The sequence below is a fragment of the Cupressus sempervirens genome, chromosome 6 (genome assembly GCF_028749045.1).
Source record: "Cupressus sempervirens isolate cs-2001-9-10 chromosome 6, ASM2874904v1, whole genome shotgun sequence".
NCBI lineage: Eukaryota > Viridiplantae > Streptophyta > Pinopsida > Cupressales > Cupressaceae > Cupressus > Cupressus sempervirens.
Window position 1 is genome coordinate 193997606 of NC_143123.1, and position 144179 is coordinate 194141784.

At 34.4% G+C, this 144179-nt stretch overlaps 1 protein-coding gene across 2 annotated transcripts; it reads right to left on the bottom strand.

Annotated features, from left to right (window-relative positions):
- Positions 1–29098: 29098 nt before the first annotated feature.
- On the bottom strand, positions 29099–98803 carry LOC149551902 (nuclear poly(A) polymerase 4-like). 2 transcript variants are annotated; one of them, XR_016352826.1, is made up of 12 exons: positions 98410–98803; positions 88868–88945; positions 48588–48695; positions 39846–39908; positions 39579–39740; positions 32637–32750; positions 32443–32505; positions 32032–32361; positions 31770–31934; positions 30888–31673; positions 29860–29929; positions 29099–29770 (listed from the first exon to the last, which is right to left on the bottom strand). XR_016352826.1 is itself a non-coding variant. In XM_089787402.1 (12 exons), exons 1-12 carry the CDS (start codon positions 98545–98547, stop codon positions 29746–29748), a joined length of 2109 nt encoding a protein of 702 aa, XP_089643528.1. In that variant the 5' UTR covers positions 98548–98803; the 3' UTR covers positions 29099–29745. The 2 variants fall into 2 exon arrangements, 1 of the variants encoding a protein (XP_089643528.1); XM_089787402.1 differs by having other exon boundaries at positions 29860–29936.
- Positions 98804–144179: the final 45376 nt, after the last annotated feature.

Genomic DNA, 144179 nt, shown 5'->3' on the forward strand with positions numbered 1-144179 from the left:
TAGTACCAACGAAGAATAGGAGGTTACCCTAGAGTTAATGATTACAAAAGAGAAGATGGACATTTTTTCAAAGATACTTGTTTTAAATGTGGAGGGGAAGGACATATAGTATTTGAGTGTACACATAGAAATTCAAGAAAGAATATTGGTAGTAGTAGCATAAATGTGTTTGTCGAAAAGGAATCACCTAAATCTTTGAATAAAATGGAAGATGGAAAAAACCTAATGATTAGAAGATCATTATGTAATGAGCAACCTCGTCAAGAACCATTACTGAGGAAACTTTTATTCAAAACCATATGTAAAATTGTAGGATAATGTTGCAAGGTCATCATTGACACTAGAAGTTCAGATAATTTGGCATCAAAAACTTTGGTAACCAAGTCCAAAGCCATGCTAGATTGCATGGATAAGGGATGATCATAAGGTATTGGTGAGTGAGAAATATATTGTAAAATTTAAGATTGAATCTTATCATGCTAAAGTTATCTATGATATTATATCAATAAAAATTGTCACATAGTGTTGGGTAGACCTTAGCAGCATGATAGACAAGATATGCATGATGGTAGATTGAATAGGTATACTATAGCAAGTAATGGGATGAAGAAAGTAGTATTGCCTTTCAAGAATCAGAGAATGAAGATTGTGTCATGGTAAGGATTTTCTTGGTTGAAGGTAGGAAATTCTTGGAGAGTATAAAGAAGGAAAGTATGTGTTATTCATTAATTCAAAATAAACTCTATTTGGGTAAAATAGAGGGTCATCCTAAGGAAATAATAGAGTTACTGACAAATTTTGATGATATCATTTTAGACAATGTGTTGGATGGATTATCTCCTGTTAGGAGTGTCATTTGTTGTATGGATCTAGTTTTGGGAGAAACTTTACCGAATGAAGCACCACATCGAATGACACTAGTAGAGAATGGGGAATGAATAGTTAAGGGAAAGAACTATTAATTAAAGGTTTGATCAAAGAAAGTTTGATTCCTTGTGTTGTACCTAAAATATTGGAACTTGAGAAGAAGATAGAACGGTGAATGTGTATTAATTCTAGAGCTATCAAAAAGATCACAGTAGGTATATATTTCCTTTTCCTATAATGGGTGACATAATGGATTGTTTGAGTAGAGAAAAGTATTTTACCAAGATTAATTTGAAAAGTGGTTATCATCATCACAGAATTAGAGAATGTGATGAATGAAAGAATGCATTAAAGACTATTGAAGGTATGTATGAGTTTTTGGTTATGCCTTTTGTTCTAACTAATGCCCCTAGTACTTTCATGAGGTTAATGGATAAGTATTTGAGACATTCTTGGGTAAATTTATGATTGTATACTTGGATAACATTCTAATTTTTAGTAAGATTAAAGAGGAATATTTGTTGCATCTCAAACAAGTACTGCAGAGAGTAAAAGAAGAGAAGTTTTTTATCAATATCAAGAAATATTATCTTATGAGAGAAGGGATAGTGTATTTGGCATTTGTGATTTCAGCGAAAGGTTTGAAGGCGGATCCTAAAAAGGTTAGAGTAATTTTGGAATGGCCCATGCCAGAGAATGTTAGATAAGTTAGATCATTTTGTGCATTAGATAATTTTTTCAGAAAGATTATCATAAATTTCATAGTTTGTAATCATATGATAGAGACTATGAGAGGTGATCGAAAGAATTTCAAATGGACACATGGAGCTACCAAAATGTTTGAGTTATTAATACAGAAAGTAGTTGAGCAACCAGTTTTGGCCTTACCAAATTTTAATAAGGTATTTCAAGTGGATTATGATGCAAGTAGGAATGAAATTAGATTTTTGTTAAGTCAATAAGGAATACCTATTTCTTTTTACAGTAATGAATATTACACTTTGAGGAAATATTATGTTTATGATCAAGATTTATATGCCATAGTCTAAGATTTGAATAAATGGAGACATTACTTGTTTCTAAAGGAATTTTTAGTGTAAATTGACAGAAAAGCATTGTAATATATGTATAATCAAGAGAAGTTAGATCAGTGACACATGAGATGGGTTGACTTCTTGTAGACTTGTACTTTTGTGTTGAAGCACTGAAGTGGATAGACAAATAGAGTAGTTGATGCATTGAGTAAAAGGAGGAATTTCCTAATATAAATGAGTTTATAAGTGCTTGGGTTTCACAAATTGAAGACTTTGTGTAAGATTAATCTTGATTTTGTAGATGCCTAGAAATCTCGTAAGGAACTAATAATATCGTACTAAAGAAAATGGATGGATTGTTTCATTTAGGATGATATGTTGTTCAAAGGATTTCAGCTATGAATTCTTAGAGGATCAATGAGGATAATTTGATTAAGCAGAAGCATAGTGGAGGAATTTATGAACACTATGGAATTGACAAGACAGTAAGTTTGATAGGTGAAAGATATTTTTAGCCACATATTCATAGGGATTTTAGGAAATATGTTAAAAGTTGCAAAATTTATCAGTTTTCTAAAGGTAGAGCCATAATGTGGGTTGTATACAACATTCCTTATACCTAGTAGACTCTAGTTAGATATTAGCATAGATTTTGTATTGGGACTACCAAAGACACAAAGAGGTAATGATTCTATATTTGTGATGGTATGTAGATACTCTAAAATGTCACATCTTATTCCTTGTAACAAACATGTAGAAAATTTATTCTTTGAGGAGATAATAAGATTGCATGGATTACCATGAAGTATAGTTTCAAACAGGGTATCAAGTTGGTTATTTTTGGAGGACACTTTGGAGGAAACTAGATACATATTTGAAGTTTAGTTCTTCTTTCCATCCACAAATTAATGGACAAATTGAGGTGGCAGATAGGATTTTGGGTTATTTTTTGAGAAATCTAATTAGAGAGAAGCTTGATAATTGGCATTTGGTTTTGGCACAAGAAGAGTTTGCATGCAATACTTAGATGAATAGAAGCAATAGGGAAAACACCATTTTAAGTAGTTATTAGTATGAGTCCTAAGGGATTTCCAAAGTTAAGTAACTTAAGCTAGAGGATAAAAGGAGTGTTGAAAAAGAGTATTTTGTAAGTTTAATGAAGACATTACATGAGAAGGTTAAGCATCATTTGGAAAGTATGAATTAGAAGTATAAGGAGAAGGTTGACTGAACTAGGGGACATTAGGATTTCTCAATAGGAGATGAAGTTATGGGTCATTTAAAGAAAGGAGATTCCCAATAGAGACTTATAAAAAATTGTAGATGGGGAAGTTTGGACCTTGTATGATTATGAAGTGATTTAATTTTGGGAATGCTTATGAAGTTGAGTTACTTGAGGATGTGGATATTTTACCTATATTCAGTATTTCATATTTGTATGAGTATCATGAAGATAAAGGAAGCTTGGATGATGATTCAGATGTGAAGCAACAACATCCAAAGAAGAAATTGGACAATATAGAAAAGATATTAAGGAGAAAAGTTGGAAGGGGTACAAGAGGTTAGGAATACAAAGTGTATATGGTCAAGTCGAAGGATAGAACAATGGAGGATTCTGCATGGATTTCTCAAGCTAAGTTGGATCTTAGGGATTCTTCATATACATCAAAGTGAGAGGTTCACTTTCTTATCAACCCCAAGTGTGTGATGCAAAAGCATCTTGGTTTCAAATAAATCTTCCATCAACCAAAAATATTTTGTGTTCAATTTTCATGTTTTGCCAATTTTCTAGTCTTTTTATTATTTCAATGATCCTTTGTTCAAGTCAGCACATGTGATGCTCAAAGTATGATCTAGTCCTAGTTTGGTTTTTATTCCTAAGTTCATGTCTCATTTTCTTTATTTCTCTAGTTATGATTCATCTTCTCTCGGGTAGCATGTTCTTGATGGTTTTCATGACCATCAGTGGATTTCAATCTTGCGATGGAAATCTATGATTGTGGATCTATAGTGGTACATTTGGTGATGTTCTTGTATATTGTGAACATTAGGATTTCTCTTGAGGGTGTCTACTCGTGTCTTACTTTCATTGAAATCATAAATATAGTTTACTCCAATAACCATCACTGAGTCTACCCAATCATTGAAAACCCTGGCAATAGATCTATCTCTTTTCATCTAATCCAAGAATTTCTTATTGGCAAGGGATGTAACATCCACTAGAGAAGTGGTGCTTGGAAAATTCAATGCATCAAGATTTTGAAGGGCGTCAATATATTTGGTCATCAATCATACATATTACTTCAAATACCTTTTATATTTCTAATATTTCCTCATCATGTACACAATCTTCTTCTTCTTGGCATCAAAATCTTCATATATGTTGGCTTGGTAGCAAGCTTGAGTATAGTTATTTCTACTATGTAATCATATGGCATAATTTCATCTTGGCTCTTATCATTGGTTGGCTTATATATATATATATATATACATACGTATGTATGTATATATACATATACATATGTATATATACATGTATATATACATATACATATGTATATATACATGTATATATACATATGTACATATACATGTATATATACATATACATATGTATATATACATGTATATATACATATGTATATATACATGTATATTATACATATACATATGTATATATACATGTATATGTACATATGTATATATACATGTATATGTACATATGTACATATACATGTATATGTACATATGTATATATACATGTATATGTACATCTGTATGTACATATGTATATATACATGTATATGTACATATGTATATATACATGTATATGTACATATGTATATATACATGTATATATACATATGTACATATACATATACATATGTATATATACATGTATATATACATATGTATATGTATATATGTACATATGTATATATACATGTATATATACATATGTATATATGTACATATATACATATACATATGTATATATGTACATATTGTACATATATACATATGTATATGTATATATGTACATATGTATATATACATGTATATATACATATGTATATATGTACATATATACATATACATATGTATATATGTACATATTGTACATATATACATATACATATGTATATATGTACATATATACATATGTACATATATACATATACATATGTATATATATATACGTATACATATGTACATATGTGTATATATATATATACATATATATATATACATACATATGTATATGTATATATATACATACATATGTATATGTATATATATACATATGTATGTATATATATACATATGTATACATACATATATATACATATATGTATATATATACATATATGTATATATATATATATATATATATATATATATATGTATGTATGTATATATATATATGTATGTATATATATGTATATATATATATGTATGTATATATATGTATATATATATATATATGTATATATACATATATATATATATATATATGTATGTATATATATATATGTATGTATATATATGTATGTATATATATATATGTATGTATATATATGTATGTATATATATGTATGTATATATATGTATATATATATATATATGTATATATACATATATATATATATATATATGTATGTATATATATATATGTATGTATGTATATATATGTATGTGTATATATATATATATGTATATATGTGTATATATATATGTATATATGTGTGTGTATATATGTATGTATGTATGTATGTATGTATGTATCACCCAATGTCCTCTTTTCTCATCTAAATCAACCATGGTCTCTACTTCTAGCTTCTTTCTCTTTGGTGTCTTACATAGGCAATTGTTGACCATATCTTGTACAAGGATAGACACGAGAACTATGCTCCTCTTTTTACTAACAAAAAGATCAAACCAATTTGGTATAAAGGACTTTCTTTCAATTTGAGGTATTTGACATCCTGAAAGGTTTCCAATACCCAGTGTGCTCAAACTCAAAACATTAGCATCATTAATTTCCTATTTGTTCCCCTGATCCATGGTTTATGCAAGGCTTTTTGTAGTGGATTCTTCTATTAGTTCTTTTCTCTTATCTTTTTCCAAGTCTACTATAACCTCCTCTTGAAATTTCTTCTTATGACTCTACATACGAGTAACCTATTGTGAAGGTTGAATCTAAACCTAAACTAGCTCTTTTACAAGGGGTTCAACTTTTAGTTCAAGTTTTTGATTATCTGCAAGGGGACATGGTGCAATTTCATCGGTATGTGGGGAAGACAATGTTGAACTAGAACTAGTTGAAGTTGCTTGTGAGGGTTTTTATGTTCCCTTTGATTTTAACCATCTTTTCCCTTTAAGTCATTTTTGGTTCTATTAATAATAGGGAGAGTTCTTCTATGGAGGTCATCTTCCATTGGCTTATCCCAATCCAATTAAGGTATGGGAAAAGCTTCAACCTATTTTTCAAACTTGGGATCTAACACTTCCTTAGTCTCAGCCTCTTCAATTAAAGAAAGCTTGATTGAAAGTTTGAACTCTATAAATTGTTTCACAGTGAACCAAGACCACAATCTCTTTCTTACCTCAAAATCTTCTTCGCAATTTACTGAATAATCTTCTAGATGGGGCTTGTGGACAAATGAAGGGCCAAGTCAAATTGATATTGGGTGAAACCCTACTATAAAAATTGGGTTAAGTAGAGTGAGGTTTTATATTCATAGTTTTTAGTTCATCATCTAGTTTGAAAGCATCTTGGATATTATGGATGTGATAATGACCTAACTCAATAGGAAAGATAAACCACAAACCTCTCTTGGCTTCGCAATTTTTTTCCACCTCTGTAACTTAGTGACATATCTCAATTAGTACATACATGTCTAGACAATACTTGGGTAACTTCTATGCTTTCCCCTAAAATCTACCAACTTGTAGGCAAATGAATTTAGGAAATCACATAAAGAAACTGCCATAAATTATAATTGACTAAATATCTTCTTCAGACAAATGTCTCTTCTATTGCCCTTGCAACTCAAACACCAACTTAGCAAGAAATGTATCATATACCCTCTGGAAATATTTAGGGCTTCTTCTCTTTTGCAGCAATAGATAATAATCATATATGGTCATGTTATCAAACCCAAAATTGGTGGGATAAACCTTCTCATAGTTTGCAACAAGCTAGGATATAATACAAATAAGATGAAATATAAAACCTCATAGTTCTAGATACCTATGAGAGTTCCTCATGAAGCTTTCCTGCAATGATATCAGCTCATTCAATTTACTAACCCTTATCAAGAATAGTCTAGATGAAGCAATATGTCTAGTTCTCCCATAGAAAAGCATGTTGATTTCCCTTTGTATTGTTCAAGAAGATGATGATATCTCTGATTTCTAGAATCATGTGCTCTTTGGTTCAAGTTCATAGTAAAATCAAACAAGGCATAAAGGCCCAACATGAAGTAAGAGGTGTGCTTTAAACTTTGAACTAAAAACCTAAACGATTCAAATTCAAAGGTCAAGACTTTCTTGTAGGTCTCTTGTGTTGAGCAAAATTGTTATAAAAGGCCAAAGTGAAAACATGGGAAATATTTATAATGCAAATCATTAACAAATATTATCGATTTTCCCTTAAGAATGAAGAGAAATTGAAAAAAAAAAAAAAACACAACACAACACAAAAAAAAAAAAAGTGGGAGATTTCAAAGAAGTAGAATATTTACCAAAGGAGAGAGGTATTATTTAGATCCAAGCAAAGGAAAATCAAAATGGAAAGAAGAGAATTAGTACCAATGAAGAATAGGAGGTTACCCTCGAGTTAATGATTATAAAAGAGAAGATGGGGATTTTTTCAAAGGCACTTGTTTTAAATGTAGAGGGGAAGGACATATAGTATTTGAGTGTACACATAGAAATTCAAGAAAGAATATTGGTAGGAGTAGCATAAATTTGTCTGTGGAAAAGGAATCACCTAAATCTTTGAATAAACTGGAAGATGGAAAAAATATAATGATTAGAAGATCATTATGTAATGAATAACCTCATCAATAACCATTATTGAGGAAACTTTTGTTTAAAACCATATGTAAAATTGTAGGATAATGTTGCAAGGTCATCATTGACACTAGAAGTTTAGATAATTTAGCATCAAAAGTGTTGGTAACCAAGTTGCAATTACCAAGAATGAAGAATCCAAAGCCATACTAGATTGCATGGATAAGGGATGATCATAAGGTATTGGTGAGTGAGAAATATATTGTAAAATTTAAGATTGAATCTTATCATGCTGAAGTTATCTACGGTATTATATCAATGGATTATTGTCACATAGTGTTGGGTAGACCTTGGCAGCATGATAGACAAGATATACATGATTGTAGATTGATTAGGTATACTATAGTAAGTAATGGGATGAAGAAAGTAGTACTACCTTTGATTCAAGAATCACAGAATGAAAATTGTGTCATGGTAAGGATTTGCTTGGTTGAAGGTAGGAAATTCTTGGAGAGTATAAAGAAGGAAAGTATGTGTTATTCATTAGTTCAAAAGAAACTCTATTTGGGTATAATAGAGGTTCATCCTGAGGAAATAACAGAGTTACTAACAAAATTTGAAGATAGCATTTTAGATAATGCGTTGGATGGATTATCTCCTGTTAAGAGTGTTAGTCATTGTATGGATCTAGTTTTGGGAGAAACTTTACCGAATGAAGCACCACACCAAATGACACTAGTAGATAACGGGAAATTGAATAGGTAAGGGAAAGAACTATTAAGGAAAGGTTTCACCAAAGAAAGTTTGATTCCTTGTGTTGTACCTGCAATATTGGAACCTAAGAAGAATAGAGAATGGTGAATGTATTGATTCTAGAGCTATCAAAAAGATCACAGTAGGTATATATTTCCTTTTCCTATAATGGGTGACATAATGGATTGTTTGAGAAGAGAAAAGTATTTTACCAAGATTAATTTGAAAAGTGGTTATCATCATCACAGAATTAGAGAATGTGATGAATGAAAGAATGCATTAAAGACTATTGAAGGTCTATAGGAGTTGTTGGTTATGCCTTTTGTTCTAACTAATGCCCCTAGTACTTTCATGAGGTTAATGGATAAGTATTTGAGACATTCTTGGTTAAATCTATGATTGTATACCTAGATAATATTCTGATTTTTAGTAAGATTAAAGAGGAATATTTGTTGCATCTCAGACAACTATTGCAGAGATTAAAAGAAGAGAATTTTTTTATCAATATCAAGAAATATTATATTATCAGAGAAAAGATAGTTTATTTGGCATTTGTGATTTCAGTGGAAGGTTTGAAGGTGGATCCTAAAAAGGTTAGAGTATTTTTGGAATGGCCTACACCGGAGAATGTTAGATAAGTTAGATCATTTTGTGCATTGGATAGGTTTTATAGAAAGATTATCATAAATTTTAGTTTAGTTTGTAATCCTATGATAGAGACAATGAGAAGTGATCGAAAGAATTTCAAATGGACACATGGAGATGCCAGAATGTTTGAGTTATTAATACAAAAAGTAGTTGAGCAACCAGTTTTGGACTTACAAGATTTCAATAAGGTATTTCAAGTGGATTATGATGCAAGTATGAATGAAATTAGATTTTTGTTAAGTCAATAAGACATACCTATTTCTTTTTATAGTAATGAATTGAATTACACTTAGAGGAAATATTATGTTATGATCAAGATTTATATGCCATAGTCTAAGCTTTGAATAAATGGAGATATTACTTGTTTCTAAAGAAATTTTTGTTGTATATTGACAGAAAAGCATTGTAATAAATGTATAATCAAGAGAAGTTAGATCACGGCGCATGAGATGGGTTGACTTCTTGCAATGGAAATCTATGATTGTGGATCTATAGTGGCACATTTGGTGATGTTCTTGTCTATTGTGAGCACCTAAATCTAGAACTTTGAGATTTCAAACATGTTATATCATTTGTTCCTTATGATTTTGGACCAAAATTATTCATTATAATATGTTTTTTTCTATTTGGAAATGTTTTGGATCTTGATTTTGACCTTTGTGTTACAAGGTATATAGATTGAAATATAATGTATCTCTTGAGGTAGTAGTTGATAGTCAATTCCTAAATAATGATTTTATACTTTAAAATTGGATCTAAGGTCTTTAACCAAAGATTGTAAGCATAGAGGCATGTATGAGCTTGGCATGTAAGAAGGCCAATCATTGAACCTATATATATATATATATATATATATATATATATATATATAGATGAATGAAGATCTTGTTGGTTCTTTCTGAATACTTGTTGTTTCCATTGTGTTTACTCTTGTTGTACAATTGGACTAATCTCTTTGGGGTCTCTCCAATTAGGGACTGCATCAAAAAGATTATCAAATTAAGAGTATAGCCAAATTATTATAGACCATACATGTACTTGATTATATGCATTGTGAATAAATCCATAACAATTTTGATTAGGAAAGGGGAAAAGGATTAAAATGACATCGGTTAGGGTTCACCTACCTAAGTTTTGCAAAGCCCAAAAAGGAGAAGGATTTAATTAGTCTCTTATACCAAATTACACCATGTTAAGTTGGACACTAAACCAAATCTTTGAAGATTAAAAATTGGCAACTTTTTATAGAATTTATTTGGGCAATCAGTTGGAGACCCTAATGGGATCTATGCATGTGGTGTCAAGTATATTGTTGTACTATTTCTCCATAGATAAAAGCTCGACCAATTGCTTGTGCCAAGACCTCCCCTTGGGTGGTGTGTGACCCAAATGTAGTTGATTTAATGTAGATTTCTACTAATGTTTAGTGTTGGTCTATAGATTCACTAGTCTCTTGCCTTCTCTTATAGATTTGTATCACTAGGTAACAATTTATTGGAAATCCTTAATCTCTAGTAAACATTAAGTTTTTCCCTTAAGGATGTTAGAGTAAATAATTAATTATTAATTATTTATTCTATTACTTAAGCTTACTTAGGTAAATGCATTTATTTAATATTTTGTATTTAATGCATGTAGTAGTTAGTTATTGACAACACGAGAGTTTGTTCCCTTTTAGCATGTTCCACCTTTTGTGTATATGTGTTGAGTTGTCATCCTTATCTTCTACCACCTTCTAGCTTGTTCTACAAGCTTCCTTGAGGTCTTTATAAGCGACCTCTCTCTCATTGTATATCATCACACATCACTTCTCATTGTAAATGCATTTTCTCTCGTGTTTGCATACTTGTGGTCTCTCATGTCCATTTAGGGTTTTACCCTTGCTCCATGCTCTTCCTCTCCTTGGCTTCTCTTTGACAGGTTTTCGCATGCAGGTGATCTTGGGCGTCTTCAGAGTTGGCTTTCATCAACTCCAACATGGTATCAGAGCCTTCCTGCTGCTGCTTTGTTGAAGGATTTTTGAAGCCATGATTTGAAGTCACAAACCCTAGTTTGTTTGTGCATTTTTTCTTCAAATCAAGGGATCAGCAAATTTTTGGAGCACATTGGGGCCAAATGGACATCACCATTGGATCCAAAAGGTCATTTTCAATTTGGATTCATATAAAACTTGTTGAATTTGGAGACAGAGCTTCGGGAGGCAAAAAAAATTTTGTTGCAGACCCCTGTCGTATAGTCGTACAGTCGCAGCGCATTTTTTAAAAAAATTAAAAATCGTTTAGGGTCGCTCCACCGTGGCTCTGCCTAGCAGCCACCGCAGGGCCACCCACGCTCCACCTACACCGATGAATTTTCCTTTGTAACGCCTAAGCATCTCTCCCAGCGGCGGCGTCGACCTCCTGCTCCTCCTCCGGCAGCGCTTCCTCTGTTACCGGTGGAGCTGCCCAGATTTTGTCGCCCACACTCAGATAGCACCACTCTGCCTCTGCTTGTCCCCGTCAGCACTGTTACGTAGCTTTTTCTGCCACTTGGCACGCTGTGCAAGTGACACGTGGCTTCTTTTTTGTGGTGACAAACTCCAAGCCATCAATTTTAAACCAATGACTTGTTGACGTTAGCATGACATCAACGCTACATCATCAGCACCTTCTTGCACCTCTCCTAGGGTCATTTTGGACCTACCTTTTTTTTTTGCCATAACTTGAGCATACGGAAGTACTTTTCGGATCTGAAAGAAGCGTCAGAAAGCTGGTTCTGAGACAAACACTTTGGTGCAGATATTTTTAAGTTTTAATACTTTTTTATTGCCCATTTTTCAGTCAGAGTCTAAAATTTTATTTTTGACTCCGGCATGCATATCTTTTGCGTCCTATGCCCGTTTTTTGAAAACTTTATATTTTTGGAAAGCTAGTTCTATCACCTTTTCAAAAATGTGATCCTTTTTCTTAATTTTTGGCCCATGCTCTTTCTATCATAGTTTTGGCATTTTTGCTATATGGTGGATATTTTGAGTGTTTTAGGCCCGAGGATTGTTTTCCTGGCATGGTTTCCTTGTTTTAGGTTGTACTTTGTTTTTTTGTAGCTTGTTTTCAATTTTGATCATTGTAGCTATCATTTTGAAGCACTTTTATGTATCGCACTAAGATAAAGTGCCACTCTTGCATTCCGAAGATCGTGAACATTGTTTTGAGTCAGTTGTACATGCATTATTTTCATAAAGCACCATGGGGGGGATAGTTGTTTGTTGTCTTAGGTATTCTCCCTTTTTCAAGTGAGTGTCCCTTCCATGACATTAGCCTCATGTAGAGTCAGTTTGACCATGTCTTTATGGGTGTTTTGTACCTCTTTCCCTCTCTCGTCATTCTTGGTTCATTTGCAGGAGACTTTGGCCCACCTTCTCAGTTGCCTATCATCACACCCTGTCTGCATTAAGGGGGGTTATGTTGTTGTTCTAATGCATCCGTGGTTCGATGGTTTGATAGTGTGAACTATGTATTCAGTGGTTGATCGTATGTACAAGGCGATTGCAATGGCTAGCTACCTATGCATTTCGGTGAGATGGATCATCTACCATATAGACATGCTCGGTTCGTGCCTTCTTCTTCCATAGAGGTTCTTCAGATCAGTAGTTTGGCAGATTTGCGACTTCTTCATGCTTCAGTGATGCTCTTCACGATCACTCCTTGTTCCTATTTTAAGGGGTATTCCCCTAGTTGGAGGCTTCTTCAGTTCTTCACTAGGTTACCTCTTTTTGGGGGAGGGTTTTTCCCATGTGGTTTTCTCTCTTTCCCTGTTTTACAGATGTTGCATTTTCTTGCATTGTTCATGGGTACCTAACATGGCCTCGTTGTCGGGACCCATTTTGCATTTCATCTTAGTTTTGTGAGCTTAAGGCATTTCCCTAAGTTGCACTTAAGGGGGGGTGTTAGAGTAAATAATTATTTATTTATTATTTATTCTATTACTTAAGCTTACTTAGGTAAATGCATTTATTTAATATTTTGTATTTAATGCATGTAGTAGTTAGTTGTTGACAACACGGGAGTTTGTTCCCTTCTAGCATGTTCCACCTTTTGTGGATATGTGTTGAGTTGTCATCCTTATCTTCTACCACCTTCTAGCTTGTTCTACAAGCTTCCTTGAGGTCTTTATAAGCGACCTCTCTCTCATTGTACATCATCACACATCACTTCTCATTGTAAATACATTTTCTCTTGTGTTTGCATACTTGTGGTCTCTCATGTGCATTTAGGATTTTACCCTTGCTCCATGCTCTTCCTCTCCTTGGCTTCTCTTTGACAGGTTTTCGCATGCAGGTGATCTTGGGCGTCTTCGGAGTTGGCTTTCATCAACTCCAACAAAGGAAAGGGGTTTTTTATTGTTTTTTTTTCTTCTTTTAAAAACTACATGATTTGGTGTTGAGCAAGTTGTTGACTTTGGGGAATCCACTTTCTTTTGGTGAAATGTTGGATAGTATTCTTTAATCCTCATACTGAACCATTTTGTGTGTGCCCAATGTTGGTTTATCTCCCCATGAATATTCCACTCTATTTTTATGAGAATTATTGTTTGAAGGCCATCAAAAACTTGATTATCCATTTTGAAGGTGGATAAAGATAAGGCTTCATCAGGTCTCTCTACTTTCACTTGCATTGTGGTTGACATGGATATCTCCACACCACTTCCAAGGGATGTGGTTCTCATGGTTGGTGACAAGCCTTGGACCCAATTATTGGATTATAAGGGAATCCCCTTTTGATGTTGGTAGTGCTTGTCTATTGACATTTTTCTACTAGTTGTTCTCTCTCACTTTGTAAAGGTGCTACCACTTGGTAGAAGAATGCAAATGATGATTATTTGATTGTGTTGAGCCTCTAATTCTCGCACTAATTCTCCCTCTGATGGTTCCTCATTAAATGATGATGCCCCCCAAAGGTGATACCCTTGCTAATTTTTCCTCCCTTTATCTAGTGGAGCTAACACCACCTCTCACAATTGGTGTGGTCCCCTCTGGCCGCATGGACCCTCCTCTGAGTATTACTCTTGATTTGCTTCGGTCTTTGAATTTTAATATACTACATTTCCAACACTTTGTTCCCAATGTTGATTGTCCCATAGAAAGCGTTCCACTGTCTTTCCCCTGTGATAAAAACCCTAGAGAAAGTATTTCTTAGATGGTTGTGCATGGGGTCAAGGAAAAATCATTCTCATTCTATCATTCTCCTTCCCTCTCTTTGGGTGAATTTTTTTCCCACTCTTAATGTAGATTACTAGTCATAATGTTAGTGTGACATTAATGACATATTCTTGACCTTGTTGTAAATAGTTATTTTGATATGTTACCTTACACTCTCAGACTATTATAAAAAATAGCACCCTTATTTTACTACTTCTAATTAAAAACAAGAAATTTAACACCATTCAAAATTAATTTATCCACCCCATCTCTCCATCTCAGAACTTATTTATAAAATTAACATAAAGAAAAACAATTGATTAATGATTTATCTTCATCTTTAATCCATTCACTAATTTCTATAAAATGAGTTTCTTTTCTGTACAATAATCTCTTATATCTACGCCTGAACCTTGAATTCTGCAAGTGTCTCCATTGTACAACAATAAACTTCATAATAATGTTTCAAAGTCATCGATCATTTTCGGTAAGCAGACAGTTACATTATAGAAACTAGTAATTAGACGATAGGCGCTCAAACTATTGTCAAGTTGTTGATAATATGGGGATTCTTTGTTTGTAGCTTTTCAACTTTCGGTCAGTAGAAAATGTGGATCAAATCAGATCAGATTCATTTATTTAATTTGAAATCAGATAAAATCAAACTGGATTCATTTAATTTGAAATCAGATAAAATCAAATTGGATGTATTTAATATGAAATCAAATCCGATTTATCTGATATGAAATCAAATCAGATTCCAGTTTGATTTGAGATCAAATAGTGAAACAAAATCGCTATTGAAAGTTACATCATTCGGGGTTGTACCTCTTTTATCTTCAATAATAAGTGAAGTTTCATCACATATTTGTGTTCGTGTTTTATAAAGTCTGTTGAAGAGAAGTCGTCCCTCGCCCATATAATTTTCTTATCAACACATCTCTTCGTGTAAAAGGTATGATCATTGAGTTGTCAAGATATGCATGTTGTTACAAATTCAGACAACAAGAGCCACATTGTATTTTAAAATATTTATATCATTTCAAATATGTAACCGTACACTTATTCAAGTACATATATGATGTAACGCTGTTCAATAATTCAAGAGAAATAACTTAACATGATTCAATGTTTATTGAACTATTTTATTTTTTAAAATTTAAACAAAACAAAATAAAAATGGGAAAGCAATATACACATACACATCAAGTACACATAAGCAATTACAAATACAATTTTATATTCTTGAAGGGTTCTTTCACATTGAGTTATATTTAATAAGTATATATTAAGTAGTTTAAGTCTCAAGAACAATGTTTCATGATCATTAAAAAAAAAAGGTACATCATCTCATAAGAAAATGCATAAAAAAAATTAATACAATAAAATACATTTAATGAATAACATACACTGCACATCTCATAGGTATGCGAGAATAAATACAAGCACATCAAAATACAAGATACATGAGAACGTACATACATCAATTGAATAGAGGTCTCCAAGATAAAAATTATAAAGGTACAATTGCACTATCGAACATCCAACTGGCAATGTGAGGGGGACTCAGATGGTAAGAAGAAACTACCTCCCGACTGCGTGGTCACCTAGTCAAACTTCCACTCCCACCATGCAAGGAAGATAGTGTATGATCCACAGACGGATATCAAATCATAAAATCAATCCTAGGCAAGGAATGACGGTCAATTTTACCTCAAGGGTAACACAAACTACTCAAGAAGAAAAGATAACCAAGTTGAAAGAACACTCATCCAATATCAACAGCAAATACCAAGTCAACATCCAGATACCAAATACAATATAGCATGAAATCAAGATAAAGTCAATGAAAGGTATCCACCTTAAGTCAAAGGCCACATGTCCAAGAAAAATAATCAACAAATAACCATCATCATCAATAAAAGTAAATCACCAACAATAAGTATACCACCAATAAATAGCTAATACTAATCAATAAAAGTCATTTATCAACAATAAATGACATCCAATCAATAAGTATTAACTCACAATAAATACACCATCAAAAGTAATATCCAACAAGTACACCACGAGAGACAAATATTAAAAAAAACATGAAGGAGACTCGGGCTACATACTAAGAGGTGTCACCACATGGTCAAACTACTTGAGTTACCCTAGAGTGGTATCTCATTAGACCCTAGACCCTCAAGCATTAAATTACCCTAGACTGGTCACTTTAGACCCCAGACCCTCAACGTGACACATGCTAAACCAGAATACCCTCTCATGAAAATGAGGAAAATCAATCATACATCTCACTAGGTATCATCTCATTCTCATCCTTAGCCTATACAAGCGCTCAAGGCATGGGTGAGAAAATATCTCTAGCTTTTTAGTGTATGTCTAACTATTTTAAATTATTGTGTTATCCAATAAGAAGAAATTAGGTAAAGGCTAGCGAATAGTTTAAAATAAATATGTCCTAAATGTATATTACATTGGCAATTGAACCAAGATTTAGGACCTATTATGAGTAAACTAATCAGTGATTAGCTTCGAATTTGGACACAAATAATTTAATATCTCAGCGACCTATTTGACCCCGTATGTAGGTTTTATTCGCCAAATTGCGATTTTCCAAAGAGATCAAATAGCCATTTGGCGAAGATTCGCCACTAAAAAAATCATTGTTTGGGTCATTAGGATGTGCTTAAATATAAAGTAAGAATATACATGTTAATATAAATTATTATTACGCTAATATACTTATTTAAATAAATAAGTATTTAAATATTCAATCTCTTTGTACATATAAAATATCATGCAACATTATCATGTTATTAATTGAAATAATCTTAAATCATAAATGATTTAATAATTAATAACATAAAAGTATATAACAATATTAAATATTAATAATTACTTTTATTTTAATTCATAATGCAATTAAAGATAACTGAAACTTGAAATTATAATTATAATTAAAGTATTTATAATTTCTCTCATAATATTAAATATTCGTAACTAGATGGTTATATAGTGAACTCTACTATAGCTTCTATTAAAATATAACTATATCACAATTATATATTTATTAATGTGTAACTCCACTTACATTAATAAATAAATAATAAGTTATATCCCGCTAAAAAGTTTTAAAAGTAATTTATATTTAAAAATTCACTCATAAGAAAATAAATAGTATTTATTTATTTTATTTTTCGTTTATTTTATTTTAATTAATATTTTAAATTTTTGAAATTAATAATTAATCATAATTTTGGTTTTTTAATAATAAACAATCTGAAAAAAATATTATTATTTTTTATAAAATTAAAATAAACATGCAATTAGTATTTGTGCATGCCTTTGATCTCTCAAATCATGCATTCATAATATACTTAGTTTTCTATCTTTAGTATATTTGTTTTCACATGTATGTATAAGTTTAGTTTTCATTATGTAAAAATAGGTTTCGAAAGGACCCGAAACTTTTTAACAAAAGGCCAGAAAGATATAACAATGAGGATCAAAATACAACTGCAAAAAACCACCCGGCAAAACAAAGGGACACACCAAAGTTCCCAACAAGAGGCCAAATGGCCCAAGAAGTAATAGACCATCAAAATTTACATTTTGGTCTAGTCTTTTGAGAGCGTAAAGACATATCAAAAGAAGGAACAAAGGATTTGCCTTTTTTTCCTTCAACTGATGTCCAACCATCCTCTACCTTCCCAGTGGCCTTCGGCCTGTCCCAACTGACCCCCAACAACCCTTCATCGACAGAATCAGCAACAGAAAAAAGGACAGCAGCAACGTTATGATCCAGAGCCATCAAAGGGATAGCAGTCGAATCAATAGAGACAATAGCAGGCAACGAGTCAGAAACAACATTCTAATTCGAAACCATCGTAGAGACAATAGCAGGCGACGAATCAGCAACAACATTCTGATTATGTATAAGTTTAGTTACAACATGCTTTCCTCTCAATTAATTTTTTGCTTTTACAATAATTTTGCAACCAGATTATTTTGGATATAAGAAGAATATGTATCTATATTTTGAAATTTCATGACAATCACATGGTTCTAATGATAATTTTAAAGTTCAAACCTTATCTGTTTAATTTAATATTTTCTTCCAATTTTCTATAACTAAATTTTCCCAATTAGAAAGGGCTTAAAAATAATATCATCATAATAATTTTCTATATTTTTGCACAATTTTTCCTATTCAAGCTTTCTTGATCAATAAATTTTTCTTTTCAAAATCTACAGCATAATTCTTTATCCAAAAATGAATACAATAAATTAATAAGCATTATGCAAGCACCCAAGAAGACACAAAGTAGACAAAACTTTCAATAAAATTCTACAATGGATTTTCAAACCCTACCTCAAAACTGTAGCTAAAATCTGAGACAATTTGTGAATGCATGCAAATCCAAACCCTTCAACAATTATTTTGTTCCAATTCCAAATTTTGCTCCCTGAAATTTGTGTGTGTAGAAATGAGTTTGAATCTCTTAATAAGAGTTTAACTCTACCTAGGGTTTCTGATTTTTTAGCATGCAAAGGTCTCTCCTAAAAAATAAACCTTTCTTTATTTAATCATTTCGTGCACACTTAAAAAACTTTTTGATTAAAATATTCTTTTAATATATTTTCCTTCACTTTATTAATTAGTGCAAGCCCTTTTCAAAGTGTAGTTTATTATTTAAATTAATAATAATAATTAAAGCTCATTATTTAAATGCAACTCTAATTTTATTATTATTAAATAAATGAATAAAGTAATATTAAATCTTTAATGTTTTAATTCTCTTTTTATCCAACTTCTATTGGGCTTTTAAATTAAATCTTTTAAATTGAAGCATATATTTAATTAATTAAATATTCTCATATTTTATAATTTTAATATTTTCTTTTAAATCAAATAATATTTATTAATTCTCAATATTTTATGATTAAATTAAATATTATAATTAAATCATTTACCAAATAAATCACATAGCCAACTCCACATAAAAACAGCATTACCAAAATTGACCAAAGCTCAAAATTAAACTACAATGGCAAAGACAAACTCATGGGTTTAAAAATAGTGGAAAGTTAGATACATGTCTTCCTTTTGAGGACAAGTAATTAGGATATGGACCTAAACATTATCTCCTCATTCTTACCATTGAGTTATTACGATAGGGCATGCTCATCTTGGCAATTTAGGGAAATCAATGCCTAGTACCTATGGATCTATATAAAAGATGAACATGTACGTGTGCATATATATCTAAGCTAAATAGGCAAAAACGAGGAGTGGTACATCATGTAGATCCTAGCTAGCAGGCGATTATGACTCCCTTCTTCAACCATATCAGGCACATCAAATTTAAATGTAAAACACACACACACACACATGTAAGTATGGGGTAAGTATAATAGTAAACCTAAATATAAATAACATCATATTCTAACATGAACATATCATCATCATGAGGACATAATAAACATCTTTCTAACACACACCATATGACATCATCATAAAAGTAATTTCAGTAACTAAGAGCAATTAAAAATCATCATTGCAAGTAGGAAATTGTTACAACAAGACATAATCAATTACTCAACATATCAAAGTATTACATTTCAAATATCAAATAGGGCTAACATGTCTATGGAAGAGTCATATAGAACTTTAACAACTAGGTATACATCTACAATGATAGTAAAGGAGGGGTGTTACATATGATATATTTTTGAATTTTTTAAAATTAAGAAAAGTTTATGTTATACATCAGTTGAAAGTAAGATGATTAATGTAGCTTTTTTCCATTTCTAGATAGCCAATAGTCATTGTTTGATCCAAATTGTGATTGATCAGTGAAGTTTATTTGTTTCAATTATTATAATCATGTTTACAATGTCTTGTTTTCTCTTGGCAAAGGCTACACATATAGTTTGGTCCTCGTGCTACAATTATGGCTCATGTTTTCTTAGCTTGTTGGTGATATGAGTTAATTTTAGTTTTCAATCATGTTTGAAAGTTAATTTAGTGTTAAGAAAAACCTTTGAACTATTATTATGGATATAGGGAAACACTTTTAAATATTGATACCCTTTGATGCCTAATGTTGATGGACAAGAAGGAAAGACAAAACAAAATATATTAGATCAATGTTTGTTTATTATAATAAACAACCTAACAAGGGGATTGATCCTTACATGCAACCATAACTTGAAGGCGTCAAAGAGAACAATAGCACTAAGAAGAGGGTATTTCTTTAACATGTTTAAACAATTTTAAAAATTAATTAAAAATAGTACACTATCGCAAAGGCTAGTCGTCTTAAAGCATGGGAGGTTGTGCACTCACTACTTCTCAAGAAGACAAGACTGTGATTTCAAACAACTATCTAAGTCATGTTGTCCTTATGATCCCCACCTAATGAAACTCTATTTGGTCAATTGTCCGCACAATTATCAAAGTGTTGAAAAAGTTGTACATTGGTAACTAAAGCTTAGAGTCAAACAAGAGCAGAAGCAGAGGGCGAGGAATGATCCACATAGCCAAAGGGGTGTGCACCAATAGGAGTAGGAGTAGGAGTAGGAGTGGTATTCTCTTGGTTTATAGTAGAGGCATCACAAAAATTTGTACTAGTAGAATTAACCAAATTTGTAACAAGAGCATGACCTAAATCTATAGTAGGAGCATCACCCAAATTTTCCAAGAAGAGCTTCATCCTCATGATCGACTTCTGAAGAGTCCTCACAATGTTGGTTTTCTAAGGATTGTTTCAAATGTAATAAAACTGCCTCAATGGTATGTACTTTCCAAATGGCAACCATCTCTCTTATATTAGATTAAATATGGATAGACATATCACTTCACGGGACGTGTCTATTCATTAGTATCTAGTATAGTAGTTTATTTAACACATATATATTTGTATATATAAATATCACATATATAATATAATATATCTCATATATCTAATTAAATATATATCTCTTGTGTGTGTGTGTGTGTGTGTGTGTGTGTGTGTGTGTGCATCTCTCTTTCCCTCTCTCTCTCTCTCTCTCTCTCTCTCTTTGTATAGTAAGTTTTATTCAACTAAAACTACACCAGCATTAACACTCCCTCTTTGTTAGGGAGGATAAACACACGACCACATATTACCTTAGTGTAATATAAGAATATCTATGGTCAAAAGTTATTCAACATTTTGATATCATGGGTATTGGTCTCCAAAATATTAGCAAATAATATTCGGTAAATACTTTGAGTAATGACAATGGGAGTAATGGCCTTCTAAATGTCATCTCATATGACATTCACCATGTACTCTTTGAGCAATAGCCTCCTAAATGTTGAGTGGCAAAATATTCATCAAGTACTGTGAGTAATGCGTCCTAAATGTCATCTCATCTAATATTCACCAAGTACTCTATGTAATGGCCCCCTAAACATTAATTTGCATAACACTCATCATGTACTCAAAATGTTCACAAGATATGTGCACACACATTCTCATAATGCTTACCATATGAAATTCACCGTGCAAGTATAATCTATCATGATCTGCATAGACATCATAAGATATCCATCATAATAGAAAATTAAGTTATTGTAAGATTGTCACCTTTCAATAACTTCTACAAATACAAGTAATAATCATTTGGAAATCGTCACTTCCTCATGTTGTACACACGGGGCAGGCCCATTAAAAACATGTAGTCACACATGGACTTCCAAACTCCTCTGAACATCTATCTTCATAATTGTTCATCCAATTTTACCTTTGAAGAAGTGTCAAACTCCCTCAAAGTCTGAAATCAATTTCCCTTTCCTACAATAATATTCACGAAGGAAAAGATCAAGGTATATAGCTCTTATAGAAATATGAATAAAAATTAACTACATAAATAAATAAGATTAGTATTTCATATTTTACTACATATTATAAATTTATCACTTAACAATTTGTTATTAATAAAATTCTCATCTCTTTTAACATATTCTAACTACATAGGATTTTAGCATATAGGACATATTCTACCATTTTATATAGTAGAAATAAGGGATATGTACCTCACTTGCATGGACCTTACCTTATGTGCTTGCAGGACCAAGCACCTAAGTCCCCAAAAAAATTGACATGTTCTTTTCATTATGGTTGACGACAAGGTGCACAAATTGGATGCTTCGTACAATACTTGATATTGCCCTAATATATATATATATATATATATATATATATATATATATATATATATATATATATATCATTCAAATATTAGTACAAATTTCATCTCTACTATATATTATAAATTTATCACTTAACAATTTGTTATTAATGAAATTCTCATCTCTTTTAGCATTTTCTAACTACATAGGATTTTAGCATATAGGACATATTCTATCATTTTATATAGTAGAAATAAGGGATATGTACCTCACTTGTGTAGACCTTACCTTATGTGCTTGCATGGACCAAGCACCTAAGTCCCAAAAAAAATTGACATGTTCTTTTTGTTACAGTTGACGACAAGGTGTGCAAATTGGATGCTTCGTACTCACACTTGATATTGCCCTAATGTGTGTTCTTTATACACGACAAATTTACTTGGACTTCCCCAAGACTAACTATGTTTTTGTTTCCCATTTATTCTTTTGTATGTCATAATCATGGGTAAATCAATTTTCATAATTTGATAATCACCAAACGCCTATCCTTTGGATTTGGACAATCTGCCACCCAACAACATTCACTATGCACCTCTCCAACACTAGTGACATTCATAATGTCTTACATACACATCGACAATGTAATTTATTGGGCTCCAGGGAGTGGTCGAACCCCTGTGCTCTCTTCTTGTCCACAAGATCCACAATGATAACAATAGTTACAGATCTGTCACTATATATATATATATATATATATATATATATTTATATATATATATATATATATAGAGAGAGAGAGAGAGAGAGAGATCAAAGCTCAGATGATCAAATGGTTATCATTTTCATCTTTTTATGAAGAAGCAACACCTTTACAACACATAAAAGAACAAGTTGGAACCAATTGCCCAATAGAGAAGCATCCATAACATCAAAAGTGAAGGCCCTCATAATCTAGTGTTTGAGTCCAAGGCCTCTCCCTAACCATGAGCACTACATAATCTGAAAGTGGTGTGGAAATATCCATGTATACAAAAATGCAAGCAAAAATAAATTTTTAGCTTCATCCACCTTCAAGAAATGGCCTAAAAGCAAGAGAACTCTTGAAAATAGAGTGGAATGTTAGGAAGACTAACCCACATAGAGTGGGATGTTAGGAAGATGAACCCACATAGAGTAGAATGTTAGGAAGACGAACCCATGGGCAACACCCGATTGAGAGAGCTCTAGTTCAAAAGTGGGAGATTGACCTATTGCATGGTTTAAAAGACAGAAGGGAACCATTTCAGAACTAAATTTGATTTTTGTTCTAAAAGTATTATTTTGATCATTTAAATATTAGATCATTTTTTTTCATAGATTAAATATGCTAAATATTCAATAAAAGAAATGGATATTCTTGACTATGTTATCTATTAATGAATAAGGGCTTGTTCTCAAACACAAGGTCATGTCTGTTTTTCTTTTCTTACCTTTCATGACCTTGAAATTTTTATTTTGCAAGAAAGGTACCACAATCCTCCATTGTGCATTTGACAAGAAAAATTTAGTTTCTCAATCCTCACTAGATGATGAAACATATTTGTAACACAATCCCATGCCACTTTGACACCTTTCTTTGTTATAAAGGTTATTTTTAGCCGAAGGTATAGCAAATGCATCATCGCAACCAATAGACAAAGATAAACTTTTCGATAGATTAATTATATATTAACTCCATACATCAACAAGAATCTTTTAATGGGTGTTGAACTCTACTCCCATATCTTTCTAGATAAGAATCATGTTTATATTTTAATTCAACCACTTTGAAAACCTGCAAAGCATGTGAATTTTTATTTTACTTGAAATAAAGTTTGTTTTCCATAAAACACAAAATTGGCATTTTATAGAAAATACTTTCATTGCATTGCTATAAAAATACTAATTTCAATTTAAATACAAATTAACATTTCTAATACCAACAAATATTTTTAAAAAATCAACCATAACAATGAAATGATATGATATGATATGATAGATTTTAATGACGTCCACAAGACTAAAGTAGTCTATGGGACCCATGCAATCACCCTCCCAAGTCAGGAGCCAAACTAGTCAGTTGCAAAGTTTTGGTTAACTTGTCTCTTCTTCTCTGAATTTTAATAATCAAATTTGCTGTTCTCTTCACTTGATCTTCCTCGAATAAATAGTTGAAGTCCTTGTTCTGCAGAATTTTTGTATAATCAGATCTGATGTTGTTGTAAGCCAGGCATTCCTTGACAAAGTGTTGCTCTGTCTCAACTGTTCCCATATTGCCGAATAAACATGTTTTGTCTGCCCACTCTTCCTTTGGAACTTGCCATCTACCAGTTTCACATCGTAGTTGATGTGAACTAGTTCTAATTTGTGCCATCAACATTTTTGCTTTCCAATTAATAGGTGCCCTTATATGAGCCTTTTCATCATGACTAGAAGTGGGATTAAATTCTTTAATGTAATAAGATTTTTTCTACCCTATGTGTATTGTCCACAGAATATTGTGAAATTTTTCATTGACAAACTTCTTTATTTCTTTAATGTTATCCGAGCAAGTTTGGATGTTGATATCCCATTTTTGCATCCATTTGTCATTTTGTTTCATCCATGTGCTTTTCCGCCTCACAAGTTTTTCCTCTATTACCAACTTGGGCCAACGATGTGTTTCCAGACCTTGGATTTTCTTTAAATAGCTTAGCATTCGGGTCAATGCGACGGCTTCTAATGGAAAGGAACCCACCTCTGCCAAAAAGATTTCATACGGAACTGTGGCCTTGACTTTAAGATTGCATGTGATGAAGTGTTTTTGAATTCTTTCTACTTGCCGCCATTTCTGTTTGGACATACTACCGCCCCACACTTCACATCCATATAAAATAACCGGAGTGACTAGCAAACCAAACAGAGTTTTCATGGTCGTCCAATCCCATAATTCTGCGTTCCTGCACTTGTTTTATAAAGAGTATAACGCCTTCCAGCCCCCTTGGATCCTTTTCGATGTGCAAGTATCCCAGTTGAGTTTGTTATGAAAATCGATGCCCAAGTATTTGTACTCTTCCACAATCTCAAAGGGGCTATTTTCAAACAGAAACTTGTCTTGTATGCCCCTATTATTCTTTAGTGAGAAGATCATAATTTTGGTTTTGCTAGTGTTAACTTGCATTCCTACATCATGACAAAAAATTTCTAGTGCTTTCAAGTGCTCTTTCAAACCTTTAGCTGTTCGAGCAAGAATTATGAGATCATCTGCATATAAGAGCAATCTCAAAAACTAATTATCTATTACTACTTCTCTTGTGGGCCAATATAGAACTCATTCACATACAAGTGCATCAAAAAATGTGTAGTAACAAACTTGTATAGGTTTCTACAAATAAAATATTTTTACTTCAAGTTTTAAATATACTTGTGTCAATTCGCTTTGAAGTGAACTTTGAAATTAATTTAATTGCATGCTCTTCATTGTTGCCTTAATATAATTGTAATTGCTGAAAAAAAAATTGATATCTCAACTTTGAACTCCAACATTGTTGATACTTTGATTGAAAGATTTCAAAATTATACATATCACTGCCTCCATGATGATTTGTCGATTATATTGTTTATTTTTTAATTTATATTTTTTGGTATCTCAACTTTGATACTTCAAAATTGTTGATACTTTGATTGAAAGATTTCACATTTATTTTTTAATTTATATTTTTTGGTATCTCAACTTTGATACTTCAACAATGTTGATACTTTGATTGAAAGATTTCACAATTACACATAATCACTCCCTTCATGATGATTTGTCAATTATTATTATTTTTAATTCATATTGGTTATAAAACTTTAAAATTTAATTACATTTAAATGGTAATATGTAAAGAATTAACAAGCCAACAATGAATATTCTCTTTTAAGAGTCAATTTCTTGTTCTAGGCTTTGGTTATTACATTGATTGAGAAGTTAAAATTTGAATGACAATATTCTCCTTTCAACGATGGATGATTTCTTTGGTTTCAAGACAAATGTATAAAGAAAGACACTAAGATATGTGAAAAAATGATAGCGAGATTTAAGAATTATTATTAAACTACATAACACTAAAGAATGTGCCTTCTAAACACGTCAACTGAATTTTTCCAATCGATGTCACCCTTGCACACCCCCTGCACACCCCCTTTTGGTGCAAGTGCTAATTTAATAGAGATTCACATTATCAAGACTAATGTTAAGTGTGAGTTTAATAGAGATTCCCATTATCAAGACTAATGTTGTATTTCCTTGATTTGATAGGTAAAACAATGCGCTCACAAGCATCTCTCATAGCTATCCCTTAATTTCTCAACCTGTTTTACACTTTCTATTTGTTGCTGCCCATTATAATTTTGTTGCAAATTTCCATTGGCACGAGTTTATCAGAAGAAATGGTGGGCTTACATTATCACTTATACGTCTCTTATATTCTCCTTCATTACAATTGTGTTACTCCTTTTTGTGGAGTTTAGAGTGCATTAGTTGTACAGCTTCTTTGCCGGCTAATTGACTGCTCTAATTATCCTCAACTCTTGTTGCCCTTTGATATGGTTCATCTTCCAAGGTATTGTACCCAAGCATTACTTGTACTACTACAAATTTGATGCATCTGCTACAAATTTGATGCATCTCGTTGTCTCTTTTTATCCAACTGTTTTCCCTTGGAACACCACTTGGCAGGCAGCCACTGAGAAAGCGAGTCGCACACCAAATTTATCATGGATTCTGTGTGCGAAAAAAATAAAGCTTTCAAATATGGAAAATGTATGCAAACAGAAATTAGCTTTAAAATATGGAAACTGTGTGCATACAGACTCCTCTTTTAGCTTTAATCTACATCTTGGATTGAGTAAAATAGTTATATAATCACAGAAGAAACAAAGAAATATCTCACGCATACCAGCTCTTTGAGGCTTTGGATGTGTTCAAGATAGAAAAAAAGAAAAATTTAATATCCTGTTAGCTACTCTCCTACAGGATTTTGCATGCACGTTTTAGTTCATATTAAGATAAATGTGTTTTTTGTTATTTTTTGTTGACAACAAAGCTGATTACATAGAAAAGAAAAGCAGCTCATACAAATCCAACCAGAAAAGTAACAATATCCAACCAGGAAAGTAACAATACTTCACAATATACAATATTAATAGCTATGGCAACCTGTACAGCATCAAAAGACTGGTGGGTATATAGTTTCTACCAAACCAAGACCGTAACAGCATAGGAATATATAAAGAATGTGACCAGCTGAAATTTCCAAAATCAGAGAAAAAGAATTTTGAGTTAAAAAACAATGACCTTGAATATCCAGTAGTGCTCCCTTGAAGACAGCCTGAACTGTCATCACATTCATCAATTCACTTGAAAAATGTTAAATACCCAACTAATTACCTGTCAATAAATTAATTGCATCGATGCAGTATATATATGACAAGGAGGTTTCAAGGATACCTAAAATTATCCAGAATATGTCAAGGGATTTGCAACATATTTGGTGTGAATAATTTCATTTCTTCAACTTGTTTTGAAGTGATTTCCACATCTATGCCAGTAATACGACTTTCTCAAATTTTTCATAGCTGCAGCTCTAAGACAATTTGCACTTTCAGCTTTCTCGAGGCATGAACGCTCTACATTCTTAACGAAAATAAGTTCTCTTCTAATAATAATTCAATTCCTTAAACCTAAATTATTTAGATGGGATGATTTATGTACACAGTGCAATGCATCGAGCCCTTACTGGGTAGCATTACCACTCATTTTCATTGAGATGCACTTTCTATATCCCACATCAACATAGACGATTTGTGTCTGGGAGCAATTATTAACAGACATCACTTGTTTTCATTGAGAGACATCTTACATCCCACATCAAAGTGGACAGTTTGTGAGTGGGTGAGATTATTGACAGATCATTTTTGTAGAGATACCATCTAAATAATTTTTCTGACACCAGATTACAATCAGATAAAATGCTCTAAAAAAGTTATGCTAGATCACAATCAGATAAAATGCTCTAGAACAGCCAAGAAATGCATATTACTAACCCATTCAAGTTTCTTAAACAGTTTTAAATTTGGTGTTATGTCAAAACTCAATATCAGAACGCTGGTGAACTGAACCTGTCCAATGCATATCAATATTGTAACAGGTCACTCCCTCTAACTATTACTATATTTTGCGAATGATAGATAACAATGAGATAAAGTACAATCAAATTATTCAATTACTACCTAAAGTAAGCATATCTTGAATGTGTTTTCTTGCTAACCCATTTTCAGGCGTCTTTTCACAGTTTCAAATTGGGTGTTATGTCCAAAATGAATTCTTAATAAGCTAATTGTCCTTTGTTAAATGCACATCAGTAGATATAGAAATAATGCTTAATGTAGAAAACATTTAGAACTATGAGAATCCATTCCATCAGAAGTGCATGTTCAAATCATTTTACAACAAGGTTTGTACAGTGTTCAGATATTCTCAGATACAACCCAACACTTACCCAATACACTAAACCTACTTAACATTAAAGTACAACACATTTATATTCTCCAAAGAGAAAATCTCAGAAAGTGACAACACTTTTTAAGTATCCTTGAAACCCCTGCCCAGTATAGATAATTTTAAACATTCAAGCACAGATGCATCGCAGCTGAGCAGGTTACAAATCAACTGACCATCACACTGTGTGCTACTGCAGTGAAGAGTATTGCTATACATATAACAAAATGAGAAGAAACTGTTATACATATGCATTCTCGACCATAAATGGGAATGGATGATATCATCTTTACTGGCAGGATTTGGTTTGGATTTCTAAAGAGTGTAACCATTTTTTCTTTAGAGCCAGTGAATACTTTATGCTTGTCATATAATTAAAATACCAAATAGTCAATTGCATGTGTCCACAATATATTCAAATTCATAGATCGCAATTTGAACATTAACAAAGTCGTAGTCCAGAGTCACTTCATCGGGATGAAAAATCTCAGAGGCACATCAATGGTGGTTAACGGCGAAGGGAATTCCAATAGATAGCAATTTTTCATGCTGTCGAAGCGAGACTTACTCTGCAGTCATTGTCAAACAATACTTTGTCAATTCTGTCCTCAAGGAAAATTAACATACCACTTGACTGAAGAATAGACTTGTAACTTGCCTCAAAACTGGCTTCTGCACAGTTTCTGGATTTAGTCCATTTTGAGTTGAAGAGACAACGCCAAGATTTACTGAAGGCTTAATCATCAGCACACCAAATGCACATTCAAATTAAGAACCAGCACAACAAGCATGCCAGCAAATCAAGTCAGTGTAATGTTAAAACTTAAAAACAATAAAATGGCAGAAGTTACAGGTACCCAAACTTATAATAAATGTGTTCCTAGCAAAATACATGAAAATATAGACAACATGTTGCATATATCGCATAAGCAGATATACTACATACTAGAAAGCCATATGTGTACAGAAAATCCAGAACCGGGAAACCAAACATGCTAGTAATTTAGGTAATACATCACTGGAAACTTACACTACCAGAAGTCAAAAGTTACCAAACCGACCCCTGTGCCTACTAGAGAATGTATGCAAATACCACAGGTCAGATATGTGAAAATGCATGCAGTGAACAATAAAATAAATTGTGATATGAATATCAAGATTTAACTGTGTGATTTTGAGTCAAACTCGATGACCCATGTTTCATGAGTAGTGATTCAACATGAATCCATCTCTCATGAGAATAAATAGAACACTTAAAACTCATTGGTTCTAGGTGATGCTCACAGGGGTGAAGCACCGGGACTTCCCGGGAGGTCACCCATCCCAGTACTACTCCAGCCTGAGGGCACTTAACTACAGAGTTTCCTCCATAGTTAAACCCATAGCTTGCAACCCCATTTGCAAAACCTTCACCAAGTGTTGTGCCTTATGAACCATTCATTAGAAATTATCTCCTACTTATCAAATAAAATAAATGTTCAAACATACATGAAAATAATACAACAAACTGACAGTTGCAACCAAAATATTTAAAAACAGCAGATCACACATGCAATAATACATGAATTAACAAGGTATGAATTTCCCATAAAATTGTCATGCCTCAACTTCAAATTATCAAAATTTATTAACAGATAAGGAAAAGACAGAAAATAGCAATTCATAAAACAAGTTTTGAATTTAGACCTCTAACTCTTCCAGAGCATTTTGATATTTTCCAGGTCTTGACACACAACTGTTTGGTAGTTCTCTGCCAGAACCTATCTCTTCTGCCTTATCTTTCTGATCATTACTTTTGTGCTGCAATTGATCACCACTCACAACACAACCTTCACTTTGCTTCTCTATAATTCCTGCTTGTTTCAAAACAGTTCCAGCACCAACATCTGAGTTCAGAATATCAGCCTCTTGACCAGAACAAGCCTGAGTTAACAGCTCAGACTTGTTTACAATATCAGAGACCAAAGAATCTATACAATTAGCATGAGTCGGGCTCACAGCAGCTCGTTTTTCTGCCTTTTCGACATCTACCGTGTGCTCACATTTCCTCTTGTTTGCCTTCTCAGCAGAATCAACATTGCCTTCTTCAACAGTCTCATCCTCACAGTTCCCATTAGGGGTCTTTGGTGAACATTCTCTAACCCCTGGAGATGTCCTACCAGTTTGATTTGGTACTCTTCCACAGCGTGACCGACGAACTCCCCCAGGGAAAACATATAATGGAATTTGTTTACGACGCACATGCGAGACATATATATCCATTCCTGGCTTCCAGAATATATACATACCAACGGACTGCTTAAATTCATCCACAGTAAGACGTATATCAAACTGTTGACCGTCCTGTATGGGCACTCCCTGTTTCCGTTGTAAACCCATAAAAAATGCACAGTGGTAGCATGACTTGGATGTGTCAACATATTCACAAGGATAGGGATGGCATTGCAGCATCCCAAGAGTGTCACGCTCAATCTGCAAACAGATGCTCGCAAGTAAATGTGAAACTAATAAGCTTTAAAGGGGATATTATTATTGATTACAATGTTTAAAGCACAAGAACTTCCATACCATCAAAGTTAGTAGCCTTAATCGAGATTCGACCCAACCCTTCCAATTACGTAAATCATCTTCATCTACAGCAAGAATGTCTACTTGCAAATAGTTTTTGTAAGCGTCAAAGAACTGGTAAGGCTCAAAAAGAGTGTTCCACTGTGATCTATTCATTTCAATATCCTGTTTCAAAAAGACTTGAAGCATAAAATAAAATTGCAAAACGAAAGCACTATACAGTTCAATTCAATGAAAATTTGTGTAGACATTTAACATCTACCTCACATATTTTATTGCCCTTCTGAAACTGTTCTGTCATCACACGAAGTGTACTTGTTGATACATTGTAACTAGAGTTCATGCATGGATAAGCTGGCGTTATGATAGGCATATGATGAGTTCGGTCCCGAGGATTTTTCCGAGGATCCCAGACTGGAAAACCCAATTCCTCTTCTTCTATTGAACACAGCATTACTGGATTTGGCCAGCGCCACTGGGTATAAACACGAAAAAAACGCGACACCAACATGCTTGGAATAGCATTGGGATAAAGCTGACAGACACGAGCAACTAGCAAAGCCCAATTTACACCACCTAAAAATCCTGTGACCTACACAAAACTGACAAAATTTATGGACTGACATCAGAAGAAGAAATAAAATAAGTAATTCATAACTTCCAATTAACTCACATTTGAGTATACACCTCGTTGCTTTGCCCAGAATTTGATGCACCTAAGTGTAGTACGGAAATTCTGCATACACACACACACACAAACCAAACCAAAAATAATAGAAAGACATCAAGCATTATCAGATCAACTGGGCAACCTTAGAGAAAGATTGTCAGCCAGATGCTACAAGTGAATCCTGGTAAGTGTTGCACCTTAACATTTGGAACAAGACGAAGTATTTGATCAGTAACCCTACAACCATTCAAACTCCGAACACTCTGTTCATCCAAATTGTATAGTATTGACTCTTGTGATATATCCAAGTCCTGCAAGAAAAAGTTTGCCAACTCTTACTAGCCAGGAAACTGACAAATTAGTATCATGGTTACCTGCTAAAAATAGAATGAAAACAATGCACAAGCAGCAAGAACCAAATATGAACCCCAAATTTAAATAGACAAATTAGTATCATGGTTACCTGCTACAAATAGAATGAAAACAATGCACAAGCAGCAAGAACCAAATATGAACCCCAAATTTAAATAGTTGTACAGAAATTGCTCTCGAACTATGGGAAACACAAGAAAAATGGAAAAATCAACAACTACAAGACATGTAACACATTTCAGTTTCATATTCCCCATAGATAAATGAAGAAAATTACTTTAGGGAGAAGGGGTGAAGCATTCAATGTATATAAAAGCAAAATAACAGTGAATACAGGGGGAAGATACAGTTGCATTGAAAATAATGAGATTATCTGTTATCTTTAATCCACTTCCTGATGCTCTCACTTATTAATGTAGACAACTTTGAGGGATATGCTCCCAAAGAAAAATTAGAGTAACTTAACAAGATCACAACAATACAATTAAAATATGGTTTCATTTTGTCACTTGCAAGACAAGAAGATACAGAGCGATGTCTGTGGGTTAAAGATGGGGGTATTTTAAAATTTCCTTGTTTTACTATGAAAATTCCCTTTGAAAATTAAATTTCAAACCAGAATGACATATTTTTAAAGCATGCCCTAATAAAGGTCTAGTTAAAAAACATATAGCTAAACCTAAAATAGATCATGATAGAAGGGCATAATGTTTTAAGGCCAGGCATGCTTTTTACATAACCTATCAAGTAAAAAATAGTTTTGTAGAAGTCTTATAAAATACTTATTACAATGTGACCCTAGTGCGCGCACTCGGGGTGAAACCCTGGCGCACTGGATGCGCATACATCCCGAGTGCAAGTACACCGCGCACCCGCACTCTACCACCGTCACCGGAGCGACGCCGCACCGTTTGCCACACTCAGCGGGTGCAGGGGTGCATCTCGAGTGCGTGCACAAGTGCTTCCAAGGGACACGCAAGATGCATCCGGTGGCCATGTTGAAAAGTCAATTTTTTTAAAAAATTATATTATCTTACCCATGAGGAGTCTAGTAGTTCTGGTGATGAGGACTTCGTTTTAGGGAATGATTAGAGAACTCCCACGCTTACATTCTCATTATTGACATTTTGTAGAATGTAGTATTGTACTCACTTTGTTATGGCCATAATGCATTGTTTCATTTCACTATTTCATGCTACTCTATTCATTGTAATCATGAGTATCTTGATCTTTATGATATATCATATTTACAATTTGAACAACTTATATGAGTATGTTACTAAGTTCAGTGGTTCGTGAATCACATTTCAATTTTCTATATTCATTGTTCAACTATATTTGGTATGTTATATTGACGTGTCATTTCATAATTAGCGTTTCAAGTCATATGTATACTATGCAACCTCCCCCTCCCCCAACTCCCCTGTCGTCCCCAAAGTGGAGCCCTTTTTTCCCGAACCCAAAACTCATCCCGACGTCCCCCCACGCCCCCATGCCAATGTAACACTGAATTATTATTTTCAATTTGTATAATGTATAACTCCTATTTTTTAATATAAGAACTATATTTGACATAAATAACAAAATTTGATTTTTCCTTTTTCTGACAACTAATTGTTATTTATAACAAAATTAGATTTTTGCTTTTTTTGACAACTAATTGTTAATTACTTCCCACGTTTTTCCCATTTTAAACCTACAGAAGTGGATTTCACTTATACAACATTACCAGATCGGCTGGAAAATATCACATTTCTGGGTATGAATCTACCGAATTGGAAATAGATCCATTCACCAGTTGAATGAGAAAGGGTCCAAATTTGAGTGGGTGGAATCCTTAAGAACTAGGTTGCACAAGTACCTCCCCCCCCCTCTGGACCACAATCTGGTTTGAACCAGTTCCAAGTTCGGGTTCGGTTCGAACTTGGTTCGACCAAGGTCCTTTTTTGCAGGCCTGGTTCAATTTAGTTCAAACCAGGGTTCAAACCCGAGCGAACCACATCCAAAAATTCGAACCAAGGTCGAACCCACGGCTACGGATGTGATTTTGACTATTTTATTTGTAATTTTGAATAATTTTTTGACGTCCATATAACCTAAAAAAGTGTTATTAATTGGTTTTGTGCCCTCTCATTGTCATTTGACATTTCTAAATAAGTTATTTTGTCTTAAAGGAGAGCACATAAGTTTTTGAGCAAGCACCTGTTGTGCAAGGAGTTTGGAGATTGATTTGTTGGTGTTCTTCAAGTGTTTGTGCATTATTCATACACATTTGCAAACTTGCAATGGCTGGAAAAAGACCAAAAGGTAAGATCTTATTCCATTTGCTATTGTTTTTTCTCTAGTTTTTCCATTTTTTCATTTCTCTTTCAATCTTCATATGTTCTTGAATCTTTTCCATTATTCCAAAATTTGTCATTTTCTTGCATATAGATTATGAAAATGTATGTAATTTCTTGCCATAGGGAAAGGAATGTTATCTACCTCTTCATCAATAGGCAACACTGAACAAAGAATGGAACCCAACTCTGATTCTTCTCTATGGAAGTATGTAGACATTATAGAACCCATTCCAGGAGGTGGTGCATTCTATTGGAGATGTCAAGGATGTGGTGTATAAAGAAATAGTTCTTATTATCGTGCGGTAAGTCATTTATGTAGTTATACTAGAAGAGTCAAGAAATGCCCTGGCAAAAATGGTGTCCCTATACCAAATCAAACTATGTTAAAGTATATTGAAGAGCATGAGGAAACACAAGAGAAAGGACGCAGGGCAATATAACTCAGTAGCAATACAAGTAAAAGAGCAAAGGGAATGCAGCCCCCCTTAGATGTTATAGTACAAGACCACCCCTTCTTCAGTACTACAATGGACACTGACATTGAATCTGTCCCCATTGTACACAAAAGAAAGGGCCCACTAGAAACTTTTTTTCAAATAAGGCTCGGGAAATTGCTGACATTAAGGTGGGAAGATGCCTGTGTGCAAATGGGTTGTCTTTTAATGTTGTTCGGTCTCCATTTTGGAAGGACATGTTGAGTGGTGCCAATGAAGCTCCAAAAGGGTATTGTGGCCCCAAGTGTGAGAAAGTGGGCACCACCTTGTTGGATGATGAGGTCCAATGGGTTGAAAATCAATTGAAGCCCATAAGGGACTCATGAGTTGAGAAATGGGTGACAATTGTTTCAGATGATTGGAAGGATTCTAGGAATCGTGCCTGGTGTCCCTTAAAGGGGCAATGTTTCTAAAAACGGTGGATTGTGAGGCCAAAGTAAAAGATGGGTCATTTATTGCTAATATCCTAATTGAGACCATTGAACAAGTGGGTGCAAGAAACGTTGTCCAAGTCATAACGGACAACGCAAAGAATTGTAGAGCAGCAGGTTTGTTTGTTGAATCATGATATCAACAAATCTTTTGGACACCTTGTGCAGTCCATTGACTCAATCTTATGCTACAAAAGATTGGGAACCAAATTGAGTGGATCAAAACAATGTATGAAGAGGCTGAGGACATACAAATGATTATCACAAACCACTATATGACTCTATCTCTTTTTAAGAACCACTCAAAATTGGAGCTATTGCACTTGAACTCAATTTAGTAATTTAATTTTTAATATTTGACAATTTCTGATTTTTCATATTTTACTAGTGCAATTGCCAATATGTATACTTTTCTTAGTTTTCTAAAATATGTATCTAATAGTTGTTTTTTGCTCTAATTTATGTCACAGGTTGCTAAGACCCGTTTTGCATCACATATAATCGTCTTAAGACGACTTGTGCAAAAGCAAGATGCACTTCAAGGTATGATAATCAGCAACAATTGGTGTGTATGGAAGCAAAAGAACACTGAAAGGGCAAACAAAATAAAGGATAGGCTATTGGCTGAGTCATAGTGGGAACGTGTGAAATATCTCCTTAAGATCACCAAGCCGATTATGAGCATGCTTAAGTACACTAGCATGGATAGGCCTTGCCTTGGAGAGATCTATGATGGCATAGACTCAATGATTGAGAAGATCAAGCAAGTTATAAATGAGGAGCAAGATCCGCAAGAGACTTTTTTCAAACAAGTGCAAAAAATTATTTATGAAAGATGGAACAAAATGACCACTCCACTACATTTGCTTGCCTATGCCTTGACCCCCAAATACTATAGCTCACAATATTGTGATCTACCAAGAAGGTTGCCACCATGTAGAGATATGGAAGTGTCTAATGGGTACCAAGCAACATTTAGAAGAATATTTCGTGATGATGATATAAGAGATGTAATCATGGATGAGTTCATAGAGTTTGTCAATGCTAGAGTTCTAAGTAATGATGCTCTTCGTCATCGGTTCAAGAAGGATGCTCATGCTTGGTGGTACCTCCATGGCCAAAAATTCCAAACATTGCAGCTGCTTGCAATCAAAGTTATATCACAAGTAAGTTTTATTTTTAAAAAATTAGCTCACTTTATCTTCAAAAGAATTTTTTTATAAGATTGAATTAATTATTTTTTAATTGCTTACCCAATGTTGTCTTTATAGGTTGCTAGTTCTTCTGCATTAGAAAGAAATTGGAGCACCTATTATTTCATCCACTCGGTGAAGCGTAATAGGTTTCAATCAAAAAAAGCAGAGACCCTAGTATTTGTGCATAACAACTTGCACCTTCTTTCGCACAAGAGTCAAGAATACAAAGAAGGGGAAACAAAGAAGTGGGATGTAGGTGCAGAGATTGCGGACTTGGATGCTTCCATTGCTGGGCTTACAATTGATGATTTTGATGACTTTGATGCCAATACCATTGTTGATTCTGCTGCTGATCCCATTGGCCTTGGTGCAAGTAATAGCGGAGGCGGAGGAGGAGATGAAGAAGAAGATGAAGATTGAAGAACTTAGAACTAAAAATTCAGAATTTTAATAAATTTTCATTCCATTAGTTACTGTTAAACCCTAAACGTGAAACAATGATACTTGAACTTGATATTTTAAATGTTTTGAATCTTTCATCTTTGATGTTGAAGTTGATTGAACTATGTTACTATATGATGGTATGATCACCATGATATGTTTGTTTATGCTGTTTTCAAGTTTTTGTTGTTTAAATGTGTTTATGCTACTATGCTACATTCTAATTTTAACTCATGCTTCATATATATATATATATTTATTTATTTATTTATTTATTTATTTATTTATTTATATATTTTTTTTTTTTTTTAATTTTTTTTTTTTTTTTTTTTACATGTTTTTGTACTAACAAACCCAAATGAACCCAAACCCCTTTCCAAAATTTTGTCGAACCAGCGAACCGGTTCTTGAACTTCAAACTTGGAACCGAATCCGAACCGCCAACTTAGCTTAAGAATGGTTTAGGGTGTAGTCAGGCAATTTCAGGATCAATATGGTACTTCCAAACCAAATCCAGAATGATTCTAGTGTCAAGTGAATCTGTCAATGAAGCTATAAAAATGGTCTCCATACACTGAACAACTGGTATATCATGCATTTCATGCGCTAAGGCTTGGAGTAACAAGGAATGAGGCATTTCATGGGTTGAAATCCCAGAAACAGCAGAGAATAAACAGAGTTAAGAACTTGTCTTCATGTTGATTCCCACAGAAAATAGTCAAGCAGACATCATTTGCAGCAAATGGTACCGTTGAATTTCATTTTGCATCTACCTCTAAAAATAAATTAGTACATGAACATTACCAATAATCTTTAAGTACCATATTCATCCCTTTTTCTTTAGTTTCACTGTATTATTTACACAAATCTTCCAAATACTCCCAGAGTCTAAACCCCTATGTTATTTCCTTTTTTAAGCTTTTGAATTCATTTTGGAAGGCATTCAAATCTTTTGTTTAGTTCTTCTTTTTGTTTAATCTTTATTATGGTTTACTTCAGTTTGATTTTTTTCAAGTTTTAGTTGATTTTAACAAGGTGGTTAACGTCTACGATAGTTTTATTTAACATAGACATGATATGTGGCATTTTGAACTTGATTACTTTCTAAGGCTGCAGATATGTATAGATATATGATTTTTACATGGTCCTCCAAAAAATAGCCATAGCACTAGACCTTACCCACATCCATACTCAATTTGAATTAGGCAACTTAGCAGCCTATGAATGGTTGAACCTAAAATACTATGGCAACCCGTAGCCTAGTAGCATCCACATGACTAAGTAGTGACCATAAATGTGTCAGATAACCTTAGCAGAGTAAACGCTATGGACACCATATATCAACAAGGGTTATCTTCTGTGAGGGTGTGTTTCAAGGGATTGAGGTTCAGCTTCACATATCGAATTTGATGTGAAATATTTATAAGGTAGCCTGGGAATCGTTTAAATTTTATTTTGAAATGTGTTCAAAATAATCCACAGTCAATAATTACAATTCACACGAACAATGCAAACAAAAGTACAGCTTATATACAAACTCGGGCATTTTTTCCCACAGGTAATTCAGGACAAACAAACAACAGACTGCAAAGGCAATTCAGAACACACAATCACCAGATAAACACTAAGCCTCTAGAAAGGATTAAGTTTTCTTTGATGTAAAGCCAACAAAGAACTACATAGTGATATGTGAGCATACAACATAGAACATATACCTAACTGCAAAGGCAATTCAGAGCAAGGGATGATAAACATGGAACATATGAGCTTGTAAAAATAATCATTTCTTGTAAATAAAAGAGAATGATGGACAAGAACATACAATACAACATATGCTTAACTAGTAAAGGATCAATCTCTCACATTAGGGATGATACGGAGAGCAATGCTAGCATATAGCAAATCAATTGAAATACCCCTGAACTTAAATTTCATTACAGGTACATGTGCATCTGGAACACGATTCAACTCTGACACCTCAGGCATACCAGCTAAAACATCATGAAGTATAATGAAAAAATCCTCCTGCATCAACAAAACAGCCTCTCTCACTGAAAATGAGCTTCTATTGATCTAATATCAACAACAATAATATTGTAAAACCCAATAGGTGTGTTCCTGCCCACTAACCTCTCGATTTGCATACTCAGGACCAACACACAATGTGTCAATATCAGCACCAGGGCCATGCACCTGTTCATCCAAACATGATAAGTTGACTACTCATAATTAAATAAAGGAAATATTTTTACATTGAAAAATGCATATCATGAGCCAAGTTCAATTAGAGAGATAAATAACAATAATCAATTAATGACCTGCTTGCATGTTTTATGTGATTCCTTGAAATTTAAATAAATCAATTTGCTGTTACAAAATAATGCTTCATTGAGTCAATAATCTTAGAAACAGCTCCAAGAGAGCATTCTCTCATGACAAACAGCTAAATCCTTGGTCACTTGGAAAATGAACATTCACTAGCATTAGATTATAAATTTTAATTCTAACAAACAAACCAAGGATAGAAAGACAATGAATTATGAATTTACTTGTACATCCACATAATATACACATGTTCACAAATATGTGCAATTGAACCTTTGACACATATTACAAAAGTAGGCAATACATAAAATCTGCCATTTTGTTCAAGTTATTCAAAATTTATAAAAAGCATCTGAAGCGGTTGTAAGTCATAAATCATGTATTGCACAAGTGAGCAAATGGATACATGTGATTTTAAGTAAGACAATATGACAAGAAATAAAATCTGCCATTTTGTTCAAGTTGCTCAATATTCACAAAGAGTAACTGAAGCAGTTATAAGTCAATCCTGCACTGTACAAAATGGATATACATGATCTTATAAGCCAGTTAATTTCTAAAGACGATCCTTTTCACACATGACGTGCATGTATTTGCCTTATAGATTGATAACATGGATACTCAGCATTGAGCCATTCATCATATCCTTCACATAAAACATAAAGATTGGTAACATCATCAGATCCAGATAAAATAGTTGTCATCAAACATACCACAACTGTTACAGTGCTAAAGCTTTGTAACCTGCCAGAAAATCCATCTTTCATTTAACCAACTTGGTACAGGACTAAATTAAATATCAATAATAGAAAACAACGATCAATTACTTAGCCAGAAGCAATCATTGAAAAGCAGCATATAGCTGATTGAAGGACATTTTCAGATCATTTCCAAACCTAATATAGGCACTTCATGAGGGTTAGTAGCTGCAATTGCACATGCATTAATGCTGATTACACTGGCTACCATAAAAAAAAATCAGAACATGGGCCCTTTGTCCTGTCCCCAAAACCCGTCCCCCCATCCCAAAACTTGGAAAACTGTAACTATTTCAAACATTTTCTTGCTATATAAAGGATAGAAGAATTATTATAATGCAAAAAGCATAATAAGCAATCAGCAATACATACATTGCTATGAAGCATTTTCAAAGCATTGAATAATGTATGCGTTATCAGAGGCTTTTTCAGAGAATTAGAAATTAATCTGCAATAGCTGGAAGGCATTTTCAATGCATTGAACAGATAAATAGCGTGTACTTTGTGAATATGTTGCCAGAAATTGGAAATACAAAAGTGTTGTCAATCAGCAACATGAAGGAAAAAGACATTGACGTGGTTTCCATCAGTTCATCATTTGTATTGTACAATTTCTTAGGGTCAGACGAACTATAGACCCAAACTTGGGGTGAGTGGAGGAACAGCAGTTGCCAGTGCAATTATATATGATTAAACCCAAAGCAAGAATCTGGAGCAAAGCCTCCTCTCAAGTTGAGGGAAAAAACCCCTCCATGTTACCCATCACAATATAAAGTCAGATTGAGAAGGCAGCCCCCCTCCCCTGCCACCAAGCCCAAATTGAGAGATTTGAGCCCAAAAAAGACCACCATGGCACACGCCCTTTTTCATTATTTTATGTCTATGCCATTTTTCACAATTTTAACACTGTTTTCTCCAACACCAATTCCTCATTACTTCTCACAGAATATTCATTCTTCAAAGAACTAAAAGCAAAGCTGGAGAATTTGACCAGTCTAACTAATGAGGACTTAATGCTTTGCAGTTGAAAACAGGAATATTGTCACTCTTGAGAATTTAGCAGAAGCTCACAAACATTTATCATAGCTTGATAACATCCACCATCACCACATCCTCAGCTCTTCCTCCACTCTCTACCAAGCCTGAGATGTCTGTGATCAGTGTGATCCACAATTTAAGAAATATTTGAGCACCAACTCCCTAAAGATAACATAAGAGATCAGGCATTGCCACTAAACAAGAACAGTAAAACTATCTTAATAGTCTACTTTGCCTTCAGTATCATGTAGATATGTCTTCTTCCACAGTCAACCAGTTATATGTGTTATCATGTTGTTTGTCTGTTAAATGCATTGAACAAAAATCAAATAATATAGCAAAATTGAGGGGACTCCATGGAGTCTCTGAGATGGTTAAGCAACTTTTGGAATCCTAAAAACCTTTCGAAGGACATCCCTAGAATGGTGACAAAGGAGCAGCAGGGGTTATCCTCATCTTCACCGCCCTAAGTTCATGTTCTAAAACACACTATTAAAACAGTTTTTACTGTTTTAATAGTCTACTTTGCCTTCAGTATCATGTAGATATGTCTTCTTCCACAGTCAACCAGTTATATGTGTTATCATGTTGTTTGTCTGATCAATGCATTGACAAAAATCAAACAATATAGCAAAATTCAGGGGAGTTAGTGGAGTCTCTGAGATGGTTAAGCAACTTTTGGAATCCTCCTCCTCCCTGCCCTAAGCTCATGTTTTATAACACACTATTTTGACAGGAAGCCTGCATCCGCATGGAATTATGATATCATGGTCCAAAAATTCACATATACATAACAAGAACAGTCATTTATACTTAAGAATTACACCTAAGTTACCAGATTCATTCCTGGAGGTAGAAAAATCTGGTTCAGTTCTGACTACAGTTCAGTTGGCCTGTTTCATTCCTAGCACCCTACAGATTATATCATTATTAACAATAACTGAAGTGGGCAGAGGAGAATCAGTTCCATCAATAAGGTCCTGGAATGTAGTGCCTGCCCCTAGTTCGTATTTTTGCTATCATTGCCAAACTCTTTTAGGCCAGTTTTATACTTGATGATTAGTAGCATTATTTTGAGATTATCAGATATTGTTTCAAATTCAGTTGATATATGATGAGATTACTTGACACTCTATACTTCATGTATGCATGATGATTATTACAGTGTTTTCAATTATTAATGATGATTAGTTAGATGGATTATCATGTATTTTCTTATGGATACTTACCCCATACTGCATGTGTATGGTGTGCGTGTATGTTTTCTTTATGGATGGCATTTCTGATGTGGTTAAGGAAGGGAGTCATAGTCACCTGCTAGTCGAGATCTACACAGTGCACCACTTCTTGCCATTGCCTGTTTAGCTTAGTATATGTGTTTGTACATGCGTGAATTTTATGTAGATTGCAAGTACCAAGTATCGACTTCCCTGAATTGTCTAGATGAGCATACCCTATCGCATTATCTCAATGGTAAAAGAGGGGAGATAAATTCTTCAATCCAAATCCTAAACTTTGAACCAATTTGTCCTAGAAAATGAGGACAAGTATCTGAGTTGATTACCTTCTGAATGCGTCGTATGACGTTAATTCGCGATTATAGTTTGCTCTTGTATGTGTTTTTCTATGATGGGTTTTCGTATTTCGTCCTATAAGTCTTTAGGTGATTTTCTATTAATTAAGTCTAATTAAATGATTAAATTAATGATTTAATTTAATGAAAAATTGTTATGATATTTTAATATTTAATTTTATTTAATTAATTTGGAGAATTAATTAAATAAAAAGAATTAAATTTAAAGATAAGCTTATAAGTTTAATTTTAGAACATGATAATATTTATTTAATTTAATAATAATATATTTAGAGTTTATTTTTAAATAAATGCTAAATACTATTATTATTTAAGTTAATAAATATTTTATCAATTAAACGTTTTGAAAATAAATTAAACGTGGAAAAGATATTAATTTATTAAAAGTTTTAAAATTTCATAATGTGTGCATGAGATTAAAACTTAATAAATTAATCAAAAAAGAAAAGTCAAGTGAAATTAAATAAAGCTATTTTATAATTCATTAAACGTACCTGAAAAAGATAAAGAAAAGATAATAAAAAGTTTAGTCTGGTGAGCAAAGAGTTCTCTCAGGTGATCGCACAATTAGTGCCCCGATTTTAAGAAAGAACTCCATATCACAATTTGAGGGTTCATTTTTGAAGGACTGCGAATTTTGAAAAGGGAATTTTGGGAAGAGGAAAGGATTTCAGAAGATAGAAGGTTTATGAGAGGAGAAATTTCTCTCACAATCTTCTTGGGCGTAGCGATTAGCATCAAAGTCCAAGTAGATGCTTGTGATTTTTCAAACAGTTTATTATGTTTTTTTTCTTTTCTTGTCTTCATTGTAACTGTCGAATGGTTATGTGAATAATTCTTGTGACAAATGTTTCAGTATTGTGAATTTCTAGTATGTATGTAAAATATTTTGTACACAGGAAGATTAAAAGATCAATATTATCCCTCTTCAGTAGATTTAAAAGTGGGAATTGAGTGGGGAAGGGTTTTGTATTAAATTCAAAAATTTCAATTGAGAATTCGACCGGTTGATCGTATTTCCTCTATCAGATTAAGGCTGGGACTTTATATATATATATAATTTTAAAAGAGGGGGTTATTGTTTGAATTAAATTTTATATAATATAAAAAAAATAAAATACAAAAAATAAATAAAAACTTAATATATAATAATGGGAGGCGGGGCCGTGAGACCCCCCCACCCCCCTTACTTTTAACCTTGTGGCTTTTATTGCCAAGGCTGCTGCTCACAGCCGTGCTTGCAACAACAACACAGTTGCGGCAGTCGCAGTATGACTGCAACAACAGCCATATTGCTTACGGCTTAGACTGCGATTTAAAAATCACATATTAATTTATTTTTTTAATTATTTATTATTAGTATTAAAAAATTAGTTTAGTTTAATAAATTTTAAATATGATATATTTAAGTTACTTAATTTTTTTTAATTAATTAAAATTTAATTTAGTTTAAATATGTTTTAATTAAAAGATAATTTAATAAGTTTTTATTAATATATTTATTAATGAATTTCTTAAATGTATTATTTTTATATGATAAATAAATTTAAAAAGATTATTTTAAAGTATAGTTATAAACAATTAATTAAATTGTTATTAATGTTTTTATTAGATTATTAATAAAATAATGGTTATCTTATTAATAATTTAAAAATAAGTATTTAAAGAAGTTAATAATATTTAATTAAAAGTTTTAATCAATTATTATTATTATGTATTTGAAGAGTTAAAAGAAAGATTATTAAATTTTGATAATATTTAATTAGATTACTTAATTAAATTATTATTAAAATAAATTGGAACTATAAGTTATGAATGACTAATAGGCAAACTTGAGATTTTATTTCCTAGTTGGATTTATACAAAAATGTAAACTTGAAACCTATAGTAAAATTATACCTTTGTGTCTTCAAAACGTAATGTATTAAGTAAGCTACATTGTATGTTTTGCATGCAAAGTATATCTTATGATTTGGGGTTTCGGGGTTTGACCTAACTTTGACCAGTCTTAGGATGTTACCAAAGGCTTGGGAGTTATGTGATTGTGATGTTATGATGTTTGATCTCGATCTTTTAAACCCAGCCATATGTTCGGTATGCTCTATGATGAGTTTGAATCCCTTGTTTGCTATTGCTTTCCAATGTTCTTATGTGAAGCTGAGGTGAATGTTATGACATGTTTGCCTTAACCATTTTTAGTCTTCGCTCAGTATTTTTGGTGATGCTTGCCAGTTGCTCGTAAAGAATTGATGTGTTATTGTGAATTATCTTTTGATGCTTTCCAATCACTTGTATAGGACTGAGGTGAATTTTGTATGATTCTTTGATTTGTACTTTTATGAGCCTAGGGTAGGTAATTTGTATGTTAAGTTGGGAAGTGGATTGCAATGGGGGTCGAGACCCAAAGTGGCTGCTAGGGTAACTCAGTAGTTTAATAAGTGATAACATTTCATTACATGGGTTTAAAATGAATTAATAAGATATTGGTACCATAGAAAGTCACTAAGGAGCCGGAGGATTAAAAGACTAGCCGAGTAACCTTAGAGTTGACTTGTTAGTATGCCTTGTCAGTATGAAAGGATACTAGTGCCACATAGGGTCACTAGGGAGCCAGAGGATTAAAGACCAGCCAGGTAACCTTAGAGTTGATTCGTGTGATGACACTTGCCCACTAGCAGTATAGATTTTCTACGTGTCTATGTTTGCCTCTGGATCTAGATGTCGATTGTATCTTGGAACCTTTGAGTTAGATTACGTTTAGGGTTTCCTAGACTTAGATATTACTTCTGATATTTGGTTTGTTATCCTGTTTGGGACTTGAGACTATCTCCTCAACACGGCGAGAGTGGGCCATTTAGGTTCCGCGCGGTCAGGTGGTAATGCTTTTTACTCTTACCATTGAGATCCGTCTGTAGATACCGTGGCTGGAGTTTCCTTGTTTGCATTTCCCTTCATTCTATTTCTATGTATTATGATGGATGGTTGTATCTTTATGATGGATAGTTATATCCTTAAGATGGATGGTTTCACTTATTGTATTGCACTTTGTTTCATGGATCTGAAAGGGATGATGTAATCTATCTTTATATATGTATATTCTTTTAGCCTTCCATACTCTGTGACATGTATAGTGGATGACTGAGCATTCCAAATTTTATTGCCAAGTGGCATTCGGAACAAATGTATATTATTTAAATGGACTATGGACTTTAAATTGTTCTTTCATGTGGATGTGCTATTTATTAGACTTAGTATTAATTAAAATTTAAATGTGACTCAACGTCTTAGGATCCTTAAGGAATGTAATCTGTTATGTTTGTTTCTGTATGATTGTTTGTTATTGCTTCCGCTACTTTATGTTTGACATGTATGTTATTCTTTCTTCTTCTTTTTTTAAAGTTTGGCAAACTTAATCAAAATTTTAAGTTAATTCTTTTGGATCCCTTGGCGGGGCATTACATCGAATGCAGGTGTAAAGCAAACAGCATCTGGATGGATTCAGTTGATATACTGTACATCAGAACTGTCTTATCCCTCTTCCTTTCTCAGGTCCAAACATAACTTTGGCCCTGATCAAATTTTCTGTAAAGTCTGCAGCAGGTGATCAAATTCAGCCCAGAGTCCGTCAGACAGACACAGACCAAATTTAGGGCAAATTTCAAACACGGCGGCATGACCCAGCCAAACTTTGGCATAAAAGGCCATTTTTCTGACCTTTATTATTATTTTTTTGTCCAATTTAGTCTATTTAACCCTCCAACCCCAAAATGGAACACTAAAAAGGCATAAAAGATAAAATTTATGTCATTTGAACTAAAGCATTAATATATAGGGTGGAGTATTTTGTTATGTTGTTTTGTTATTAGCATAGTGGTGTATGAACTTAATTGCTGCTGCAAGTGTGTGTGTGTGTGTGTTTTGATTTTTATTTTTATGGACAAGCCCAAAACAAATTCCAACCCACCCCAAACAAAACTTGTATCCAAATCCAAACCAGCAACTTGGAATTAAACAATGTGATAATGATAAATAGAAAACAAGAGATTTCAAAATTTTAAATTTTTAGGATTCACTTATCAGTACCTTTCTCAGATGAAACTTAAGTATTTTGAAACTTTAAATAAATGAGCTAGCACCTAAAGCTTTAATTGTTAAAACAATTAAAAAGTGGCAACCACAAACACAATAAACAGAAAGGATATTTGTGAGTCCAAGACTAAATATGTTTTAACAAAAAAAATGTCATGCACACTAATAACTAAAAACGACCAATTTGGCTTCAGATCACATCTAACAACCATCTGAAAGGACCTGATTTATTAAATTCACTATTTTATTACTCTCAATAACTATTATGAAAAATAGAGTTCTTTGGCATGCATACAAGTTTGCATAGTTACAAGGAAGGTCTACGCATTTACTTTGTTGTTAATATCCTCGCAATTAACCATTTATTTTGATACAATTATGTTCCAGTTTCACGTGTAGCAGAGAAGTGTAAGGCTAAAGAATAGCCAGATAGGCTAACAGACTGAAATCACCAAGAACATAGATGGTATCACCCCAGATATTGTAACAGCGGTGACAAGTAAATTTGATGCAATTATAGACAATGTATAAAATGACAAGGCTGATGATTCAAAGTTGTTGTCAGACAAGCAAACAGACAAAATTAACAAAAGAAAATTTCAGGCTACAAACTTGAGAGTTCCACAGAATTGTGATAGATGTATCAGGATGGAACAGTTTAACACAGTTTATCCAGGATTCTGGTTAGATATCTTTGCAAGATAGGAAGTTGATCAACAGCACCGTGCTAGTTAGTAAACAAAAAGAGACAAATGTCTATATTTACACAAGTAGCATATAATTCAATAAGTAAAGCAGTGAACTCAAGACAGAAGACATAATGCAAAAGAGAACCAAACTTTACCTATGCGTGCAAACATGAACTAGAGAGTGAATCACTAAATAACCAACTGTTATATATGATTTCCATTTCCAAGCAATGTAATTGTGGTGCAAGAACAACTTAAGTTTATCCAGTTCTTGAGCATAACAATGCTATAACCTGAAAGTCATCTGCTTAAAGAGAATACACCTATAACAAATTAAATACTGCTTATGAAATAACGTAGTATGCAATCTCATACTTACCCCCAGGCGATATGAACCAAATGTAAACACCTTTGCACTTGATTCTTCTACCATTTGCTCAGTATAACCTTTATCTCGAGTTACTTGTTTGACCCATAAATTCACTATCTGTCAACAAAGAAAACAAAATTTTGATGTTAGAAGCCAACAGAGATAAGTGCTTGGGTAACTACAAGCGACCACAGCTAAGAAAGTGAGTTTATGAACTTCAACTAGATTTCTCAATTGAGAATTTAAAAAATCAAAATCAAAATCAACATGGAGGAGCCTTAAAACCCAGGTCTTCTTAAGGATCCCAACATACACCTCCTCCGTAAAATCAACAAAACTGAAAATATCAGCAAGTGTATAAAAAACAGAATTTCCACAGAAGCTTGTCTTGCCAGTATTTTGGAATCAAAAACCTTATTATGTGAGATGATATATTATGTAAAACTGTGAAAATCTAATATGTTTATATGGAAGATATTATGTACAACTGTGAAAATGTAAAATGTATATTTGGAAGATGATAATATGTACAACTGTGAAAATTTAAAATATTGCATATGGAAGATGATTTAATGGAACAAATGACTGGCATTAATTAAAAAGATAACCAAAAGCACAAACATACTTGCAGGGTGTTAGAGTATTAATCTCATTATCTGTTAGAATATTCCTAATGGCAAAATCTAATGCACTTGGGCATTAACTACCAGTGGCAGTTTGGATTACATTACCTCTGCAGAAACTAGAAACCATTGAATTGATATTGAACATACAAGCACTTCTTAACAATTGACAATAACTCTATGTCTTTGAGTTGCTTCACTCTCAAAAGTATTTGTCATGTCCCCACCACACTAGGAAGAATTGCAGATCACAAAATCTATTAATAAAGCTGATCCGCAGTAAAGGAAGATATTTCAAAATTGATTTATCAGAGAGTTGTCCTATTTATAAGACGTCACAATTTACAGCTCTTAAAAAAAAGAGAATCGTGTATCAGATTTAGACAGCGATGATAATATACAAGTGGCTGAAGGTATTGTTTATTTCAGCTGGTGTAGCTTCCTTAATAACAGTGATTACATTAATTGAAGCAATTTATATTAACAGCGGTTAATAGAATAAGTGAGGGGGTAAGACCTCTAATCCCATCAGTGGGATTAAATCAAGTTAACAAAAAGGTGACTGGGTGTGATTAGCAAAATAAAGGGATGATGTGGGATGGGCCATGTCTCTCCCATCCCAAAAATATATCTAAGCACCAACTCCAAGAGATCATGTCAAACAAGATAGCAGAAAAAAAAATATGCAGCAGAGGCACTCGTGTATACAGCATATGGATAAATTATAGTATCTTAATTGTTGTGGTATGAAGAATAGATATGGATATGCATTTAAAATTATGTATAGATGAGACTAAATATATATTTATACCTGATTATATGGAATTGATGAATACTTGAAAATAAATATCGATGCATTTATCAACATGAAATTTTACAAGGAGTGCAAGGAAGGGGAATAGTGAGATTCCTCACTAGGTATGGCACCTCATTAATATGGTTGAGGAGCATGAGGCCGCCTCATAAAGATGGTTAAGGACCGTACAAGATAAAGAAGGATAAGATCCTACCCTTGGGCCTAGGGTAGAAGGACAAGTTAAGGGCACCCTATTGCAGCTCCCCTACTATCCCAACATTGATCAATTCAAATTGTTTTGAAGAGATCCTCAACTATTAGAGGTAAGATGTTGACATGATGGAGGAGAATAGTGTACAAACCTAACTAGGTACCCCACCTCATGAGAATGCTTGAGGACCACATGAGGCCATAGTGGATAAGGTCCTAAGGTAGAGGGTACCTAGGGCACCTCATCATGTCTTCCATCATAACGCTTGTTATCATTAAACTCCAAAATAACCACTGAGATTAGTTGGGTCGATAAGTATATATCTCCTAACCCTAAATTTGGATATAATAATTATCTAATCTAGTTTCAGGCTTCCAAAACAGGCTCATTTTATTCTTGAGTGAGGATTATATCTCTAACTATATTTTGCTCTTTGCTTGATTAATTATTTTGAATTTGTGAATTAAGAGCAATGTATAAGGTGATCCAAGAAAGGAATGCTACAATATTTACCTACAAATTTTCTAGTTGCCTTATGCAGTAGGAGAAGGGGCACAATACTTAGATATGATGTGCTGTTCCCATTAGAACAACAGAAATGATTAATGAGCACAGATTACTACTAGCAATTCTTCTTAAGGTAATAATGGGTTCATCTTACCATAGAATGTGATTTCCACAGTTGATAATAACAAATCAGAAAGAATCAATGATTAAAACTCTTTCTTGAGATAGTTACAGAGATATGAAGAATTCATCATGAACCTGTAATGGTTCCAGCCAAGGACAAAATCTCCTCCTCGCCTTTTACCAGATGAAAAACTCTTTGTAACCTGTCCTTGGAGTGTCACCACATAAATTGATGATGCTTTGTTACAGACAACAATGAGTTATGGATTCTTATGAGAAAGATGCACTGAACTTACTGATGCATCACCTCCTCCTATAACAACACAATCTAGAAGTTGCCTTTTCTCATCCTCTATTATTCCTTTTTATAACAGATTCAATCTTGTCACGAACAACAGCATCAAATCTGAACAAATCAATTCACATTATCCTTGCAATGACTCCACTGCATCAGCTCTTGCCCAGGTGTTGTGGGCTGGTCCTTCTCACTACTCTTTCACCAGGCAAGTTGCTCAAGAAAAAGGTGTACCGCTCTTCTAATTCCATATCGAAACCCCTTCCTTTTAACATTATTAACTATGGATGACAATTCATAACCAACCCCTGATGATTCTATGCAAACACCTGAAGATTCACCATCTCTTTTATTACCAATAGCTGATAACACCTAGTTCACACAGCAAGACAACTCTAGCATATTCACGGCACCCCTATTCGGCTCCTTTGTTTTATATTTAACCTTGATTCTAACAAATTTGATGCTGTCTGATATTCCTGATTAACTATGGGCTGGACGAAACCTGATATTCCTTGTTAAAGTCTTTCAACAGATTTCTTGAGCATGATGCACTTCACGAACAAAAGTTGCATATTCCTTAACTCCATGGATTCCAAAAGTTAGAGCCTCGGCCCCTGAAGCAATTATTAGCTTATCGTAGGCCACCTTAACCCGTTTGCGATTAGTTTGGGAGCCATTTTCTCCAACAGTCTCACAACATATCTGTAATTTCTATCCAAGTTCACCAGCACAGCATTTACTGTTAAAATATAGTCTAAATTCGCATTATCCAAACCATCATTTAGCACTCCCACGTAATGAGACACAATCCGGTAACGTAAAAGGTGAGTGTGAAGTAATTCTGTTGTAACTGTCGAGAATTATTATAGCACCCCGAAAATATGACAAACTGGGATTCTAAGTGGATGTTGTTATAAGCGCAACAAATTATGCCAGTTGTTTACTTGACAGTTCCTACTACCAATCCCCCGTTGACGTGTACGATGTAGTACGTGGTTTCCACGTCCTCCAATCTTGGTCCCAATGTTTGCTTCCATAAGTCCCAAGATGCTGGCAAGAAGACATTACTGCTCCACCCAATCTCATGCAGCCAAAGAGACCTATTAATCCCTTATCATTGCCCGTCTAATGTTTATAGATGACCAACATGATACAAAATCACTATAAGACACGTTTTCTCTTTTCTGAAGTAAGCGCTCGATAAGACACGTCCTTCTCTCATGTTGATTGCACCTTCCCTGAAACACTTAATCACTGTGCTAGTGTCTGCTTTGTTATCCAATACATCATTGTCTCTACCGTTCTAGAAGCTTACTTAACTCACCGTAACGGCTACTAATCATTCTTATCGTTTCAAAAGAATGGCATTACTTACTCACCGGTTACTAATCATTCATACCGTTTCCCAAAATTTTGGCAGTCCACTAGTTTCAGACCTGCGGTTATATTAATTTCATCATGCATTCCCCAAGAGCATTACCAAGCAATTGGGAGGCCGTAAAATTGAAATATCAAAGCTTGAAGCAGGCCGATGATGATACAAAGCTTTGTGAAATAAGTCTAACATGATTCACCACTACATTTGAGTAAGCGGCGAATCAGAGTCGAGAATGTTTGCTTCTATTGACTCATTCTTTTCTAACATCCTCATATTTCCCAGTGACCTTATATGATCATCCCTTTTGCACTTTTATTCATCTTCAGTCCATAGAGTCTCTTCTTATCAGCAGCTTCGAAGATGTCAATCTCAGACTCGCTGTGAGCTAAAGGATAATTTTAGAGCTTCATCTTTCGGCACATGGGTATCGTCTTCCTCAAAAGTTCTTCCAAGTACACTCTTCGGTCTTCTACACTTGTATTATTGCCAAAGAACCTAGTAGTAATACTCTGATTAGCTACTCTGAGTTTTTGCCCTACTGAAGTTCTAACTTATTCCTTTACAATATGAACTGTTTCTAACGCAATACTAGAACATCACGTTTTTGGCCAATCCTTATGTGCTCTTGCTTGTGCCTGAAGATCACCTTGTGGATTCTAGTCGGTGTCAAATAACTATATCAGTAGCTTGCAAATCGATTCCAACACCTCTAGCGCGGATACTGAGTAAAATAAAAAGGTTTCCGAGTCAAGTTTGTTGAACCGCTCAATAAGACCTCCCCAATCATTTTCACTAGTAATGTCCATCCAGGCAAAGATACCAATGACCCTTCCATGCCAAGTACTCTTCCACCTCCCAAAAGAATACAACTTCAAAATATTTATCAAAAAATTTAAACCATTCAGATTAAACCCTTTGTTTCTAAAGAAATCTCTGATTAAAATTTTTGATAAACGATTTCTAATAAACCACACAGGGTCGTAGAATACACAACTCTAATACCACTGAAATATCCCAAACCAAATATTTACTCGATTTCTTTCTCATAATAACATTTAAATCATAAACATATGAAATTGTATAATAAATAAACCAACAATGTAAAACGATAAGAAATAACCCAATTGCTATTTATCTGGTTGTTTCCTCAAACTGATATTCAACACTTGAATGTAGGCAAATGTATTACAAAACACAATAGAAAACCAGTAGATCTACCCATAGATATTAATTTGTTCTTTGCTAATAATATTCAGGATTCAGGCATATGAAAATGCTTTACAACCAGCAGTATAAAACCAGTAAAAACTCTCATAAAATTCCTCAAAAACACGTTATTGCATTATACAACAGCAATACAATAACCAACATTTATAATCCAATCTTAAACACAGAATTTACAATCAGATTGGAACACTCAGAGAAGAACTTGTAAGCGCATACGAGACACCTGAAGTGATGTCTCCACAGACAATGGGTTTGCGTCCACTGTCTGCCAGCATGAGAGGCTACGTCCTCACACTAGCTGAGGGCTAAAGCTTTCTGATTACTCCCCAAGAGAGAAACTACAATCTGAATAATAAATCCAAACCTTCAAAAGAAAGGGTCTCTTCTCCTTTTATTCTCACAATTTTGACCCTTTGACTTCCCTCCTTGCTTTTCGTCTTATCTCTCCTTGTCATCTTTAGCCCACTTTGAATATTAAATTGACCTTTTATAATAAGAGTCCACAATTTCATAGTCAATTTTACTATCATTTAAATGTATCCTTTAATATTTCTAATGCCCCAAAAATGGGACATTACATCAAATCATGTGTTGATAAGGCCAACAACATTTACAAGTGTATCTATAATCATGCATTGGTCCTTAGCATGATGAGGCAATATACGAGGCAAAAGTAGTTGATGTCCTAGTATTACGAAGTATGCCTCAAATTCCCTCACACTAAAATCCTTACTAAAATCAAAGGCTCCTTTGACACGTATGTTCATTGGTGAGGAGTGGATTGTCTCATCCCATGCTATGGTCACTACAAAGATAGATGTGGCAGATTGTATTTTTTATGAGCCAGATTTTTGGACCCCCTTGTGGAGAGACTGCGGAGGTAAATATATTTTTCGTTTTTGTTTTTTTTGCAACTTTGCATTTTTTTCTTGTTTTAAATTTTTAATGCACACTTGTGACTTGACTGTTTTTTTAACATTATATTCAAGTCATTAGGCCCCTCGTAGTTCTTCTACGAGTTGTTGATGGGGAGAAGCCCTCTATGGGCTACATATACAAGGCCACAGATAGGGCCAAGGACGCCATTAGATCCAAGAATGTAGGAGTTGAGGATAAGTATGGCCCCATTTGGGAGATCATTGGTAGGAGATGGCAAAACCAGCTTCACAGGCCCATCTATGCAGCAACTTATTTCTTCAATCCATCATTTTGTTTTCTTGATAACTTCAAGGCAGATGAGGAGGTTCTTAGCAGCCTGTACACCGTGATGTGAAAGATGACTAGCACAGTGCAAGAGATGGACACATATAATAATGAACAAGGGGTGATTTTCGCAGGCAAGATGTACAAAGACACTCTGAAAGAATTGTAGCCAGGTAGACATATATGTTAAACTTAGGATTCTCAAGTTTATAACTATATGGCTTATGCATTCAGACTGTATAATATATCCTTAAAGTTGGAAATGAGACTGATTTTTTTAATTTTCCTTATTTCAGATAGGTGGTGGCAAATATTTGGGCCTAAAACCCCAAACCTTCAAAAACTTGCCATCCGTATTTTGAGTTAGCCATGTAGCGCTTCGAAAACTTGCCATCTTGTCTTTGTTCATTACAACATCCATAGGACCATACAGATATTTGACATTGACTCCTCTTCATTGACTGTAGCAGAGATCTATCAAGATTCTGACTAGCTCACTAAATCTACCAATGTTGTCTTCACTAAGGAGGAACATTAGTGGGTTGACGAGGCAGGCAAAGGTCGACGTTGTGGCTATAGCAGAGGAGGAGAATAGAGCATGATCAGCTGCCAGTGCAGTTGATGTTGGTCAATGTGGCACCTTACTGATAGAGACTATGGCTTATCAATCATCCAAGACCTACTTCAGACACATTTGTAGGTGGCAAACAAACTACACTAGGGTTGAGTCTGAGCTAGAGCCTAAGCCATTAACTTGTTTTTGTTTACAGTTTACACATGTTTGGGAACATTTAATGTTATGGATTTTATGTAAGTGATCAAATTAGCTTCTATTTGATGACGCTATAGTGTTTTAAGCTTTATTCAATAATGGGTGCATGAAACAAGTTTTAAATCGTACAATTCTCTATTTTTTTCAATTTGTCAAGTCATCGCTGAGTCATGAGTGAAGACAATCTTGTTGAGTCATGCGCGAGTCTGAATCATGGAACTATGCTTTCGAGTCCCCAAGAACCCAACTAGTGCAGTTAAGAACAGCAGAGCTCAGGCAGCAGCAGGGGTACTCCAAAACCCCATCCAAAGGACATCCTCATTCCAAATACTCCAAGCTTTTGCATCAGGTGCGCATCCCCAAGTTTTACTAATTTTAAGGATTTTGCCAGTACAATCTATGTTTTCCAAACGATTTATTTAATATTTTCACCTGCCATTTCAGAAGTGTGCCTTAATTCACAACCATATTAACCTGTGTGTGGTCAAAATCTAAAGTTAGGGCACAGGTTAACTATATATATTTGACATGTGTCTATATTTTGAAGACCTTCTATGTAACTTTTGTCTTCTAAAAATTGGGGATAGGATTTGTCAAAAAGGAAGAGTCCAAATTTTAACCCTAAGCAGGTTATTGTTGAAGAGGTACCTATTTGGATACGGATGTATAACCTACCACATGAATATTGGCATGAGGAGATCTTAAAGACTCTGAGAAATAAGTTTGGAAAAATATGCTAAATCTGATGAAGCTATTGAAAAAAGTGATTTTAGAATGTGTACCAGAATTTGCATTGCATGGAGGCCGCATTCACCCCTCCCCCATGCAATAGAGAACTAAGTAAGATTTTTGGTAGTAGGAGATTGAGGTGAAAGAAATCATGGATAAATTTAGTAAGTGCAAAGAATAGGGTCACACGGGGGAAGAGTGATTAAGTGGAAAGAAAGGTAAAGGTTTGGAGACGGATCGCTTGGAGACTCAATCAGTTGTACTATCAAAAAACCTAAATGGAAAAGGCTCGAAAGGAACTGCAGGAATGAATGAGACTTTCAAAGACAGACATGAGCTGGAATTGGGATATGTAGCCCCCTCCATTCTGGACTAGATTGAAGTTCAGGAAGGTTGATCAGCATGGTGCTCTAAATCAAGAGGCAAGGAAGCCAACGAAGTATATAGATAAGGAAAGAGATAATAAAATGACCAGTGAGGAAGGTGAAGTATGCATAGAAGAGTAGGTGAATAACCCCAAAGAGGGGGGAGGGGTGGCAACGGGACTCCAAGGGAACAAACAATTGTTAGATACTCCAAGTCAGCCATAGCAAGAGGAAAGGTCAAGGGAGCTAGAGCAGGGTAATATTTGTAAGGAAGAAATTTTAAATACTGAAAGAATGGATAACGCGGACCTGTTGGTGATCTCTTGCCAGGAGGAAAACAACAAGAATAGATTTTCAAATCACACGTCACCAATACATGAGGAGAATAATAAAACTGTTGAGGAAATGGAAGGGGGTGATGTAGAAACTTTTCAAGAAAAAAGGAGGATGAATTTGGGATTACAGATGGAGAAGGCATATTGGAGTTCAAAACAATTAAGAAGACAAAGTCTAGACTATAGAAGCCAAACACGGGTGAACAGCACTCTAGAGAGAGGAAAACAGTTCTGCAGTTGATGAAGGATGCAAGCAATAAGAAGGGTCAAAGCAAACTTAAGATCTAAGAAAAATCAGATTAGTATGCTTACAAGAGACTAAGTTAGATCAAGAGGCTGTAGTGCAATTTTTGGGTGTTTGACAAAGATGATGTTTTGTGAGCTCAGAGGGTGCTTCTGGTGGGGAAAACCTAGGACAGTAAAGGTAGAAGGGATATCAAAGACAATGGCTACTAGTTAAGATTAATATGTTTAAGCTTGGCATTTCGGTCTTTTTGTTTAACATACATGGTCCAACTAAAATTGAATAGACGCAGTAAGTTTGGAGTAGGATCAAGTAAGTATTGAGTGGTATGAATCTGGGAACAGGTATTATTGTGGGAGATTTCAATGCTACTCTAAAAATGTCTGATAAAAGATTTCCAGAATTTTGTCACTGGTAATGGGTTATGGGAAGTGAAGTCAAAGAATGGCACTTATACTTGGCCTAATCAGTGTTTGGGCTTCTCCAATATGGCGGAGCGTTAGGATAGATTCTTCTTAGAAGGCAGTTGGATGGCTCTCCCTATGATTTTTGAATCTGAAATCCTACCAGTGACAGGTTCCATCGTTTTCCAATGGCTATGATTATGCAAAAGGATTTGTTCTTGTTAGGAGCCCTTTTAAGATGGAAAAAATGTGGTTTAGGGAAGCTGTATTCTTTGAGATGATTGGCACTTATACTTGGCCTAATCAGTGTTTGGGCTTCTCCAATATGGCGGAGCATTAGGATAGATTCTTCTTAGAAGGCAGTTGGATGGCTCTCCCTGTGATTTTTGAATCTGAAATCCTACCAGTGACAGGTTCCATCGTTTTCCAATGGCTATGATTATGCAAAAGGATATGTTCCTGTTAGGAGCCCTTTTAAGATGGAAAAAATGTGGTTTAGGGAAGCTGTATTCTTTGAGATGGTTGCAGCTTGGTGGCAGAATGCTCTGGAAGTTGAAGGTAACAAGGGCTTTCAGATTTTTAAAAGACTACAATTAATTAAGCAAAATTTGAAAAGGTGGAACAAGGAACTTTTCAAGGATATATTTGCGGAAAAACGATTATTTAAGGAATGCCTTGAAGCTTCGAATAGTTAAGTGAATAAGGACGGCATGGATGCAATTGACTTCTGAACAAAGAAAGACTTAAAATCACAATATGGAAAAAATTTACAGAGAGAGGAGGTATACTAGAAACAAAAATCAAGAGAGAGCTGACTTAAACAAGGTGATTGAAATGCCAATTTTTTCACAATGCAGTAAAGGTGTGAAAGTCAATTAATAGAATTTCTTCAAGCAAATTAGCAGATGGGTCAGTGACATCAAAGAAGTCAGTTAATGGTGATGTGGTTTGCTTCTTTTCAAATTTATGGAGGATACATGAAGGTGACTACTAGGAAGATGTGACGAGGTTTCAGTTGTGATACCTCCCCTTGTTTCAGTGGAGGATAATATAAGGCTGCTTGAACCAGTCCAAATGAAAAAGCTTAAGACAACAGTTTTTGGATTAGAAGATGATAAGGCACCCATGTCCAATGGCTTTCAGCCCTCTTTTACCAAAATTCTGGCAGGTGTTGAAAGATGATCTTTTGGGTGTAGTCGAGGAGTATAGATAAAAGGGTTTTGTTTTGAAGGATTTTAATAACACCCTTGTTGCTCTTATTCTTAGGATATTGTTGTGATTGTTGCAAAAGATTACATTAAATGTTTGGGCATTGATGGTTTGTTATTATTGTCAAACTATTTTTTTCCTTGACAGTATTGACATTTAATCTATAATATTGTCATTTAAGTGAGTTAACCAGTTTCTGATTATTAGCCTTCTCTAGTTATTTTGGTGATGACAATGTTGCACTATTTGGATCGATGCGGATTGGTTATGAAATATTTCTAGTTGCTATCCGGGTGGTATGCTTAGGACTTGGATGTGTCCTCAACTGTAAAACTTCATGATTTTGAGATGTGCAAGCTACTTAATTTTATGACAGATTAGCTAGTGATGTTCAAGGTGAACAATGCAAAGTTGTTGATGGATTCGAAGACAAAGATGCTGTTGTTTCTATTGTGGTATTTCATGATACTTGTTATTGTTACTTAATGGTGTCCTAGTCTTGTTGTTGGATCGCATTGGATTATGTGATCAGATTTAGAAGAGTTTATAAAGCGAGTTGGTGCTTTCTAGTCTGACTTGGTAAGTTGGTATGAAGTATTGGACTGCGAGTGATATGATATGATATGATAGATTTTAATGACGTCCACGAGACTAAAGTAGTCTATGGGACCCATGCGATCACCCTCCCGAGTCAGGAGCAGAACTAGTTAGTTGTAAAGTTTTGGATAACTTGTCTCTCCTTCTCTGAAGTTTGGTAATCAAATCCGCTGCTCTCTTCACTTGATCTTCCTCGAATAAATAGTTGAAGTCCTTGTTCTGCAATATTTTTGTATAACCAGATCTGATGTCATTGTAAGCCAGGCAGTCCTTGACAAAGTGCTGCTCTGTCTCAACTATTCCAATATTACAAAATAAACATGTTTTGTCTGCCCACACTTCCTTTGGAACTTGCCACCGACCAGTTTCACATCGCAGCTGATGTGAACTAGTTCTAAGTTGTGCCATCAACATTTTTGCTTTCCAGTTAATAGGTGCTCTTATATAGGCCTTTTCATCATGACTATAAGTGGGATTAAATTCTTTAATGTAATAGGATTTTTTCCGCCCTATACATCTTGTCCACAGAATATTGTGAAATTTTTCATTGACAAACTTTTTTATTTTTGTAATGTTATCCGGGCAAGTTTGGATGTTGATATTCCATTTTCGCATCCATTTGTCATTTTGTTTCATCCATGTGCTTTTCCACCTCACAAGTTTTTCCTCTATGATCAACTTGGGCCAACGATGTGTTTCCAGACCTTGGGTTTTCTTTAAGTAGCTTATCATTCGGACCAAAGCAACGGCTTCTAATGGATAGGAACCCACCTCCGCCAAAAGGATCTCATACGGAACTGTGGTCTTGACTTTAAGATTGCATGTGATGAAGTGTTTTTGAATTCTTTCTACTTGCTGCCATTTCTGTTCGGACATACTACCTCCCCACACTTCACATCCGTATAAAATAACCGGAGTGACCAGCAAACCAAAAAGAGTTTTCATGGTCGTCCAATCCCATAATTCTGCGTTCCTGCACTTGTTTTGTAAAGAGTATAACGCCTTCCAGCCCCCTTGGATCCTTTTTGATCTGCAAGTATCCCAATTGAGTTTGTTATGAAAATCGATGCCCAAGTATTTGTACTCTTTCACAATCTCAAGTGGGCTATTTTCCAATAGAAACTCGTCTTGTATGCCCCTATTCTTCTTCAGCGAGAAGATCACAATTTTGGTTTTACTAGTGTTAACTTGCATTCCTACTTCATGACAAAAAAATTCTAGTGTTGTCAAGTGCTCTTTCAAACCTTTAGCTGTTCTAGCAAGAATTATGAGATCATCTGCATATAAGAGCAATCTTATCACAAAGTGGGCTAGCTGCACCCCCTCACCATTGGTCTTGTTTATCCACTCTTCTAACTTGTCAATATAGAGCCCGAATAATGTTGGAGATAGCGGACACCCTTGCTTAACCCCAATGTTGCTGTCAAAATTTTCTGATAGCCCTTCTGTCGTTCTGATTTTAGCTTTGACCTGCTCATATAATCTGTAAACTGCTGACCTAAGTTCTTTAGGAACTTCCAACTCTTCCATTCTATCCCATAATTTATTACGTGGCACTGTGTCAAATGCTTTTTTAAAGTCCACGAAACAACAAAAAGCCTCGTTCCCCGGAGTGTCCCAAACTTTCTCAATCAAGTATCTAAGAGTGATGCCATGATCTATAGTAGAGTGCTTCGGTCTAAAGCCCGCTTGCCCTATTGCACGTTTGCCTTCTGTTTCAGCCCAGTTGCTGATTTTTTGTTCTACCAAGCTGCCAAATAACTTGCCAATTGTGGCGTGTTGGAGATTATTTGCTTGGATCAATAGCATTGGTTATTGTATCATACTGTTGTGGTTATCGCCTTACTCTTGGCCGACTTTGTTTTATGTTGATGCATTGTACAAAAGGATGAAATCATTTTGTAATTAAAAGTGGTGGATAATGTGATGGGTGTATGAGATGTGAAGGCGTGAAAGCATGTTACGTCTATGATTGAGAGCAAAGCTATGAGAGGACACTATTGAAACAAAGAGTTGACGCACTTCATTGGAGTTGTATTGGCATATCAAAGATTTATCACTCAATTCATAATATAGTGAATTGTTGTCCAATCCAGGGTTGTTGTCCTTGTTGTACTCTTAGGGCCCTTGCCCTCTTTTGTATCTTTGAGCTATGAGCTCTAGGCAATGAGCCCAAATGCATGTGCATTCCCATTATACCTTTAACAAGGTTTATGTGCTTGTAGAATATCTAGTAGGTTTGATCCCCACTACAGTTTTTCCCCTAAAAAGACTTCGACATAAAAAGGATATGGGTGTTGTTGTTTTCTTTGCCTTAATGGTTATATTTCAGATCTAAAACATTTTGGTGGTTAATGGTTTTATGGATCAAGTTTTATTGCACAACCAATTCACACACACCCCTTAGTTGTGAGTGTTGCCTTGGTATTGCTAACACTAATTCCCAAAAAGAAGAAAGTCGAATCTTTTGGTGAGTTTAGGCCCATCTCTTTATGCAATACAGTGTATAGAATCATTACAAAAGTATTGGAGTTGGAGTTGACACTCTACAATGAAGTTGCATGCTTCAAAATGACATGGCCAATGGAGAGTGTAATACCCCTCTAACCCTGACATGTCATTTGGAGTACTGAGAAATGTAATTAGTGCACTAGAGCTATCTTGAAGGTACACTTTTGTCTAAAGCGCTTGGGTCTAAATGATGCCCTATGATCCAAATGAAAGTGGTCTATGTATGCTTGTATGATACCTCTACCAAGTGGAAGAGATACTATAAGATAGTGCTTGATAATATATGTGTGTGTGTGTGTGTGTGCTTATATGATACCTCTACCAAGTGGAAGAGATACTGTAAGATAGTGCTTGATAATATATATATATATACATACACTATTATCAATGTTAATCCCTTGTCTGCATGATGATTTTCTTGTAAAATCAATCCTGGTAATACTATTGATTGTGTTTGGATATGAATGAGGAATCTTGTGATTTGGTTGTTATCGATGAAATGAATATCACCTAGATAATAACCATTTGTTATATTGGAATAGCATCTTAATCATTCAATGTGAATTTTGATAATGATTAGTGCCTCAATTTGATTATGATTATTATATTTTGGTCTAACTGTGGTAATCCATCATGTCTTATATATAATTTGCTTGGTGTGTTTATCGGATGAGGGGAAGGAGTCATAGTCACTCATGCGGGAGATCTACAAAATGTCACACTCCCCTTGTCTGCTACTATTTTCCTATGTACATATGTGTGTGTGTGTGTATATGTTTTTTGCTCATCTCAATAATGCAAGGTTGCAGTTACCAGGTATTGACTCCACCTAGATACACAGCTTTGAGCTAGCCTTTAAAATCCTTGAAAGTTGTTATTGTGGAGGTAGTGCCAAGGTCCCACAAGTAACTCCTTTAGGCATAGGTTTTCTATTTAGGTGGACTAATTGACTTTGTTAGACTCGGTGATTTTACACTTTATTATTTTGGTTGTATTGTTTGTTTGATCATTTCATTTATTTCTCCTCCTTGGGATGATTCTCAAATGATCTTTGCTATATTATGTTTTAGGCTTTCATGCTTTGTCAGGAGTTTGACTTGACTTGCCTTGTTGACTATGGATGACATTGTTTGATCGTGTGCTTTCCTCTATTTGTTTTATAGTCAAGTGTGTGTGTGTGTGTGTGTGTGTGTGTGTGTGTGTGTGTATTGATAATTAGATGTACTTTGAGGCGTGTGATTTTATTCTATCATAGTGTTATATAAATATGTAATAATATTAATGCTGTAATCTATTACTTACTAATCACATGGATTATAATATTTGGTATTTGCCACATATCAATATAAATATGTGTGTGTGTGTGTGGGTGTACACATATATGTATATGTATTTATTGTATAAATTATATGTGATTATAATTGCGTGATTATAGATATATGTTAGTGTATATTTGGATCTAAGATTAAATATAGTATTGTTATTAACTAAATATTACTTAATGTGAGGTATGATATTCTTAATTGCTAATTATTAATAATATGAATAGGTTCCATATTATTTATATCTTTCATGCTACATATTATAAATATATGTATTAATAATTATAAAGTCATTCATTATAATTATATTTACGCACTATATAGTAGTGAGTTTATAATTATGTTAAGTTAATTATGTCCTTTAGTTAAGAGTTAGTTGAGGATTGGCTGCCTTTAGGGAATCTATTTATAATGATTCTCTTTGTACTTTTGGGGGGAGAGGGGGCTGATACCTTGAGGAGAGCTTGGTTTTACTTTTCATGGAGATTTTCGGAGAAAAACTTATGAATTGTGAGGGAAGGTTTTTGAGCATAATTTTTCAAGGATTTATTAGTTTCTTTGTTTTGGGGAGAGAGTCATTTATGAGAATTTCAAGCGTAAAGAGAGGGATCAGTTACTGTGTAATTGGTTCTTCTTTTTCCATGGAGATTTTTGAAAGTGACAACGGTTTGAATGATGCATCTCAAGTTGGTTCTCTTCCTCACTTTGTCTCCTTCCTCCTTTGGCTGGATTTTTGTAGGAGTTGAGGAATGGATTGAATTTCTTGATAACATTATTTATCTAACAAAATATGGATCTATTTAGATGTTCTTATGATGTGCAATATCTATAATTCCATTCTTATGTTAATGTGTAGCTTCAAAAGAAGTGAAGTTCGTAGATATGTTAAGTATATGATCTGTGATTTCCTCACACACACACACATATATAATCCCTAACATATGTTTACTAATCGTCATATACTTAATCATAATCAGTGTCTGATTATTGTTAGTTTGTTATTGAAACAATTAGTCTATTAGAATTGCATGACCCCGCAGGGCCATGACTCTATGTGGTCATTGGCCATGCATAGTCATGTCCCTACGTGGCCATTGGCCATGTATAGTTATGTCCCTACAGGACATGCACCTCTTCTTCTCATATATTATCACCGATCTCTGGGTGAATCAGATCATCAATAACAATGGCAATTATCTGCTCTTCACCAGCAATAACAATCAAGTAAAACACATATAGCGTTGCCTCACTCAAACCTGTTAAATAATAAATACATATATCATTCAGACTGTGATCACAAACATTATCAATCTACTTACTATATCTACAGCACATCGATATTATTAATCAGAACCAAATTCAGTTGTATATACAGTTCTGTTAATATCTATATCAGTATATATTGATATTGTATCAAAAGAGATTTAGTTCATCTTTATCAGAGATCCTACAAACCTTTACATGGTATCAGAGCCATCTTGATAAAGAAACTCAATCTCAGAATTATCAATACAGATTTTTTTAAATATCCTTAATTCAAAATGGTGAATCATGTAAGACTAGAAGATAGGCTTGAAGGAGCCTCAAATTTTGCATCATGGAAAGTCAGAGTAATGATTGTACACTATGTGAAATGGAGTTAGAAGCGTTAATAGAGGAAAATAAATCTATGCTAGAAAATGATCCAGACAAAACAACTTGGAAAAGACACAACAACAAAGCCATGAAGATCATCATAGATTCAATTAGAGATCACATTCTTCCATCCATAGCAAATCTCAAAACAGTATTTGAGATGTTCTCCACAATAAAGAATACTTTTGAAATTAATAACACAAGAAGATTGCTAACATTGAAGCAAGATCCACTATACATCAAGATGAATAATGGAGAATCTATTACGTCCTGTTTCCTAAGAATCTCACAATTGAAAGATCAACTTGCGACCATTGGAAATAAAGTAGATGACAAAGAATTCAACATTATAGCCTTGAAAGGACTACCACTATCTTGGGAGACATTCATTCGTGGACTAAGTTCTCGACCTGAACTTCCTAAGTTTGAACTACTAAAAAACGAATGCACTCAAGAAGAGTCATGATTTATTACAAGAGGAATCATTTCAAATCAAGAGGGAGAAATTCAAGCTCTTCAAATCAGTGCCAATAATAAAGGAAAAGGAAAGGGAATTCATCAAAAGAACAAGGAATTCAACAAATCATACAGAAAAGAGATTGGTCCAAAGTACCTTCAAATGTGACAAATTTGGTCACACTCATAAAGTCTGTCCGGAATGGGAGAAAATTCAAGCAGCCCTAGCAGAAGTTAAGGATGAAAATCTTGCATTTTAAATTGTTGAACAAAGAGACAAAGTGGATAAATTTAAATGAGAATCCCATAGTACGGAATCAGAGGGAGAGTGATACATTTCCAAAGTTTGAATACATAAATGATGTATGCAATGTTATACTCAGACCTAAAGATAAATCAGTTATCTGTAAATTCAGTTTTTCTCATCAATATAAGCATATTGAATCAGAGATATGGTATATCGAGATGTTCTCAAGTTGGTTTACATAAGTACAAATGAGCAAACAACGGATATTCTTACCAAACCTCTTGCCAAGGTTATATTGGTATATTTCAAAGGTAAACTTGGTATGATCAAATTGTAATTTTTGAATGTTGGATATAATGTGTTTATGCTTCTAATTGAATAGTTGCATCAGATATGTAATGAAAGATGACAATCTTTCATAGACATATATATTCAAAAGGTAATCGTTGCGAGGTAATGATCTTACAAATGATAGGCTTGTTATCATAACAAAATATGTTATTGTTTTCGGATACACTGAAAGTCATTGATAACGAATGTGTTCTTATTGTTGATCCGGAATACTGGAGATCATAATACATGTTATGATAGTGTTCATAACATTGTGATTATGATTATTTGACAAGTCACTATTTCAAAGTGAAAGTCCGATAATCTATTATGTGTGTGGATATCATTATTATTGATATCTAGTTAAGGTTCATGAGATATGATCGATATTTCACTTCTCCCTTGCTAAGAGGAAGTGTTAATGTGTAGCTTCAGAAGAAGTCACACAACTATATATATATATAAAATCCCTAACATATGTTTACTAATCATCATATACTTAATCATAATCAGTGTCTAATTATTGTTAGTTTGTTATTGAAACAATTAGTTTATTAGAAGTGCATGACCCCGTAGGGCCATGACTCTACGTGGCCATTGCCCATGTATAGTCATGTCCCGTATATTATCACCGATCTCTAGGTGAATCAGATCATCAATAACAATGGCAATGATCTGCTCTTCACCAGTGATAACAATCAAGTAAAAGACATGTATCGTTGCCACGCTCAAAACTGTTAAATACATATATCATTCGGACTGTGATCAGGAACATTATCAATCTACTTAGTATATCTAGAGCACATCGATATTATTAATCAGAACCAAATTCAGTTGTATATACAGTGCTGATAATATCTATATAGGTATATATTGATATTGTATCAAAAGAGATTTAGTTTATCTTTATCAGAGATCCTACAAACCTTTACATCTTAGACTTATTTAAAAGTTTTGAGTTCTACTTTGTGAAAATTGCCATGAATTTTCCTAGGGTTTTTGTTAAGATATGGTAGCATCAGTCGGAATTCAAGAATAGACTTAGCAATTGTATATGTGCATGTATGTATATCAGTTCACCATGTGAACTGATATACATACATACACATAGACATAAACATCATTCTTGCCATCATCAAAATCATCCTTGTAATTAACCTTATTGTCCATATCATGCTAAGTCTGAAATCTGAACAATCTCTCTTGAATCGAGCATTATTATTTTGCTAAACCGATAAAGCATTGATTGAGTTTGTGGTCCTTGCTTTATAGTATATACAGATCGGTGACGATGTGTATATCTAATAACACCTAATTAAGATCGGTATTTATATATGTTGATTTGGTACACGCTATAAACACCCCATAGGATCAAGGTATTTGGAAATAACAAATCATTGTGTCTCTTCAGATTGAATAGGCATGTCTGCCCTTGTTATGACCATTGGTGGGTGTATATATATGAACAAAATCAAGAGATAAGAACCATCGAAATCAATAAATAGTTCCATCTCTGAAGATCGTACTTCAGAACATACCAGTAATACAATCATTAAGACTTATCTCTCAAATCTGAATATTCATTTGGTGCATGTACATTCTAAATTACATTCATCTGCAAAGAAAATACAACAGATTACTAATCTAGAAATAAGTAAACAGTTTTGAGCAACCCGTTTTCCTAGGGTTCTTGGTTTGTTTTCTAGGAAAGGAAAATTTGGAGATCTCAAATGGGTATCTCAAAGATTTTCTTTTTAGGGACGAATTAATGCCCTTATATGTACATTTTGTCAGACTAAATCTGTCCATTTCGAGTTCCAATCTAGTTCATGTATCTATCCATCCATCCATCAAGAATTCATGTATTTTCTTCCATAGATCCAACTCCTTTCTTCATACAAAGCAAAGGAGTTGTCCATCAAGGGAAGAGATCAACATCCATTTCTTCATTCTCTTCTTATCCATCCAAGCATATAACATTATCATCTATTAGCTGGCAATTGTAGTTCCATTGCATTTGTGAAGATATCATACATTCTATCAACACAACATTGATTCAAGAAAGTATACATCTTTGTGGATATAGCGAATTTGTATCCATCCACAAGGGTTTGGCAAGCAAGGTGAATATTTACATTTACCTCATTTTACATGCTTTTACTTATTTCATTTCAAGGCTAATTCCTATACATAAAGGCAAGCCCCTTTCCCCCAATAATTTCCTATTTATTGTGTGCAGGTGCAAATTCACAGTTTCAGATTCAGATTTGCAGATCCAGAGATACAATATCGGTCAAAATCCTGACACCTTCTGATCTAGCCTTCCTAGGTATAGATCAAACATAATTACATATATCTGGTACATGTCAAACCCATTTCGACCTGTTCTTGCGGACCTGATATTTTGACAGCCAGAAGATATAGCCTTTAAGTTTCGAGATCCTGATCTGTTTCTAGTTCTGAAACAGTTTGACAAAAAAATTCCATATCTGAAGTTGCTTCCTCTACTATCCCTCAAGGTGAGTACATGTTCATCCTTATTCTCTCATAACACTTACTTTAATATTCTAGATCTGATATCTCGTTATTTATCATTGCATAAGTCTTCACATATACACTTCTATCTCTACATTCTTACATAGATAGAAAGGAAACTAGAATCTACATCCCTCAAGACATAGATCATGCATTAGCATCCTTTCATCTACTTGGGTTATGCTAATCGAATTTTGGTCTCTAAAGGGGTTAAATTTTAGGGGCCCTTCCAATGTATGTGTCAAATGGTGGTCTACCATTGATCGCCATTTTCCACTATACATTTTGATGAGCCCTTTGCCTTCATGCATCATACTTTCTGATTTGGTAGTTAGATATTCATTTTATGCATTGGTTCACCATATACATTTTGGTGAAATCGACTCATAATATTTCCTTTTATGATTTTGGTAGTTAATTCTTCTTTGCATATAGTTAGTTCTCCTTTCCATGCTTTTTGATTCATTAGTTAAATCTTCTTTGTGTATTAATCTTGACACTTACATATTTCAATCTACTTTATGTCCACTTTGTTTTGGTTAAATTGTATGAAATTAGATATACGTTCATTTGGTCTTAGATTTTCTTCCACATCTAGATCTTTCTTGTATGCATTTATCCTCTTTGCTACATCATTAATTTCTTTCATCTTACATTGCATCTTACTTTCCTTTCATTCCTTTCTATAAGAGATTGAGCACTTTGATTCCAACCTACAGTATTCCAGTTAGAAGAAGTCATACATTCATGGGTACATTTGATCCTGAACCTTCCTTCTTTCCTAGGAATCTTGATGAAACCAAAATGCATCCTCATCATTCCAATCCTATCATGGAACACAACTCTTCTCATTCTTCTCGTGATGAAGATGATGCCTTAAGTGTTCCTCCCACCCAAGTCCAAAAGCTTACTGATGAATTTGAAAAGTTGGAATATTGGTTAGCTCAAGAAAATCAAAATCCTAAATTTCCTTCCTTTGTAGAAGGTTTAAGGAAACTCATTCATAATGATTGACAGTCTTAACCTTTTGCCTAACTTTTTCTCTCTTGTTGATTCTAATGTCAAATATATGATGGAATGTGCTCCGGAATTAGGTTACCTTCCACCTACTAAAAAAGTTGGAACTTATTTGCATATCTCTACCTACGTTCTAAGCATCTCCACTTTTGATCCACCTCTCATAACAACTTCAATCCAAACTTCCAATCCCATACAAGTGAGTTGTTGGAATCACCATTGTCCTTACACCAAAAGCTTGAGCTTCCAATGAACGCCACAACAACCAGAGATAAGGATCCACAGGAGATGGTTAAGCAAGTGTCACAAATCCATCAGTCTATGCTTAATGGTACCTTCACCTAAAGGGGATAGAGGCACAAACCTCCCAACAATCCCTCCCTTAACATGACCCGAGGGATTTGAATTTGTAACCCAGCACTCTGATACCACTTGTTGGAATCACTACTGTCATTACACCAAAAGCTCAAGTTGTCAATGAATGTCACAACAGCCAGAGACAAAGATCCACAGGAGGCAGTTAAGCATATGTCACAAATCCATCAATTTATGTTGAACGATACCTTCACCTAGAGGGGATGGAGGCACCAACCTCCCAACATGAGTCTCTCTAATCATATTCTTCCTTCTATTCCTACAAGCTTTACGTGTCTTTCATTGCTTTCATCTATGCCTACTTATCATAGTGTTCCTTTTTCATATTCAACCATTTCTTCTCTTTTATAAAAATATTCCTAACATTTCCAATGTTTCTCCTCCTATCATTTCTTCTACTAATTCTACCATTAATAGCTTACTCAAATTATGTCTTAATTTACAACAACAACTTGCTTCCTTGACTCGATCCAAGTTCAAGATTCAGATATATGATATTGTTGGTCCTTTGTCCATAGATATTATCTGAGCCATTATCCTGCAAAGTATTGAGATTCCCCATCTTGAGACTTATATTGGTAAAGGGTGATCCTTGTTGGTGGATATTTTGGGGATTTTTGCGGAGGACATTGTATTATATGTTTTGCCATTAATATTTTGTCATCGGTCAACATATTTATTTTCTTGACAAAGTTGACAATTTATTCTATGGGAAGATTGGATCGGTATGATTTTCGTAATATCAATCAAATGGCACACAATCACAAACGGATTCATGGATGTTTGTATGTGATCATGGTTGGATCACAGTTATTGATTTTATGATTCGTGTGAGCTACACTAAGTTAATCAACTTTTTAGTTAATAGCCTTCTTTGGTTATTCTAGTTATGATAGTGTTGGGAGTATTTGGGTTGGTACATATGGGTTATGCATATATCTTATTACTAACCTAGTGGTATGCTTAGTAATTGAATGTGTCCTCAATTGGAGTAGTTAATAATTGACGTGCAGGCTAGTTTTCTTTTACAACAGATATTTCCTAGTGATCTTCATGATGAATAGTGTAGAATTGTTTGCAGATTTGAAGACAGAAATGATGTTGTTGTTGTGGTGGTATTTCATGATTCTTTTGTTGTTTCTTAATGGTATCATAATCTTGTTGTTGGTTCCCATTGACTTCTGTGATCGGATTCAAAAGATTTCATGAAACATGGTGGCCTATTCTTATCCAACTTGGTTGGTTACCATATTGATTTGGATTGTGAGCGTGATCTAAAGATCGTCCCGTGTTGGAGATTATTTGGTTATGTCCTAGATATGTAATAATAGACACATCTTGGATAGCTTTAGCTATTGCAATGTATTGTTGTGGTTATGGTCTTAATCTTGACCAACTAAGTTTTATGTTGATGCATTATATAAAAGGATGAAATTACCTTTATTTTGAAGTGTTGGATGATGAGATGGCTGTATGAGATGCAATGGTGTATGAACATGTTAAATTTGTGATTAAAAGCAAGGGCATGAGTGGAATTTGTTGATACAGAGAGCTGGTGTACTTCATTAGAGTTGTATTGGCATATTAGAGATGCTATCAATCAATTCATAGTATAGTGGATTGTTGCCCATAGTAAATTTTTGTCCATTCTAGGGTTGTTTGCCTTGTTGTAATCTCAAGGTTGTTGCCCTCTATTATTTTTTGAGCAGTGAGCCTCAATGCATGTGCACTCCTATTGTACCTTTATTAGGGTTCTAGGGGGCTTGATTGCCACAGTGGATTTCCCCCTAACAAGGTTTCCACGCAAAAAAATATGGTGTTGTGTAAGATATGGTGTTCTGTATGAATTTTCTTTTATGCTTATGTTTCAGATCTAAGATGTTTCAGTGGTGTATGGTTTTATAGATCAAATGTTATTGTAAAATTGATTCACACACACACACACCTCAATTGTGAGCGTTGCCTTGGTATTACTAGTACTTATTCCCATAAAGGAGAAAGTTGAATCTTTTGATGAGTTTAGGCGCATCTCTTTATGCAATACAATGTATAAATTCATTATACAAGTGGTTGCCACTAGATTAAAAAAAGATCCTGAAGACTTGTATTGCTGGAGTAAAATGGGTTCATGCCCAATAAATCCATTATGAAGGCATAGTAATAGCACGTGAGGCAATTCCCTCTATTAGATCAGGCAAGATGAAGAAGATGTTGGTCTATTAGATCAGGCAAGATGAAGAAGATGTTGGTCAAGTTGGATATAAGGAAGGTGTATGATAGAGTTAATAGAGGATTCTTGTCCAAAATTATGGAGAAATTTGGTTTTGCTAAGGGTTGGTTGGATTGGATTAAAAGGATGACTGCAGTTTCAATTCTAGTGACTGGCAGTCCACAAGGTTTCTCCCCTATGTCAAGAGGGCTACAACAAGGTGATCCAATCTCTCCTTTCCTGTTAATTTTGATGGTAGAAGTCTTGGGGAGAAAAAACAACCAGAAGAGATATCAAGGACAGTGGAAAGGGGTGTAGATTGCTAGAGGTATTTATCCAGCCTCTCACACAATTTGTGAATGATACCCTTTTTATGGGAGAGGCCACTATATAAGAGGCAAGATTGATGAAGAGAGCCCTAGACAAATACAGTCAGGTGTCTGGTTAGAGTATAAATTGGCAAAAGTCTTTGAGATTTTTCTCTTTCATACGGAAGAGAATGTATAAGGAGACATTACAAGGGTGTTTGGTGTGGGGATTGGGAGACTGCCAAGCAAGCTCCTTGGAATCCCCATTACTTGCAGGGGCAAGTAAATCTCATCTTTGAAAGGATTTGATCAAGGGATGTCCGGGAAGATGGAAGGATAGAAAAGTAGATGGCTCATGTTGGCTGGAAGGATTTTAATGCTAGAGACAGTTATTTCGGCAATGCCACTCTAATCTATGGCATGAGAATTCCCATCTAGGTTGTCAAAATATTTTTAAAAAGAATGAGAGTTTTTTTGGAATGGTAATCGTGATCAATATAAGGTTCCTCTCTTGGCTTGGGTTTAGATTTGTAAGCCAAAGAACAGTGTGACGTGTGGGTATTATAAATCAGAAGTTGACTAATGAAGCAATGGGGGCAAAGCAGGTGTGGCAAATCTACAGGGAGCCTAATCAGCGATCTGTTCAGATTTTGATTGAAAATACCTCAATAATGGTAAGATGGAGAGAATTCAACCCATTGATAACCCGCAAAGGGCATTGGCATTAGTTGTAGACCACTGATAACTGATCACTTAACTTGGCAGGTTGCAAATGGTGGCATGGCCAACTTCTAGTCTGATTCGTGGGATGGAAAGGAGTCACTACATCAGGCTAATATACCTCAGAATGTTACGCAGACAACAGAGCAGCGATAGGGGAGTAAAGTTTGGGATTTTGTGGACGTGGTAAACAGTGAATCGGGAGTTGAATGTAAGTGGAAGGATCTGAGGATTCTGAGACGGAACAAGGCTGAGACAACTCATAACAGAGATATCTTTAAGCAACAATCTGTGGCTCTGACAAATTACCCTGATGAGAATATGTGGTGTGGTTTGAAAAGTGGTGAGTACTCAGTTAAGGTTGGTTATATGCTCTTGAAAAATGAGGCGAGGGGGGAAGATTGGGTCAGAAATGTTTGTTGGAATAAATTCTGCCTTCCAAAAATTAGTGCTTCCACTTGGCTGGCTGGATGAGGAAGCAGTTTGACCGGGGGAAAACTGAAGAAACTCGGTTTTGTTGGTCCATTTAAGTGTTTTTTGTGTAAGCTAAGGAGACTGTGTAAGCTAAGGAGACTTTGAATCATCTGCTCCTCAATTACAAATTTTCACAATCTTTCTTGAAGTTTGTGTTATGTCGGTTGGGGTGGCAAGGCCCAATACCACAAACTATTATGCAATGGATACATTCATGGTCCATTTCAAAAGAAAATTCCACACTCTGCTATTTGGCATCTGGTTCCTTAAACAACTATGTGGGAGATTTCGAAGGAGCAAAATCAAAGAATCTTTCAAGAGAAGGAATAGATTTTATCCAGATTCTTAATGAGATAGGAGCGGGCTATATCAGAATTGGTAAGCAACGCAGCATCTCAGATTTATGTGACTGAGATGCCACTTAACCAAAATGATCTCAGAATTCAATATAAGTGACCATTGATGAAATTCAGGCCTGTTCATGTGCCTTTGAGGGTTCAGCAAACTCCTTAGTCGGTGCCTCAAAAGGAGAATTGGAAACTGCCAGCTTCTAAGTGGACAAAAGTCAATTTTGATCGAGCATCTAAAGGGAATCTGTGACCGTCAAGGATTGGTTGTGTGGTGAGAGATGATCAAGGCAACATACAGGAGATTGGTGCTAAGGCTTCCAATTGGATCGAATAATGAAGTTGAGTGCTTGGCTGTGATTTTTCAATCAAATTGACAAAGAAGATAGGAGTAAGGAATCTTAATTTGTAAGAAGATTCACAGGTCATTGTAAATGGAATAATTAAAGGTGTATCTGGAATGTGGCATCTAATAAGATTGACTTTTTAATTTCCCTTCACAAGGGGAATGACATAAGATTATTAATAGTGTATTTATTTTAAACAATGGTACACAGGACTTTTGGTCTACAATGTGTCATGCGGGTGGTGTCTCTCACCCCACAATTGATTAAATAATAGTGCAATGTGGTTTCGGCTATAATGTCATCTCCTTAGTGTGTGATGACATCACCACTAGAGATCGGAACAATCTGGAAAGGACCTTAACTTATTTAAAACCTTATGGCACTGTTTATGACAGGTACTTGGTGAGAACAGAAAATGACGGGTAAGGATGGAGGCCCATTTTGCTCTTAATTCCACAAATCAACTACCACCATTTAGAGGGAAAATTACTGTGTGGAAACCGTGAAGTGTTTTCACATTTGATGATGACAGGTTCTGGGGTTGTATTAGGCAAATTTTCCATGAGGAGTATTTGAAAACATGCCTAAAGCTGAGAGCAAACTTGGACATATCATCGTCGTTTTTTGTGTGGGCTCTTTAATTGGGCAGCAGGGAGAAGGCATTGAAAGAAATGTGCTTGTGCGTGAAGCCGAAGTGGACGGATGGGATGATTCCATGGTTGGGTCATGCTCAGCCTAGGGTTGAAATGGCTACTGGTGATGGCCTGCAATGGGTGGTAGCAGGTAATTTCAACCTTTTTATCATTTCGAGTTCTTCCAAGCCAAAGGAAAAACAAATTGAGAAGGCCAGCGGTGGTTGGGAGGAGCTTTTGTTGTACCTGGTGGAAGCAGAGTCAGAAATGGTATGCCAGGAGACCAAACGACTATAGAAGATGAAATCTGCGCCAAGGAAATCCATTGTTAAGCTCAGGCCAGATGGTGGTGAGGTGGTGGTCAAGCCAGTCCAGGAGAGGAACATGGGCAAAGTAAAGACTTAAGGTAGGATGAAATGCTGAAAAATGAGTAGGATGAGTGTCTCTATTTTCACTTAGTCTATGTTGCTTCTGTCAGTATGTTTGTGTTCTGGTCAGCCCAATTTTGGTATACTCAGCTTGAAATATGTAATGTAATCTGTTACGTCAGAACAATATGAGCAAGTATAGCAGTCAATAGCAATAATGGTGGATGTGAGGGTTTTTCTGGTTAAGTTCAATATTGCAGCCAAATGGATCTGAAATGTTGTGTAAAAGGGATGTGGGTAGATCTCTTAAATCAGTATTAAGATCAAATCAGCCAATTCAAGTGGCCTATATGTAACTTTTGCTTCAAATATTAATACAAAATCTTAATTACCAATCCAAAAAAAAGTTAAAATAATAATGGTGAAATGATGGTTGCTAGGTATGTGTCCCTGTGGCCACAATTTTCTTCAATAATGAAAGATTCACAAGGATTTAATAGAATCTTCATATGATTGGAAAAAAATCAAGAGTACAAACTAATATTTTTTCTTTTCAAATTAAAAAAAATTACCAACAATATTAAATTTTACCCCCCAAAATAATGTAGGATTCACTAAGATTTTACAACTTTTCTCAGAAGGGGGTTTCTTAAAGTTATCCCTGAGCCAAAGTTCTTTCAGTTTCTTTACATCCAGATATGCTCCATGTGGTAAGAAGTGAAGATAACCCATTTAAAAATATTTTAGTGTTCTTTGTGCATTTGGATTCTAATTTTCTGGCTTCAAAGTGTTGCAGTGGCAGAGAAGAGAAACGCTATAGGAGGCAACATTGTTGAAAATGTAATAGGGAATTTAATGTTATGTTTTAAATGCTTTTAGTTTTTGAAGTTTGTAATAACGTCCTACATGTGGTGGCATACCTAGAGTAGTAGTTCGATAAGCTCTCCAAATATAGCCACCTAGGACCAGGTGTGTGGATCTTAAATTAGAATAGTTTTTTTTTAGTTCGTAGGTGGAGTGTTTAATGATTTTTAGAATCCAATAATAGGTAGTAGGCAGTTTTTGGAATATTCCTGACTTAGAAAACGACTGTCTAATATTGGTAGAAAAAACGTTTCAGATTTTTATCCTTTTTTTGGATAGAAGACATTCTTCTTTTCTAAAATAAGAAGAAAATGTTTCACATCCTTTAATAGGAAAAAGAAAGTCAGTTTTAAGGGTGAGCCAGTCGGCTATGTAAGAGACGAATCAAATTTGGAGAGATATGGAATGTTTTTTTTATTTTGTCTTTGTGCAAGTTTTCGATGGTCTGAGTTTTGAACGGATTTTTCTTATCTTCTCACTGGAAACAAGTTGATAGTTTGCAGAAGATTAAAAAAGTTTTAGTTTTGGGTCGAATTCGGTATGTTTGCAGAAAATTAGTCTCAGTGCATGGGTAATATCTCCCAAATGCACCGTTGGATTTTCATGAGCTTTGGATATGTTATTATAGGCCTAATTACGCCCATCTTCACCAGAGCGATTGAAGAGTTTTGATCTGGTTCAAGAGTTATTCATGTCTGAGTGCAGGCCTATCTAGAGACAGCAAGAAGCAATGTTTTGCAGAAAAATGTACTTTGATGCGTGGTCAATATCTCGGGTTTGAACCGTTGGATCTCTCTAAAAAATTTATATGTTGTTTGAAACCTAGTTACGCCAAATCTCAACGGTTGGATTGAGTAAATCTTTTCTGGTTCGAATGTTATTCATGTCTAAGTGCAGGTCTATCCAGAGGCAGCAAGAAGAAATTTTTGGGGGGATTTATTTTCAAAGTTTTGTTTATTGAATCTGATTTTAGTGTGTGATCCTGAAGGTTGTAGATGCCCCTTGAAGCAACTCAGTTGAGTGATTGATTCCTCCTGAGTTTTCCAAGGTGTGGCTCTGCATCATTTTTGGTATCAGAGCTTGAGAGTTGCAGGTTGTGAAGTTATATGTTGAACGCCCCTGATCAAGATTCCTCAATAGGGTCAAGCAAGATGGTGACCAATGCAGAGTTAGTGAAGAACGTCGAGGAGCAAGAAGAACTTATCCAGAAAGAGAATAGAGAGTTGAAGGGGATAGTGGCAGAACTAGCCAGTAAGTTGGAATATATGCAGAATATAGTTGAGAAGAAAAAAATGAAAGAAGAAATGGAAGAAGAGGAAGACGTACCCGACAGTGAAGAAGATAAGATATCTGAGAACGAGAAGCCATTTTTTAAAGCTTTAAAGGCTTTGGGGGGAAAACCCATTGAGTTACCTATGTTTACAGGAAAGATGGACGCTGAATTAGTGTTGGAATGGATTGAAGCCTTAGAGAATCATTTTGAATGTGAGAAAGTTTCAGAATCACAGCAAGTTAAATTAGCTAAGTCCAGAATGAAGGGAGCAGCCCTTACATGGTGGAATTTTGTACAGGAAGAAAGGGTAAAGGAGGATAAAAGAAAAATTTGTTCGTGGAAGAAGATGGTGTCAATGATAAGAGAGACGTATCTCCCTGAAGACTATGAGGTACAGTTGCATCAGAAAAGGCAGAATCTCAGACAAAGGGATATGGATGTCTGTACTTATACAGAAGAATTTCAGAAACTAAGTCTAAGCTCAAAATTTGCAGAACTCGAGAGTATCAAGGTAGCAAGATACCTAAATGGTTTGAGGATGAACATACAAGAAGAGTTGCAGTTGCTGAGTCTTAACACCGTAGCTAAGTGCTATCAGTTGGCTTTAAAGGTGGAAGAGAAAATCAAAAGGAGACAAGAAAATAATAACAGAGGCAGAGGAAGACAACCATTCAGAGGAAGAGGTACATTTACAGGAAGGAGTCCAAATTTTCAGCCACAAACGGAGATGCATAATGAAGTTAATAAGTTTGATAATTTCATAGGAAGTTTCAGAGGTAGAAGGCCAAATTTCAGAGGAAGATCACCAGGAAGGATGAATGGACCAATAAGATGCTACAACTGTAATCAGGAAGGTCATATGGCACACAAATGTCCACCAAAAACAAGCTCTAGTACTCATGGCGAAAAGAGAATACACCTGGCACAAGAAGCGGATTTACAAGAAGATTCAGAAAGTTATGGTTATCCAGAAAAGGGGGAAGCACATATGATGAGAAGAACACTGTTGAAAATGCCTGTCAAAGAAGAACCACCACAAAGGAAGTCCATTTTCAGAACTACCTATAAATCTGGGGGAAAAGTTTGTAAGGTACTAGTAGATTCTGGTTCTACAAAAAAATTTGTGTCTCCTGAAATGGTGGAAAAGTTAAAGCTCCCAAGAATACAACACCCGTATCCTTACAAAATATCTTGGTTAAATAAAGGGCAGCATACTATAGTGGAAGAGCAAGCTTGGGTGGAATTTCAGATTGGAGCCTATAAGGATAGATTATTGTTTGATATTGTTAATATGGATGCATGCCATTTACTTTTCGGCAGACCCTGGCAATATGATCTCAAGGCACATCATGATGGAGTAAAGAATACGTGTACCATTACAAAGAATGGAAAGGTCATCGAATTGATACCTCTAGTTGAGCCAAGTCAAGAAGAATCCAAAACCGCAGAAGCCAAAGTTATGGTGATGGGTAAGAAAGAATTCTTGAAAGAGGTGAAAGAAAAGAAGAGCCCATTCTTTGCACTGGTTCCTGTACTCAAAGATAAATTACAGAGGGATGCTGAAAATCAGACTGAGGAAGAAAATTCAGAGATGGAGTCTTCAAACTTGAAGGTGGAAGTGATAGAAAAGAAGAAACGAGAGGAAGAAGAAATGAGAAAACAAAAAGAAGAGGTAAGCAAGATAGAAGAGGAAATAAAAAGTTTGAGAAGGAAACGTGAAGAGAATGAAGCTAAGTTGAGAGAAAATAAAATGCAGAAAGAAGGAGTGCAGCAAGTAAATGTTGATGAGAAGAATAAAGAGGAAAGTCCTATGGGATTTAAGTGTGATAAAGTTATGGTTGGAACAATAATGTGTCCTTTGAAAATAGAGAAGAGTACAATGTTGGAAGGTACTCCTACGGAAAAGATTTTGGAGGCAATTGATGAAGCCTTAAATATGCATAATGAAGAAAAATGTCAAAAGGAATGGCATGAAGATGAAGCTAAGGAATGTGTAACAGCAAGTTCTAAAGAAGAATCTGATTTATGGGAAAAATTTGCAGCCATTGTGGGAGAATGGAAAAGGCATGGCGGTAGTATGGAAACTCAGCTTGAAGAAGAAAGGAAAGAGTGCAATACTGTTATTGTTCTTGAGCAAAGTTGTAATAAGAAAGAGATATTTGAAAGTGAGATTACTACAGAAGATCAAGATGATGATAAATGTTTAATAAAGGAAAAAGAGATAAATACGATTCTTAAGATTCAAGATGTGAAACTGGTTGATAGTCAAGAAGCAGATAAGTTTATGATTACTATTGATGAAGATAGATATGATGCACATTACATGGTGTATAAGGAAGCTCATATTCAAAAAGAGAACTCAAATAATCTTAATGCTGATGATATGTTTTCTTCTAATAATGTTTATGCAGGGATGCAGATTTCATGTATAGTGAATCATGCTACATTTACAGCATTAAAGAATCAAAGCTACAAGGTGGAGAAGTTGGATATTATTTTTGTTTTTCTTGTAGATATGCTCATCCTAGTTCAAAGAAATTGGAAAGTTCGAAAGAAGAATGAGATTCATTTCTACAACACATCATCTCAAGAGGACTTGAGATTCATTCTACAAGGGAGTATGCTGCAGTGGCAGAGAAGAGAAACGCTATAGGAGGCAACATTGTTGAAAATGTAATAGAGAATTTAATGTTATGTTTTAAATGCTTTTAGTTTTTGAAGTTTGTAATAACGTCCTACATGTGGTGGCATACCTAGAGTAGCAGTTCGATAAGCTCTCCAGATATAGCCACCTAGGACCAGGTGTGTGGATCTTAAATTAGAATAGTTTTTCTTTAGTTCGTAGGTGGAGTGTTTAATGATTTTTAGAATCCAATAATAGGTAGTAGGCAGTTTTTGGAATATTCCTGACTTAGAAAACGACTGTCTAATATTGGTAGAAAAAATGTTTCAGATTCTTATCCTTTTTTTGGATAGAAGACATTCTTCTTTTCTAAAATAAGAAGAAAACGTTTCACATCCTTTAATAGGAAAAAGAAAGTCAGTTTTAAGGGTGAGCCAGTCGGCTATGTAAGAGACGAATCAAATTTGGAGAGATATGGAATGTTTTTTTATTTTGTCTTTGTGCAAGTTTTCGATGGTCTGAGTTTTGAACAGATTTTTCTTATCTTCTCACTGGAAACAAGTTGATAGTTTGCAGAAGATTAAAAAGTTTTAGTTTTGGGTCGAATTCGGTATGTTTGCAGAAAATTAGTCTCAGTGCATGGGTAATATCTCCCAAATGCACCATTGGATTTTCATGAGCTTTGGATATGTTATTATAGGCCTAATTACGCCCATCTTCACCAGAGCGATTGAAGAGTTTTGATCTAGTTCAAGAGTTATTCATGTCTAAGTGCAGGCCTATCTAGAGACAGCAAGAAGCAATGTTTTGCAGAAAAATGTACTCTGATGCGTGGTCAATATCTCGGGTTTGAACCGTTGGATCTCTCTAAAAAAATTATGTGTTGTTTGAAACCTAGTTACGCCAAATCTCAACGGTTGGATTGAGTAAATCTTTTCTGGTTCGAATGTTATTCATGTCTAAGTGCAGGTCTATCCAGAGGCAGCAAGAAAAAAATTTTGGGGGGATTTATTTTCAAAGTTTTGAATCTAGTGGATGGTTATAGGAGTCTTATGAGTTGAGTCTAAGGTATCTCTGGTTGTGTTTTCATAATAATAATAATGATAAAAACAATTGGTTCAAATCACAATGGGTGGTTATAATATATTGTGTGTGATCCTGAAGGTTGTAGATGCCCCTTGAAGCAACTCAGTTGAGTGACTGATTCCTTCTGAGCTTTCCAAGGTGTGGCTCTGCATCACAAAGTTCTCTGATGATTGGATTTATAATGTCTATAGAAAGAAACTTTCCATTTATGCATCCTTTAGTACAATGTTGGAGAAAGTTGTTTTGTCATGTCATCTAAAAGCCGCACTAAGCAAGATAGGTTTCTTGAAACAAGAATTTTTGAAACCTTGACCAATCTCTGCTTGTGGTCCCGGAAAAAAGGTGAGGAAATTGTTGCTAAATCCACCCCTAGGTGGATGGAGATTAAAAATGTCCCTCCCCAACTATGAAAATCCATTCCCAATTCCCTAAAACCCCTTGGCAATATGCTACAAGTGGAGGATCCAAGGGTTGCTCCACCTCATTTGAATGCAAAAGTGTTAATTTATTTCCTCTCTTTTGTTGACGTTGTTGCTAAATTCACCCCTAGGTCAATGGAAATTAATTATGTCTCTCCCCAACTATGGAAATTCATTCCCGATTTTCTTGAACCCCTTGGGAATGTGCTACGAGTGAAGGTTTCAAGGGTTACTCTACCTCACTTGAATGCAAAAGTGTCAATTTTTTTGCTCACTACAATAAATATCCCTGATGTGCATCTAAAACTGGTTTCATATGAATTAGAATTGTTGGGAACTCTATATTCTTGTTTTTTATTAAAAAATGTATGAGTGTTTTGTTGGAGATGGTAGATGCGATACAGATCTTTATCTCTGGAAATATGGACATTATTATCGTTATTGTTACCTTCATCAGCTGAAAAGGACTCTTATATTTAATTTGTAATACTAAATGGAATGACATCTGTCATTCGATATGCGTCGAGGCATGGAAAATTGTAGAGTTGTAATTGTAATTATAATAAAGAGTCACATTTTGGGAATTTGGAGAGATGTTCGGTTAGAATGTGAAGAGTCTCTCCTTGAGTTATATATCGCATCAAGCGATAGGCATTGTACACTTCAACTTTTATGATCAATATAATGCTATTTTTTGTTGTGTGGCTGGGTTTTTCCCTTCATTCTAGAAGGGTTTTCCCAGCATATTTCATGTGTTCTTTTTGTTTCTATTTTGACTCTTCATTGCTGTTTATCTTCATTGATTTATGGGCTCAAAACTTAACATAGTATCTGAGCCAAGTTAATAACAGCAGTGAAGTGTATGAACATATGGTCGGCTAAGGATTATTAGTGAGACATAATGGTCAAGGCAACTACCAGTGATGAATTTGTGTGTTTCCTTTTTACAGTGGACTGAGTTGAATTTTGTGGAGATCGGGTTGGCCTTTACGTTCCGACAGCTTTGCCAAATCTTAAGGGTCTTGAAAGTATTTGAAAATTCATTTTTTTATGATTCTCGATTCTTGGAATATAATGGCAGAAAATGGAGAATACTGACTTACGTCTTGCAATGGGAATTAAGTCTATCCAAAAGGGTGTTTGTGTAAGAAAAGTAGAGCTAACAACTCCAGCATCTATGTTCTTGAAGCCATCTGATATACTCCTCAATTTCGATGGAATTGATATTGCTAATGATGGAACTGGTCGGGATAAGGTTTTTTTTCTATGTAACCACAACCAGAAAGCTCTAGATTCTGCCAAGACATTATGACTATAAGACATTATGAGAAGTGGGTTGTTTCACCGAAACAGAGAACTTTATGAGCACAGCCACTTGTGTTTATTCCTAAAGTCAAAACTCGTCGTGCTTATCTGTACCATGCATGATCAGGTGATTCAAACAAAGACAATGCATGGTCGGGTGATGCAATATCGGCAGTTAAGAATGAAAATAGGAGTGTATACTCGCTCAACCTGCACCTTGATTGCTTGAATCAATCTCATGCTCATTTTGGAGTAAACATTCTGATCATGACCGATCAATTTCCCATCCTTGAAACGAATGCTTTCTCAATTATTACTTTCTAGCGTTGTGGGAAAAGGCAGTATTTTGACCTTCGATAGAAATTAATTAAAGAGTTCTTTTTTTTCTTCCATTAAAGGGATGCAAAAAGTCTCTTCCTGAGGTAGTCGGGTTGCTGGAGTCGCTAGTTGGTGCTTGGCGATCTTCATGAACATTTGATGAAAGATGGGGATCAGATAGACAGAGAGGTAATTGTATGCCTTCATCAGGTATAGTAGTTTTATTTTAAATCTTATAGTAAGTTACCTTGCAATAAGTATGGTCTGTTGGAATATCAAGTATGTTTCACAACCCTTTGCGGACAAAAGAGGTTTGAAGGTATATTTACTGATATGCTATTATATTCACATTTCAATAAGTGTTTGATTATGTCCAGTCTGAAATAAATTTGCAGCTATTAGACTTCTATTGTATTGGTTGAAATCTGTTGCAGTGTTGTGATTGTTATAGTTGAACCATTTTGCATCAGAATCTTTATTCGTGTATAAGGAAAATGTCAAAATTGAATTAGTATGTTCAGATTTGGACATAGGGATAGTTTTGTCTTTGCCATCATTTGTAGTTGAATTTGAGTTGGAATATGAGCATTGCAGTAGACCATATTGTCTAATAGGGAAAAATATGGAGATCAAAATCTGTAAAGTCGATAAAGAGATAAGTTTTTCACATCCTTGAATGTTGATTTATATTATAACTCCAGGAGGATATTGTATGCTTTTAGCATTGTTCTGTGTATATCTTTTTCATTAATAGCTTGATTTGGGAACGAATTCTTGCTTCCAGGATAAATCAAGAAGCAATGGTGTGATAAGAGAATGCATGCAAAGGCATGGAAAAATTCCCTACAGTCATGGAACTGAATTTATGATACAGAAAATGTATATCAAGCTCCAAAGGGAGGATACAACAAGATAAGGATTTTACCTTCAGACGAAGGCTTTTGTAATTAAGAGGGAGCACTTATGGAATTCCCTTCATTTTCATATATGCTTTTAATGTCTGTGATATTTGCTATGTTCCCCGGAGTTTCCAGAACAGGGACGGCAGGGGACAGTGGGACAGGTTTCCAAGATGACACTTTTTTTTGTTGATTTTGGGGATGGAAGGGAACGGCAAATGGGGACGGCTATATAACAATAGGGAAAATTAAAAAATATAGAGAAATTTGAAATATTTATATGAAAACATGGATAAAGCATGTACTTATACATAATAGAACCTTAAAATATAAAAATCAGTAGAATTTATATGCCAAATTTGTGTTACTTTGACAATCAAAGTCTAATTTGTTATACAAGTTAGCATCAAAGTCCCCTAGGTGTCCCCAAGTCTCTAAGACGTTTCCGCGATGGGGAGGGATGAAAATATACCGAGGATGCGTCCCCAAATAACACTGGATATTGGTAGAATTTGAGACTTAAATGGAACTAAGTCTTGTTTTGTTATGTCTATTTGTATTCATGTGAAATCAACAATAAGATTGTAAGAATCAGCTATGATAACTCTTTCACTATGCAATAGTGAACATCATGTTGAGAGAGTCCATGATGTCATCATGTTGAGAGATTTTGTGATGGAAGTTGGATGTCATGTTGAGAGATTCCATGACAGTTCACGTTGAGAGAGTCCGTGATTAAAGGCTTAGTTGTGAGTCTTGCAAATCTTTTCATGTTGAGTGATTCCAAGAATATGAGTAATTGTTATAGGTTTTCATGTTGAGTGATTCCATGGATATAAGTAATTGTTGAAGGTCTTCATATTGAGTGATTCCATGAATATGAGTAATTGTTACGGGCCTTCATGTTGAGTGATTCCATGAATTAGTAATTGTTACATGTTTTCATGAAACTAATATTATCTATGTGATGAGATTTTATCATTGACATATTGGTTGCAATCTTGTATGATTGTTCGGCTAAAGATCTCTCTCTGGCTAAGAGGGAGTGTTGAAGATGGTAGCTGCGATAGAGTTTTTTATCTCTAGAAATATGGACATTATTATCGTTATTGTTATCTTCAGCTGAAAAGGACTCTTATATTTAATTTGTAATACTAAATGTAATGACATATGTCATTTGACATGTGTTGAGGCATGGAAAATTTGTAGAGCTGTAATTGTAATTATAATTAAGAGTCACGTTTTGGGAATTCGTAGAGACCTTTGCTTAGAATGTAAAAAGTCTCTCCTTGAGTTATATATATTGCATCAAGCGATAGGCATTGTACACTCGAACTTTTATAATCAATATAATGATATTTTTTGTTGTGTGGTTGGGTTTTTCCCTTCATTCTAGAAGGGTTTTCCCAAGATATTTCTGTGATTTTTTTTGTTTCTAATTTGACTCCTCATTGTTGTTTAGCTTCATTGATTTATGGGCTCAAAACTTAATATGTTTAAGAAAAGACTCCAAAATTATGTTGTTAGTAATACATTTTTTCCAGTATTGTGAATATAATATTATGAAGTAAATGGAAAATATTTGCTTGTTATTAACAAAGACCAAGAGGTCATTATATACAAATGAATGGAAAGATGTTTCTTTAGGAAACGATTGTAAAGAAATAGAAACATTCTATTCTAGCTATTAGTTATCTACATCGAACTTAAATATTAGAAACATTCTAATATTTACAGTAGTTTACAAATAGAGTACCATTAATTAATAATAGACTGTAATCTATTATCGTAATACCCTCCCTTAATGGTTAATCTATCCACAACACCAAGCTGTCCTCAAAAAATAGATGGATCTGAACAGAAATGGGTTGCTGAACCGAACCAAAAGTTGGCTGATTCAGATTTCTCAGAACGGAAACCCTAGTCGGATTATAGAGAGTTGGAAAAAAAATGTGCATGTAAATAATTTTGAAAATAAAAGGTAGATAATTTCAACCAAGAAATTATAATTATTTTTTAAAAAATTTAGAGTGTTGGCTCTGATACCATATTACGAAGTAAATGGAATAAATTTGCTTGTCATTATCAAAGACCAAGAGGTCATTATATACAAATGAATGTAACGTTGTTTCCTTAGGAAACAATCATAACAAATAGAAACATTCTATTCTAGCTATTAGTTATCAACAGCTAACTTAAATATTAAAAACATTCTAATATTTACAGTAGTTAACAAATAGATTACCATTGATTAATAATAGACTATAATCTATTGTCGTAATATATTAATCAGCACTCTGGTGAGAATAATTAAAAAAACCACTTCTGAACACAATAAGAGCCATTAAGAGCAAGTGATCAATGACAATAATTTTCACTACTAACATTGCAGATGAGTCTGATAAACTCATTGGCTTGTACAGCTATGTTGCTATAATCAATAATATTGACTCATGTAAGGCTCCAAATTTTTCTTGCAGGATACATTACTGATTCAGCCTAATATAATGGACCCCCTTCCCTTAAAAAACCGGGCCAGGAGAGGAATAATCCTATGCTCTCCTTATCTGACCCCTTTTTGATGGTGAGCTGGTTGAGGTTAGACTTCAGACAAGCCTGACCAAAACATGTATATCACCTCTAAAGAGGATGATGATGGTCTTAGTACTGACCATGCCTCCATAAAAAACTGTATCCCAAAAATGCCCAACAATTGACTCTGGTTACTAGTAAATTCAATGTTGAGGAAGCCAGAAAGAAGTCTGCTTCTGGTAATGTACAATTGCTGTTAAACAATGACTGTCCAAAGTCTTTGGTTGGGTCATCCTCCCAGCAATGTTGCCTATTTTCATCATTTGTACTCTGGCTTGGATTCTGAAATAGTGTTGATTACTCAAAGAGTAGCCTTAAAATGCTGAAAAAAAGAAGAAAATGAACAAATTAGAAAGGTGCAGGAGTACCAAAAACTCAAAAAGGGGAAGAAGAACAGAATAACTTGTATTGGCTGTTGTTCATGAATTAGCAGTGGTCAGTATGCCTGGTAGAATCTATGGTCTGTGTAATGTTGCTCAGACTTTTGAGCACTTGATTTTTTTAAGTATTTTCCCTTTGGTCTCTCTTTTTGGTTATTGGGTGGAACTGTGAAGATGGTTTGGATTCTGAAATAGTGTTGATTACTCAAAGAAAACCTAAAAATGCTGAAAATAAGAAGAAAATGAACAAATTAGAGAGGTGTAGGAGTACCAAAAACCCAAAAAAGGGGGAGAAGAACAGGAGAACTTGTATTGGCTGTTGTTCATAGATTAGCAGTGGTCAGTATGCCTGCTAGAATCCATGGTCTGTGTAATGTTGCTGAGACTTTTGAGCACTTGATTTTTTAATGTAATTTCCCTTTGGTCTCTCTTTTTTTGTATTGGTTGGAACTGTAAAAATGGTTTTAACTGGGCTGAAATCCCTGTTGAATATGTTAGAGCCTTTTCTATGAGCCTAATGTTTTTTGTCTTATCTTGACTAATAACAACTTTTCATTTATCAGGAATAATTAGAGTTGAAGAAAAAATATAGCAAGAGAAGGTGCCTTCCTAAGTTCAAAAGTTATATAGTTAAGTGCAACATCAGTAACAAGCTGAGAACTAAAATAGGGTATATTAACAGCCCTTGGTAAAGGATATGATTGATTATCCAATAGGAACTTATAATTGTGACTCTTGCGAAACTAGTAGCAATGTAAGAGTTGTAATAATTTTGTGGTTTAATAGCTTCTCTTTTTGTATCTGTTAGTATGGCTAATAATTCCAGCAGTCAGTGGTTGTTGATAGGTGCTTCACATTTTGGACTGATTCCTTGCAATATATGTCTGTTTGTACTCTATGCTAAATATTTTTTTTAAAAAGCATACAATCACTTTTCTGCCGAGGACAGACTTCTATAATGATCAAAAAATTCCATGGATTGGGGAACAAACCAATAAACATTTTGTAAAAGAGATGAGAGCTTCACTCAATGCTAAAAGCCTGAAAGTGAGCAAATATAAAAGGAAAACTTGTATTGCTATTTAGATGTCCTGGAGTAATAGAAATAACTAAATGAAACGATACACACACAAATTTAGGAAATAGTATAGAGCAATCATACAAAGAGGAAAAGGCAAAATAGAAGATTTCAATCAATGTATGGGAGGAAACAAATAAGGGTACGGATTTTTCCCATTAATCTGATCACCAGATAAAGTGCATATGGAGATGAGGATACAATCCTTGTCCCTGTATTGGAGTCTCCACATAACTATCATCAAGACTATAAGGTTCATCTAGCTGTAAAAAATAAAACCCTTATCTAAAATGAATTCCACTAACTTTCTTAATGGAGAGAGCACAATAACAGATAACTAGATTTGTATGACACAATCAGCACTCAATTAACACTGGCATGACAACCACATGTAATTTTAAAAACAAAGTAACACAAGAGCTGAAGCTTGAGTTCCAAGGTCACAAGAGATCCAAGGTCACAAAAAATAGATATGAAAGCTAATAATACTACAGTTGATTATAGCAATACACTAAAAACGTTATAGTGTGACTAATTAAATGAACATGTAACTGAAGTGCAAATTCATTTTATCAAGAGGCAAATTCAAAATCCTCACCTGCTCTATTTGGCCCAGAACTTCCACCCTCAATGTAGACTGACCTTCACTATCATATAGACCAGCACTCTCTAAAACCTGCATTTCTCCTACCAAAAAATAATTAGGATGCCAAGGATACCTAAAATAGTAAAACCCAAGAGTGACAAACACTTAATCTAGAGTGATTATGTCCAAAAAGTAAAAATTCAGTAGATGCACAAACTAAATTGCATTTCTTTCAACAAAGACAATTAGCATGCTTGCATTCCCAATAGTTGAAGATGCAGATGAAAAATTTTAAGCACCTTGAATAACTATAAATTCAAAGATCAGACTGACATAACTGCAAAGAGGGTCATAACCCAGAGGATGTGTACATAAAAATCTGGGTCATAACTCAGAGTGTGTGTAAATAATTAGGTCCTGACAAGGTGACCTGGGTTCAAACCCAAACACCGCAACAGGTTGGGCTAAAACTCAAAGGATGTGTAAAGGAGGTTCGACCAATGGACAGATTACCACTCCTAATTTCACAGTCCACGCAGCACTGCAACTATTTTTAGAAAAGATATAAAAGAACTTGGAATTTGTTCAAAAAATTCATAAGTAATATTTATGGCCAATAATATAGAGTATGCCCAGCGTAGGAGAAGTGAAAGTTCACCACCCATGAGCACAATCTTGAAAGAGTGACAGCTGTTAAAGTTGTCTATGCTTGTTCTGTTATCCTCCAATTTGCGCTTGCCAAACAAAAATCTAAGGTACGCTTCAAATTTTGGAAGAGTAACATGGCATTACATTTTCCTTCTTTTCTCAGATCCATCCTGTAACAAATATTGCAAGTGTCAATGGTCAACAGAGAAAGCAGAGCCCCATACACCTCACACACCTTTAAAATGCGCATTGTCTTTTAAGTACTCACTTTTCATAATCACAGATTCTTGCTCACCTCTTCCGCAATGAAAATGTGCATAGATTTTTCGATTTCCATAACTCTTGCAAATTCTGCTACCTATTGAAAACAAATAGGGTTCCCAAACTCTTGTGAACTTCTTGCATACACAATTGAGTACACAAGCTTCTTTCTCCCTCCACTTCTCAAGTTCTGTCATATATAGAGTACACAGAACTGCAGCTTTCCCTCCAAGTCTCATAAATCAGTTAAAGCATAAAATCAACTTGTAGTTCACAAATGTTGACGCATGCTTTGCAGTAAGCAATGTGATGTTTACCCTCCACTTCCACCTCAAAACACTCAAGTGTGGCTGTGTCATTAAAAGAGACGGCAAACAAGGACCTTTCATGGTCCTGCCAGCTTAACATTTAATACCCTCACCCTCTTTTTGCCCTGGTTCATACTTTAGCAAATTCTGTAGCATACATCCCCGTATGTTTCATGTAGATGCCATTGCTCCCTACTTAACTGTTGTCACTCCTACATTCCGCCACCGTTTTTCCTAAGCTCACAGTTTCATACGATCTTCCAATATTGCACATTAAAGTTGCTAGCTGTCGATGCAGTACCAGTTCCAGTAAGAGAAAGCAATTCTCTTTGATTTCGGATGTCTAAGAAATTTCAGAGACAGTCATTGGTCAACTTGGCCTCAATGATTTGACGTAGAGGCCAGAAGATAGGAATGAAACAATGCATGTAGAGGCCAGACTATATAACTCTACCATAGAGCATGCAACCACCATTCCACCTTCAGTTAACTGTAAAAAAATGTTGCCTGTGCAAGGCACAACATGCTGAGAAGCCACAAGACACACAATCTTCCATGTGTTGTATTGGATCACACAGACAAGCATGACCCAAAATGTTTAAAATGCAAATACCATTATCATTGATCTCACTACATTCAAAATACTACCATATAAAATAACAAAATAGTAAATACATATCCATAGATATCAAAGCAATAAATGTAATCATAATTCTTGTATTTGAAATAGGCATATATACATATAATGAATAGAGATACCAGCCTATACATTCATTGACATTCCAAGCATTATTATAACCTATATTACTAGACAATGCATAGCTGGCTGTGCTGGCGAGCAAAATTAAGGTATTGAATATATATTTTTGCCCATGGAAGAAAAAAATATTATTCAATCGAATTTCTTTCCATGAATAGATATAAAGCTTTTAATGCTGCGCAATAACTAAGTCTTCTTTTGTATATATTCATGGTAGTATAATCATCCAAGCTTACAGAAACAAATTTGCTCTATATTGGACTTTAAGACAAATATAAACTGTCTTTGAAAACCACAGCAAACATTAAAGCATGTTTCTAAAACCCAACTGCAAGGTGACTTCAGTGATTCCAGGAATGTCATGGTTCTGATACTCAAAACACATTGCAGAACAGTGTACAGGGAATTTCATCATTGCATGCGCAAATACATTTATGTGATAATCTAAGATATTGGAAGAAACTCTTAAAAGCATATCAAACAAGTGGCTTCTATATGACTGTGCAACTTGTTGGTCATCCAGAAGCAACTGCAAAATACGTCCATCCATTATAGGTTATTACACAAATAAAAATTGGCTCCACATAACATGATAGGCAGTCAAGTATATATTCCTGAATCCTACTCCAAATTGACTTTGACAATTCAGAAAGTGCCGTGGTTATCTTGCTCAACCGGATTGCAGAAAATAAAATCCAGGGAATTTCAATAATGCCTGTAAGAATTCATGTATCCGATGCTTGCAGGCAAATAAATAACAGACTAGGGTGCTATCACCAGCAATTCCATACATGAGAAACTCTTGCAGGTACAGCATTCAATGGACTTTTATCTTGCCCTGAGGCAGAGCATCTCAATCTACATGTCTTTTATATCTTGCCCTACAATTGTGCACCTTACCCTGCAAGTCAAAACAGAAGCCATTAGCCTAAAATATTATTCTTCATATAGAATTAGTTATATCTCACCATGGTTTTTCCCTCCTTAATTCTTCCACATAAAAACTGGAGTTAATCTGTATGTTCTTCATCACTTTATCTTTCTTTGCTGCAAAATTGGTTAAGGTTAATTAATGTGGAGTTGTGATAGAAAAAGTTCAAATATATGTTCAAGACTGATTCATCATAACTATCAATTCTCTGGGTATTTCAAGACCCAAATAGAAAGAGTTTTGCTCAATCCAGTTAAGCCTCCTTGCCCAGATTTGACAAGGAAGTACTTCACAGTTCCAAATCACCTACGGGTAGACTAACTGTTGTAGCAGACATGTGAATATCTGCCACTAATCCACCAGTCTCATTGTGATCAGTTTACTGTGTGTCCTCGTTATTTGATATTTCTATGAGCTATATTTTCTAATCCGACTCTGGAGAAAACAGCTGACTTCACAGTTATCTATTTGATTGAAACTACCTTTTTGAACTGTGCAAGTGAATAGATCTATCAACCTCCTAGGCAAAAAATCAGAATCTGTTACTTTATTTGATGGTAATTTTGTGGTAGTGAATTCTTAAAAGACTGAAAAGTATAGATCAGATCTTGCTTATGGTCATTACAGAGAACCATTTACATTTCCACATCAACATTTCTGAAAATTTTATATGTCCTCTGCTGAAGCACAACAGGCATTTTACTGATTCCAAATTCAGCAAACTAGTTGCATGCTGATGCGTTATCTTAAGCCTAGCTGACCAAGAAATTTATGCTTGTGTTTGTTGTCTTGGTAATCGCCTTACTATTTTAATGATTACCAATGAGTTGTACAGTTCAGTGATTAACTGCTGGTTGAAACATGTGGAATATCAAGATATTTACATTTGAAATCTTTTGGACATCAATCAAAGCTCTGTATTTACTTTTCAAAATATACAGATCTAATTTTGTTGTCAAGTAAGTGTGAAAATCTCAATATGAAAAATTCTTATTATTATTATCTTTGTACACTTATTTATATTGAACAGGCTCTTCAGTTTTCTGTAGATATGAAAAAGTGAAGCCTTCCCACAAGATAGAGGGAGGACAGCATCATAAGCACTTTTGCTTACTATTTATCTTGCAAAAATCTTATCAGCTAGTGTGTTTGAGCTGATTTCCTATAGAATTTGTATGAAATCTGCTCTTGTACTTCTTCTAGGTTGTAGTATAATGCACATTTACTAATAAAGATAGATAGTGACATCATACTGCTTTCCCAAACTCCCCATAAAATGTTGAACATGAACACAAGATGCTACAAACAGCACATTGCTTTCATACTCAAGATTACATATATCATATATGCCTTCGTAAGAATGATACAGTCTGCACAATAGTCTATATCTAAGCAAAAAGGGAAAATGATGAAGCTATTTAAGTGATCTTGAAGTGGCCACTTCTTCACTACCTAAAATCTGCCTTTTTCACAAACTTTCCTTAGTTACTGGTAGAATGAGATGTATTAGGCTGAATCAAAAATCTTTCATTTCATTTTTCGATCAGAGACCAGATAGAGAAAATATTGCCCGTTTGTCGGCATTCCAAAATTATCTTTAGCAAAACACAAATAATTATGAAGTACACAGAACTGGTTTCTATCAAAAAGCCTCCTACAATCTCATTCTCACTCTGTTGATGGATCACCAAATGTGATCGAAAACATTTATGGAAAAAAAAAACCAGATGCTTCCATATGCACGGTGGACTCCGGAAATATGATATCCTACAATCTATTAACAACCCTGTAGAAAATAAATATGTCCACTCCTTGGGAATACTAGATAAGTGACTTACTGATAATTGGGTACACTCACATTGTGCTGATGAAAACACAGAAATTTTGCTAAAAAACAACAAAGCTGTGTTTATTTCTGACAAAGCAAGTGTCAGCTAGAGGAAGGATGGGAACACTTTGGGCAAACTTTCAAATATCTCGTGATTATTTATTTCCAAATCCATCAGACATTTCCTAGAAGTACCATGATCTAGTGATTTCTTGCAGGTAGTCTGGCATAAAATTTCATTATTGATAGGGTCATCTTTATATAACTGCATATTTTTATTTTACCAGAGAATATGTTGCTAATTTGCCAAACCCCTCCTTGAGACCATGCACCATTGCCTAAGGCAGATTCAAGCCCATTCCACAGCAAAATAAATCAAAAGAATGGCATACACAGTCTAACCAATTATAAACATAGAAAGAACTTGCACATATATTCAGTCCTAAAATACAAAGTTAAGATAACAATATCGTTTTTATGCATCTATGAAACCAACAGTGCCTTACCCTCTTTGCTTCCAGATGTTTAATTCAAAACAATAACAAATATTACTTTTAAATATTTTATGCATACCTGGAACCAGCAGTGCCTTAACCCTCTTTTATTTTGAGATACTTAATTCAAAACATTTTGTGTCAAAGCAAAGCTGGTCCCCAATGCATATTTCAAAGTGCTCATATGTGGAAATATAAGCTTTAAGAAAAATCCTAGCCAAGAAACTCGTTCGACCAAGATAGAAAGAAGAAAATTATATTAATTTCCTGAAGAATGTGACTATTTAAGAAATTGTGTGTTATGAACTAAAATGGTAGACAATACCAACATTTCGGATAAGGGATCCAAAATCAGAACCCACAAGACATGAAAAGGTTCTAACTAGTTAAAATACTGCAGAAAAAATTAGACAATGGAATGAGCTGAAGTGGTAGAAAATATGGGATTTTCTTATTGGGAATCCAAGATTAAAAGCCACAATGCATAACAAAGTGCAGAAACTGGATAAAAGACTGTATGAAACAGACCTTACTGCTAGGCCAGGTGCAAGCTGAATAAATTGGATAGCATAGCTCAGGTCAATTTGAGGGAAGACCCCTCGATTTAGCACAATAGAGATTTTCCAATTTGTCAAAAGATGGTTGGTTTCAAGTGTGTGTATCAAAAACGATTTTCAAGGAATGAATGATAGAATACATTTGGATTCAAATATACACATCACCAGGTTTGCCAGTGATAATCCCAAAACTTTAAAAAAAATTGTTGAGCAAAATGATAAAGTTTAAGAAAAACTCAAGAGGTATTAGAAGAATCATAGAGTAAGATGAGCTCAAGTGATGAAATTGAAGATAGACATGCCAGATACCTAGGAAATGCGAAAAAGAGTTGAACTACACAAAATAACACATCCAGCACACTGATGCGGTGTACCCAACAGAACTTAAAAGACCACGTGCAATTCCCAGGTAAATTTAACAGTAGAGTCTTGTTCCACAAGGAGAAGGGATACTTGACCCGAAATCTCCAAACACCATTGGTATTGTTAATGCAATAATTGTCATGTTTTTTTGTTTATTAGCTCAAACTTTACTTAGTATGTCAAATAAACCTTTATAACTCTTCTACTTATACTTTTTTTTTTTGCTCCAAAATTGTGAAAACTCAGCCCTTCATTATTACTGTTCAAATTTCAATACAACCATTGTCATGTTTTTTTACTTTTTAATGTTTCTTAGTTTAAACATTAAACAGTATAACAAAGTTTCATATAATATTCTTATACTTGTTCCTTGTACACCTTTTTAAGACTAATTTTTTCAAGAACCATATACATTTGTGCCACCCACATCCCCCTCCCCCAACCTCCCCAAACTTAGGGCTTTGGTCCCCCCTCAAGCAACTCAAAGGAACCATACAGAAGAGATACACCCCCTCATGGTAAAATGAAAGAGAGTTGAACTCACACTGCCCCAGCTCTCCCCAAACTTAATGCCATGGTACCCACCTCAAGAAACTTCAAGGACTATGCAGAAGAGATACACCTCAATCATGGTGTTTAAGTTGAAGATTATCTCCATGAAGAAACTTATACCACCTTAATCATGGTACCCACCTCAAGGAACTTCAAGAACTATGCAGAAGAGATACACCTCAATCATTGTCTTTATGTTCATTCGCTCAAACTTCACTTAGTATGTCGAATTTTCCTTTATAGTTTATCTACTTATTCTTTATTCTTTTGCTCTGAAATTTTGAAAACTCAGCCCATCGTTGTTAATGTTCAAAATTTTGATTTAATCATTGTCACAGTTTTTTCTTTTCAATGTTTCTTAGTTTAAACATTAAATAGTATTACAAAGTTTCAGCTACAATTCTTATGCTTGTTTCTTGTACATATTTTTATAACTGACTTTTCAAGAACTATAAACATTTGTGTCACCCTCACTGCCCAACTATCCCCAAACTTAATGCCATGGCACCCACCTCAAGAAACTTCAAGAACTATGCAGAAGGGATACACCTCAATATGGCGTTTAAGTTGAAGAGTATCTCCATGAAGGGCTTGTCAAAATGAATTTGGTTCCAGATACATCCATCAAAACATAACCTACATAACACCCTTGAAAGCCAAAAATAAGTAGAACAAAAAAAGTCATAAAAGTAGAAAATACAAGAGTACTTAAAAATATTGGCCAAATGGAATGACTTGGAATACTAAAAAGAGAACAGAATTAAAGAGTAGAGCACAAGGTTCAAATTGAAAATATACGTAAGTGTTGAAATCAGGTAAAACTCACCATACCAGATACTAAATGCAAGTTCCAGATTTGACAAATGAATAGCCCTCAGTAGTGGCAATAAAATTAAAAACCAAGTATGTAATACTGATGTGTGCATGTGTATGAAACCTTTTTACCCAGAAATAACTAGAATTTAACAGAAATCATTGCCCAAAAACTAAGGTACCGAATCCTTATAAATAAACCCGGATCCTGATTCCAGTGAAAAGTTGATTCTAATTCCTCCCAGATTCTAGATGGGTATCCAGAGGAATCCACGGACATCCACAGATGTGGGTGCCCAAAAATGGGCCCCACATGCCAATTTTTTTATGAAGATTATGAATATTGAAGATGAATTTGGATATTAAATACGAAATATGGCTTGTAATTTATATTTTCATTGTGTAATGACATTTTGAGACTTTTGCAAAGAATGAATATGATATATGAAATATTTTATTGGCAATTATGGATTTATGAGTATCACAATTCTAACTTTTATAATATTGTAAGTTTGAAGAGTTGAACCAATGATGAATGAACATTGAACATGTTACATTTATGAGTGTATGCATATACATACATACATACATATCTGTCTGTGTGTGTGTGTGGAAATATCTATATATAATATATATACCCCCATGGTACTAAACCTGCCCAAAAGGAAATTTTGCCGAATCTATATCCAAATCCGAGCCCAAATTTGAATCAGAACCAGAACCAACAACCTAGCCAAAGAACCTTCCAAGTTTTATACAAAAAAAAATATGACCCAATATAATCTACAAAGGTTTTTCAAATGGAGATTGAAAGAGACTGGTTTGAATAGGATAGGTTTGATTAATAAAAATATAGAGAGGATGAACTTCATTAATTAAAATATCGTACCGTTGATAACATTACCATGGAAGTAGAAATCCATAATTATAACAAAAACAAGATAAATTTTCACGATGGTCTAACAGGATGGATTAAAGTAGTGAAAGGAAACAGAGCTCCAATGTGGAGCACCAGGTTCAAATCCAAAATACACATATTTGAAATCACATAATATACGTCGTACAATAAACTATTTACAAGTTCCAAGCGAATTTGACATGACATTAAATCCCACAGGGAGTGCATGTGTGTGTCTGCACGTATCTGCACTCCACATGTGCATGTGAATATGTCTTAGATGTGGAAATAACTAGAATTTAGCAGAAATCATTGCCCAAGAACCTTATAGGATAGTAACATGCAAAAGATATCATGACCAAAAAAAGTTTGCGCTGCTTAAATAGGATAGGCTTGAGTAATAAGTGTATCAAAACTGCCACGGGTTTGAACCCCAAGAATCATGATGGGGTTCAAGTTTAATAATGCATAACATCCAACACACTGGCTGTGGCAAAGCTAGAGTAAAATCCCTGGTGCAATTCCATATCGAATTTACGAAAAAATTACTCTCAGTCGAGAGGGCTTAAGGATACCCAACGAAGGAAATCCGCCAAGTTAATCGCATGTCAAATTACAGTCGACTCCAGAATGTCAAAATGTTTGCCACGAAATAAAATATGGGACAACACAATCAATTTCGTACATATACACGTATACATCAGCATGTTATACTCGTGAAAAGTAATTGACTTTCTTAAGCAATCCAAAGGTAAGAGATATCATGTTTCCACAGTCCATGTCGACAGTAGAAAGTGCTTTCGGAAAATACTGATGATCCATCATCAAAACAAAGAAAAATTAATAAAATGCCACCTCTAGCATCCTCCAAGCCAGACATAAAAGAGTCCAAGTTCCAGGTGAATTTGGCGGAAGAAAAATCTTTGGACGCAACAACTACGAGAAAGTTCGTCACCGGTAGAGTTCTATAGAGTCAAAACTAAGTATTTTAGGGAAAAAAAAAAAAATGGAGAGAGAACATCACGGGGTCAAGATAAATGTGTCATATGTTTACACATCAAAATCGAACAGAGATTTTTCTGTAACCTCCAGGTCACATAGTTCAAATAAAATGCAACTGTTTAAGAATTGAAAGACTGACCTTTTCCAAATCAAGATTCCTCTGCAGATCTGAGTCGGAGGGCCCCGACATCGAAATGGGCTTCGTTACGCCATACTTCTTTGGGTCCTCTGCTGGTGAACAATTCCCTTCTTCGCCCATGTCTTCTGAACCAACCATATCCACGGAGAAAATATAAAGAAAAAGGCAGCTCTTTGCAAGGCGTGTCTGATGCGCCTCGTTTAAAGGCCTAGTTGATGAAGCCCGGCCCTTTATAAAACATGGCTCGCCATGAATTTACTAGCGTCATCCTCAAACCCCACGAAGGTCGATCTCAGAAGGGAGAACACCTACGCCCCAGATCTTCCGCGGCATCTACAGCAAATGGGGGTTTTCCCGCACCAAGGAACTTCAACGCGAAAACCGCTTGTGCCGCGAAATACCAGCTGTTTGATGAAAAGATATATGTATTGTTTTGGAATTTGTGCACTTCGAAATTTTAATTTTTTGCGTCCATTTGGTCGCCGATGGTCAATAACAATAATAATATGGCGGATGATATGGAAATAGATTTTTTGGCTTGATGGCCGCCTCAAAGACTCTTTTGCTGTCGCTTTTTAAACTCTTTTGTGATACTTGTTTTTGTTTCTTTTCCAAGGGAAGATTGAGTTAAAAATGGATCCTCTTAGTTGTGAAATGACCAAGGGAACTTTGAGATCCTTTGCTTCTAGCACTTCTAAGGAACTTTTTTTTTTCAATGGGTGTTTCTTATATCTAATAAAGTAATTAAAAATTATAAAATTGAAGCTATAACATTAGTTATAGTAAATGAATGAAATATATATAATCAAGTCATGTTAGCTAATGGTTATATTAAGTTTTGTAACATTTTTAGTTCCTACCGTATGCAAGTAATTATAGCATCCAGTGGATGCCACTTTTTTCTAATTCAGTGAGCCATTCAAGTAATAGAATTTTGTGTCAGAATTGTTTTTATATAATGTTTGTATTTGGAACATTCAATTATTTATTGTTTTATTATATTTATTTTCGTTGAGTTTCATGCTCCTCTGATGAACAGTCAATGTTTTGGAATGACCATTTTTTCTTTTAAGTCTTTATGCAGTTGGCTCTCCATTATGTAATAATAATCACGGAGAGATTTTTGGTTTTGTAGAAAAGGACTGGTTTGTCCAATCATTAAAATTGTGTGTTATTTACTTTTTGTGTTGTGAGAAGTTTTATAGTACGTTTATGAAGTTGTATAAATGAGGTGTAGTCCTTTCAAATTTTTATGAGAATATCTTCCCTCCACTTCTGTCCATCAATCTATTCACATTTAGGGTCTGTTTGGTTCGTGGAATTTAAAAAACTGAGATTTCTACAAACCTTGGTTTAGCCAAATCAAGGTTTTGCAAATCTCCATTCCGATTTTGGGGATTTTACTTGAATCGTTTGTTCCACTCGGAAGATGCATGTGAAGGCACATTTTTAAGTGTAAGCTTGAAGTTGAAGGCAAATTTCAAAAAGTAGTCCAATCTATTATTTTTACACTCCTTAAAAAACATAACCAGGTTTTTATTTTCAATTCCTACTTGCTAGTAGGAAGTTGGAAAACCTAGTTTTGAGGCAAAATTGGAAGTCTAGTATGCTAATTCCATTTTGCCAATTTTAAAACAAACGCAAAAATTATCAAATTTAGATTTTGAAAAACCCAATCCTTGTCATCTTCCAAGAACCAAACAGACCCTTATTGTGGGTTGTCAGCATGGTTTGAAGTTGGAACACAGTTAATCTTATTGCTTCTCGAAGTAGCTATTGTCAGTAAGTTGATTGAGTGCATTTAATCTTTGTTCATAGACAATAAAGATGGTAGGCTGCATTTTTTTTTTGTGCTTAGAAAATCAGCTTTTACTCTTCCCATTTTTCGCTTGACTCATTATTTGTGTAGACAGCATAGTGAAGATATTTAAAAAGCAATCTTTGTACACTCTAAAATCCCCAAATGAACGTTGAAATTGGTTGTAGCTATCACATCAATTTGAATGTTAGTTTGACAAGTTACAAATATAGAACTGAGTTATTATGTAGGGTTGTCAAATTATGAGAGAGAAAAATCAGGAGTGCTTTGTTCTTTCAAGTAAGCATGTTGTGGGCTTGTTTTCTATTCTATTGCAAATTGTGTTGTGTTATTTGCAATTTATTCCCTACTATCTTGAACATTCTTTGTTGGATAAACAAAATAATGATACCCTTGTTTCTTTAGAATGTGTTTAAATCTTTTGATGTACTGAGCTCGATTTTGCTATGATAAAAAAATTTGTGGGTGTTAGTTTTATACTCAATTTTTTATATAAAAATAGTTATACATAGGGCGAGATTGCTGAGTGGGCTTTAGTGATGGGCGGCTTGAAATGCTAGTAGACTATTGATGTTTTTCTTTGGCAGGAATTGTTAAGTTAGGACTAAAAACCATATACCTAGCACTGTTAAGAACAATTAGAAATAGATCAAATGTGTGAAACTTCTCTCTAGAGGAGAATCTAGCGTGACATACATGTTTAAGGTGGTCTCGTGGGGACACAGGGATGATCTCCGACTCAGACCTGGCCCCTCTCTTGGTCCTCAAGTTGGTGACCTTAATTACATGTCTTCCTTGTTGAAGCTTTTTGTTCTCTAAGTTTCTCTGTTGAAAGTCCCCAACCTTAATACCCAATGACCCAAATGAACTAAATTGTTCGTTCAGTGTATTCCTATGATTTTCGGCAAAGGCTTGTGAGCCAGACCATAACACAATTCAACTAATAGCCCCTATTGTTGCCTCCTCCATGTCCACCACTCTCATTATTTCCATTTGGTTCGCTGCCACCATTGCCACTAGTAATGTGTTTGTTGATATCTTAGGCTCATTGGGATGTGTTGAGCATGAGCATGCATCATTATCATCTTCACAATCTTAGCACCCCCCCACCCCCAAAAAAAAAATTCTTCCCCATCTTTTTGTTATACTCTCCCCTCCATGCCCACCATCAACCCATTTTATCTCAACCCTACCCATGATTTTTGTCGATTTCACCTACTTCCCCAAAGTTATACATTGCATTTTTAGAAAGAAACACTGCCATTATTTCATCTTCAAAGACTTCAAACCAAGACAAGGGTAAGCAATTGACTAAAGTGAGTTAGCAACCTAATTATTAGGCTTGATAAGTTTGTTCAAAGGAGGAAGCATACAATGCCCAAAAATAATAATATAATTTTTTGACTTTTTATAATTAATAAATTTTCAGGTAACCAAAACTTCAGTGTATAGATGGATCAATGAATTTACAATGTCGCTTAAACTTAAATTGCCTTATGAAAATAAATGCACTGTGTAAAATATCTATTTGAATTAAACATATAGGTCATGTCTCTTAGCATAACATGCCTTGTGGTCTTGTTTGTTTGGTGTGTGATATTGTACTATCCTTGTTTGCAAATGCATTGATGTGTTGGCTTTCAGCCTCTCGTGTCCTAGATTTAATTTATGTGGATTTAAGTTTACCTATGGACTATCTTCTTTCAATGTCAACGATGGTTTAGGGCTGAAGAAATGATGTCAGTGGTATGGTACAATGATTGCTATTGTCTTCGTCGTTGTATTTTTATGTTTCGTTAAACCTAAGGCTTTAGTATCTTTTGGTCTGTGTATTTTCTGGAAAAAAAATCTCTTTTGGATTGTTCAAATTTTGAACGTAATCTTTTCAACCATTGTTGCTGCTCACAAAAAATATAGTTTTGGTAGTCACTTGCTATCAAAACCCTTGAAATTTGACTTGATAATGGAACATGAATCAATTTTTAATAGCATTTTCAGTTGCATTGTTGGGGTTCTATTCTATGATCTATATAGTTGGGAGCTTATCCTAATGATGTTCAAGAGCAGCTTGAAGGGTAGGTGTCAATGGTTAAGATTACTATTAAGATATTTTGATGTCTTTAATTGTTATGTGATGAAGTAGCTATAAGGTAAAAGTTATTGTTGTCAATGTTATTTTCAAATATGATTTTAGACTTTCAGTATGTTAATATAATATTAAAACGTTAGAATGAAAATTTCCAAAGTTTCATATGCCAGCACTATCAGCTGCTATTAATAACCATTCCATGTTTAGTATTATTAGTGTTCTTGTTAATGATTTTTTTGTAACTCTAAAAGAAAATAGGTTTTCATTTCCAATTATTGTACACCTTTGTTATTGCACAAAATCATTTTCTCATTTTTGATGTAGTCTATTTTTCCAATATCATAGTACAAAAAGCAAACAGTAGAACAATCTTGCACAATTATGAGTTAGAAGTTGTGAGTTTTACTACTTATTAAATATAGTATAATGACGGAAGAATTATTGAAAATGTAAGTTTTCCTTAATTTTCAAAGATTGGGTGTTTTTTTAATGTTAAATATGTAGATGTCAAGAAACCATAGACCAATAAGAATATCAAACATCGTATTAGTGAACTATTTGGAACATATATATTAGTAGTTATTGCACCAACAATGCAAAGAAGATTGTCAGTTGGACTTTTTGATGTGCCTTATATTGTTCTACATTAGTGTTATTTGTTGTTTACATTAAATATTATAAACATCTAATTAAAAATTTGGAAAACATTTATGATTATGAGTCAGAAATGAGTAAATTCAGCATTCCATGTACGCCTAGCTTGTCTGTTGATTGAAAGAGTGATTGGAAATTGTATATGTGTTGATGTCATTTGATATTTGATTGGGGAACGGTAACATCGATGTCCATTTTGAAATATTTAACTATCTAAAATAGATTAGATACTTCAATTCCCTATCTAATTTTCAAGTAAACTCTGGTAGATTTTGGCTACTGATAATGTGCGATCATGTGTATATTCTAAGTCCAAGAGGTGATTGGGATTGTCCCCTGACTAGTGCAATTGAATCAACACATTTGGAAAATGTATTTTTTATATAGAATGCCCAAATGTTGAGAAATCATTGTGCATTGCTCTTGGTGAAGATTTTTTGGAAAATAAATATGGAGCAATACATTATTTAGACATTGTTTCAAAAGTTCTTACCAATTGCATGGACCTTTTTGAAAATGAGGAAATTGGAAATCAACTAGCAAATGGATATGTGAAGAATTACTTTAGACCTTATGAAGATTACAATGCATATATTAATGCATATGTTATAAAGATGAGTAATGCACCCATAGCTGGCTTGTTCTTGTTAGGATTAAACCATGGATAGAAATAACAATTACATGCAAATATAACCAATATCATAAAATAATAGATCACACAGAAAAGATCACAAGACACCAAGATTTAACATGGTTCACCCAATCCCTAGGCTACGTCCACCAAACAACAAGTTCGATATTATTACGATCCAATAATTACAACCCGATTACAATCTGTAATCCCTTACAGCTCAATACCACTGCAAGAACCAATTTTTACATCACCATATGAAAACAATCCTTGACCCTAAGCCCTTTTATACAAGTATTAAATTGCTTTAGGGTTATAATTAATAATTACATGTTGACCCAAAATCCTGATAAAATAGGGCCCCAAAAAAAAAAATTCCAAAGAATTTATAAAGTATGTACAGTACTTTCCTAATCAGTCACCACAATCTAGCAGTTCTCCCTTGAAACTTTAAGCCTGTGTGCTTTTATGACCTATGTGTATAATTCCTTGGAAACTGTTGTCAAAACTAAGTGCAAATCCATTGTGGATCATGCATTGCATGCTCATTATTCCCTATTTTCTGAGCAAGATGCATTGAGGATTACAAATGTTTGCGACGCAATGATATTCCTACAAATGCATATGTCTCCTCATGTTGTTCGACCTAATCAAGTAGCCTTTATTTCCATTTCATTAACACGTAGTACATAGGGGGTTTGAGCTTTTAAATGTGTAGTGCCTGCCCCTAGTCTACATTTTTGAGCTACATTTATGATATCATTGCCAAACTCTTTTAGGCCAATTTATGTTTGATGATTAGTATTATTATTTTAGAGAATATCAGATGATGTTTACACTCAGTTTATTATATGATGAGATTACTTGGTACTCTATATTTCATGCATGTATGATGATTATTCAATGGTTTCAGTTATCGATGATGATTAGTTAGATGGTTTATTATTTCATGTGCTTCTTATGGATACTTACCCCATACTGCATGTGTATGGTGTGCGTGTTGTTTTACTTATGTATGGTGTTTTTGATATGGTTAAGGAAGGGAGTCGTAGTCACCTGCTAGTCGGGATCTACACGATGCACCACTTCCTGCCATTGTCTGTTTAGCTTAGAATATTGTGTTTGTACATGCGTGGATTTTATGCAGGTTGCAGGTACCGGGTATCGACTTCCCTGAATTGTCAGGATGAGCGTACCCTATCGCACTGTCTCAATGGTAAGAGAGGGGAGATAAACTCTTAAGTCCATATCCTAAACCCTTTAACCAATTGTCCTAATTGATAATTAGGACAAGTATCTGAGTTAAATACCCTCTGAATGCATCAAATGATGTAATTTCGTGATTATAACCATTTTTGTTGATTTGGTTTGTATTTTTCTATGATGGGTTTTCGTATGTTGCTTTATGAGTCCTTGGTGTATTTTCTATTAATTAAGTCTAATTAAAAAAGATTAATTAATGATTTAATTAAATAGAGAATTATTATGATATCTTTATATTTAATTAATTAATTAATTAAATAAAAGAATCAAAGTTGGAGATTAAAGTTCAAAGATATATTTAGAACAAGATAATATTTATTTAATTTAATAATAATATATTTGGAGTTCATTTTCAAATAAATGCTAAATATTATTGTTATTTAAATTAATTAAATATGTTATCAATTAAGTTCTAAAATAAATTAAAAAGTTGAAAGATATTAATTTATTAAGAATTCTAGATCGCATGATCTAAACATGAGTTAAATATAAGAATTAAATTAAAAGATTAAATTATAAAAATTAATAATGTTATTTTAATTTCTTAAAAGTGCACATAAGATTAAAGTAATAAATTAATTAAGAATAGAAGTCAAGTGAAATTTTAAATAAAGTTATTTATTAATTCAACTTAATGTGCATGAAAGTTGAATGCAAAAGAATAAGAAAAGATAATAAAAGTTAATTTGGAGTTAACTGAGTTGTGCAAAGAGTCTTCTCGGGTAAACGCACAATTAGTGCCCCGATTTGAGGAGAAATTGCTTATCACAACTTTGGGGGTTCATTTTTGAGATAGAGGAATTTGGACGGAAATTTTTGGGGAGACAATTTTTGGAGGCAAATTTCAGAAAGCTGATACCAAGAAAGTGTTCCAGAGGAAGGTTATTGAGAGGAGCGAATTCTTTTACAGTTTCTGGAGATTGCATAATAGCATCAGGATCAGGTAGGGTCTTGTGTTTTCGATTATCGATTTATTACGCAATTATCCTTTCCTGTCTTCTTCGTGTTTGAGGTTTGTAAATCTGGAATTCTCTGTAATGAATGTTAAAACATTACGATATTGGAATTTATCAGATGCTTGCCAATAAACTTCTATATACATAAGATTTAAATGGGAAGGGTTGAATCTAATACCGAAATTCTAAATTAGAAGATCGATTGGTTGACTATATATTTTCTATATCAATTTAAAAAAAGGAGACCAATTTTTCAATGCTTATATATATATATATATATATATATATATATATATATATATATTTATAAATATATATATATATATATTCTTAATTAATTTGTTTATCAATAAAAGTCTTATTAATAACGAAATGGTATTCTTTTGTTTTAAAAATATAAGATATTATATATATAAAATTAAAAATTAAAAAAATTTAAAAAAATATAATATAAAAAAATATATATATAGTGGGGGGGGGAGGGAATCACCCCGTACCCGCCCCCCACTGTCGGAGGCCGACAGTACCCTGCGTCGCAGGTACTGCGACGACAGGTACAGAGTACCTGTCGCCGCAGGCCCTACGACCACAGGCCTGCGGCCAAGCCGACGGGCTATAAATGTTATTGCACGAAAAACAAAAAAAATATGAAACTTCGATTTTTGTTTTTTGTTTTTTTTATATAATTTTTAATTTATTAAAAACAAATTATATTATTTAAATTTTTTTTTTTATTAATAAAATTATAATATATTTAATTTAATAATAGTTTTAACTTTATTAATATTTAATAAATAAATATTAAATGCATAGACATAGTTTGTAAATTTTAATTTATTAATAATTTTGCTTAAATATTAATAAATTAACAATTAATGGTTAGATTAAAATAAGTAATTAGATCAAATGATTATTGATTAATTTAATTAAGTTAATTAATAATGAATTTTATTTGACTAAATTATAAATTTGGAGTATTGATTTAATGAAAGTTATTATAGAAAAGGGTTAATCGTAAAGGGTAGTTGTGAAAACCTAGTTACTTGAAATTGACATTAAACTGAAACATAAACCTTACCTTAACTCAAACAATATACTTTCAGATCCAATTTCTGAGACTTTGATGTTGTATTTGTACTTTGAATGTTTTGGGGTTGGTTTAGCGTTGACCAGTTCAGGTTGTTACTAGAGGCTCGGGGTTGTGAATGTGATGTCATGATGATTTGGTCTCGATCTTTCTTAACCTGACCATGGTAATGTGATGAAGTGCTCTATGACATGATTGTGTTTACTGTTTGTTATTGCTTTCCAGTTTCCTTGTGTGAAGCTGAGGTGTATGTATTCGAGAATACCTAACTTAACCATTTTTGAGTCTCGATCAGTTATATTTGATAACCATTTCTGAGTCTCGATCAGTTATACTTATATTACTTTCTGGTTGCTCCTTGGAGAACCATTGGATTTTGTGACTTATCATTGATGCCTTCAGTTGCTGATAGAGAACTGTCGTGATCATGTGATTACTATTTGATGTTATCTGTTGCTCATGAAGAACTGATGTAATTTTGTGGATTATCTTTTTATGATGTTTTTCAGTTGCTTGTATAGGACTGAGGTGGTTTTATTATGATTCTTTGATTTACGAGTTCATGAGCTAGGGTAGGTTATCTATGTATAGAGTCGGGAAGTGGCTTGCAATGGGGGTCGGAGCCCTAAGAGGCTACCTTGAGAAACCCATTGTAAGTCATTTTTAATAAGTGAAAACATTTTACACTAAATGAGAGAAAATGAACCTAACAAGATAATTGTATGTTCTCTCCCTGCCATGAGTGCTAGTACAGACTAGGATGGGGTAGAGAGGACGCTTGGTTACGACCTTGCATTCCATAGTATGCCTTGTCAGTACGAGAGGATACTAGTGGCCGCAGGATCAGTAGGGACCCGGGATTCCTAAGGGATTGCTCGGGTAACTTCTACATGACTTTTGCGATGACACTTTCCCGCTTACATATTAGGTTTCCTACGTGTCTTGTGGTACCTTTGGGATTTAGATGTCGATCTTTTTAGGAACCCTTGAGTTAGCATACTTATAGGATTTCCTGGACTTAGAGAGTATTTATGATTATAGGTTTTGTTATCCTATTTGGGACTTGAGACTATCTCCTCAGCGCGGTGGGAGTGGACCATTTAGGTTCCACGCGGTCGGGTGGTAGTGCTTTTACTCTTACCATTGAGATCCGTTCCGTGGTCACCGTGGCTGGAGATTTCGTGATTGGCATTTACCTTCACTATGTTCTTGGATTATTATGATGGATGGTTAGATTTTATGATAGATGTTTTATCATTATGGATGTATGGATGTATCATGTATGGTGAATAGTTTCATATGTTTTTACTGTACTTTGTATCATGGATTTGAGGATGTTGTATCTTTATCTTTACATATGTATATTCTTTTAAGCCTTTCATACCTGTGACTTGTACAGTGGATGATTGAGCATTCCGAATTAATTTGCCGAGAGGCATTCAGAACAAATGTATATTATGGACATGGGACTTTCTGATTATTCTTTCATATGTATGTGATAGTTGTTAGACTTAGATTTAATTAAATTTAAACGTGACTCAACGTCTTGGGATCTTTAAGAAATGTAACTTGCAATGTATGTTTGTCGATGATTACATGTTATTGCTTCCGCTACTATGTGTTGATGTGTATGTCATACTTTCTTACTTAAAAAAAAAAAAAATGTTTAGCAAACTTAGTGAAACTTTAGGTTAATTCTTTTGGATCCCTTGGCGAGGCGTTACAAAATGTTATGGGAGAGTTGCTTATCATCGATCAACATTTGATAGATAAATCTACACAGTGAATGAGTAGTGCACTGAAAAAATTCTTGTAAATAGATGTAATGATATTAAAACTATGTATTGTCATCTTCTTGTAACAAGGTGGACATTTTAAGTTATTATTGTTTACTTCAATGTGTCTTCATACATAATTATAGTAAAAGGCAATAGACAATGACACATCTGAATTTAAATATAGGCTTATTGCATGGAAACAATGATAATTTGAAAATAATTTGTGCAAACCATTTTCAAAATTAGAATAAGAAAATAAGACATTAATCAATGGATCTATTCTTTCATAAACGATGTCTAATTACCCAGTAATTTATGTTTTTATGCTAATAATGTCGTACTTCAATGATTGCTATGTATCGTCATATCTTGTACTGAATTTTCTAAACAATTGATTATTTCCATATTGCAAACGAATTAAATGAATAATTTATTGAAACTGTAGAAATTTTACATGGCTCATAATATTCTATGTGATTATAGTTAGAGATGATATTAAATGACTCCTTGACAAGCATTTGAATGTCACACAAGTAGGCTAAAAGTGATAATTTGTATATAGAGCAAGGGAACAACAATATAAAACAAGAGATTTATAGATTCATGTCTAAATCAAATAGATAACGATAACGACTATCATCAACGCACATCGTTGTGCTCAATTATCAAAGCACCATGGATTCCATTGAATTAGTCATGGTAGTTGAATTTTTCATTCTATTGGTGCTAGTTGTTACTATAAGGGAAACTCCTACATTCATTCTCATGTTAACTTTGAACATAATAATTTTCTATGTAATTTTGTACATAATTGATAAATACATGTAGTGTGTAGAGCCTTGAAAAAATTAACCTACAATGAAGTATACATTTGAACATACAACTTCAATAGATTTTATATAGGCAATATTATCCAAGTAGTATGTATTGTTATACTCCTTGTAAATTAGTAATTATAATGTTATAGACACTATACTTATTCCTTTATGGTTGATATAAAATAAGGTAGTCTTTGTGTTTTATTGTGATGTGATAGAATTCAAATGCATTTATAGTTTGTGGAATCTCAGATGTTTTCAATTCATTGATATTCTTCCAAATGCATATGTGCGCCTTTGTAGTTTCACCATATGTACCCATCACATTCTTGATTGCAATGCATTCTAGTACTAAAGGAATGAAAATAGTAACAATGCACAACCTCCTCCTGCATCATCTCAGTGTTTATTGTATATTTGACAAAAAAATGTGTCATTTATGTATACAAACATACACATTAATTATATTCATATTACTTTCCCGTCAACAATATTTCCACAAAAGAATACATTGAAGTTAAGCTATATCTTAGAATTCGTTGATGCTTTGCAAAATCTTAAAAATGTTGCTCGTTGTCGACAAGTTTTCTCTCTCCACATTGCATGAGTATGAATATTCTAAATGCATTCGCTATAGCAAGTCATCCAACAGATCATCTCTTTGGAAGTCCACAATCTAGTGTCCTTGAAAAAATCCTAAAACTTCCAAGCGAATGCCAAAGAAAAATATTGGAAGGATATTTTTATGATAGCCATGTTGAATGTTTCGATATGATAGATGGGGAAACATTCAACCGATACCAGAAACCAATCAAATTTGTGTTCTATCTCCATTCATGATAAATGGAGAATTGATTTACCTAAAATATCTGGTGTAGGTATATAGGAAAGCTCATATCATATTTCATTGTCAAGATATTATAATCCATTTCCCTCACAAAAATCACACCGTAGAGAATTAACTGCCATTTTCAATCCAGCATGCAAAACATTGTTTTGTCAACTATCACCATTTATGGCTATTGTTCAAGGTGACACACTTGTATGCATAATAAACCTTCTCATATCATATCCAACTCTTCCACTTAAATGGATTATAAGACATGGCAATATAAAGCTTATAGGACAATGGTGTGATGACGATATAGGAGCCCCAGCAACTAAAACCATAAAGCACCATTATTTATACCATTATTTGTTTGTATTTTCAAATAGTGAGATGTCTCCTATAATTCATCTTGTAGTAGATATTAGAAGATGGAGCATCCTAAATGGATGAATTAACTATTTGAACATGGCAATTGCCATAAGTAAATACGTATGATGTATAAGATTAGGCTCTATTTTTCATGGGTTGAAAAAATCTAGTGCAATATGTATTTTCTCATTTGCATCTCAATAATGTGTGCATATCTAAGTTTAGCTAACTATGTCTTTTGCTACTATGAACTAGTAACAATTTCATCAATTGTATTTGATATGTATATAGTCAATTATGCTATAGAAATAAATTGTTCTACCATTTCTACAATGAGTAAAGCTTGTAAGACAATGGTATGATAACGATATAGGAGCCCTAGCAACTAAAACCATAAAGCACCATTACTCATACCATTATTTGTTTGTATTTGTGAATAGTGAGATGTCTCCTGGAATTCATCTTGTAGTTGATATTGGAAGATGGAGCATACTAAATGGATAAATTAACTATTAGAACATGACAATTGCCATAAGTAAATACATATGATGTATAAGATTAGGCTTCATTTTTCATGGGTTGAAAAAATTTAGTGCAATATGTATTTGCTCATTTACATCTCAATAATGTGTGCATATCTAAGTTTAGCTAACTATGTCTTTTGCTACTATGAACTGGTAAAAATTTCATCAATTGTATTTGATATGTATATAGTCAATTATGCTATAGAAATAGATTGTTATGCCATTTCTACAACGAGAACTAGTGATCAAAGAATCAATTTCATGTAATGTTTTTATTTCATGACAACAAAGTTTTGTTCATGTTTGTTTCTCCTTGAGATTTCTATTGCCATTCCATAATATCTCCATTCTAATAAGTTTATGTTGTAAGGTAGTGATTGATAACAAAAAATTCTCGATAAGTTTAATAAACAAACAAATCAGAACCTCACAAAATAGACTAACATGTTTGTAGACATCATGTCTCATATGTTGTTTATCCAATGATATCAGAGCATACTATGAATATAATCTCGTCAATTTGGAAGGTTGTGATCTTTTTTCAATAAATAAATTTCTTTTATAGAAATCTCATAGTTTACAAATAATGCACTGTCTATTGCATTACCCAGCGGTGAGGACCCTATGGAAATTATGAATGCATTGAAAAGGTCAACTATTATAGTTTTTTTTTTATCAGTAAGAGGCCAAAGCCAAGATTAATTATTATGTGTTGTGATTTATTATTATTATTATTTGTTAAGTGTGAGGAGATTTGAATCCTATGTTGTAGGCTCTTGCCTTGTCAACTGTTGTATTTAGACTTGTGATGGATATGATAACAATTTTTTAATTTAAAATATTTGCAACATTGTCTTGTTATAAATTAAAGAAGAAGCACACAAAGTTCTCTTGTAGATAGTCCATGCCTACTCTTGCATATTACTATACATGAATTCTCATTTATTTCTTTCAACTTATGTAAATTAATAATTTTATTTATACAACTTTTTCAAATTCCTCCCTTATTGAACCACATGGAGAATTTGAAGAGCAAGATGTAGGATTGAATATATAAAATAAATTTGTTCTTCCATTTCACATTGAGCCATAATCAGCTTTCAAGTGGCAAGTTGAAGTGAATATATTCATGTGGGAGGGTTGACACATTTGAGGGAGACATCTGTTCTCTTTAAATTTCAGCCTCACATCGAGAGCCAATCAAGTTGATCAAAAGTATCTCTGGTAAATTCTCAGAAGACTATGGAACTTCTTGAAATAATATTGGGAGTTGAATTATGTGCTCTCTTGGTTCTACTTCTCTCTGTGAATGAAACACCTACTTTCATTTCATTGTTGGCTTTGAATGTAATACTCTTCTATGTAATTATTTATGTATTTGAGAAATATATGTAATGCCCATAGCCATGAACAAATTCATAGACATTAAAGGAAATATTTTAACATTCAAATGTAGTAAATGTTGATGATATTATCATGAATTCGTAGCCAAATGTAATGAATAAGTGCAAGTTGTAGTTAATGTCCTTTAAAATTACAAATTATAATGGTATATACATTATCATCACTTGTTTATAAGTTATCTTAAAGTCCCAAACATAACTGTATAGGCATTCATGTTTCTTATCTAATTTTGATAATAAAAAAATCCTCTTTGCAATAACCAACCAACCTTGTAGTTGTTATAACATAGGGTGCTAATAATATTCAAAAATAATGACTTTTCCCTATTTCATCTATTTAGATAATCTTGTTTGTGTAAATTGTTTATTCTCTTCACAGAAGCAATTACAACCATGACTACTTTGACACTAATACCAATTGTTGATTTAGAGCATGGAGGGACATCAAATTTTCAAAAAAATAGTAAACCTCTTGCGAAAGAGGAAAATGTTCCAAGCATAAAAAGTATAAGGGTGTGAGGAGACGACCTTGGGGTCGCTATGATATAGAGATAATGAACCCGAAGGCTAAATGATGACAATTGATTGGAACATTTCGAACTCCTAGACAAGCTGCAAATGCATACAAAAAAGTAGCTCTCTCCATGAAAGGTGTAGTAGAGTGTATAAATTGTAATAGAAAATTGTTGGGAACATGGAAAGCCCTATTTATGGAGAGCTAAATGATATCCCTCAGGGCACTCACATTAATTATATTCAAGTGTAGTTGTTTGCCTGTTGATTTGAGTAGTGTCATCTGAGAGTACTCATGTTGATTATAGTCTTCTCTATCTAGTCAGGTTCTATTTCAGTGCAAGTTCTTTAGATAAGCTTTTACTTTTTGACAAAGCTTTACAAATTCTTCATGCTTGAGTGATGTTCTTCATGATCATTCTTTTGTTACTATTTTTTGGGGCATTCTAGTTTGGAGGCTTTTGCAGTCCTTCACTAGTTTTTCAACATTCTTTTAATCTCTTCTTGGTGTCGTGTTTTTCCCATGAGGTTTTCTCTATTTCTCCAATTCAGAAAGATTTGGTTGTGATTTGGTACCTCATCAGACCATGTTGTTAGAACCCAAGTCTTCTTTTTGCATTGTAGTTTCCTTTGTATTTTATGCACAATTTGTAGTTGTATTGTTTCTCATCTTAAGGGGGAGTGTTAGAATAAAAGGTCTTAACATAATTATTTTATTAAGTTACCTTTTATGTCTTCTTAAGATTTTAATTTATACATTCTTCACATTTAATTATTGTATTAATTATTAAATGTTTATCTTTTAGGGTTTGCCTTTTAGGTCCTGATCTCCTTTTATAAGGATTGATCCTTTGTATTCTGTACTTCAATTCTATTATCTATGAAATAGATCTTTCTTATTTTTTGAGTCATCTTGCCTTTTTCTCCATTCTTTCTTGTGATATGTTATTTTTCACATAGGTGCTCTTCAAATTCTATGAAGTTGTATTTCTCAACTTCTACATGTTGGTCCTCAAACCATAACGCATAAAAAATACTCTTACAAGGAGTTCAAAAAGAAATGACCTTAATAACTTTGGTTGGGTAAAACAATTATTGATCAATTCAACATCATAAAATACTAAGAAATACCCATGTCACAAGGATAACGACTATTGGAAACTACAATTGGAATAATTGTTATGTTCTCGTTGATGTCAAATCTTATTGTTGAGACAATATTCTATCTGATCTAAGTGTCATATCTATATGATTGATGAAGAGGATTTGAGAAGTTGGTCATAGAAATAACACCTAGAGGAAAGGTTGAGTTACAAAGAAGAAACTACAGTGGACACTTGATTAGTTGGAATTTGACAAGATAAAGTGATTGTTTAAATCATGCTACAAGTGGAGAAGACAATTGTACTAAAGCCTTGAAGAAGTGATCAAGATTGACCAATGCATAGGGTTGACCAAGGAACAAAGCATAAGATTAAGGAACTTAAAGTTTGTGTTGGGTGATGCTTGTGTCGATCAAGCCATAATATAAGTTGAGAAGAAATAGTGTTGAACGAGCATTAGTATTGACTAAGTGTCAATATATGTACTAAATAAAAAATTTAGTAGCGAGCAAGTAACCTAGTGATGACTGAGTGTCAAAACACAATGTTGTCCGAGGGACAACATTTTGATAGTTACGATAAATTATAATTTCCAGCTAATAAAGTTGATTTCTTAGAATATGGAAAACATGTTGAAGATAAGGATGGATGACCTAAAACATTTAAATCAAGGGAAATCATGTTTGTGAATTTCTATGCAAGGATTCACGAAGCAATTTGGAGAAGTTTCTAGAAAAAAAAGAGGATGAACAAATTCATTGTATGTGTTGAATCTAATCGTAACCCTAAGACCTATGGTGGTTTTTAAGTGGCAAAAGATCAGAATTACCTATTTAAGGAGATACAAGGGATAAACTTAAAGAGTTGCTGAAGGTTGGAGCAGTTGTTGATGTCATTGATTGGAAAACTTAAGTGCAAGTCTGAGAAGAGTTGAGAAGAGAAGAAGTTTGATTGCTTGAAGGGTTGCCAAGAAAATTAGAGATTGAGATGACAATGAAGGCCTATCAATGGATCAACTTTTGGGTTGAACTTAGATATGTATTTGCAAACTGAGTTGTGTTTGTTAGATCAAAAATTGTTGTTACTTTCTAACCATTGTATCAGTTTGAAATCCTTTAATCAAGGTTGACCTAACAGTCATATGTGAATCCTTTAATCAAGGTGGCATTCTAATGTAATGTGCTAAAGTCCTCTAACAAGGACACTCCTAATAGGGTGATTAAATCCTTTAACAAGGTCACATTTAATAATGTATTTTGTAACCTTTAACAGGGTTGGTTTCTAATAAAGCTCACTTCATAAGAGTGAAATATTGGTGACATGTTATTGGCATTTTTTATAAAATTGTGTTTTCGCATTAAATCCTAGTGTCAAACTTGTGTGGATGTTAGTTGTGGTGATTTATTAGTAATGTTTACATTATGTAAGTTTTTTATGTTTAGGACAATGGATTGCTAGTTTATGTTTATTGAAAGTTTAATACAAAGGTTAGCTAACAAATGTTAAGGTGTTTGTTTATTCAATTGGTACATCTAAACCTTGGACAAATGATTCACCGCCCCCTCTTAGTTATTCTAAATATTCTAACAATTGATATTAGAGCATTGGTGCTTGTGGAGAAAAGTTTGAAGGTACTTGAAGCTAAAGATCAAGATGTACAAAAGAGAGGTGCCAAGGTTGAACAAAGAGAACTTCCCTACATGACAAAGTTTATTGACGCTATATCTAGCAGGAATTGCAGATGGTGCAATACATTTTGTGGACAATGCATGTGTAGAAATTATAGTTCTTCCTATGAAATTTCAACAGCTGAAAGAAAAGCAAGAACACAACCAAGCTATGTTAGAGATTGCATAAGCCCTAAGCTATGCCAAGTTTGATGACATTAAAATCCACAAGAATTCTAAAGAAGTGTGGGACACACTACCATCTATAGAGGAGATAAGAATTTCCTAAGAGAAAAATCAGAGAGCTTGAGAGGTAAGTTTGATGAAATGAGAATGATAGGAGGCGAGAATATAGTCCAATATTGTGGAAGAATCAAAGAGGTTGTAAATGCTATGAGAGGATCCAATGGAAAGATTGATGATGAAACTATAATCAATAAGGTATTGAGAAATCTACTTCCTATCTATGCTATTAGGGTCTCTGCAATACAAGAACTGAGATGTGCTCTAGGTAATGATCTAACTCTAGAAGGTGTAATTGGTAGGCTTACAGCTTATGAGATGTCAAATTTTGATAATTTCACTCCTACCTCTATTGAATCTACTTTGAAATCATAATTTATTCTTATTAAGAAAGGAAAGTGAAAATATGTGAAAAGTGACAATGATACTTTTGATGGTAAACTTGATGAGATTGAAGCACTGATGGCTAGAAGATTTTCAAGATGAAAAGGGAAATATAAAGGTAAACTTCCTATATATATTTTTCATGCAAAAAAGTTGGTCATATTGCTGCAAGATGTCCTAACAGAAAAGACGAGGATGATAAGAGGGAAAACAAGTACAAAGGGAGAAGAGATGAACAAGACAACAAGAGAAATAAGGACTACAAAGACAAAGGTAAGAATTCTTGTTACATTGTTCAAGAGAAATTGATAATGAATCTAAAAGCAATGATGAAGAAGTAGTATATGCTGCTATGAAAGAATTTTCTAATGAAGATGAAAAAACTACATTAATTTCATATGTGAAAAAAAGTGATAAGTAGATAATTGATAGTGGTTGTCTAAATCACATGACTGGTGATAAAAGTAAATTTAAGAACATTGGACCATACAAGGGTGGTTGTGTTAAATTTGGTAATGATGTACCATGTCTTGTGAAAGGTAAAGGATCAATGCAACTGACTGATGAGATCAAATGTGATAATGTTTATTGGGTTGAGGGACTTAACTATAACTTGTTGAGTGTTTCATAGTTGAACAAATTAGGATACAGAGTTGAATTCCATCACAAAAAGGCCAAAATATTTGATGCTGATGGTGAATTGATTGGAATTGGTGATCAAACAAGAAGTAACTTGTTCTATATGGATTTACCTAGTAAGACGTGCCTATTTGCACAATATGAAGATATTTGGTTATGATGCAAGAGGTTATGTCATGTAAATTTTGATAATTTGGTTAACATTAGTAAGATGAAAAGAATAAGAGGTTTGCCAAGATTAAATAAACCTCATAATGCTATGTGTAAACAATGTCAATTGGAAAAAATGACAAAGTCTAGTTTTAAGTGCAAGTCATACTCATCTGATGATATTTTAGGATTGGTTCATACTAACCTGTGTGGACCTATTGGATTCAAAGCTATTGTGGAGACAAATATTTCATTCTATTTATTGATGACTACTCTAGAATGATGATTGTGATGCTCCTTAAAGAAAAATATGATGGTTTTCAATTATTTAAGTGGTATTTGGCTAGAGTTGAAAAGGAGTCAGGAAAGAGTTTGAAGTTCTTGAGATCTGACATAGGTGGTGAATTCATTTCCAATGAATTTAACATATTCTACAATTATAGAGGATTCAAAAGGAAGATGTCAACACCTAGGACCCCTCCTTAAAATGGAATAAATGAAAGGAGAAATAGATTAATCATGGAATGTGCTAGAATGCTGATGATGGAGAAAAATTTGTGACAAAAATATTGGAGATAAGCAGTAAGTACAAAAGTTTATACTTTAAATAGAGTGCAAGTCAAGAAAGGTACAAATGTTACACCGTTTGAATTATGGTATGGATATGCACCTAATGTAATGTTTTTTAAAGTTTCTGGAAGAAAATGCTATATACTTAAGGATAATAGAAATGGAAAACTCGATGCTAAAAGTGATGAAGGCATATTCCTAGGCTATTCCACTAAGAGAAAAAGTGTTTGAACTTTAACATTAACAAAGTTGTGAAAAGTGCAAAGGTTAAAGTTGATGAATATGCAGAAAAGAATGAAGTTGAATGCAAGACATAACCTGAAGACTAAAATACATTCTTATATGTGAATGATGGTGCTCCCAACACTCCACCTAAACAAGAGAACAAAGATGAAAATCAACAACAAAATGGGAATGCCAAGTTGCAATAGCCAGTTGCTGAGAAACAGATAGTGTGTCGAGTGACAAAAAATGATGCCGAGTCACAAATAGAAGGAATCGAACATTAGGATGACATTGCTAAGCAAGCAAAGCATGAATTAGAACTTGAACCAAAGAGAGATAATGAACTTGAAATATTTATCAAGATGAACATGTAGAAGAAGAGAGAATAAAATAACCTCTATTAGCAAAATATGTGAGAAGGCATCATGCACATGAGAAAATATTTGGAGGTAAAGAATCTAGTGTTATGACAAGGAAGATAATCAAAAGTGAAACATGCTTACTTTGTGAGTTTGAGCCCAAATCTGTAAAATATGCTTTGGAGAATAAAGATTGGATACAAGAAATGAATGAAGAAATTGAGCAAATAGAAAAGAACAAAACATGGACACTGGTACCTAGACCCAAGGCTTAAAATGTTATTGGAACAAAGTGGGTATTCAGTAATAAGCTGAATGAAAAAGGCGAAGTCACAAGGAAAAAGGCTAGATTGGTATGCAAAGAAAAAGGAATTGACAATGGAGAAAAATTTTCCCCTATAGCAAGACTAGAAGGAGTTAGGATACTACTTGCATATTCTACTTATAAAGGATTTAAGGTATACCAAATGGATGTCAAATCTGCATTTTTGAATAGAGTGCTTGAAGAAGAAGTGTACATAGAGAACCTTGAAGGATTTGTTGACTCCAGATAAAAGAATATAGTGTGCAAACTGTACAAGGATCTATATGGTTTGAAACAAGATCATGGTATGAAAGACTATAGAATTATTTGGTGAAGATTAGATTTGTAAGAACTAATGATAACAACAATCTATACTTGAAGACTAACAAGAACAATGAGGTATTATTATATGAAATCTTTGCTGATAATATCATATTTGGAGGCAAGGAAATATTATACAAATCATTTGTCAATGAGATGAAGAATGAATTTGAAATGTCTATGTTTAGTGAGGTCAAATTCCTTATTGGTTTACAAGTATATCAAATGAAGCAAGGTATCTTCATTACTCAATCTAAATACATCAAGGAGATATTGAAAACATTTGGAATGGAATATTGAAGACCAATTAATACACCTATGGCCACTAGACATAAGTTATCTAAGAATGATGATTCTACTAATATGAACTAGACATTTTATAGATCAATAATTGTATGGATCACATCAGACATGATACTATATTAGTAATTGGGAGAGTTGCAAGATTTTATGCAATTCCTAAGGAGAATCACACTATAGCAGTAAAAAGGATACTGGGATATCTGAAAGGAACATAAGACTATGGATTGTATTACAAGAAGAATGATAAGTTTGAATTGAAGGTGTTTACTGATTCTGATTGGGCAGGAAATGTTGATGATAAAAAAGGTACAAGTGGTGGAGCATTCCTTCTAGGAAAGAGGCTAGTTTCATGGACAAGTAAAGAAGCAGAAATACATTTTTCAATCATCAGTTGAAGCCGAATATGTGGCAGCAACAATAAATTGTTCAAATATCATATGGATCAACAATCAGTGAAAGGTATGAAGGAAGAGATTATTGATCCATTTTTTATCTATTGTGATAACACTAGTGCTATTAACATATCAAAGAATCATATAATGCACACAAAGACTAAGCATATTGCTATCAAGTATCATTACTTGAGAGAGCTAGTTCGAGACAAATAAGTGAAATTAGAGCATGTGAAAACTAAGGAGCAAATAGCTAATTTTTTTACTAAAGCTTTACCTAAAGATGCTCATGAATGTCTAAGAGGTAAACTAGGGGTGATTCCTGTAGACAAAGCTACCTAAGCTAAAATGGTGCTCTGCATCAAATGTGTTGATAAAAATATCTTACAAATTGATGTAGACAATCCTACTTTAGGAGTTTCTTGAATTATCAATGGAGGAAGGAAACAATCATGTTGTATCAGTCATACATAGATGACAGATGAAGAATTCAGTACTGACATGAAGATATCTACATGGAAAAGAGGCATGAGTTAAAATGTCTTTGGCATTGTTGTCAAAGAGGGAGATGTTGTGAAGAAGTTACCATAAGAAAGAGGGAGAAGGTGAATGATAGTTACCCATGTAGTAAAAGAGAGATTATCATGAGGAAGCTATGGGAGATATTGTTTTTGATTAGGTAAAACAAGTTTTACAGGGATCCTGAAACCCAAAGTTTTACAGCAAAAAGAGTGAGAAAAAATAGTCTAAACAAACAGAAAAACTGCCTCAGAAGGCCAGAAACAAAAGAAGGCCCGAAGCCAAAGTACAAAGACCAGAGAAAAAGCCAGGTGAATAGGTTAGTGGCCATCTGTGTCCAAGGCTTGTAGGGTTTTTGCAGCATCATTGTCCTTTTGACTGGCTGCTTCATCCTGAATCCTGGTAAGAGTGTTCATCTGGTTCCCCTGATTCTCCTGGTCACTAGCCTCTTTCGGAAATTCATCCCAATTGAATCCTTGCTTTGTGTTCTGCTCTGCATCCCTTTTAAGGCCAATAGTAGTCAGATAGTCACCCAGATTGACAATATTCTCATTCAAGGTGTGAAGTGTCTCTACTATCTATTTGGTGATTATCTGGTGGACAGAATCCAACCTTTGGACCTTCAGCTCTAGTTGGGTGAGTCTATCATCCTAATGGTCTCTGGAGACCTGGCCTCTGTCTTTCTCCTGGCTACCCACCTGGTCCTTGCTCCCTCTAGCTTGCTGGTCCTTGTCAGTATGCTAGTTGTTGGCCTGGTTGCTCCTGTCCTTCAGAGCCTCAATTTCTTGAAAAAGCCACTTGATGGAATGAAAGTTGTCAATCAGACTGTTCTTTGCATTGTTCAGGAAGTTGAAACCAGTTTCCTGCACATTGTCAGAGATAACCAGAAGAGCCGGGTCAAGGAGCTTGTCATAGTGGGTGCTTCTGTCAAGGTCCTCCAGTACCTGGATTTTAGCAGGTTCTCTAACAATACCCAAACTAACCTTGTCCCCATAGAAGTTCCTCCAGGCCCTCCTCTTGTTCTTTCTGATTACTCCCCCCCCTTTTTCAACCATGCTTTCAATCATCTCCTCTAGGGGTGAAATGGGAACCTCCTGAGGTGAATTGGGCGAGGTGGGGTTGGGGGGCACTTCAACAGGGTCACTAGGATGTTCCTGGGTCAGGGCCTGGTTCACTTTTCTTTTCTTGGGGTTAACCTTGGGGTCCATAGGGGTCTCCATCTCCTTGTCATTATCTCTCCCCTTATCTTCTTCCATCTCAATTTCCTTCCCCTTCTCTAAGTCCTCCTCCTCAGACTCTGTATCAGACTCCACATCATCATCACTGGCCTCTTTCACCTCCTTAGGATGAGGAGAGGGGGGATAGGGGGAAGACATTTGGGGCTTTTTCTACTAGGGATGCGGGGGTCATGGGTAACAGGGATAGCTTTGCTTGGGGTGTCAATTTTCTCTGATTTCTATACAAGCTCATCCCCGAAATCAGAACTGGCAGTGTCCTCTGAGGCACCACCCAAGTCCCCAATGGTTTTACCTCTAGTTTGGGTTTTCAAGAACTCATAAATTAGAAGCAGGAGACCCTCATGGAGGGCAGGATTTTTGACAGGGCATTTCTTGAACCCCTCTATATTCTTGGCCAGGGAGGTGAAAATGAAAAACGGAAAGGAAATTTTCACTTTGTGTCTAAAATGATTTAATAGAACAAAATGATGAGTCCTAATTCTATCAAACTTGGGGTCAAGAGTGACATATTCAATGATGATCTCGAGAACATACCTCTAGAACTTTTTGATGGAATCAATATCATAGTAGGTGTCAATCTTGACCAAATTGCTTTTCTCCTTATCATCCTTAACAAAGTTGTTGATAGCGTTGGCAGACATCTTCTTGTCCTTGTAGAAGTTTAGGCCATCTTGAGAAAAGCCAGTCACCTCTGCAATGAACTCTCAGAGATTTGGTGGGAAACACCATCAATTTTGACCTTGCCATTTTGCCAGGAATCAATCATAGCTTTAGTAACCCCTGCATCAAATCCATGAAGCTTCTCTATGAATTTGGTGATGCCTCCCTTCTGGAGCTTTCTCTAGACCTTCCTCTTCTCTTTCCATCTCTTCGCTTCACCCCATGGCACTCTTCTGATCCTTTCTCCCACCATTGCAATTTTCGGCTCAACAAACCCTAACCCACTAGCAGTACTGTCGAGTTCAAAGTAGCAAAAGGCACTAAGAGCAAAAATAAATTTGTGCATGTTTATGGAATTTTTTCTAGCTTCCTTCAGCTCGTATCTTACGTACATGTGATTATGGATCGGAGGGGGTTCTACATAACTCCTAATAAATCCCTTTTTGAAGTACGATTTTGTAAATCCTGTCATAATTAAAAAGACGTTATGTTGGTGCCGTGGATTTGCTCCTTTCAGATTAGCTCAATCGCTGCCACTGGAAAATCATTATTGCTTCCCCACGTCATCACTGAGTTGCTAACAACCGCTTCGTTGGTGAACTAGTCAGCGACCGTGTTTGCTTCACAATAAACGTGGCTGACGTGGTAGTTTTTAAATTTCCTTAAGTTTGATTTAAGATCCTCAATAATGCTTTCAATGGTCTAGGAGGGTTTAGTGACTCCTAAGATGCAATTTATTATATTTAAGGAGTCACCTTCAAGCCACAACTACTCAATCCCTGAGGCCAGGGCCAAATTAATAGTGAACCTAGCGGCACTGGCTTCAACTAGATGGTTGGTTTGGTGGCCAATAGGGGAAGAGATAGTAGCAATACCACCTCCCAAACTGTTTCTTATGATACCTCTGCATCCAACTGGACTTGGATTCCCCTTAGCCACCCTGTTAAAATTGGCTTTGTGCCAGTTCTCAGGGGGAAAAGACCAAATAGCCTCCTGTCTTCTTTTGATCCTGTCATCTTTCCTGGCTTTACTGTTCCCTCCTACCTTTATGTCTACTTCTCTGGTTATGGCATAGTTCTCTATCATGAGGCTTTCAGTTTTCTCAGCAATTATAACTTCAGGGGCTTCTTTGTCTCTGAATATCCTGTTGTTGTGCTCCTTCCAGATTCTCCAGCAGAAGTGTGGGAGGATCCAGGAGCTCAATAACTGAGAATTCAAACCTTGGTGGTGGCTTCTCCACTGACTAAAGAAATCCTGGATGCTGGCTAGAGGGCACCAGTTGAAGTCCAGGTTAGTTGTCAGATGGCTCCACACTTTGGAGGAGAAGGGGTAGTGGATGAACATATGATTAACCGTTTCCAGGTCTTGCTTGCAGAGGCAGCATCTATGGGAGATATTGTTGTCAAAGAGGGAGAAATTGAATAAGAAGCAAGGTGCTGCCAGCAATACAAAAGAATCTGATTGGTTTCATGATTTTAAATGATAAAGGGATCATATGTGTTGTTTATTAGAGCTACATGGATGTGAATTATAATGAAAATAAGAATACTAATGAATATTTGATACTGTGCATAAAGGGATTTTTCTCTATTCAGTACATGTTTTCAATTGCATGGTAACTAGAGGCATTTCCACCAATGCCAAAGAGGGAGGTTGTTGGAAACTACAATTGGAACAATTGTTATGTTGTCATTGATATCAAACCTTATTGATGAGACAATTTACTATCCGATTTAAGTGTCATATATTTATATATATATATATATATGCATATATACTATGTATATATACGTACATATGTATATATACGTACACATGTATATATATATACATACGCATATATACATACATATGTATATATACATACATACATGTGTATATATACATACATGTGTATGTATGTATATATATACACATGTATATATACATACACATGTATGTATGTATATATACATATGTATGTATATATGCATATATACATATATATGTATATATACATATATGTATATGTATATATATACATGTATATATGTATATATATACATGTATATATGTATATATATACATGTATATATGTATATATATGCATATATACATATACATATACATATATGTATATGTATATGCATATATGCATATATATACATATATGTATATGTATATGTACATATACATATATATACATGTATATATGTATATATATATATATATATATATATGTATATGTATATATATATGTGTGTGTGTATATATATACATATACATATATATATATGTATATGTATATATATGTATATGTATATATATACATACATACATACATATACATATATATAGATATATATAGATATATATATGTATATGTATATATATACAAAGATATATATATATATATATATACACACACACACATATATATACGTATACATACATACATACATATATACATATATATTTGATGAAATTTTTTTGAGAAGTTGGTCATAGCAATAACACGTAGAGGAATGGTTTAGTTATGTAGAAGAAACTACAATGGACACTTGATTAGTTAGAATTTGATAAGATAAAGTGATTGTTTAAATCATGTTACAAATGGAGAAGACAATTGTTCTAAAGCCTTGAAGAAGTGATCAAAGATTGACCAAATGCATAGGTTTGACTAAGCAACATAGTAGAAAATTAAGGAACTTGAAGTTTGTGTTGAGTGATGCTAGTGTTGACCAAGCCATAGTATAAGCTGAGTAGAAATAGTATTCATCCAACATCAATATTGATTGAGCATCAGTATATGTGCCAATTAGAAAATTTAGTAGCGACCGAGTAACCTAGTGATGGCTAAGTGTTAGAACACAATGTTGACCGAGGGACAATATTTTGACAGATTATGATAAATCGTATTTTCTAGCTGACAAAGTTGATTTCTTGGAATATAGAAAGCATGTTGAAGATAAGGTTGGATGACCTAGAACATTTAAATCAAGGGAAACCATGTTTGTGCATTTCCATGCAAGAATTCACAAAGAAGTTTGGAGAAGTTTCTAGAAAAGAAGAGGATGAACAAAAAGGTGGATAGATTCATTGTATGTGTTGAATCCAATCATAACCCTAAGATCTAGGGTGGTGTTTAAGTGAAAAAATATTTGAATTACCTATTTAAGGAGGTACAAGGGATAACCTTAAAGAGTTGTGGAAGGTTGGAGTCGTTGTTGATGCTATTGATTGGTGAACTTAAGTAGAAGGTTAAGAAGAGTTGAGAAGAGGAGAAGTGTGATTGCTTGAAGGATTGCCAAGTGAATTAGAGACTAAGATGACAATGAAGGCACGAATCAGCTTTTGAGCCGAACTAAGATCTGTATTTGTAAAGCAAGTTGTGTTTGTCAGTTCAAAACCTTTTGTTACTTTCTAACCATTGTATCATTTTGAAATCCTTTAGTCAAGGTTGACCTAACAGTCATGTAAATCTTTTAATCAAGGTGGCATTTTAATGGAATGTTCTAAAGTCATCTAACAAGGCCAATCATAACAGAGTGATTAAATCCTTTAATAGGTCACATTTAACATTGTGTTTTGTAACCTTTAATAGGGTTGGCTCTTAACAGAGCTCACTTTAGAAGAGTGAAAGATTGACGACATGTTATTGGTGGTTTTTCCCAAATTGGGTTTCTACGTTACATCTTAGTGTCAAACTTATGTAGATGTTATTTGTGGTGATTTATTGTTAATGTTTACATTTTTCAAGTCTATCATGTTTAGGACAGTGGACTACTAGTTTATTTTTACTAAAAGTTTACTACAGAGGCCGAGTGATACAGAGGTTGGATGAATCATTCACTGATTCATGATCTTGGTCTTCTTGAAAGACTCTTAGGGTGTCTCTTCTTCACCCCTTCTTCACCTATAAGACCTAAACTATCTCAGGGTCCCTTGGTTTCTCTAGCTAACCCAACTATCAAGTCAAAACTTGATGCTTTTACACTTCAATCACCCTAGCCCTTACATCAACATAAAGGCTCTCAACATCCAAATAATGAAATATACCTTGAAAATGTATGGAGGTGTCATAAAAAACTTCAAATAAACCAATTAGGTGAGTTAGAAGTCCCATCAATTCCATCTTCCCACCCAATTTCTTCTTTTCTTCACAATTAGGCCTAAAAGGCTAGTAGCCCTAATTAGGTCTCCTATAGCGAGAAAATAGGGTTTTTCTCCTATCCCTTCCAAAGGAACCCTACAATATTTTTTAGGTTTCTTGGTTGATTTTCCATCCCCTTAGATATTTTTGGGGTCTTTGGGACATACCCTTCCATCCATTACCCTAACCCAATTTAGGTGAGAATACGGTTTTTTAGGCTTCATTGTTTGCTTCAGCAAACAAGATTATTTTGGGCTTGTTATTCGATTGGTATGAACCTATCTTCTTCAAGTAACGATGGTAATAATTCCTTCTCCCATGTACAGAAGGAATTTAGACTTTATTTTTTCTCCTCTACAAGATATGTTGGTTTCTATATGGTCTTGCCTAGCCGGACTCACCATAGGCTCACCTATGGAAAGTCCTTAAAAATAGTTGCTTTGAATTTTAGGGCCCTTTCTTCTATACACATGATGTTTTCATGCCCAAAAATATAGGCAAAAAAACACACTAACAAATTTTATTTTTAAGGAGATAAAAGGATGAAATGTAATACATAAGTATTTGAATACAATTACTTAACTACCTCACACTCAAGTATAATTACAAAATTAAGTACTAACCAAATACAAAAATCTCAAGATGCAATTTTTATTCATGCAACTTCAAATTTAATTAACATAATTCGAATTTAAACTGCTTTATTATATACCATTATTTTGTCCAATTAACATAAATCAAGTGCATGAAATTTCAAAACGTATAATGCCACAATAAGGTAAAACATCATCTCATCAAATTTGAAGTAAGCATATGCAAAGAAAAACTGAAATACTAGAAAACTCATATGCAAGAATACTACTCTTTCCTTTTCCAACAATGTGGTTCAGTCATTTTTCATTTATTTTATTGAACCACCTGATTCAAAGGCTCTGCCGGGAAAGAACCAGGAAGAAAACCCGGCATTGTTGCCATTACAACAAAGGTTTTAAAAATATAATTTACATAGGATTTCAATCCCAAAATTTCAACCATCAAATTTAAATTTCCTTCATGACCCTTAACAAGGGACCCATTTCATTTTTTGTAATACATTACTGAGGTCGTGGAGGGAATAGAATCTGACCGGGTGACAAACAAGCATGACCAAGAGGCAAAATCAAACATGCATATTCATACTAGGTTTTCACAACAGGATTCACAATGAATCAAAACTAGAGAAAGGTGGATTTTTTCAAAAGGAGATGTCAGACACAACACCATAACCATGTGCCCAATCGAGGCTATAACTCAAGAACTTCCGTTCTTCCATTCTTGCATGCCAAAACTCATACGTGGTTTGTGTTGACAGGTAGGGGCCCATAACACCCTACCCTCTCTCCCTCTTCTCGTCCTAAGAAGAGACTCTACATTGTTGGAGTCCAACTAAAAAGACCTTTCCTGAAATTGGCCACTTCTGCCCTCTCCAAGGGTGAGTAATGCCAAAACACCCATACAAGAAAACTTCGAAATTCCAACAAGAACATGAAAGAAAAGCATTCAAGAAACATGGTTTCAATCTTTCCCAACATACCCAACATACATACAAGCATCCAAATAACAACACAATAGCATAAGCATGAAACAAGCATGAAAAATCCAAACAAGGGAGATGAAGAACTCCTACCTTCACAAAGAGGCAATGGTAAATGAACAATTTTGAGAAGAGCTTTTCCTCCCTTCCCTTTAATCTTCCAAGACTCCTCTCTAAAAGTAGAGATTGGGTAACAACCAAAACTACTCCAAGAAGGGCCTCTAAATAAGATCCAAATTCAACCACCAAAAAGGGCAATAACTTCACCCACTCACCTACAAATATAGAAGCTTCTAACTCAACCAATCCTAAGGTTAACCACCAAGTGGAGTTGAGGTCATGCAACTCATGGTAACCACTTTCAATTTTTGAACAAAGGAAAAAATAGACTTTTTGAGTGACCTCAAAAGTCAATAAAAGGGGCTTAGGGGGTGGAAAATACCCCCAACCCATACCCATACCCCTTGGGTATAAAGATTTCATGTTTTAAGGCCTTAGGAATTGATTAGGAACCAAACAAAAGCTAGGAATAATTAGGACCATCTAACAACTCTAAAATGCAGATTAAGCACTAATCCAGATTAGGGGTGATTGAACTCGATTAAGAAACAAATTAGCAAAAATGACACTAACTTAATCTGACTTCAGTCCAAAGGTTACACAATTAACCCTAGCTAGTACGCTGAAAGCATAAACAAATTCACGAGTGTCAAGTGACACTATAAGAATACAGTTACGAACATTAACATTTACTGATCACGGAAAGATAAATTCATACATCTCACAATATAATTTAGTTATGAACAACAAAGTTTCCACAATAGCACATAGGGATCAGTTCCATTTCTCCATCGAATTTCTCGGCTAAAATATCCTGCACACTCATTGCACACATCAGTACCTCAAGAAAATCTCATGCATATATATATATATATATATATATATATATATATATATATATATATATATATATATATATATATATAACTTATCAGGGAAATCACATAACTCACAACATAATGCTTTAATTAATTAACTATTTAATTAATTTCTACTCACATTTAATCATCAGTAATCACATAATCAAAATAACATAACTTATTTATTAATTCAAATTAAGTACTAGTTGTATGCACCCTAAAATGGTCACCTAGACTATGGGCCCCCATTATTCAATTTATCAAATTTCTTGAATCAATGGTTTGCAATATTTTATTAAATCAATTTAAATCAATTTCCTTGATCAAATTCAATTTGTTTTATTTCTAAGGTTGATCATTTTATCCTGAGTCTTATTTAACTAAAAGAACTTGCTCTCTTTTAATTAAATACAATAAGTCCCCGTTTAATTAAAAGAAAACCTCTCTTTTAATTAAATAGTTCATTCACATTTAATTAATTAAGAGAAAAAAAACCTCTCTTTTAATTTAATTAAATCTTTCTTATTTAATTAAAAGAACTTGCTCTCTTTTAATTAAATAAAATAAGTCCCCGTTTAATTAAAAGAAAACCTCTCTTTTAATTAAATAGTTCATCCACATTTAATTAATTAAGAGGAAAACCTCTCTTTTAATTTAATTAAATATTTCCTATTTAATTGAAAGAACTTGCTCTCTTTTAATTAAATAAAATAAGTCTCCATTTAATTAAAATAAAACCTCTTTTTTAATTAAATAATTCATCTACATTTAATTAATTAAGAAAAAAAACCCCTCTTTTAATTTGATTAAATATTTCTTATTTAATTAAAAGAACTTGCTCCCTTTTAATTAAATAAAATATCCCACTTAAATCTCTTTTTGATGAAAAAGGAGTTAAAACAAATAAAAAATTAAATAAATCTTTTATCTACACTTAATATGGGACTTATCTTCATCCTTTCTCCACTTTCTTCTCAACCACTCCACTTTTCTCATTGGTGGATCTTTAGTTCACATGGATCATTATTTCTCCACCCTTGATTAAATCTTTTTCCTCTCAATCTAGATCGTCCAATCTTCTTTATAAGGGAGAGTCCTCTCCTCATTTTAGACACCCATTATTATGGTATTGTTATATTGCAGGTTTCAAGAGTGATTTTTTGAAAGAGTTTTGAATACTAAAGCTTTTGTGGAGAACTTCTATCTTCTTGTCTCATTCTCTCTTGCATGCATGGCTTCCATCATCATGATCCATACTTCGATTTTCATGTTAGCTTAGATCTTGCATTGATAGATTAGATCTTGCTTTCATAGATTAGATCTGCATTGTTATTTCTTTTCATAGATTAGATTTCATTTCTTGCATTGTTTTGCATTGTTATCATTTAGATTAGTTTTTCATTTCCATTTGCATGCATATTAGATCATTGAATCTCTTGTTTCGTGGTGTACTTGCATGGGCACAAACTAGGTCAGATTGAGGACCTCCATTACAAACTCCTGCACCTCATGAATAGGGAGCTATGAGTTGCCATTCGAGACCTTATTTTTGAAAAATCTTGAATATAATGACTCATAGAAGTGTGCCCACATTTTAGGCATATATTTTTGGTGCCCACCGTGGGGCAACCCACCTTTGCTTGCTGGATTTTATGTAGATCTGTTTGTAGACTCAAGAAAAAAAACTAAAATTTCTAGATTTAAAAGATTTGATCATATCTTTCAAACGGATAGGTATTTTAATCTTTTTTTTTTTTGCAGGGTTCTAATATATTAGGGAAGCTTCAAACCAATTTTTAGGTTTTTCTGAAATATTTTTTATTTTTTATGATTTTTCCTTGATTTTTCATAAAAAATCATTTTCGGGAGTAAATTAGCATATTTTTCAGAAAAATTTACATTTTTAGAAAGCTCTCTGAATTTTAAATAAAGTTGGTTCTTAGTGTTTCAATTTTAGAGGTCATATCAGGGGTCAATAATTCGAGACTCAAAGAAACCCTAGATTTGAAAGATTTGATCATATTTTTAGCCGGCTAGGTATTTTGATTTGAATTTTTTTTTTGCAAGCTTTTGATGCATCAGAGAAGCTTTGGCCCAATTTTTAGATTTTTTTGAAATATTTTCAATATTTTATGATTTTTCATGAAAAATTATTTTCGAGAGTAAATTAACGTACTTTTCAGAAAAATTTATAGTTTTGGAAAGATCTCAGAATTTTGAACAAAGTTCGTTCTTTGTGTTTTGATTTTAGAGGTCATATTAGGGGTCAATAATTTGAGACTCAAAGAAACCCTAGATTTGAAAGATTTGATCATATCTTTCAACCGGCTACGTATTTTGATCTGAATTTTTTTTTGTAAGGTTTTGATGCATCAAAGAAGCTTCAGTCCAATTTTTAGATTTTTTTGAAATATTTTCGATATTTTATGATTTTTCATGAAAATTTTTTTTTGGGAGTAAATTAACATATTTTTCAAAAAAATTAATAGTTTTGGAAAGATCTCAGAATTTTGAACAAAGTTGGTTCTTTGTGTTTTGATTTTAGAGGTCATATTAGGGGTCAATAATTCGAATTGCAAAAACTGCTCTGTTTTGACAAAATGACTCCCTAGAGCACAAATTAAAAGATCTTTTCAAAAAATTTGCATTTTTGGGAAGCTCTCTAATTTTTGACAGGGGTTACTTTTCTATATTTTGAGTTTTGGATCCGAATTCATATCATGTAGATCCAATCTTTATGACTAGGTCAAAAATCAATTGAAAAAAATGGCATTTAATGAATAGCTTGCATTTAATTTTTACAATGAATCAATGCATGATGTGAGCTTTCATTTGGATTACTTGCTGATTATTATCACTCTTAAAAATTATATTTTTAGATCTAACTCTAGTTTTGCATGAGTTGACATATATTGCATATCTTGTGTTTGCTTGTGTTGTTTGTTGCTTTGTTCGTTGCGAGCGAGCGATCAAACGTAAATGAAAGGTACAACAAAGAAAAGACGCGTTGCAAGGATTACCGAGTATTTTGTTTGATCTCTAAAACTTTTATATTTGGGATTAAAATTAAACCTCTCATGTGTTTGGCTTGAGTGTTTTACATGCTTTCATAAAACACATTTCAATTGATGCTCTTAATGGGAAATGAATGAACATAGATTTGCTTTCATACAAGTTTGTGTAAGTGAATGCTTGTGTTTGAACCTTAAGTAATTCTTGGTTCCAATATCAAATATCTCATTAAGTGATTGAGGGCATGGATTCATTCCTTGTTTACATAGGGAGTTGAATGCACCACTTTGTGGACTCACTCTATGTTTACTTGGAAAGTTAAATATTCCATTGTTCAACCCTTTTTCATTTGTGAGTAGTATTGATTAGCAGTCTTAGATTACTTGTGATTGATCTAAATTGCTATCTTGGGTTATTGAACTCGCTAATCCGTCGGCCCCTCATTTCCACCATGTGGTTGCAAGATCAACGCCATATTAAGGGGGAGGGGTCTACAGGAAAGAAGCGTTAATTGCTCCATTAGGTAACCCTTTTGTGCTTTTTGGAACTCACTTGTTTTCTAAGGTGTGGACTCACTTTGAGTTGGCGTGAAGAGTTAAATGTTTCACTTTTGGACTCACTTTGAGTTGGTGTGAAGAGTTACCCACTTTTGGACTCACTTTGAGTTTGTGTGAAGGGTTAAATCTTCCACTTTTGGACTCGCTTCACATTCTCTTGAAGGGTTAAATGTTCCACTTTTGGACTCGCTTCACATTATCTTAAAGGGTTAAATGTTCCACTTTTGGACTCACTTTACATTTACTTGAAGAGTTAAGTGTTCCACCTTTAGTGCTCTGAATAATTTTGATAGTGAATTACTTAGTTTTTATTTTTAGGAGGCTTGCTTGGGGATTTCATCACCCCTTGGGATGGCCTCAACTCCTGTGTTCCGACGAAGTATAAATATCGAGAGGTGAATCCAAAGACACCTCTCTTGGGAATTGAGTTTGATATCCCTCTTGGCTAAGCCTCAAAGAACTTTATACCTTTGAGAAGTGAAGGAGGAGATTTGGGTTACCGTCTCCCCCCGGCTGTGTGATTTTGAATTCTTCTCATCTATCGATTTGGGCCTCACGTACCTTGCGTATATCGAGGACTTCTTTTAGAAAGCCACGTATGTCCTTGTAGACAACTTGATAAGGTGTTGTTGTGTTCTAAGTGCCTGCTAAAACATTGTCAAGAACATACACAAGTAGAACCTTTAAGGAGTAGAAATACTAAGTCACTATACTTGTTCATGCGCAAGGTTGCTTTGCCCCTTGCTCATTGTTTGAAGACTGTTTGCTTGAAATCCTTGATTGCTATCTTGTGTGCTTGGTTCATGATAGAGAATCTATTGATACATCTAGTTGAATATTTAAAATGAACAAAATCTAAGTTCTTGAGTTGAGACTTTACGATCAAATAACTTTGTTATCCCATTATTTCTAGTCTCCCTAGGTTGATCCTATTTGGATTAGGCTACCTACCCCATTGTTAGAAGTCTTTTTGCACCTTAGGTTATTGTGCTTTGACCTCTTGAATTAGTAGTCATTGATTTCACAAGAGACCTTGTTTGGAGTTGGTGAGTTAGAAACCGTCCTTGTTGAGAAAGATATACACTTGGATCCTTTGATATTACACTTGGAGAGTCTTAGTAATCTCTTGTCCATTCACTTTCATTAAAAAAAAAATCAATTTTAATTATTTATAATTTGGATAAATCATCCTCCTGGTCCATATGTGTTAGAGTATTCACCCAAAGTTGTGAGCACCTCTGTGGCAGTGTTGGTTTATGCCTATTGCAAAATTCTATCTTATTACATCTCTTTTGGACAAGTTATTGCTTTTACTATCCTAGTTTGGTACCAACGTTTCTTAGGGTTATCCTATCAATTAGTACCTTTTCTTTCATGCCGGTTACAACAAGATATCAAGTAGATCAAGGAAAGCAACCTCAAGTTGTCTTTAAACAATTACCCTTAGTTTAAACTCGTAGAAGACGTAAGGGAAAGGAACCTGTGTCTATTCAATCACCTAAGAGTATTCCAAAAGTTTTGTGTGACCCTAGTGGTGATCTTATTGAATTGAGTACACCCTTAGCATCACCTCATTCAGCTATGGATATGAGTTTTACAAGAGCGCCATACAAGAAGAATCAAAGTAGTGAGTATAATGTTGACCTTTTGAGTGGTGATCCCACTCGTGGAAGTAGACCAACTTCACCTCTTATTGAGGATAGGTATTTGGATGCACATTAAAGGGATGAGAAAGGAAGATATTATGCCTATCAAGAAGAGGAAGCCCAACATAATGATCAAATTGGTGAGCCTTCTAGTGCTCACGTGAATGCAACATTTACTAGTAATCAGTTTAGACAATCAAGACCATGTACACCACTCATGACACCTCTAGGTTATGCAAGTGGAAGGCTTAAAGCAATTGATTGTGAAAGAAAAGCCCTTCTAGAAGAAAAAGCTAAGAAAGAAGAACAATTTCAACGCCTAGAGGAAGAAAGGCAAGTTATTATTGAGATGGAAAGAAAATCCCGTCAAGAAGAACAAGACTTTTTCAAGACTTCACAACTTGACAATCAATTCAACAATGTGCACATTTGTGGTGGAAACAACTCTCCCCCATCTACCCCTCCCAAGACTCCACAAAGTGGGAGATATTCAAGAACATCTTCACAATCTCCTACTCCTAGAGGAAGGCAAGCTTCAAGACATTATTATTATAGGAGACCAACATCTCCTAGAGTTTCAAGAAAACCTTCACAACAAGCTCATCATGGTTCACAATATGGAGGCGGTAGCTCCAAATTTGAATATAATTCTGATGATTTCATGGCTATACCACAAGATCCACATTTTTAGCAACGTATGGAAGCATATATGAACCAAAATAGAGATGCATGCTTTCAACGTTTAATCAACAAGGGTGCTAAGGTCCCTTACAACTTTGATGTGGATAAAAAGATTCAAAAGCATGATCCTTCCATGAAAGAAGAAATTTATGAATTGAAGAAACAAATGAAGCAAATATGGGCACCCAAGAATTCTTTTTCATTTGATTCAATTTGTCCAAATCCTTTTGATAAAAGTGTTGACATGAAAGATTTTCCTAGAAAAGTTGAGATCCCCCAATATGATAAATATGATGGAAATGGGGATCCAAATGATCATGTGCGTCAGTTCTATACTATAAGTTTTGAGTTTCATCATGAGGACTCATATCTTATGAGATTATTTCCAAGGAGTCTTAAGGCTCAAGCCATGGAATGGTTTACCAATATAACTCCTCCTGTTAAGACATTCCCTGAGTTAATTCAAAGATTTGTTCAACACTTTTCATACAATCTTTCACGATCTGTCTCACTATTGGACTTATGTCACACAAAGCAAAATCAAGGAGAACCCTTTGTTACTTTCTTGCAAAGATGGAGATGACAATGCTCTCATTATTCTAGGACTATTCCTGAGAAAGATAAGATCGAAATCCTCATTAGTAATATGGTTCCTGAGATGAAGTATGAAGTTAAGAAGATGGTTTTTGAATCCTTTGATACCATGATTGAAGTTGCATTTAGAATTGAGGATGTTTTGAGAGAGCAAAGTATTTTGACAAAAAATGGAAACAACAAAAATAATGGTCATAATAACAACAACAACAAGGATAAAGGAAAGAACATAAATTGGAATAAGAACAAACAAGTGGCCAATGATGGAGTTGTGGATTCCTCAAACCCTAAAGACCAAGCTGTTCTCCATTTGGCTAGTGCTAATCAACAGAGTAACAAACCAAGATATCAAGAAAGGTCTAAAGGAGAGAAACATAACTTTACACAATTAGGTGAGACATATGAAGAGATATTCACAAAGCTCCTTGCACGTGATCTTGTGCACCCTTATGATGCTGCAAAGTTCTACATATATGAAGTTAACCCATGGTGGTGGGATGAGAAGGCTTATTGCAAGCTTCACAATGGCATTGGACACAATATTGAAAAATGTGGGAGATTCAAGCATATTTTTCAAGATTTAATTGAGAATGGAAAACTTAAAATAGATGGACTAAATACCAATGCTGATCATACAACATTCAAAGAGCCTTTGCCCAAGTATGAGAAAGGGGAAGCTTCCCAACCTAAGAATGGTAGGGCTGCAATCAATTATACTTATACAAATGCAGAAAATGTTGTCAATATGCTTGAGGTTGTAGAAGAAAGTGTCAACATGATGGAGGATAAAGATCCCAATGGTTATAATTAAATTTGAAATCTCCTACCTTTGGCGAAAAACCTATTTTGGTGCCAAGGGGTGCTCACTCTAGAGAGTCATCTCAAGGTCCCCTTGTCATTAGAGGACCCAATCCAAACCAGTCAAGTAAACCTAAGCAAGTGTCTTCCAAAAGTCTCAATGTTGTTACGCGAAGTCAAGGTCCCCTTGTTATCAAAGGACCTAGTTCAAACCAACCAAGTAAGCCAAAACAAGTGCAATACAAGAATGTTCCTTCAAAACCAGTGGTTAATCCCAAGTCAAATTATAATCTTGTTGATCAATTGCAAAGAACTCCTACTCAGATTTCAATCTTTGAGATTTTAGAGTTGTCTCCGAGACACAAGCAGGTCCTTGAGGATGCTTTGTGCATGGTGAACGTCCCTAATAATTTAGACGTTGATCAATTCCAGAACATGGTTAATCATATTGCAAGCCCTCATTATCTTTCCTTTTCGAAGGAAGATGATAAATCTTTGAGCCATCCACACAATCTTGCCCTTCATATTGAGGTTATGATACATAGGACCCGTGTTAGGCGTGTGTTGATAGATGGGGGTGTTGGGCTTAATATTTGTTCTTTGAGTCTTTTAAAGACATTGGGTTATTTTGAACATGTTATTGATAGAAAAAGAAAGATTACTATCAAAGCTTATGATGAGGTAGAGAGAAGTTCAAAGGGGTTGGTTGTCCTTCCTGTTAGGATTGGCCTTGTGGAAAAAGATGTTTTATTCCAAATAGTTGATGCTGGACCCCTTGCATACAAAATTCTACTTGGTAGACCATGGATTCATGATATGCAAGCAGTACCATCTACTGATCATCAGTGTGTTAAGTTTCCTTACAATGGAATAGAGATATGTATTCTTGGGGATAACACTTTGTCTATCAACTCGATTTCAACAAGTGCTCATGTTCCCCTTAATAGACAAGCAGATGATTTTAATGCAGTTTTAGCTATTTGCAAGAACAAGTTTAAGTCCATAGACCTTGGCATGGGGGGATATCAACTTAACTCCCTCGCTGCATTACCAGTTTCACCTAGGTCTTATGGTAAACCTTCACAAGAGATGAAACCTTCCTCTTCAGCGATGACATTATTTGACACATTTGTACAGTCGTCAGTGCCTATTCAAGATGAGAAAGAAGATGTGGTTGTTAACGATTGGATTTATAGAGAAGAGAAGTATATGCACAATGAAGATTTCACTCCTTCACCTAATGCTTATGGAAGAGGGTATTCTTTTGTTAAGAAAATGGGTTATCCTGGACATGGTCCTCTTAGTAATAGATTGGATGCTAGAGCTAAACCCCTTGATCATCAACTTTTTGGATGCAAGTCCAAGAAGTCAGTCGGCCTAGGGTATGTGGATCACAGTAAGAATGTTGCTTCTATCCTTGATAAGTCAGATAGTGAAGAAGAACAAGAATACATACCTAATTCAGAAAACCAACAAGATATGTGTGAAGATTGGGTCCCTTATACTAATCTCCTTTGGGGAGATTTAGATAATCTAGTATCTCATGAGACAATTGCCAATTTAGAACAAGAAAGTGTAACTCTTGATAGTATTGAAGCTTCCACATCCAGACATCCCAAGCATTCATGGTGTAAGCATCCTAGTCGAGATTTTGAAATAGATTCCAACGAGTATGAATGGGATTCTTTCTTAGAATCTTCCACAGTTGATATGGATGTTGATGTTTTTCATACATATAGTTCTCAACCTGAGTTATTTAATGAGTCACATATAGGACTAGAGGATTTGAACTCACATGTTGCCTTAGTGGACGATTCTTCACTTTTGAGGATGAATCTTGATTTGGGTAGTTTAGGAAGTTACTTGACAGACCTTGAATCTTCAATCACTAGAGATATCATCCATATTCACAATCTTGAACCTATCATTGATTTATCCCTTGTTCATCCTGACCTAATTGATTGGTCCCAATGCAACCGAGAACCTGAAATCTTAACATTTCAAAATGACTATGAAATAGCCTGTTATTTGAATGCCATTGAACCTGTAGTCTCTTCCACTAGTGAACCAGATGCTAGTATGACAGAGCCAGATATCAAGTACCTTAGTCACAAAATAAAGAGAAAAGAAAAGAAAAAGAAAAGGAGTTTTGATGGTGAAAACCACTATGTGGTGGTGTTAGAACCAAAAAAAGTAAAAAGAAAGGACGTATCCAAGGGTGAAAACCTCTCTAAGGCACCTAAGGATGAGGTACTTGATTCTCTTCCTAGTTATTTTCAAGATAGATCTTCAGTACTTATTGAACCAACACAAGCAGTCAATTCGGGTACGGATGAAGCTTCGCAAAGGGTACATTTGGCTCAGTCCTTGTCATCACAAGAAAAAGAAGCCTATACTAAGTTCTTACAAGAAAAGAAGATTAAGTTTGCATGGACTTATTCAGATATGCCAGGGTTGGACACTAATCTTATTATGCATCACTTATCCATAGCTCCAAGTGTTAAACTAGTTAAGCAAAAATTGAGAAAAATGCATCCTCATATAGCTCTCTTAGTCAAGGCAGAATTAGAGAAACTCCTTGGTGCAAAATTCATAAGAGCTATTGACTATGCCGAATTGATATCAAACATTGTACCAGTTTCAAAACATGACAAAACCATTTGAGTTTGCATAGATTTTAGAGATGTTAATAAAGCATGCCCAAAGGATGATTTTCCACTTCCTAATATAGACATGATAGTGGATATGACTGCGGGTTATGAGATTTATTCCTTAATGGATGGTTTTTCTGGATATAATCAAATTAAGATAGCTCTTGAAGACCAAGAAAAGACTGCATTTACTTGTGCATGGGGTATCTATTGTTGGAATGTTATGCCTTTTGGATTAAAAAATGCAGGAGCTACCTATCAACGAGCTATGACAACTATTTTTCATGATATGATGCATAAAAACATGGAAGATTATGTGGATGACACCTTGGCCAAGTCTAAGAAAAGAGATACACACTTAGATGATTTAGAAGTCATTCTAGATCGTATGGAGCAATTTTAACTAAGGTTAAATCCTAAAAAGTGTGCATTTGGAGTCACCTCTGGCAAATTACTAGGATTCATTATTTCAGTAAAAGAGATAGAGGTGGACCTTGAAAAAGTTCAGGCAATTGTGGATATGCCACCTCCTAAAAACATTAGTCAAATGAGATGTCTTCAAGGACGTCTTCAATCTATAAGGAGGTTTATTTCACAATTGGCAGATAGAGCTCAACATTTCAACAAGAACTTACATAAAGGAGTCAAATGTGTATGGAATGATGAATGTCAACAAAGCATGGACCAGATCAATAAATACTTGGAAAATCCTCCTATTTTAATGCCTCCTATCCCAGGAAAACCACTTATCCTATATGTTTCAGCAACAGAATCTGCCTTGGGGGCATTATTAGCTCAACTTGATGAACATGGGAAAGAAAGAGCAATATACTACATTAGTCGTACTCTTATTTCATATGAGGTTAATTACACCAGTATTGAGAAAGCTTGCCTCGTAGTTGTGTTTGTTTCCCAAAAGTTGCGACATTATATGCTTGCACACACTATACACCTCATAGCAAAAATAGATCCACTCAAGTACTTACTATTTAAGGTTGCGCTCATAGGTAGGCTTGCTAAATGGATGATGATTCTTTCGAAGTTTGACATAGAGTACATTGAGCGTAAAGCAATCAAAGGACAAGTTATAGCAGATCAATTGGCTGATTTCCCACTACAAGATGATGCACCTATTCAAGTTGATTTCCCAGATGAGCACCTCATGTATATGACTGAAAGAACATGGAAGATGTTCTTTGATGGGTCCTTTATGCAAAGTGGTTCAGGAGCTAGTGTGTTGTTTGTTTCTCCTCATGGGTACACAATTCCTAAATCTTACAAGCTATTATTTCCATGTACAAATAATATTGCTGAATATGAAGCTTTAACAAATGGACTTAAAATGGCCATAGAATGGAGAATTACAGAGTTACACATCTATGGAGATTCGCAGCTGATAATCAACCAAGTCAATGACGATTGTCTAACAAAAAATGATAAATTGGTACCTTACAAGAAAATGGTTGATTCCTTGAGACTCTACTTCACATTCGTCTCATTTCAAAAAATCCCTTAAACAAAAAATAAGGTAGCTGATGCTATGGCTACACTTGCTTCACTTCTTCAATTAGAGCAACATGAATCAAGATTTGAATTCCTGGTGGAAGAGCTACATCACCCTATCTATGATTCCCAAGAAAGTCATGTTATATGTGTAGAACAAGATTTAGTGTGCGAAGAACATTAACATTAAAGTAAACATTCACAAACTAAAACTAAATTCACATATAAGTTTACACAAAGAAAGCAAACAAGAAATGCAAACCTCAAAAGAGAAAACACTCCATGCTTCCTTGATTTTGTAGATGTGTCATTTGATGTTGATGTATGCTCAATTGCTTGCCCAATTGCTTCAATGGTGGAGATGGGTAATGAAAAATTGGTAGCCTTGTGAGCTCTCAATTTGGCATTATAAGGTTAAGATTGATGACTTTAGTTCTCAAAATAGCATGGTAACTTTAGCTCAAGGATTGTGATGATATGGCTTGGGAGGGGATTCAATTTATAGGCAAGAGGCTTGAGGGATGGAGGGCTAAGATGCAAGAATGGAGAGATGGTTAAGGAGGGCTAAGATGCACTCAAAGGGGAGCACATGGATTGTGCTTGTTTAACACCAATGGGAAGGTGACACTTGTCACAAGGAGGATGAGTGTGAGAGGGTAGGATAAGGGGTTGGTTAAAGGCATGAGGAGGGAGATTGAGTATGAAAGAGGGATGTAAGAGTCATGAGTGGGCTTGTAAGAGTCTTTTATGGTTTGTAAGAGCACTCATGGCTTGGTGGTTGGGATATTTTGGAGAGGGGACTTTGATTTGGTTTAGGAGAGTCTTAAACTTGTTTAGGGAATGTGACAACATTAGGGGGTGGATTAGGCTTGGGTTTAGGATTAGATTAAGGATGTTAGAGATGTGCAAGTGGATGGCATTAATGAGGTTGGGTGAGTTAGTGGCTAAGCTAGGTTGCTATGGGTGGATGGCGTGGATTAGGTAAAATGGAGGATTAGGGATAGGTTAGGGGTTTTTAGATTTGAGGATTTTATTTATCAAATAGATTTATGGGGATTTTTGGAATTAGATAGGAGAAAAGGGTTTAATTGATAAATGATAGGTTATTTGATTTATCAATTTAGGACTATTAGATGATTAATTAAATTAATTAGCTAGGGGATGGCAAAGGATTAATTAAATAGGAATTTAATTAATGATGCCTTTAGAGATAACTAAATAGGATTACTAAAGCAGTGTAATCAAATTTAGGTGTCTACAATATGTACCCTTGTTGGTCATGAGTCATCTCATTATGGTGCTATTTACTCATACATTCATAATAGAATTATACCTGAAACCTTTAACCAATCTAAACGCAGAAACCTTATTCGAAATGCCTCTCACCATTCCCTTATCTCTGGTGATTTGTATAGGAAGGGTCTAGATGGAACACTTCTTAGATGCTTAGAAAAGGATGAATCTAATCAAGCGTTAGTTGACATCCATGAGGGTATCTGTGGGGGACATTCTAATGGTCTTGCCATGGCTCGAAGATTGCTTAGGGCAGGATATTATTGGCCCACAATGCAAATTGATGCAGTAGCTTTTGCAAAGTCATGTGAAAAATGTCAAAAACATGGTAACCTGATACATACTCCAAGTAGGGAGCTCATTCCTTCTATTTCTCATTGGCCATTTCAGTGTTGGGCTTTTGATCTTGTTGGGAAAATTCATCCCAACTCATCATCTGGACATAAGTTTATTATCACTGCCACTGATTATTTCACTAAATGGGTAGAAGCCGTCCCACTTTCTATTGCCTCGGGTAAGATAGTTTCTCTATTTATTTTGAATCATATTATCTTTAGATATGGATTGCCTTCTGAGATTATCACTGACAATGGAGGTCAGTTTAAAAATAAGGACCTTAAACAACTTTGTAAGAAGTTCAAGATAAAACAATATTGGTCCTCTATTTATTTCCCACAAGGGAATGGTCAAGCAGAAGCATCAAACAAAACCATTCTTAAAATCTTGCACAGAATAGTTCATAAGAATGGTAGAGATTGGCATTTACAAATAAATCCAGCTTTGTGGACCTATAGAACGAGTATTCGCACTCATACTAGGGCTACTCCTTTTGCTCTTACATATGGTGCTGAAGCAGTGTTACCTTTAGAGGTTGAGATTCCTTCACTTAGAGTTTCTCTCAAAGGTCTAGTTACAGATGAAGACTACCATGCCATGAGACTTCAAGAGTTAGAACTTCTAGATGAGAAATGACAAGCATCATTTGACCATATGAGGGTCTATCAAAAGCGTATGTCAAAAGCATTTAACAAAAAGGTTCACCCTAGAGAGTTCCAAGTGGGAGATCTTGTCCTATGTGTGAATCATAAGAATCAACATAATAGAGATCAAAAGGGTAAGTTTGAACCTAATTGGCTTGGACCTTACATTATCACAGCAATTTTTGGTTCTGGTGCTTATTTACTATCTATAGCAGAGGGAGAGCAGCTCCCTGATCCTATAAATGTCTTGCAATTGAAGAAGTTCTATCCATAATGCCCATTCTGTCTAGGGGCATCTTTGTATATATTTATTGATCCTGAAATTTTTTTTAAAAATTGATATATTTCAAAAATCCAAAAAAATGATATATTGTAAAAAAGTCTAAAAATTGAAAAATGTCTTGAAAAAAATGATCTTCTTAGTGACAACCTAGCAATAGGCACTTTGATGTATCACCAAAAAAAACCATATATTCCAAAAATACAAAAAAACAAAATCAAAAAATTCACAAACAAAATAAAATAAAATAGAAAAAGTGCCTTGGTGAAAACCTGGAAATAGGCACCTTGGTAGCAAAAATACAATTTTTATATATATAAAAAGTCCTGAAAAAGAAAAGAAAAGAAAAGAACCCAAGTGGTGAAAACTTAGAAACGAGCGCTACTTGAGGCCTTTGCACCCCTATTTCTTAGCGCATGTCCTCGACACTTAGCCTTTCTTCATCACGCCTTGTCCTTGTTGCCTTGGTTTGGAATTGGTCTTTGTCTAGGTGGCATAACTATGTTAGCTTTGGTCTCTTGGATGTGTTAGTCTTTAGGATACCTCGCAAATGGTGTTTTTCAACACCACCCCAATTGTATTTTTCAATACAACCTTTGACATCGAGTGTTTTTCAACACTTATTGGTTTGGTCTTACCTAGTATCATCATGTGATCTTCCCTTCCTGCAAGCATTTGATCCTTATCCTCAGAACTTAGTATCAGTTAACACACTTAAATTTTTAAACTCAAAACTCAATGCTTGACTTATGTCATGATATTTTCTTTGTGTGCTGACTATTATTGATTTTTGTTGAGTGTCCTTGTCTGATAAGTCTCTCGATGATGCATCACTAGAGGACTTGGGGCATGGGACATGTTTTTATTTGTTTTTTACTTTTTGGGTGTGGTCTTGAAACTCTAGAGTGTCTCTTGTTGTCCCCTTGAAATGCTTAGGAGATTTGAGGCATCATCCTTGATTGTTTTTGCACAATCGTTCTTATGGTCATCTTGGCATCTATGCCTTGATGCGAGCATGGTTTTGCTTCATTAAATTGGGTAAGCTAACATCGAAGTCATCTTGACCTTTATGTCTTTGATGCTTATGTTAGAATCTTTCCACATTCCAATCCGATATAAATTACATTCATATCTTCATAGTTGCACTTGTGACTAGTGATGATTGTGTGATTTTCGATGTCCGTTAATAATGGCCCAATGATGAAAATAAGTTCTTTTACATTCTTTAATGAATGATGAACACAAAAAATCCTATGTTACAGTTGCTCTTTTGCAAGTACACCTTTGCATTTTCATGTAGCTTGCATTATTAGACTTCATGTTAGTTTGCATTTTTAGGC

Bases quoted from the DNA above. Each gene is read 5' to 3' on its own strand.
- LOC149551902 (XM_089787402.1), bottom strand. From the start codon at position 98,547: ATGGTTGGTTCAGAAGACATGGGCGAAGAAGGGAATTGTTCACCAGCA. The intron at 32,751-39,578 runs GTGAGAGATTGA...TTTTTCTTGCAG, and splicing joins CTCTCCGTATCATCCCTAAT to GACTTGGATATATCACAAGA. The intron at 31,674-31,769 runs GTATGGAAGTTC...ATCTGTTTGCAG, and splicing joins TAAGGCTACTAACTTTGATG to ATTGAGCGTGACACTCTTGG.